Genomic DNA, 144,179 nt, shown 5'->3' on the forward strand with positions numbered 1-144,179 from the left:
GTATCAATCCGATACCAAGTCGTTACAGGATCATACATTGGTCATATTCAAAGTCCTCAAGTGCCCAGGGACATATTTCCTGCGTTTATAAACATAATATGAATTTTTTTTAAACGAAAGAAGATGTGATTAGAGATGTCCGATAATGGCTTTTTTGCCGATATCCGATATTCCGATATTGTCCAACTCGTAATTACTGATTCCGATATCAACCGATACTGATATATACAGTCGTGGAATTAACACATTATTATGCCTAATTTTGTTGTGATGCCCTGCTGGATGCATTAAACAATGTAACAAGGTTTTCCAAAATAAATCAACTCAAGTTATGGAAAAAAATGCCAACATGGCACTGCCATATTTTTATTATTGAAGTCACAAAGTGCATTATTTTTTTTAAACATGCCTCAAAACAGCAGTTTGGAATTTGGGACCTGCTCTCCCTGAGAGAGCATGAGGAGGTTGAGGTGGGCGGGGTTGGGGAGGGGAAGAGTTAGTGCTGCAAGGGGTTCTGGGTATTTGTTCTGTTGTGTTTATGTTGTGTTACGGTGCGGATGTTCTCCCGAAAGGTGTTTGTCATTCTTGTTCGGTGTGGGTTCACAGTGTGGCGCATATTTGTAACAGTGTTAAAGTTGTTTACACGGCCACCCTCAGTGTGACCTGTATGGCTGTTGACCAAGTATGTTTGCATTCACTTGTGTGTGTGAAAAGCCGTAGATATTATGTGGCTGGGCCGGCACGCAAAGGCAGTGCCTTTAAGTGTTATTGGCGCTCTGTATTTCTCCCTACGTCCGTGTACACAGCGGCGTTTTAAAAAGTCATACATTTTACTTTTTGAAACTGATACCGATAATTTCCGATATTACATTTTAAAGCAATTATCGGCCGATAATATCGGTAGTCCGATATTATCGGACATCTCCAGTTGTGATGCCAAAAACTATCGACGTAATCATAGTATCAACTAGATACGCTATGGTACTTGGTATCATTACAGTGGATGTCAGGTGTAGATCCACCAATGGCGTTTGTTTACATTTTGACGCCGGTGAGCTACGGTGTGTAGTGAAGCATGTTTAGCTATTCCTCGTTCTGCAGGGATGATACTTGTAAGAAACGTACTTTATTTGTCGCCATTGAGGCGAGGATTATTGATTTAGAAGTAGCTAAAACACTGCAGACGGCGGATGGACGTTAGCCGCTAGCTAGCTAGCCATGTCTTAAAGCACCTCTTCCTGAGGGCGTTTCAGTGTTATAACTTCACCTTTATCGTTTATTTTTAAGCCAAAATGCGTCCGTTCTCCCTTTTCTGTCTACACACTGTGTCTGCTTGTAAGTACTCCGTGATTGTACGCTGCCGAACATGCTCGTCTGCTCGTAAAACCAGCAATGTCATGACGTGACGACGACGGGGGTGCAGGACCAGTACTTTTCAGAGGTGGTATAGTACCGAATATGATTCATTAGTATCGCGGTACTATACTAATACCGGTATACCGTACAACCCTAGTATGATCAAGAGTAGACAAAATGGCAGATGTTTCTGCACACTAAAAAAATTCTGGGTTATTTTGCTAACCCAATTTATGAGTTGCGAGTGTTGGGTTACATTTTGGAGTTATTTTTATGAAAAGCAATCCAATTTTTTGAGTTTTAAGGGTATTATTTTAACTCAATTTCTGGGTTTTCAAAACTATGAACCATTTTCGGGTTGTTTTTCAATGAGTAACCCATTTTCGGGTAAAAAGGCTTTTTTTAAATAAAAAGGTACTTTTTAATTGAAGGGAATTTTATTAAGGATTACTCTCATTGACATTATTTACAATCACACATCTTATGTACATGAATATATTTGAGCATGCTGTATAGAGCTACTATGACCATACACGGCAAATCTTGTAAAAAAAAATAAAAAATCACTCATATCTTGCTTTTGACTATATTTTAATAGAATAAAAATAATTTTGATCAGTGGTTGGTTGGGAAGGAGTAGGACAAACCATCAGTAAAATGTATCATTTTTAAAGGGGAACGTTATCACAATTTCAGAAGGGTTAAAACCATTAAAAATCAGTTCCCAGTGGCTAATTTTATTTTTCGAAGTTGTTTTCAAAATTTTACCCATCACGCAATATCCCTAAAAAAAGCTTCAAAGTGCCTGATTTGAACCATCGTTATGCCAATACAAACAAACATGGCGCATAGAACAGCAAGGTATTAGCTCATTAGCTCGGATTCAGACTCGTATTTCAGCGGCTTAAGCGATTCAACAGATTACGCATGTATTGAAACGGATGGTTGTAGTGTGGAGGCAGGTAGCGAAAACGAAATTGAAGAAGAAACTGAAGCTATTGAGCCATATCGGTTTGAACCGTATGCAAGCTAAACCGACGAAAACGACACGACAGCCAGCGACACGGAAGAAAGCGAGGACGAATTCGGCGATCGCCTTCTAACCAACGATTGGTATGTGTTTGTTTGGCATTAAAGGAAACTAACAACTATGAACTAGGTTTACAGCATATGAAATACATTTGGCAACAACATGCACTTTGAGAGTGCAGACAGCCCAGTTTTTATCAATTAATATATTCTGTAGACATACCCTCATCCGCTCGCAGATTTCTTTGACTTTATCGTTGGAAATGCATCTGCTTTGAGTGTCGCAGGATATCCACACATTCTTGCCATCTCTGTCGTAGCATAGCTTTTGTCGGTAAAGTGTGCGGAACAAACGTCCAATTTCTTGCCACTTTCGCATCTTTGGGCCACTGGTGCAACTTGAATCCGTCCCTGTTCGTGTTGTTACACCCTCCGACAACACACCGACGAGGCATGATGTCTCCAAGGTACGGAAAACAGTCGAAAAGACGGAAAATAACAGAGCTGATTTGACTCGGTGTTTGAGAAAATGGCGGATTGCTTCCCGATGTGACGTCACAACGCTCCGAGAGCGAATAATAGAAAGGCGTTTAATTCGCCAAAATTCACCCATTTAGAGTTCGGAAATCGGTTAAAAAAATATATGGTCTTTTTTCTGCAACATCAAGGTATATATTGACGCTTACATAGGTCTGGTGATAATGATACCCTTTAACCAACTTTTGGGTCAAGGAGCGCTAAATTGCGCAACCCAATAGTTGGGTTTGGAATAACCCAACATTGGAGTGAGCATAACTCAGCTTTTGTGTTAAATAAATTCAACCCAATAGTTGGGTTATGAATCAACCAACATTGAGTTAGCATAACTCAACTTTTGGGTTAAATAATTAAATCCAATAGTTTGGTTGGGAATAACCCAACAAAGTAATCATAACTCAACCTTTTGGTTAACTAATTCAAGGCAAAAGTTGGGTTGAAAAATAACTAAAATAACGTCCTTTTCTGAACCAGCAGTTGGGTTAAAATTGGGTTATTTTTTAACCCAACATTTTTTAGTGTGTGGGAGTGGCTCAGGAGTAGAACCCTTCAAAGTAAACCTAATCATCAGCTCCAGATGGAGGGTGTAAACTCATTTAGGACCAGCTAAGTAAAAGGTTGTGTCTTTGTGGTTTGACAAGTGCCTTTCAGGACCATCCATCCATCCATTTTATTACCGCCGGTCCCTGTCGGGGTTGTTGGAGCCTATCCCATGTTTGAAGTTTTAAAAGTATATTTTAATACATCCACAAAATGTATTTATGACAAGTTGACACGCACACACACACACACACACACACCCCTTCTCTCAGCCCTTGGTAAACCGGTGGCGACGAATTAAAAACGAGACTATAAGTTGTCAGAAACAAAATCCAATCATATTTAAATATGTCGTGTAAATGGGTGGGAGAAGGTCAGAATGTCACACCGCGGTGAGGGAAGTCTTGTCTTGATTTTTTCTGTCTTGTGATCTACATGTTTTATTTTGAAAAGCAACTCCTCTTGTTTCAGATCACGGGTCCTTCCTCTTGTGTCACCACTCTGACGTCATTCCTGACCCTTGATTGTTTCCACCTGTTTCCCATTACCCTCATGTTCTTTATAAGCCCAAGCCTCCCCTTGTTCTGTGCCAGATTGTCTCGAGCTTTCGTGCCTGTCTTGCGTTCCATGTCCCTGTTCATGTCCATACCTTGCCTTGTCTCACGTCTACGTCCTTGCTCCCAGAATATCCCACGCTGTAATTTTGAATTGACTTTTTTCCTCCCTCAGAGTGACTTTTGTTATCCTACCTTTTTCTACCGCAGTGGTGAGTTATTATTTTTCCTTAAAGATTTTTTCCTCAAAGTTTGTTGAGTGATTTTTTGTTTACATTGATTATAATAAATAATGATAAATGGGTTGTACTTGTATAGCGCTTTTCTACCTTCAAGGTACTCAAAGCGCTTTGACACTACTTCCACATTTACCCATTCACACACACATTCACACACTGATGGAGGGAGCTGCCATGCAAGGCGCTAACCAGCACCCATCAGGAGCAAGGGTGAAGTGTCTTGCTCAGGACACAACAGACATGACAAGGTTGGTACTAGGTGGGGATTGAACCAGGGACCCTCGGGTCGCGCACGGCCATTCGATTAGAGTAGTTAAGTTTTATAGTCTTTATTTTCTTCCTCCTGTTTGGAGCGTTTTTTGTTAAAGTTTTTGATAACAGATACGGTGCTAATTATATCATCCTTATTTTTGTATTCCTCCTTTTTTTTGGAGTGATTTTCGGGTTTTTGCCTTTTGAAACATTTTGTCAATAGTATTTTTGTAATTCATAGTAATTGAATTTACTCGGCTCTGGAGGCTTAAAGAGTATTTCAAAATAAAAGCTTTATTTGGAATCACCTCTCTGCATCTGAGTCCCTTCCTCCGTCCAAGCCTGACACAGAATCTATCCAATCACAGCTCTTAAATAGCGTACCATACGACTTAGCGACGAAGGTGGGCCAATCAGATCATTTTCCTTCTGAGATGACGAACTTCAGGTTGAAAGTGTCACCGGTGTCGTGCGAAATTCTGTATCCCTGAAATATTTTGTATCCCCTACCGAGGGCGCTCGCGTGGGGGCGGAGCTCTGTGCCTTGTTCATACGTGTTATTCCCGATGTCAACACTGCATTGCGTGCAACCTGTCATGTCCGCGTGCAAGTCAGATTGCATTCACATTAGAAATTGCATTTTTTTGGTAATGTGAACGACCACTAAAAAGACCGGATTTGACACAAAAAAAAATCTGTGTCACATTTCTGTGGTTTTGTCCCTTGTGAATATACTGTAATAAATTGTAAAGTTTATTAGTGTCCATACCAGACTTAGGTAAATTAAGGCCCGTGGCCAAACCTCTAAAGACCTTAGTGGCCACATGCGTGGACAGCACCTTTTAGCTCTTACTTCCAAAATTGTGTACACTACTGAATTGGGGTCTTATGCCAACATATGGACACTTATACTGCTATCTGGTGGTGTCAAAAGAGCATAACATACAATGGAATTTGGGGGAAAAAAGTGTAAAAATAAAAATGTGCATGTCACTACATATGATGTACACGTTTGTGTACTTATGGACTAAGTACATCATATCAAAAGATAATTTTTAGTTTTTATTCTAATTAAGGTCCAATAAGCCCAAATAGCAAAGAGAAATAAAAAAAGCATGTAAACAAACATCTTGGGCCTTAAGAGGTTAAGCTTTTCAATCTGGCCCGCCAGACATTCCCAAATAATGTATATTTTAGATCTTGAAGCTCGAAACTGTAGCTGCCATTATGATGCGCAGTGATGTTTTCAAATGACCGTAAGTCTTGAACTATACAAAGTATTTCAATGGTTGGGATCTGCGCTTTTGCATGATACACTAGTTACTATGGTAATCTAATTAGTTACTATGGTAATCTAATTAGTTACTATGGTAATCTAATTAGTTACTATGGTCATCTAATTAGTTACTATGGTAATCTACGTCACAGCAGCTCAAATGAGGGAGCGTTTCCACAGAGGCCAGCCTGAAATGCGGGTGTCAGGGACAGACGCGGAAGGGGATTTTTACAACAAAGTTCTAAAGCTTAGTGATATATCAGATAGTAGTTTTTTTTTTTTTTTACCCTTCGCGTTCATGTTTCACTGTGTTTGTTGCATTTTTGTTCCGTTTCGCTTGATTGTAAAATATGTCGATGGAGAGGGGGTGTGACGTTCATATATTGTCAATATTCAGTGTCTTATCGTTCATAGTTAATATTGTAAATTCCCCATTCTTTATTTTCATGTACAGTACAGGCCAAAAGTTTGGACACACCTTCCCCTCATTCAATGCGTTTTCTTTATTTTCATGACTATTTACATTGTAGATTGTCACTGAAGGCATAAAAGCTATGAATGAACACATGTGGAGTTATGTACTTAAACAAAAAAAGGTGAAATAACTGAAAACACGTTTTATATTCTAGTTGCTTCAAAATAGCCACCCTTTGCTCTGATTACTGCTTTGCACACTCTTGGCATTCTCTCAATGAGCTTTAAGCACACATGTGAAGTGAAAACCATTTCAGGTGACTACCTCTTGAAGCTCATTGAGAGAAAGCCAAGAGTGTGCGAAAAAGTAATCAGAGCAAAGGGTGGCTATTTTGAAGAAACTAGAATATAAAACATGTTGGTTAAGTACATAACTCCACATGTGTTCATTCATAGTTTTGATGCCTTCAGTGACAATCTACAATGTAAATCATACTTGCCAACCCTCCCGGATTTTCCGGGAGACTCCTGAAATTCAGCGCCTCTCCCGAAAACCTTCCGGGACAAATTTTCTCCCGAAAATCTCCCGAAATTCAGGCGGACGGACCTGAGTCCGCTTTCCCACAATATAAACAGCGTACCTGCCCAATCACGTTATAACTGTAGAATGATGGAAGGCGAGTTCTTGGTTTCTTATGTGGGTTTATTGTTAGGCAGTTTCATTAATGTCCTCCCAGCGCGGTAACAACACACTACAACAGCAGTCACGTTTGTGTCTACCGTAAAGCAGTTCATCTGCCGTAAACAGCAATGCTGTGACACTCTTAAACAGGACAATACTGCCATCTAGTGCATTTGATGAAAGCACTTTTGTGCGTGCCACACAGCAATGCATCATCAGAGAGGGTGTTCAGCATGGTTAGAAAAATAGTGACAGAGAATAGAACAAGGATGGACAATTCAATCCTTTACTCAACAATGAGTAGATGAGTGTTATGTGTGTGTATAAATGAACACTGAAATTCATATATATCCATCCATCCATTTTCTACCGCTTATTCCCTTTGGGGTCGCGGGGGGCGCTGGAGCCTATCTCAGCTACAATCGGGCGGAAGGCGGGGTACACCCTGGACAAGTCGCCACCTCATCACAGGGCATTTCATATATATATATATATATATATATATATATATATATATATATATATATATATATATATATATATATATATATAAAATAAAATAAATATATATTTATAGCTAGAATTCACTGAAAGTCAAGTATTTCTTATATATATATATATATATATATATATATATATATATATATATATATATATATATATATATATATATATATATATATAAGAAATATATGAAATACTTGACTTAGTATTTCTTATATATATATATATATATATATATATATATATATATATATATATATATATATACCGTATATGAAATACTTGACTTGGTGAATTTTAGCTGTAAATATACTTTAGCAGTCAATCAGACATTATTGTGAGGTTTTGTAATAGTGTTCCTAAAAATAGACAAACAAGGATGGGGCGTGAGAAAATTGTCGAACAGTTTAAAAACAACATTTCTCAAAGAGCTATTGCAAGGAATGTAGGGATTTTACAATCTACGGTCCGTAATGTCACCAAAAGTTCAGAGAATCTGGAGAAATCACTGCACGTAAGCAGCAAGGCTGAAAACCAACATCGAATGCCCGTGACCTTTGATCCCTCAGGCGGTACTGCATCAAAAACCGACATCAGTGTGTAAAGGATATCACCACATGGTATTAGGAAGACTTCAGAAAACCACTGTCAGTAACTACAGTTTGTCGCTACATCTGTAAGTGTAAGTTAAAACTCTACTATGCAAAGCCAAAGCCATTTATCAACAACACCCAGAAACGCCGCCGGCTTCACTGGGCCCGAGCTCATCTAAGATGGACTGACGCAAAGTGGAAAAGTGTTATGTGGTCTGACGAGTCCACATTTGGAAACTGTGGACGTCGTGTCCTCCGGAACTAAGAGGAAAAGAACCATCCGGATTGTTCTAGGCGCAAAGTTCACATTTTTTTCTCTAAATTTGGCCTCCCCGAGTCAAAATAATTGCCCAGGCCTGGTATATACGATGGCAGCAAACCTCAAAATGAGCTAATTAGGATAAACTACCCATAAATGACAAACCGCCACAATCTTTCCTCGACTATCAAAGATCGTTAACATTTACAGCCAATTTACGACGACGGCTGCGATAACGATTTATCGCTTACAAGCGGCCACTTCCAGTTGATGATTTAAGCTATTGAATTGCGCCGACCATTAATCCTCCTCCACCTCATCATCGTCCCTTGTTGTCGCTCTCTCCCGGGCTGCACCTGTCAGATTAGCCTCACACGGTCAGCTGCCACTCCACTTGATACGACCCCCACCGGGCCGCCTGTCTCCTCACTTTGCCTAGATTTATGTGCAGACTGGGGGAAATAAAAAGGCGTAGTCCCCCTCAAGCAAAATGAAGTTAAAAGCTGGCTGGTTCCCACCGTGGTTCGCCCGGATAGCAGGATTTAAAGCATTAAAGCAGACAAGCCGGTGAGGAGATTAACACCTCCATTGACCCTTTTTTGGAATCCCATAAAATGAACTATTTACTAGGAAAATTATTATTATTGAGGTGATTCTTAAACAGTATAGACAACATGGCCAGAAATGACGCTGCATGAAAGATGGGGGTTCTGGTATATGTGGTCTGTGTCACCCGGGTCCTCAACCCCTCTAAAGCCCCCTCCCCCAAGCTGGATGGACCGGAGCAGCTGAGGCCACACCACACAAATAATACACACCAGAGCGGCTTTAAACACTGTTAAGTACGCTGCAATTACAAGTCAGCCGACCACGGCAAACAATGACATTTCAAAATAAGAGATAGCTTCTTCAGGTATACTTGCCAACCTTGAGACCTCCGATTTCGGGAGGTGGGGGGTGAGGGCGTGGTCGGGGGTGGGTCAGGGTGTGGTTGAGGGCGTGGTTAAGAGGGGAGGAGTATATTGACAGCTAGAATTCACCAAGTCAAGTATTTCATACATATACATATACATATACTGTATATATATATCTACATCCTGAAAATATGCAAACAAAACTGTGTTTAGATAATTGATACTTCAAACTTGCATAAATAAATATTAAGGAATATAATATAACTTGGCTTCTGAGAGCTTCAAAATGTAATGAATAAAATGCTAAAGTTGTTGATAAACAAGCAATTATTTTAATAATTGAATATGGTCATTTTAAATGAATTATTATGATCATTTAAAATTAATTATTTCAAATATGTTTATTTTCATGTATAATTCTATGGCTGGATGTAATAAGGAGTCAGAAAAAATACAAATAAAAATACAATTAATTTTGATGTTTTTAGCAAAATATAGTAAAAATGTATTTAGTTTTTTTTTGTAATTAATAAATAGATTTATTTTTAGGTAAGATAAACATAATAATACAATTTATCTCTAATCTGGATGATTTAGTTCTTGTCACCCTGTTGTCCTCCCGTTGTGAAAAAAGGCTGTCCTCAATCAGGTCCGCATGGAGCTGGAGGGGGCGTGGCCTCCAGCTCCAGCTGAAAATCGGGAAATTTTCGGGAGAGGCGCTGAATTTCGGGAGTCTCCCGGAAAATTCGGGAGGGTTGGCAAGTATGTCTTCAGGTAGCATAGAATTTAGCATTCATAGCCGTACATTGTATTGATTTGACGCTTAACGAGTTATTCAACACTAACTAGTCTGTTTTGATGTTCTTAGCATATTTCAAAATAAGAGTACATAAGCTATGGCTGGGTTGCATGTGACGTCATATCCGTTTTTTTACATCGCGCCTTAATTCACACGACGGTCAAGCAGCTTGAGCGTAGCATTAAAACCGAGTGAGAGTGAGTGTAGAGTTCTGTTCTTGTGTGTTACAATCGTTCCTGTCCTGGGCATGACGTTAAAGTGCATCCGGCAGTGGGACTAGGAGGTTAACCCCTTTACTACTGTTACCCCAGGTGGCCCTTGGCAAAGGCCTAGTACCTGACTGCCCCCTAGCCAGGGATACGGCAAAGACCTCAACGGCGGAGCAGGCGGAAGATGGTAGATTTAAGAACTACCACAACGGCTACGATGGCGGAAGAAGGCTGCAGCAGAAAAGGGTCCCCAGTTGTCTTGGACTCCATGCCACTGGACCCTGACCCGATTCTGTCAAGGATCGTGTGGTGACTGTCTGTGCACCAGTCTAAAACAAAGTCACGCATAGGCATCCTCCATAAAGGGATGCACCCCTACCAGGAGGATCGTCATTCTCGTTCGAGTGACCGCCGATGATGACAATCGTTCAAATAGAGAGATAGGAAAGAGCTTTCGTAGAACCCGAAAGAAGTGGTTCATAAAGGTAATAAAGTCAGGGGAAAAAAACTAAAGTGTGTCAAAGTACATGGCTCTTAAAGATATCACTTTCATCATTTTGTGGAATAAAATCAGGCCATGCTTGTGTCTGCAGTGATCACTTTGGAAAAATTTTGTTTGACCATTTGCAGTGACGTGCAGTCAGGGGAGGCAGGTGAGGCGGGGCCTCACGTGCCATCATGGAAAGAAAAAAAAAGTAAAAAGGAAAAAAAAATTGTTATATGTATCCAGTGATTATACTATAAAATTATTTTCCATTTAACTTCACCAGTTTTAGATTATTTTTATTCAAAATCGCTGAATTTGCACATTTGCCGTTCAAATACTGAGTTGAGCCTCGCCATGGATTGCGCAATGACTCGGCCAACTGCTGGCCTGCTGTGCAGTGAGACTGTATTGCTATATGAATTATATTATACATTTCCATAGTTTAGTTAGCTGAGGTATATAATGTACAGTGTATTTTGTCAACAACTGTATGTGTGTAACGTATTTCTTGTGCTGAGCAATCATAAAACGGCTGCGAAGACGCACTGGGTGAGGCTCGCAGTAATCCCGCCTCATAGTGGTAGAGGGCGCTAGTGATCCCAGAGATCATTCTTGCAACTACTCGGCTGCAGAATAAGTGACAACAAGCAGCAACAGTTAGCGATCGTTTATTTTTTCCTCTCGCTTGGACTTTTAACATGGAGGATTACATATCTAAACTGGACTTTCAATCGAAGCAGGAGGTAATAATTAAAGGAAGATCTCCATCGAGACAGAGAGACTTTTAAAACTGAAGAAAGATAAGGAAGACTTCTATAAACAAGTTATCGATGCTTTTGTTCAGAAGGAGCGGCGCATGGACTTCATTTATAAGTAAAGGTAAGACCATAATAACGTTTTTTTAATTAAATGTGCTTTTTTGTGTGCTACAGTTTGTATGTGTAAAGTTAAAGTTAAGTTAAAGTACCAATGATTGTCACACACACACTAGGTGTGGTGAAATTTGTCCTCTGCATTTGACCCATCCCCTTGATCACCCCCTGGGAGGTGAGGGGAGCAGTGGGCAGCAACGGCGCCGCGCCCGGGAATAATTTTTGGTGATTTAACCCCCAATTCCAACCCTTGATGCGGAGTGCCAAGCAGGGAAGAATGCTGGTATGAGCTTTTAAACATAACCCGTTAACTGCTGCCAATCAAATGGTGAATAAGATACTCTTTAGGGTTCATATGTTTGTAAATCTGACTGTGATGAAGTCAGTGCCTCACCAGCCATCAACCTCACCGCACGTCACTGATTGTTTATGTTAAATGTGGAATGAGTGAGGGGTTGGGATATTACAAGCATCTGCTTCATCCAACCCCTTCTCAAGCCTTGCATAAATGTCTCTGCCAAAAATGTGTGTTGTTGTACTGTGCAGGTTTGAAATAAATACTTCAATTCAATTCAATTCATTCAAATAAGATGTGAGCGCATTGGGCATTAATACATTAACTGTTGTTTATTGCTTGTTTGTATCCATAATTCATTCCTTACAAGAGATAACAGGAATATAGGAAACTTCACCTGCAGTGTCCAGTATCTCGTATTTATTTCACAGTCAGACTTTTTTGCTAAAAAGTTACTAAATTAATTTCAACTCACTGAATTGTTTCGGATCGTATCATTATAAAAAAAAAAAAACTTGGAAAATGAGAGTGTAAAATCACAGCTGTCAAAGAATAGAATCTTGTGGTACGCCATATGATCTGGCTTGATGGCTTTTGCACTGCAAAAACTGAAATCTAAGTAAGATGAAATATCTCAAATAAGGGTGATATTTGCTTATTTTCTGTCTTATAAGATCATTCTTCTCACTAAGCAGATTTTATGTTAGAGTGTTTCACTTGTTATACGGGTTTTGGTCCTAAATGATCTCAGTAAGATATTACAGCTTGTTGCTGAGATTTTATGACCTACATTGAGTAGAACATGCTTGAAACTAGAATATCAACTGTTGCAAAGCTGTGTCATCAACACTCACAAGTATAAAACTGCTTTTTCAAAATAATAATTTATTATTTCAAGCATGAACAAAAAAATCATGACTTTGACACAATTGTGTCTCATAATTAAAACAGATGACAGCCAAATGGACTTTGCTGTTTTATTTTTAATGAAACAATAGAAAATACGTACTCATATAGTAGTACAGTTGGCACAGTACAGTAAACTGACAGTTAATATTTAAACATTTCACATGTGACACTTCAAACTATTTTGAACAGAAATACTTCATGCACATTCAGGTAAATTCTTCAAAATGACAATTAAAAAACATTTGGCTGGGGGCCGGGCTGTATATATATATGTGTATTTATACATGTTATATATATATATATATATATATATATATATATATATATATATATATATATGTTATATATATATATATATATATATATATATATATATATATATAAAATATATATATATAACATGTATATATATATGTGTATTTATACATGTTATATATATAATATATAATATATATATATATATATATATATATAAAATATATATATATATATAACATGTATATATATATTTTGTATTTATACATGTTCTATATATAATATATAATATATATATATATATATATATAACATGTATATATATATGTGTATTTATACATGTTATATATATATATATATATATATATAACATGTATATATATATATGTGTATTTATACATGTTATATATATATATACTGCATATATATATATATATATATATATATATATATATATATATATATATATATATATATATATATATATATATATATTCCTTGTGCACTAATTGACTGAAAAAGCACGCACTTGGCGCGATGATGTCATGTTATCCATGGAAAAATGCATTTTTAGACAATATGATTTGCCTGAGCGGCTAGGAGACCCCGAGAGTAACAAGCGGTTGCCTTGTTGCCTTTCCGTTAAGAACAATAAATTAGTTTTTAGTGTAAGTTTGCCGGTTTCAAGAAATGTAATGCCGAGCGCATATCATTATGTCAAGATAATGGCACTAGCATTTACTTAATTTAAGAATATTTGTCAACATATTGAGAAAAAATTTCTCTTTTTTTTTTTGTCTACCAAGAAAAGTGCACTTGTTATTAGTGAGAATATACTTATTTTAAGGTATTTTTGTGTTCATTGAGATTAGCTAATTTTACTTGTTTTGGAAAGTCTTGACAAGCCAAATTTTCTTGTTCTATTGGCAGATCATTTTCCTTAGTTCAATTAAAAGACCCCTCATTTTTGTATGTATTTTTCTTGTTTTTGAACACTGACTTTTTGCAGTGTGGTGTTTTTCAAGAGTTCTTGAGATTTAAATTGTTGTTTGTAAAATGAGAGAGCGAACGCCTCAGATTTAGTTGATGACATGTTTGCTTTTCTCTGTAGTTCATTTGCGTTTGTAGTGGCACAAAAGAAAAGATGGCGTGAGTCTGGTACGTAACACAACACCACAGAAATGGTCAAATATAGCAGCAGCAGGTCTTACAGGACACAGCTGTGTGGAACCTCACTTGGCAATTTGAGTGCTCTTTAATGATACGTTTGACGCCTTGCAACCAGCAGTGTGAGTGTAAAGTCAGTTTGCAATGCATTTATGTTGCAATAAAAAGTGCACCACAGACTAATCAAATGTTTAGACTTTAAACGAATGTTGTTTTTAAAGACTGTTGCAAAAAAAATTGTTTGACAGGCGCTCACTGCCATTTCAAAGGACACACTGCAATAAACACCTGTCGAAGATTACCTGTGACACGAGCACCCTGCAGTTTTTAAGGACCTGCTGAAATAAACAACAGTCAAAGATCTTCTATATAACAGGAGTGCCCTGCTGTTTAAGGAGCTACTGAAAAAAACACCAGTCAAAGATCATCTAAAGTATATGACAGGAGCGCCCTGCTGTTTTAAGGACCTACTGAAATATACATTAGTCAAAGATCATCTATATGACAGGAGTGCCCTGCTGTAATAAACAGAAGACGAAGATAATCTATATGACACGAGCGCCCTGAAGTTTTAAAAAGCTACTAAAATATACACTAGTCAAAGATAATCTAAATGACTGGAGTGCCCTGCTGTAATAAAAACTAGTCAAAGATCTTCTAAATGACAAGAGTGCCTTGGTTTTTTTAAGGACCTACTGAAATATACACTACGCACAGATCATCTAAATGACAGGAGTGTCCTGCTGTATTAAAAACTATAGTCAAAGATCTTCCTGGTGTTTTTAAGGACAAGCTGAAATTAACACCAGTCAAAGATCATCCATATGTCAGGAGTTTCCAATTGTGACAAACACTAATCAAAGATCATATATATGACAGGAGTGCTTTGCTGTTTTTAAGGACACGCTGAAATTAACACCAGTCAAAGATCATCCATATGTCAGGAGTTTCCAATTGTGACAAACACTAGTCAAAGATCCTATATATGACAGGAGTGCTTTGCTGTTTTTAAGATCTCCTGAAAAAAAATACTAGTCAAACATCACAATATGACGGGAGTGCCCTGCTGTAATAAACACTAGTCAAAGATCGTCTATAAAACAGGAGTGCCCTGCTGTTTCAAAGACCTGCTAAAATAAACACGAGTCAAAGATAGTAGTTATATACTGTTTTTAAGGACTTACTGAAAGAAACACGAGTCAAAGATCCTCTAAATGACAAGAGTGCCTTGGGTTTTTAAGGACCTACTGAAAGATGTTCTAAATGACAGGAGCGCCCTGCTGTTTTTAAGGACACGTTCAAATTAACACCAGTCAAAGATCATCCATATGTCAGGAGTTTCCAGCTGTGACAAACACTAATCAAAGATCATATATATGACAGGAGTGCTTTGCGGTTTTCAAGATCTACTGAAAAAAATGGTAGTCAAAGATCACGATATGACAGGAGTGCCAATGCTATAATAAACACTAGTCAAAGATTCTCTATTTGACAGGAGTGCCCTGATGTTTAAGGACCTACTGAAATAAACACCAGTCAAAGATCATCTAAACTATATGACAGGAGCGCCCTGCTGTTTTAAGGACCTACTGAAATATACATTAGTCAAAGATCATCTAAATGACAGGAGTGCCGTGCTGTATTAAAAACTATGGTCAAAGATCTTTTATGTTACAGGAGTGGCCTGCTGTTTTTAAGGACGCGCTGAAATTAACACCAGTCAAAGATCATCCATATGTCAGGGGTTTCCAGCTGTGACAAACACCAATCAAAGATCATATATATGACAGGACTGCGTTGCTGTTTTTAAGATCTACCGAAAAATATACTAGTCAAAGATCACGATATTACAGGAGTGCCCCGCTGTAATAAACACTCGTCAAAGATCCTCTATATGAGAGGAGTGCCCTGCTGTTTAAGGACCTACTAAAATAAACAACAGTCAAAGATCATTTATATGACAGGAGTGCTCTGCTGTTTAAGGACCTACTGAAATAAAGACCCGTCAAAGGTAATCTAAAGTACATGACAGGAGAGCACTGCTGTTATAAGGACCTACTGAAATATACATTAGTCAAAGATCATCTATACGACAGGAGTGCCCTGCTGTAATAAACACAAGACAAAGATAATCTATATGACACGAGCGCCCTACTGTTTGAAGGCGCTACTAAAATATACACCAGTCAAAGATCCTCTAAATGAGAAGAGTGCCTTGTTTTTTTAAGGACCTACTGAAATATACACTACTAAAAGATCAGGAGTGCCCATGCTGTAATAAACACTAGTCAAAGATCCTCTATGTAACAGGAGTGCCCTTCTGTTTTAAGGACATGCTAAAATAAACACGAGTCAAAGGTAGTCAATAACAGGAGCGTGCTGCTGTTTTTAAGGACGCACTGAAATTAACACCAGTCAAAGATCATCCATATGTCAGGAGTTTCCAGTTGTGACAAACACCAATCAAAGATCATATATATGACAGGACTGCGTTGCTGTTTTTAAGATCTACCGAAAAATATACTAGTCAAAGATCACGATATTACAGGAGTGCCCCGCTGTAATAAACACTCGTCAAAGATCCTCTATATGAGAGGAGTGCCCTGCTGTTTAAGGACCTACTAAAATAAACACTTGTCAAAGATCATTTATATGACAGGAGTGCTCTGCTGTTTAAGGACCTACTGAAATAAAGACCAGTCAAAGGTAATCTAAAGTACATGACAGGAGAGCACTGCTGTTATAAGGACCTACTGAAATATACATTAGTCAAAGATCATCTATACGACAGGAGTGCCCTGCTGTAATAACACAAAACAAAGATAATCTATATGACACGAGCGCCCTACTGTTTGAAGGCGCTACTAAAATATACACCAGTCAAAGATCCTCTAAATGAGAAGAGTGCCTTGTTTTTTTTAAGGACATACTGAAATATACACTACTAAAAGATCAGGAGTGCCCATGCTGTAATAAACACTAGTCAAAGATCCTCTATGTAACAGGAGTGCCCTTCTGTTTCAAGGACCTGCTAAAATAAACACGAGTCAAAGGTAGTCTATAACAGGAGCGTGCTGCTGTTTTTAAGGAGGCGCTGAAATTAACACCAGTCAAAGATCATCCATATGTCAGGGGTTTCCAGCTGTGACAAACACCAATCAAAGATAATATATATGACAGGACTGCGTTGCTGTTTTTAAGATCTACCGAAAAATATACTAGTCAAAGATCACGTTATTACAGGAGTGCCCCGCTGTAATAAACACTCGTCAAAGATCCTCTATATGACAGGAGTGCCCTGCTGTTTAAGGACCTAATGTAATAAACACTAATCAAAGATCCTCTATGTAACAGGAGTGCCCTTATGTTTCAAGGACCTGCTAAAATAAACAAGAGTCAAAGGTAGTCTATAACAGGAGCGTGCTGCTGTTTTTAAGGACTTCCTGAAAGAAACACGAGTCAAAGATCATCTAAATGACAGAAGCTCCCTGCTGTTTTTGACTTACATAAATAAAAGAGCAACGTAAGGAGATGAATAAGACAGTATGAAGTGCAGGGCACATTTTAAAAATGTGATAAATAAATGAAATACTAACAATGTATATAATAATTGCATTTACACATATTCAAATTAAAACTCGTAAGAATGAATGAATACATTGTTTTTACTGTTTTAATGTTGCATGTTTAGTTTGCATACTGTGGGCTGGTTAATAGCAGCTTTACTCTGAAAAGACCTAACCGGAAGTCTACCTTTAATTAGGTAACTTTCTACTCTCTAGTGTTGTTTCTATTATTTAAAACAAAACACAACATTTCTATGCAGGGAAAATAATCACGTGACGGCACATGGCAAGGTGCGGTGTGCGCATGCTTGTGGTAAAAAAAACAACAACAACAAAAACAGCACACCAATGCTGTAATAAACACTAGTCAAAGATCCTCTATATGACAGGTGTGCTCTGATGTTTAAGGACCTACTGAAATAAACACCAGTCAAAGATCTTCTAAAGTATATGACAGGAGCGACCTGCTGTTATAAGGACCTACTGAATTATACATTAGTCAAAGATCATCTAAATGACAGGAGTGCCCTGCTGTATTAAAAACTATGGTCAAAGATCTTTTATGTTACAGGAGTGGCCTGCTGTTTTTAAGGACGCGCTGAAATTAACACCAGTCAAAGATCATCCATATGTCAGGGGTTTCCAGCTGTGACAAACACCAATCAAAGATCATATATATGACAGGACTGCGTTGCTGTTTTTAAGATCTACCGAAAAATATACTAGTCAAAGATCACGTTATTACAGGAGTGCCCCGCTGTAATAAACACTCGTCAAAGATCCTCTATATGACAGGAGTGCCCTGCTGTTTAAGGACCTACTGAAATAAACACTCGTCAAAGATCCTTTATGTGATAGGAGCAGGGGCGCCGCTAGGGATTTTGGGCCCCATGAAAATAATCTTTACAGGGCCCCCAACACAGTGTCATTATTTTTTCTGTATTATAACTTCATCATCATTAGGGGCCTCTCAGGGCCCCCCTCCATCATGGGCCCCTAGAATCCGTCTCCTTTACCCCCCCTTTTCGGCGCCCCTGGATAGGAGTGCCCTGCTGTTTAAGGACCTACTGAAATAAACACTCGTCAAAGATCCTTTATGTGATAGGAGTGCCCTGCTGTTTAAGGACCTACTGAAATAAAGACCAGTCAAAGATCATCTAAAGTATATGACAGGAGAGCCCTGCTGTTATAAGGACCTACTGAAATATACATTAGTCAAAGATCATCTATACGACAGGAGTGCCCTGCTGTAATAAACACAAGACAAATATAATCTATATGACACAAGCGCCCTACTGTTTTAAGGAGCTACTAAAATATACACTAGTCAAAGTCTTTGACTCAAAGATCGTATAAATGAGAAGAGTGCCTTGGTTTTTTAAGGACCTACTGCCCCCCGCGACTCCAAAGGGAATAAGCGGTAGAAAATGGATAGATGGATGAAATATACACTACTAAAAGATCAGGAGTGCTTTTACTCTGAAAAGACCTAACCGGAAGTCTACCTTTAATTAGGTAACTTTCTACTCTCTAGTGTTGTTTCTATTATTTAAAACAAAACACAACATTTTTATGCAGGAAAAATAATCACGTGACGGCACATGGCAAGGTGCGGTGTGCGCATGCGTAAATGCTTGTGGTTTAAAAAAAACAAAAAACAAACCCAGAGCGCGCTCGGAGGAGGGATTTAATAAGGTTATTGTGCCGTCACGCGCCAATTTATTAATAAGAATTACACGGCGCGTTCGTCTTGTGTACGTGCACGCGCGACACGGGAAGGGGGGCGGTCCCGGGGGAGGAAGGGGAGGTGGGGGCTAATCTCCACGCACTTGATGCGGGGCGCAGTTTTTGCGTGGCGCTCGCTCGGTGCGCAGCAGCAGTGCGACTGAAAGTGGACTTTTTTTTTTCTTTCTTTTTTTTTCACGCACACATCCGTGGGATATTTTTTTTTTTTAAACGTGTTTTTAAAAGAAAAGATGAGTCAAGAAAGGATTTAGCTGTCACCCGGCCGGGACCCATCAGGAGGACATCCGTTACGCCGGCCGGGTTCGGTCCATGCCATTCGGGCTGCCGCTGCGACCACCGCCGGTCCGGAAGGCAGAGTCGGAACCGTTCGGCGCCGGTTGCGCACGTGCGGATGCGGAGAGCCGAGTCGAGCAACACGGCTCTTTTCGAAATGTGACATTTGCGGTGCGACCACGACGTTGACAGCCGCGCTTGCCCCCTCTTCACGTTCCCCATCGCATCTACCGGCATCGAGCAAAAAAAAAAAAAAAGGTTGGTCGGTGTCCGTCATGCAAGACGCAAATGGAGCATGTCCAATGCATCATATGAGAGGGGGGAGGGGCGGGGTGTTGTTGATGTGACATGGATGCTCTAATGCAAAATGCATTAACACAAAGCCCGGAGGATTTCTGCATGTATACACACACACAGATCATCACTACACACACCAACAAAATGTGTCACCAATGGAGGACTGTGCATGGGAATCGAACGGTTGGCACTTGTGTCCTCCATTTGCATGCCACAAAAACACACACTGGGGGATATTCTGGGGAGTGTCAAGCAGTCCATCATTGTTAAGAGGTTAGGTGTCATTCTCTATTCCTAACACACACCCACACACACACTCGCACACTCTTGTATTTGTATTTTGTATTGTATTTGTTACCTTCTTGAGACCTGTCTTACGTCAGCACCGGAAGTCGTAAAATCAGCTGTTCACCTGGCGGCTTTTTTTGGGGGGGGATGATTAGGGAAGTCCTTCTTTGGCTTGTTTTATCATATATTGCTGCCTTTGCACCTGTCAATGTTTACTTTTGTATGCACATTAAATCAACAAAAAAATCCTGACTTTGGAGCAATGTTCACGGACTCTAGTATTTGGCTCTCTATTAGATGCAATGGTTTTCCGTATTAGGACCATGATTTATGTGCTCATATGGAAGGTTGTTGATGTCTCAAGAAGGGTAGTAATACAAGCACACACACACACACACACACACACACACACACACACACACACACACACACACACACACACACACACACACACACACAAACAAACAAACATACACACACACACTTGTATTTCTGCCCTTCTTGAGACATCAACAAGGAAAGGTACCTTCCATATGAGGACATAAATCATGGTCCCAATACGGAAAACCATTGCATCTAAAAGAGAGCCAAATACTAGAGTCCGTGAACATTGCTCAAAAGTCAGGATTTTTTGTTGATTTAATATGCATACAAAAGTAAACAATGACAGGTGCAAAGGCAGCAATATATGATAAAACAAGCTAAAGAAGGACTTCCCTAATCATCCCCCAAAAAAGCCACCAGGTGAACAGCTGATTTTACGACTTCCGGTACTGACGTAAGACAACCCGCGTCCCGTATGTGACCGTAGGATGAACAAATACACTACGGTACTAAGACTATAGTGGGTTCTTGAGACCTGTCTTACGTCAGCACCGGAAGTCGTAAAATCAGCTGTTCACCAGGCGGGTTTTTTCGGGGATGAATAGGGAAGTCCTTCATTAGCTTGTTTTATCATATATTGCTGCCTTTGCACCTGTCAATGTTTACTTTTGTATGCACATTAAATCAACAAAAAATCCTGACTTTGGAGCAATGTTCACGGACTCTAGTATTTGGCTGCTGTTAGATACAATGGTTTTCCGTATTGGGACCATGATTTATGTCCTCATGTGGAAGGTACCTTTCCTTGTTGATGTCTCAAGAAGGGTAGAAATACAAGAACACACACACACACACACACACACTTGTATTTGTTACCTTCTTGAGACCGCTGAAAAATGCCTAATTTTGAGAGATTTTACCACCAGGAACGCAAATGAGATCTCTATTTTTTGTTTTTTTGTATCGTGCTTTAGGTCGATCGGATCACAGATGGCCCCTGTACCGCACTTTGGGCAAACCAGCTGTAAAAGCTAACTGTTAATGGCCACTATAGTCTTAGTCCCATAGTGTATTTGTTCATCCTATGGTCACATATGTGACGCGGGTTGTCTTAAGTCAGCACCGGAAGTCGTAAAATCAGCTGTTCACCTGGCGGCTTTTTTGGGGGGGATGATTAGGGAAGTCCTTCTTTAGCTTGTTTTATCACATATTGCTGCCTTTGCACCTGCCAATGTTTACTTTTGTATGCACATTAAATCAACAAAAAAAATCCTGACTTTGGAGCAATGTTCACGGACTCTAGTATTTGGCTCTCTATTAGATGCAATGGTTTTCCGAATTGGGACCATGATTTATGTGCTCATATGGAAGGTACCTTTCCTTATTGATGTCTCAAGAAGGGTAGAAATACAAGAACACACACACACACACAAACACACACACACACACACACACACACACACACACACACACACACACACACACACACACACACACACACACACACACACACGTGGAACAATGCTCTTGCTGCTGGTCCTTCAAACAAACACTTTTCTGGAATGCCCTGGGGACTCCATGTGGCCAACATTGTCAAGAGAAAAGGGGGGTGTTGGGGGGTAAAAAGAGCATTCTCTAAATGTATGTGTGTGTGTGTGTTTGCATTCAGCTGCTTCTTAGGTCAGCTAAAACCAAGAGTGTACCCCCCTAGCAACACCCTTTTCTGGAGGGTACCCCAGTCTCAGTGGTCAATACGTCAGCAAGAAATGAAGCATACATCACCACTCGGGTGCAGTAAAGCAGAAGAAGTATAGTCAATGTGTTTATGCATGGATGCATTGACATAAGTGATGATCAATAGCATAATATATGATCTTTGTTATTGGCAATGTGATATTTCCAAGTGGCTACATTTCATTGAAGTACATCTATACTGGAAAGAGGAATAGTCTGTTCCGGGGTCAACATGTCGCTGTTATAACACCTTTATACTGGTAAAGGACGTGGCGTACATAAAATATTTTCCACTTTGATACATTTTGTACATAAATGAATGAATAATGTAAAATATTAAAATATTTGTGTGATAGGTGGTAAAAATACAAATTAGTGTAATGTCTAATCCAACCCCCTTAAGATATATGTTCTTATTAGTGTTGTCCCGATACCAAAATGTATTTCGATACTTTTCTAAATAAAGGGGACCACAAAAATGGCATTATTGGCTTTATTTTAACACAAACTCTTACAGTACATTAAACATATGTTTCTTATTGCAAGTGTGTCCTTAAATAAAATGGTGAACACACTAGACAATTTGTCTTTTAGTAGTACGTAAACAAACAAAGGCTCCTAATTTAGTCTGCTGACATATGCAGTATCATATTGTGTCATTTTCCATTCTATTATTTTGTCAAAATTATTAAGGACAAGTGGTAGAAAATGAATTATTAATCTACTTGTTCATTTAATGTTAATATCTGTTTCTCTTTTAACATGTTCTATCTACACTTCTGTTAAAATGTAATAATCACTTATTCTTCTGTTTGGATGCTTTACATTAGTTTTTAGAGGCGGTATAGTACCGAATATCGCGGTACTATACCAATACTGGTATACCGTACAACCCTAGTTCTTATTATTCTTTACTATTATTATAATCCAAACAATTAAAACATTTCTAACGGCTTTAGCACACTTAAAAAACGTATATCTTGCAAGACGTGTACACATTTTCAAAGACTATACAGTAAGACACGCATGTTGTCTGCCATTTTTTCCCCTGTTAATTAATTCAGGATGTGTTCATTTAGTCTGTATAGTGTGCCAAATGTTCCCTGGGGCCGCACTTTTGACATCCCTGATGTAAAAGCAATGTTTTAAGTCCACTAGCATTGCCACATTTTTTTTGAATAGCCATGTAAGTGTAAAAAGAAGTTAGCCCCAATATAATTCAACTAATTCAGACTTTAATTAAGTAAATTAGTCACTTTTAACGGAGAGAGCTCTCAAAGTGTGTCATGTGGTTAAATACAAATAGCACAATCAAAACATGATGCAACTACAGAAACATTGCAAAAATAAAATAATAAATATAATAAAATTAATATTTTGAATAATAAAAACAAATACATTTAAAAAATAAAATTAACTATTACAGGAATGCACACTTAAACACATTTGAACTGCCATTTAAAAATGTCAATATGGGGCAGCTCTCAGCCCATAAGGGAGAGCATTCCACCTTGAAGGGGCGACTAACTATCACCTTTGCTTTTTAATTTTGTACGAGGGGGGGCGGTCAGCCTTAAATGTTCCATTGTGTACAGGTGCCATTATTAGGACATTTTTTCCTCTATATTTCAACGACTAACACACGACTCTTAATGCCAAAGATCAGGTTTGAGCATTCCAAGAGCCATCATTTTAACCAGTGTAAATACAAAAATAATAATAAAAAACATAATGTAAAAATAACTAACGACATTGAGTAGTGTTGTCCCGATACCAATATTTCATACATTTCGATACTTTTCTGTACTTTGATACTTTTCTAAATAAAGGGCACCACAAAAAATGGCATTATTGGCTTTATTTTAACAAAAAAATCTTAGGGTACATTAAACATATGCTTCTTATTGCAAGTTTATCCTTAAATAAAATAGTGAACATACAAGACAACTTGTCTTTTAGTAGTAAGTAAGCAAACAAAGGCTCCTAATTTAGTGTGCTGACATATGCAGTAACATATTGTGTCATTTTCCATTCTATCATTTTGTCAAAATTATTAAGGACAAGTGGTAGAAAATGAATTATTAATCTACTTGTTCATTTACTGTTAATATCTGCCTACTTTCTCTTTTAAAATGTTTTTTCTACACTTCTGTTAAAATGTAATAATCACTTATTCTTCTGTTGTTCGGATGCTTTACATTAGTTTTGGATGATACCGCAAATTTGGGTATCAATCCGATACCAAGTAGTTACAGGATCATACATTGGTCATATTCAAAGTCCTCATGTGTCCAGGGACGTATTTCCTGAGTTTATAAATATAATATAAATTATATCGATGTAATAATAGTAGTATCGACTAGATACGCTCCTGTACTTGGTATCATTACAGTGGATGTTGGGTGTAGATCCACCAATGGTGTTTGTTTACATTGCGACGCCGGTGAGCTATGGTGTGTAGTGAACCATGTTTAGCTATTCCACGTCCTGCAGGGATGATACTTGTAAGAAACTTACTTTATTTGTCGCCATAGAGACAAGGATTAGTAATTTAGAAGTAGCTAAAACTGGACTTTAGCCGCTAGCTAGCTAGCCACGTCTTAAAGCACCTCTTCTTGAGAGCGTTTCAGTGTTATAACTTCACCTTTATTGTTAGTTTTTAAGCTAAAATGCGTCCGTTCTCCCTTTTCTGTCTACACACTGTGTCTGCTTGTAAGTACTCTGTGATTGTGCGCTGCCGAACATGCTCGTCTGCTCGTAAAACCAGCAATGTCACGTGACGACGACGGGAGATCGGTACTTAGTAGAGGCGGTATAGTACCAAATATGATTCATTAGTATCGTGGTACTATACCAGGGGTCGGCAACCCAAAATGTTGAAAGAGCCATATTGGACCAAAAATACAAAAAAAAATCTGTCTGGAGCCGCAAAAAATTAAAAGCCATATTACATGCAGATAGTGTGTCATGAGATATAAATTGAATTAAGAGGACTTAAAAGAAACTAAATGAGCTCAAATATAGCTACAAATGAGGCATTATGATGCAATATGTACATATAGCCAGCCTAAATAGCATGTTAGCATCAATTAGCTTGCAGTCATGCAGTGACCAAATATGTCTGATTAGCACTCCACACAAGTCAATAACATCAACAAAACTCACCTTTCATTCATGCACAACGTAAAAAGTCTGGTGGACAAAATGAGACAGAAAAAGAAGTGGCATAAAACACGTAATAGAAAGTCGGAGAAAGTTGTACATGTAAACAAACTAAGGTGAGTTCAAGGACCGCCAAAATTAGTAGGACAAAACGGCGCTCGCCAAATACTCGAATCAGTGAAGCATGTTTAATATAAACAGTGTGCTTTATAACAACTAAGGAGATTTGTGTCATGTTTGTCCTCCTACAGAAACCATATTAATACAAAAAATAGATTGTTTTCCCCTCATCTTTTTCCATTTTTCATACATTTCTGAAAAAGCTCCAGAGAGCCACTAGGGCGGCGCTCATGCGGCTCTAGACCCGCGGGTTGCCGACCCCTGTACTATACCAATACCGGTATAGCATACAACCCTACTATTGAACTAAATACATCTCCCTTAATGAGGAGTTTTATGAAAAAAAATGTATAGTTTCAACATTTTAGGTGATGTTTGGTAGGCCCACAGGGCGCCTATTTACAACTGTAGTTTATCATTTGAACTGTCTGATCCCGTGTGATTGATTGCCATCACGTGTGGGCGTAGTATTCCTATTTATATTTAAGTCCCATGAAAGATGATCACGGGACTATTTTTAAGACTGTCTGGCAAGTCATCATTTGTTGACGTTTGGGAGTTGGGGGGGTGGGGCAGTCCATGCTTGAGATGAAACACCAGCCAAGTCAATTAGCATGTGGTCCTGCTGCGAGCCCCCTGTTCCATGCTAATGAGGCCTAATTAGGATGGCGAGGGATACCCTGAAGGAAAAACACCTACTCAGGAGTTGATTAAAATGTCATCATTGTCTTCGCGGTTTTTGGCGTTTCACTACCAGCTGATAAGGATTGGCGACGTCATGGAGGCGAGCGGGGAAACAGATGGACGGATCAACGCGGTTATTATCATGCTTTTGTTCAACCAGCGCGTGGATTATTCCTCCGGCGTCTTCCTGCTTTTTAGTCCACAACAAAAGCCTCAGAAGTGGCTGCATATTTGACTTTAAAAAAAACTCTGAAGAAAGTCCCGTCCTTGTTTGGAAAGTCCCCACAACTTGGTAACAAACATGTGTCCTGTCAGCAGATCCTTGACTAACTTTAAATACCAAATACAAACAAAAGAGTATAAAACATTGCTCATAATAGCATAGAAAGTTGAGAGAATGGAATATTTCCCACTATAAAAATGCAATTCAACGGTTCCGTGGTCAAACTGTCACCATCAGACATCAACTGTACCATTAACTTTACAGGCCATGTCCTCAGGAATATTTTAATAGTTGGCATTCAAGTATAATATTTAGAGATGTCCGATAATATCGGTCTGTCAATATTATCGGCCGATAAATGCTTTAAAATGTAATATCGGAAATTATCGGTATTGGTTTCAAAAAGTTAAATGTATGACTTTTTAAAACGCCGCTGTGTACACGGACGTAGGGAGAAGTACAGAGCGCCAATAAACCGTAAAGGCACTGCCTTTGCGTGCCGGCCCAGTCACATAATATGGAATAGAATAGAATAGAATAGAAAGTACTTATATTGATCCCTGGGGGAAATTCAGCACCTCAGTTCGCTCACAATAGACAATGATAATAATAAATTATATAATATATATAATATACATATACTCTACATTTAAGTGCAGTCAAGAAGGAACATATGCATCATACAGTCTGATGGCTGTCGGTATGAAGGACCTCCTGTGTCGTTCCGTGTTGCATTTTGGGAGTCTGAGCCTTCCACTGAACGTGCTTATTCTCCACGCAAGGTCCGATTGTAGTGGGTGGGAGGTGTTGTCCATAATGGCTAGGAGCTTTGCTAGACTTCTCCTCTCTGACACCACCACCAGTGAGTCGAGCTCCACTCCCACCACGTTACTGGCCTCTACCAACTTGTCCAGTCTGTTTGCGTCCCTCGCTCTCAGCCCGCTGCCCCAGCAGGTCACGGCGTCCAAGAAGGCGCCCGCCACCACCGATTCGTAGAACATCTTCATCATCTTTGTACAGACGTTGAAGGATCCTAGTCTCCTGAGAAAGGAGAGGCGGCTCTGTCCCTTCTTGTTTTGACCCATTCAGCTTGTTGTCCATGTGTACTCCCAGGTATTTATAATCCTCAACCATGTCCACATAGACCCCCCTGATGGAAACAGGCGTCGCCGGAGTACTCCTCCTCCTTCCCAGGTCCACAACCAGTTCCTTGGTCTTCGTCACATTAAGCTGGAGGTGGTTCTTTCCACACCATGTGACAAAGTCCTCCACCAGTGCCCTGTATTCCTCATCGTCATCATCCTCAATACACCCTACTATCGCAGAGTCATCAGAAAACTTCTGAAGGTGGCAGGACTCTGAGTGATAATGAAAATCGGTGGTATAAATGGTGAAGAGGAAGGGGGAGAGGACTGTGCCCTGCGGGGCCCCGGTGTTGCTGACCAGCCTGTCAGACACACAGTCCTGCAGTTGCACGTACTGTGGTCTGTCAGTCAGATAATCAACAACCCAGAACACCAAGGGGGCCTCCACCTGCATCGTCTCCAACTTCACACCCAGTAGTCCAGGCCGTATGGTATTAAAAACACTGGAGAAGTAAAAAAACATGACCCTCACACTGCTCGCAGGCTTGTCTAGGTGGGTGTGGGCTCGGTTCAGCAGGTAGATGACTGCGTCCTCCACTCCCAGTTGGGGCTGGTAGGCGAATTGGAGTAGGTCCAGGTGGGGCTTGACTGTAGGGCGGAGTTGTTCCAGGACTAACCTCTCCATGGTCTTCATGATATGGGAGGTTAGAGCCACCGGCCTGTAGTCCTTCGACGTGCTGGGTCGCGTGCACTTGCGGATGGGGGTCGCGTGCACTTGGGGATGGGGACCACGCATTAGGTTTTCCACCGTGTGGGGACTTTCTGCAGCCTAAGGCTCATGTTGAAGATGTGCTGGAGCACACCACACAGCTTTGAGCACCCTGGGGCTCACACCGTCAGGACCCACGGCCTTGCCTGTTTGTAACTTATTAAGCTGTGCATTCACCTGTTCTGCAGACAGACACACTGGAGGGGGGGTCTCAGGTGATTGGGGGAGGGGGGGGGGGGGGGGTTCATCAAACTGAGGGTGAGGTGTTAAGTGGGGGGAGGTAGTCATTGGATTTGGGGGGCTGTAAGGAGGGGAGGGGGGGATGGAATGGTTCGCTGAAGTTGTCAGGGGGCCGGCTGGCATGTGTCAAACCTGTTAAAGAACTGGTTTAGTTCATTGGCCCTCTCTTTGTCTTCGTCCACCCCCCTACCCCCCGACGGTTTGAGGCCGGTGATGGTCTGCATACCTCTCCAAACCGCCTTCATGTTGTTGTCCTTCAGCTTCCCTTATAATATCTACAGCTTTTCACACACACAAGTGAATACTTGGTCAACAGCCATACAGGTCACACTGAGGGTGGCCGTATAAACAACTTTAACACTGTTACAAATATGCGCCACACTGTGAACCCACACCAAACAAGAATGACAAACACATTTCGGGAGAACATCCGCACCGTAACACAACATAAACACAACAGAACAAATACCCAGAACCCCTTGCAGCACTAACTCTTCCGGGACGCTACAATATACACCTCCCTCTACCCTCTACCCTCAACCTCCTCATGCTCTCTCAGAGAGAGTATGTCCCAAATTCCAAGCTGCTGTTTTGAGGCATGCTAAAAAAAATAATGCACTTTCTGACTTCAATAATAAATATGGCAGTGCCATGTTGGCATTTTTTTTCCATAACTTGAGTTGATTTATTTTGGAAAACCATGTTACATTGTTTAATGCATCCAGCGGGGCTTCACAACAAAATTAGGCATAATAATGTGTTAATTCCACGACTGTACATATCGGTATCGGTTGATATCGGAATCGGTAATTAAGCGTTGGACAATATCGGATATCGGCAAAAAAAACATTATCGGACATCTCTAATAATATTGATATATAGATATAAATTAAACCGTCGAAAATAAATTCAAAATATTGATGAAAAAATTATAAAACTTTATCAACTGTCAAAAAGTGTAAAAAAAAAAAAAAAAAAGCTACAGTGATATTAGTATGTTTCAAAATAAAACTCTAATGATGAATAAAGCCAGTGTAGTAAAGTCAACTATATAGTAGGGTTGCACGGTATACCGGTATTAGTATAGTACCGCGATACTAATATTCGGTACTATACCACCTCTAAAAAGTACCGGCCCCCCACTAGTTAGCGGCTAATATCTGTCCTCAAGCAGCAGTGTTGTAACTACTTCAGTATCACTAATCCGTGTCTCCGTGGAGATAAAGCCAGTACTTTATCTAGTAATTTCAAGTTTAGTTTATTATTTTTTCGGTCAGTGGTCAACAAAATAAACAAGCCGTTTAACATAAACAAACAGTTGTACATTCATAAATTGAAAATGTTGCAGACCGAAAGGGTTTAGGCTGAAGTTGAACACTTATTGCGCACAACCCTAAAAACGAAGTCAAATACAAGATGAACTTCCAAAAATGATGACATTTCCTTTGCACAACATATTATAAATACACATTGTACACAACATAAATACTGTTCAATTATATACACAGTAAAGGCATGTGAAACATCCTTGTACACGTGTTAAACCTTTGCACCAATTATATACTATATACAAACAATTATACTTCCATTATTATTTATATCCCACATTTAGTTTGTAATTAACATTGATCGTAGTATTAACTACTGTGTTGATTCAAGAGTACAAGTCGTACAAGTTTCAATCTTGTACGACAATACATGCTTCAATACATTACATTATTTCCTTTAAAGAATAAAACGAGACAAACTGTAGTTAAACTTGAAAGGAAAACACAATAAATGTTTTTGGATGTTTTTGTAATGTTAAAATGTTTATACACGTTTGATAACGGTACTTAGAATAAATTAATATGATTTTTATGATGCGCCTCAGCGTCACGTGTTTGAAGTCAACATAAAAAAGCGCTATATAAATCTATTCTATTATTATTATTAATATATTCTACAGGACAAAATACATTTTAAACTCCATTAAATGTTGATATTAGTTGGGAAACTTTACTTACTGTAAATATTAATATTTCTGTAATAAATAATGGCTGTGCAGTTACTGATGGGGAGTGTTTGACCCCGGAACAGATTAATATGATTTTTATGATGCGTCACGTGCTTAAAGTCACTAGAAAAAAACGCTATACAAATCTATTCCATTACTATTATTAAGATTTTGGGAACATAGATTATAAAGTCCATTAAATGTTGATGATGTTGTTAAAAAATGTTACTTAAAACATTGCCTGCACGAAATAATTAAATAAGAAGGGGCGTCCATGATAACGTTGCTTGGATGGCAACATATGTTGCTCCAAAACCTGTATGTACCTTTCAGCATTAATGGTGCCTTCACAGATGTGTAAGTTACCCATGTCTTGGGCACTAATACACCCCCATACCATCACAGATGCTGGCTTTTACACTTTGCACCTATAACAATCAGGATGGTTCTTTTCCTCTTTGTTCCGGAGGACACAACGTCCACAGTTTCCAAAAACAATTTGAAGTGTGGACTTGTCAGACCACAGAACACTTTTCCACTTTGCATTAGTCCATCTTAGATGAGCTCGGGCCCAGGAAAGCCGGCGGCGTTTCTGGGTGTTGTTGATAAATGGATTTTGCTTTGCTTAGTAGAGTTTTAACTTGCATTTACAGATGTAGCAACAAACTGTAGTCCTGACAGGGGTTTTCTGAAGTGTTCCTGAGCCCATGTGGTGATATCCTTTACATGTCAGTTTTCGATGCAGTACCGCCTGACTGGTCTAAGGTCACGGGCATTCAAAGTTGGTTTTCGGCCTTGCCGCTTATGTGCAGTGATTTCTCCAGATTCTCTGAACCTTTTGATGATATTACGGACCGTAGATAGTGAAATCCCTAAATTCCTTGCAATAGCTCGTTGAGAAATGTTGTTCTTAAACTGTTTGACAATTTGCTCACGCATTTGTTCACAAAGTGGTGACCCTCGCCCCATCCTTGTTTGACTGAGCATTTCATGGAAGCTGCTTTTATACCCAATCATGGCACCCACCTGTTCCCAATTAGCTTGTTCACCTGTGGGATTTTCCAAATAAGTGTTTGATGAGCATTCCTCAACTTTCTCGGTCTTTTATGCCACTTGTGCCAGCTTTTTTGAAACATGTTGCAGGCATCAAATTCCAAATGAGCTAATATTTGCCAAAAATAACAAAGTTTCTTAGTTTGAACATTAAATATCTTGTCTTTGCAGTCTATTCAATTGAATATAAGTTGAAAAGGATTTGCAAATCATTGTATTCTGTTTTTATTTACCATTTACACAGTGTGACAACTGCACTGGTTTTGGGTTTTGTACATAGTTTTCTTAGGGGAAAAAAATATTTGAAAGTTTACACATGGTCAAAAACTCGACCTGTACAACCTTTGAGGCTTCTAAATGTGAGGTTGCATATAAATCTTAAAAATACATAAAACCTCCAAACAGACACTTTGTGTCATTTCAAATTGCTTTAATGTCAGGAAAAAGTAAAGTAAGCATTCAAATGGTGTCACCCACATGTACACAAGTCGTGCAAAATGACCCCGGGCATACTTGCCAACCCTCCCGATTCTCCCGGAGACTCCGGAATTTCAGTGCCCCTCCCGAAAATCTCCCGGGGCAACCATTCTCCCGAATTTCTCCGGATTTCCACCCTTACAACAATATTGGGGGCGTGCCTTAAAAGCACTGCCTATAGCGTCCGCTTTTCCTCCATACAAACAGCGTGCCGGCCCAGTCACATAATATATGCGGCTTTTACACACACTCAAGTGATTGCAAGGCATACTTGGTCAACAGCCATACAGGTCACACTGAGGGTGGCCGTATAAACAACTTTAACACTGTTACAAATATGCGCCACACTGTGAACCCACACCAAACAAGAATGACAAACACATTTCGGGAGAACATCCGCACTGTAACATAACATAAACACAACAGAACAAATACCCAGAATCCCTTGCAGCACTAACTCTTCCGGGACGCTACAATATACACCCCCGCTACCACCAAACCCCCCCCCACCATCTCCCGAATTCGGAGGTCTCAAGGTTGGCAAGTCACCTCACCAGGTGGATGCAGTACGCGGTCGAAACCTGCCAATCATCGCCACGGTCATGACCACCTCTCATGGCTGCACGGGCATCGAACGCGACATGACAGCTTGTGTACTTGCGACACGTGGGCGCAATGCGAGCTAAGATGGAGGCCAGGTGGCAGCATGCATGGCACTCTGAAACAGCAGCCATGCAGCAGCAGAACTGGAAGAAGCTGGATCCTCCCCACCCTCCCCCCCCCCCACCTCCATCTCTGCCCCCCAACCCCTCTTCTGGTTACATAAGACCCACAGAACAGAGGCAAGGAGGTGCAGCAGGGAGGAGAAATAAAAGAAGCCAAAATGGAAGAGGAGGAAAGAGGGAGATTGTAATTGGCCGATGAGACTGTGCCACCCGCTTTGGAGGAGACGTGGTGTTGAAAGCCAAACTAGAGAGAGGCTTTAAAATGGAGGAGAGATAGAGAGAGACCATCTTTATGTATTTGGAACTTCTAAAGTCGACACTGCCTGACTTCCAAATGAACACATTTTTCCCTCATGAATCAATTAGAATAAAAATGGTCTGTTCCAGGGTCAAAAACTAGAGATGTCCGATAATGGCTTTTTTGCCGATATCCGATATCCCGATATTGTCCAACTCTTGAGTACCAATTCCGATATCAACCGATACCGATATATACAGTCGTGGAATGAACACATTATTATGGCTTATTTTGTTGTGATGCCCCGCTGGATGCATTAAACAATGTAACAAGGTTTTCCAAAATAAATCAACTCAAGTTATGGAAAAAAAAAATGCCAACATGGCACTGCCATATTTATTATTGAAGTCACAAAGTGCATTCTTTTTTTTAACATGCCTCAAAACAGGAGCTTGGAATTTGGGACATGCCCTCCCTGAGAGAGCATGAGGAGGTTGAGGTGGGCGGGGTTGGGCTGGGGGAGGGGGGGTTTAGGGGGTAGCGGGGGGTGTTTATTGTAGCGTCCCGGAAGAGTTAGTGCTGCAAGGGGTTCTGGGTATTTGTTCTGTTGTGTTTATGTTGTGTTACGGTGCGGATGTTTGTCATTTTTGTTTGGTGTGGGTTCACAGTGTGGCGCATATTTGTAAGTGTTAAAGTTGTTTATACGGCCACCCTCAGTGTGACCTGTATGGCTGTTGACCAGTATGCCTTGCATTCACTTGTGTGTGTGAAAAGTCGTAGATATTATGTGACTGGGCCGGCACGCAAAGGCAGTGCCTTTAAGGTTTATTGGCGCTCTGTACTTCTCCCTATGTCCGTGTACACAGCAGCGTTTTAAAAAGTCATAAATTTGACTTTTTGAAACCGATACCGATCATTTTGAAACCGATACCGATAATTTCCGATATTACATTTTAAAGCATAATATCGAACTGCCGATATTATCGGACATCCCTATCAAAAACGGTCATCACCACATATCAACTGTACAGGCACTGGTTGTTTTTTAGTCACTGTTGACCTATAGGTTGTATTCACCTGACGTCACGTCCGGATCTTAAATATGCGAGGCTTAAAGTGGTGGTCAAGTGGGCCTTTTTCCTGAAGAAAAATGCCCTATGTTTGCGTTGTTTTCGGCCAGGGGTCGGCAACCCAAAACATTGAAAGAGCCATATTGGACCAAAAATACCATAAACAAATCTGTCTGGAGCCGCAAAAAAACAACGGAGACCCCCGGACTGTTGAACAACTTAAGCTGTACATCAAGCAAGAATGGGAAAGAATTCCACCTGAAAAGCTTCAAAATTGTGTCTTCTCAGTTCCCAAACGTTTACTGAGTGTTGTTAAAAGGAAAGGCCATGTAACATAGTGGTAAAAATGCCTCTGTGCCAACTTTTTTGCAACGTGTTGCTGCCATTAAATTTTAAGCTAATGATTATTTGCAAAAAAAAAATACGTTTCTTAGTTCGAACATTAAAGGGAAACATTATCACCAGACCTATGTAAACGTCAATATATACCGGTACCTTGATGTTGCAGAAAAAAGACCATATATTTTTTCAACCGATTTCCGAACTCTAAATGGGTGAATTTTGGCGAATTAAATGCCTTTCTATTATTCGCTCTCAGAGCGATGACGTCACGTTGTGACGTCACATCGGGAAGCAATTCGCCATTTTCTCACTTTCGTCGGTGTGTTGTCGGAGGGTGTGACAACACGAACAGGGACGGATTCAAGTTGCACCAGTGGCCCAAAGATGCGAAAGTGGCAAGAAATTGGACGGAATTTGTTCAAAATACGAGGCTGTGGGGAAAGCCGACGAAATGGTCAGTCGTTTGTTTCGCACACTTTACCGACGAAAGCTATGCTACGACAGAGATGGCAAGAATGTGTGGATATCCAGCGACACTCAAAGCAGATGCTGACATCAACTCCAAAACTGGACAGATCAGCTTTCAGGAAAAGAGAGCGGATGAGGGTATGTCTACAGAATATATTAATTGATGAAAACTTTATTCATTACTCGCGGTTTTACGTAAATTATTATACATAAACTGTGTTTACCAATAATTTAGCTTAAAAACATTTATTTTTTTCAATCATTCGAGTACATTTGGGTAGTCTTGTGTAATGCAGTATTTTGTGTCTATTTAGGTATGGTTAACCTGAGTGCTGAAATCGTGGAAAAATATATGTTCTTAGCGCGCCTGAAATGGGCTGTCTGCACTCTCAAAGTGCATGTTGTTGCCAAATGTATTTCATATGCTGTAAACCTAGTTCATAGTTGTTAGTTTCCTTTAATGCCAAACAAACATACCAATCGTTGGTTAGAAGGCGATCGCCGAATTCGTCCTCGCTTTCTCCCGTGTCGCTGGCTGTCGTGTTGTTTTCGGCGGTTTCGCTTGCATACGGTTCAAACCGATATGCCTCAATAGCTTCAGTTTCTTCTTCAATTTTGTTTTCGCTACCTGCCTCCACACTACAACCATCCGTTTCAATACATGCGTAATCTGTTGAATCGCTTAAGCCGCTCAAATCCGAGTCTGAATCCGAGCTAATGTCGCTATACCTTGCTGTTCTATCCACCATGTTTGTTTGTATTGGCATCACTATGTGACGTCACAGGAAAATGGACGGGTGTATATAACGATGGTTAAAATCAGGCACTTTGAAGCTTTTTTTAGGGATATTGCGTGATGGGTAAAATTTTGAAAAAAACTTCGAAAAATAAAATAAGCCACTGGGAACTGATTTTTAATGGTTTTAACCCTTCTGAAATTGTGATAATGTTCCCCTTTAAATATCTTGTCTTTGCAGTCTATTCAATTGAATATAAGTTGAAAAGGATTTGCAAATCATTGTATTCTGTTTTTATTTACGATTTACACAACGTGCCAACTTCACTGGTTTTGGGGTTTGCATTATTGAATATATTTTGGGTGTTCATTACCATTACTACAATAAAATATGTATCTTCATTTTTTACTTTTGCTACAGACATCAAATAGGGTGACTTTTTCCTGAACATTTTGCGGTTCTGGCACCTTTAGGGAGGTTCCAGTGTTAGTTTTTTTTTTTTTTTTTACATAACAAAACCAGGGATTGTGTTATGTGCGTGTTTGTGAAAGGTCTATTTTGTGACTTAGCATGTGACTGCATGCATGTGATTGTGTGTGTGTGTGTGTGTGTGCTACAGAGTCCAACCATCTGTGCGAGTGAAAGTGTGAGAGTGAACAAAATGGGGGTCTTGCTGCCTCATGTTGTGAGGGTCTCTACTGTGTTCTTAATGCACGCTCATTAGGAGCTGACAAAGAAGAAGAAGAAGGAAAAAATGGTACCAAAGACAGAGGAGGAGCTGTCTACACAGCTTAATATGGACGAGTGAGCGCTCTCTCTCTCTCTTGTCTCCTCAAGACAGAGGCGTAACCATGGTTACCAGGGGGACGGGCAAGGGTGTCTGGGGGGCTCACCAGGAAATCAATGCTTTGGAGAAGCTGGCGTGCGGATCAGCCATCACCACTGTTTCTGTCTCGGTGTGTGTTTAGGTGACTCATCCCTGGCTCTGCAGGAAGTGGATGTTAAAGCAGTCATAACCAGCAGGTTGAAGGCTGCTGCTTTAAGGAGGCAGGAAACGACGGGAGCTTAAGGTGAAATTACAGCAGGAAACCAAGGGAAGGAGGCGGGCTGGAGAAGTATTTTGGAGGGGTGTAAATCTCTCTGGGATACATGAAAGAGGTGCTGTACACAAATGAATATGCACGACGAGTGCATGCATAAATATTACACAACTCCCGGTCCTCCCGGAGGGTGTCAGAAGAAGTGAATAATAATCTTTTATTTTAGGTTGTAAACAAGTCTTAGTTAAAATAAATATGATGGCTGCAACATTTATGAGGCCTTAAATGTTAGATCTAATACAAGAGCTAAAAAGATATTAACAATAAATATTCACGTAAATGAAGTGGGGCTCCATTTTTCGTATGATTTGGGGTTTGATTCTTTTTCTTAACCAAAAGTGTGCCCTAGTTTATGTATGTTGCTTTGGTTATGGTATGGTCAAAGGTTGCACATAACACATTAGTCAGTTCCCCTATCTTCAAAATCGAGTGTCCAAACCAATTTTTTTATTTTTATTTTTATTTTATTTTTTTACTTTTTTTTTTTTTTTTAATTGCGTATGACTGCAAAAATGGCCACAAGGTGAGAAAAACTATTGAATACAGGAAAGAACTTGTAGAAAAGTGTGTGTGTGTGTGTGTGTATGTATGTATATATATATATATATATATATATATATACACATACAGTATATATATATATATATATACATACAGTATATATATACACACACACAGTATATATATATATATATATATATATATATATATATATATATATATATATATATATATATATACATACATATATATATATACATATACATATATATATACATGTACATATACATATATATATATACATGTACATATACATATATATATATATATATATATATATATATATATATATATATATATATATATATATATATATATATATATATATATATATATATATATATATATGAGTCGAGGTTACTGTGGTTTATGTGGGCTTTGTACCGAGGATGTCGCTGTGGCTTGTGCAGCCCTTTGAGACACTTGTGATTTAGGGCTATATAAATAAACATTGATTGATTGATTGATTGATCTGTAATACAGTGGTCAATACCGGGGTAGAGCGGGATATACCTTGGGTCAGGAAAAAACACAGAGTCCATTTCATCCCTACAAGCCTGTTTCGCAGGTTTCCCTGCTCTTCAGGGGATTTTCCCCTGAATCTATTTGAATTTATATGTATATACATTAGGGCTGGGTATCGTTTAAAAATTTTCGATACCAGTACCAATACCATTACCCTTAAAACGCTACCGATACCAACTGAGTACTTAATTTGATTAATGTATATATATATATATATATATATATATATATATATATATATATATATATATATATACAGATTTTTGTATAGCATTTTCTTCTCTCTATAAAATGTGTTCTATGTTAATATTTTTGAGCATTTGGAATGGATTAATTGGATTTACCTAATTTCTCTCTGCTCTGCACAAAATAGCCTATGTAAAAATGTCAAATAATGAAAGACAGGGCACATGTGAAAGTAAGTTGACCAGAAACGTATACGTAGCCCCTTCCTGCCCTGTCATTGGCAAGAAAATAATGGCAAATATTCCCTGAAATTCCCATTGTTCTTTGTTAGTGCTAAACTAGTAAACAAACACACATATCGAATCTTGTCCGGAGATGAACTTTGTTTTAACTGTGTTCCTTTTTTTTAAATTTTTTTTTATTTTTTTTGTTGAAAATTGTATTTCCCATTAATTCATTCGCTCCAGAGCATGCACCAAAATAAATTGAAGTTTGATTTAAAAGTGTAACAGTCATTTCACATAAGTGTGGGGGAAAATGTGGGTGTCAAAACAAAATTGATACCACTTTATATCAGTCACCATATTTAGTTATATTAGGAGGATCAAATATGAAAAACTATCTCTTAAAGTCAGAGCTATTCTTTTGTTGTTGAATTTTATTGAGATGGCGTAATTATAAATACAATTTAAAAAAACAGCATTTCTGCAATTTTTTTTATGTATTATGTATTTTAGTGGGATTTGTTTCAAAATAGTAGTTTAAAAAATGGCATTTTTCAGGGGTTCCTAAACGTAAGTTTTAAACACCAATTTAAATATATTAATTTAAAAAAAACAGCCCACATTTGTATTGAGGCGACAAAGCAAATACTTACATATTAGTAAGACTTAAACTTTTTTCTTAGGTAATTTGTATTGCATAATTTCTAAGAATATGTCACATGTCAATAAATGAGCTTCAGAGGTCACCTCCATTAGGACACATTAGATTTACCTAAAAAGCAGGAAATAGTCCTCTCTAAAGCTAAAATGGAGTTAAATGTCCGAAAACCCCCACTTTATTCTTTCCTAATGTGATGTTTTGCAGCTTGTAAAGCTCCATAATGCTGAGTGCTTGGTGCTGAAAAGGCTTCAGTCATTCATGAACTGCTGTGCTTTTGTTACTGATGGCGGCCATTGTCTCTGTGGGTGGATCAGTGAATGTCTGACAACTTTTGTTACTTTGCTTCCAACCCGCCTTAACATACCTCTTGTCTTCTTGTTCATTCCTGAAGAGATGGCGTTCCACTTGGTCCTGTTCCTGCTGCTGCTGACCCACCGGACCACGGGCCAAGACTCCGAGGATCCCGATGCTCTCCCGACGGGCTGCGGTTGGGGCCTGGGACGACCCTACACCCTCCTCTGCGACCTAGACTCCATATGGGGTGTCGCCGTGGAGTCGGCGGCGGCGGGCGGCGTGCTGGCGGCAATCTTGCTGGCCTTGGTCCTGCTCTGCCGCGTGCGTCACATCAGCGAGGCGGAGAAGCGTAGCGGCGTCGGCCCCATCCTGTTGCTGCTCCTGGGCGTGGTGGGCTTGTTCGGGCTGAGTTTCGCTTACCTGATCGAGCAGGACGAGACGCTGTGTCTTCTCCAGAGGGCCCTGTGGGGCCTCCTCTTCGCTCTTTGCTTCTCCTGCTTGCTGGTGCAGGGCGTGCGCCTGCGCAGGGTGGGCCGGGAACGCCGCGGCCCAGGGGGATGCGCTCTCTCGGGCCTGGCGTTGGGCCTGAGCGCCGTGCAGGGCATCATCGCCGCCGAGTGGCTCCTCTTGACCGTGCTGAGGGAGGGTCGCGCCGCCTGCCAGTACCTCCCCATGGACTTCTCGCTGGCTTGCAGCTACGTGCTGGCCCTCCTGTTAGCCGCCTTGACTGCCGCCGCTCTGGCTCTATGCGGGAAGAGCCGTCGGTGGCGCTGCAGTGCCGTTTGGCTGCTGGTCACCTGCCTGCTGTCGCTGCTGCTGTGGGCGGCCTGGGTCGGCTTCTATCTGTACGGAAACTCCTGGCTCGAAAAGTCCCCAGAATGGAACGACCCGGCGCTGGCCATCGCCTTAGTCGCCCAGGGCTGGCTCCTGCTCATCTTCCACGCCATTCCCGAGTCGCACATATGCCTGAAGCCTCCGCCGCAGCCCACCGCCCCGGACTACTTCGACACGTCACAGAACTCCACGCGGCTGAGGGAGACCAGCTTCGATGAAGACATCCCGCTCTCTCACAGGCAGTTTGTGGAGAACCAGGGATACGGATACAACGATGAAAACACCGCAGGTATGTGAACAAAAAGAGACATCATTCATGGGTAGAAACTAGGGTTGTACGGTATACCGGTATTGGTATAGTACCGCGATACTAATGAATCATATTCGGTACTATACCCATACTAGCCAACCCTCCCGAATTTCAGTGCCCCTCCCGAAAATCTCCCGGGGCAACCATTCTCCCGAATTTCCACCCAGACAACAATTTTGGGGGTGTGTCCTTAAAGGCACTGCCTTTAGCGTCCTCTACAACCTGTCGTCACGTCCGCTTTTCCTCCATACAAACAGCGTGCCGGCCCAGTCACATAATATATGCGGCTTTTACACACATAAGTGAATGCAAGGCATAATTGATCAACAGCCATACAGGTCACACTGAGGGTGGCCGTATAAACAACTTTAACACTGTTACAAATATGCGCCACACTGTGAACCCACACCAAACAAGAATGACAAACACATTTCGGGAGAACATCCGCACCGTAACACAACATAAACACAACAGAACAAATACCCAGAACCCCTTGCAGCATTAACTCTTCCGGGACGCTACAATATAAACCCCCCATCTCCCGAATTCGGAGGTCTCAAGGTTGGCAAGCATGGCGTAGTTGGGGGCGGCATGGCGTAGTGGGTAGAGCAACCGTGCCAGAAACCTGAGGGTTGCAGGTTCGCTCCCCGCCTCTTACAATCCAAAAATTGCTGCCGTTGTGTCCTTGGGCGGGACACTTCACCCTTTGCCCCCGGTGCCACTCACACCGGTGAATTGAATGATGAATGATAGGTGGTGGTCGGAGGGGCCGTTGGCGCAAATTGCAGCCACGCTTCCGTCAGTCTACCCCAGGGCAGCTGTGGCTATGAAAGTAGCTTACCACCACCAGGTGTGAATGAATGATGGGTTCTACATGTAAAGCGACTTTGGGTACTTAGAAAAGCGCTATATAAATCCCAGTTATTATTATTATGACTATACCGCCTCTGAAATGTACCGGTCCGCCACCCCGCTCCCCCGTCGTCGTCACGTCTTGTCATTGCTGGTTTACGAGCAGACGAGCATGTTCGGCAGCGCACAATCACAGAGTACTTACAAGCAGACACAGTGTGTAGACAGAAAAGGGAGAACGAACGCATTTTGGCTTATAACTAACGATAAAGGTGAAGTTATAACACTGAAACGCCCTCAGGAAGAGGTGCTTTAAGACATGGCTAGCTAGCTAGCGGCTAAAGTCCGGCCCCAGTCTGCAGTGCTTTAGCTACTTCTAAATCACTAATCCTCGTCTCCATGGCGACAAATAAAGTATGTTTCTTACAAGTATCATCCCTGCAGGACGAGGAATAGCTAAACATGCTTCACTACACACCGTAACTCACCGGCGTCAAAATGTAAAAAAATGCCATTGGTGGATCTACAGCTGACATCCACTGTAATGATACCAAGTACAGGAGCGTCTCTAGTCGATACTACTATGATTACGTCGATATTTTTTGGCATCACAAAACATCTTCTTTCGTTTTTTTTTATTTTCTCAGGAAATACGTCCCTGGACACATGAGGACTTTGAATATGACCAATGTATGATCCTGTAACGACTTGGTATCGGATTGATACCCAAATTTGTGGTATCATCCAAAACTAATGTAAAGTATCAAACAACAGAAGAATAAGTGATTATTACATTTTGACATAAGTGTAGATAGAACATGTTAAAAGAGAAAGTAAGCAGATATTAACAGTAAATGAACAAGTAGATTAATAATTCATTTTCTACCACTTGTCCGTAATAATGTTGACAAAATAATAGAATGGAAAATGACACAATATGTTACTGCATATGTCAGCAGACTAATTAGGAGCCTTTGTTTGTTTACTTACTACTAAAAGACAAGTTGTCTTGTATGTTCACTATTATATTTAAGGACACACTTGCAATAAGAAACATATGTTTAATGTACCCTAAATTTTTTTTGTTAAAATAAAGCCAATAATGCAATTTTTTGTGGTTCCCCTTTATTTAGAAAAGTACCAAAAAGTATCAAAAGTACCAAAATATTGGTATCGGGACATCTCTAGAAGAAACACAAATTAACAGTTGACTCACTGCGGTTGTACTATTCCTCTTCAGTTTCCACTTTGATGCAACACTCCATTTTCTTGCTGCCCTCAGTCTCCTCTTGGATAAAACATTCACACCATCAGCTAACTCGAGACGCTCCAAATGCATATTTCCCATAATGAAAAGTAATTTAAAAAGTAAAGGAAACAAAGTACAAATGAACTTCCATCATGCATGTTGACACATTCTAGCTGTGTACTGCAAATTTGACAGCGACAAGCAAACAAACGCGTCCTCAACCTACTGAATCATTCTTGCTAGGGGCTAACGTCCCTCCACAGTGCAAAGCCACTTCTAAGTTAGCAATCCTCGCCTACATGGCGGCAAATAAACTAAGTTTCGTAGAGGTATTATTATCACTGGAGGCCTGAGGAGAGGCTAAACATGCTACACTACACACCGTAGGAGAATGTGCTAAAGGTGGGCGGATCGATACAAACATCGACAGTAACACCGTCAAGTATAGTATCAGTATATGGTCGATACTACAGTGGTTAGTTCGATATTTTTTTACTACCAAACAATATTTTTACTTTTGTTGTTGTTTACAAACTCAACAAAAAGAACCCCTGGACACAGGAGGGCTTTAAGGAAAAAAGAAAAAAAAAGAGTTTAAATCAGCAGGAAATAATTTAAATATTGAATTGATATTTTTACATCGCTGTGACGATGTGGCGACTTGTCCAGGGTGTACCCCGCCTTCCGCCCGATTGTAGCTGAGATAGGCTCCAGCGCCCCCCGTGACCCCGAAGGGATTAAGCGGTAGGAAATGGATGGATGGATGGATTTTTACATCGCCATCCTTTGTTTTTGTCTGATTTTAATTGTAATATAAATTTAAATAATTTGATGATCTGGAAATTTTTTAGTATCAGTATCTGTATGGCCAATATCGCCCCTGCAACTACTTGGTATTAGATTGATACCCAAATTTGTAGTATCGCCCAAAACAAATAGTTTTATAACAATATTTGAGAAAATAATACAACTCAAAGTGATGCAATAAGTTATTGCATACGTCAGCAGCTAAATTAAGAGCCTTTGAAACCTTCTTTTGAAATGGTGCTATTATCATTTGTATACCAAATACACTATATTGCCAAAAGTATTTGGCCACCTGCCTTGACTCACATATGAACTTAAAGTGCCATCCCATTCCTAACCCATATTGTTCAATATGATGTCGGTCCACCTTTTGCAGCTATTATAGCTTCAACTTTTCTGGGAAGGCTGTCCACAAGGTTGCGGAGTGTGTTTATAGGAATTTTTAGACCATTCTTCCAAAAGCGCATTGGTGAGGTCACACACTGATGTTGGTCGAGAAGGCCTGGCTCTCAGTCTCCGTTCTAATTCATCCCAAAGGTGTTCTATCGGGTTCAGGTCAGGACTCTGTGCAGGCCAGTCAAGTTCATCTACACCAGACTCTGTCATCCATGTCTTTATGCACAGTCATGTTGGAAGAGGAAGGGGCCCGCTCCAAACTGTTCCCACAAGGTTGGGAGCATCGAATTGTCCAAAATGTTTTGGTGTCCTGGAGCATTCAAAGTTGCTTTCACTGGAACTAAGGGGCCAAGCTCAACTCCTGAAAAACAACCCCACACCATAGTTCCTCCTCCACCGAATTTCACACTCGGCACAATGCAGTCCGAAATGTACTGTTCTCCTGGCAACCTCCAAACCCAGACTCGTCCATCAGATTGCCAGATGGAAAAGTGTGATTCATCACTCCAGAGAACGCTTTGCATTGGACTTGGTGATGTATGGCTTAGATGCAGCTGCTCGGCCATGGAAACCCATTCCATGAGGCTCTCTGCGTACTGTACGTGGGCTAATTGGAAGGTCACATAAAGTTTGGAGCTTTGTAGCAACTGACTTCAAAAAGTCGGCGACTACTTTGCACTATGCGCTTCAGCATCCGCTGACCCCTCTCTGTCAGTTTACGTGGCCTACCACGTCGTGGCTGAGTTGCTGTTGTTCCCAAACTCTTCCATTTTCTTATAATAAAGCCGACAGTTGACTTTGGAATATTTAGGAGCGGGGAAATTTCATGACTGGATTTGTTGCACAGGTCAACGCTGGAAATCACTGAGAGCGGCCCATTCTTTCACAAATGTTTGTAGAAACAGTCTCCATGCCTAAGTGCTTGATTTTATACACCTGTGGGCGGGCCAAGTGATTAGGACACCTGATTCTGATCACTTGGATGGGTGGCTAAAAACTTTTGGCAATATAGTGTATATCCCAATATAGATTTGAGGCATACTTGCCAACCTTGAGACCTCCGATTTCAGGAGGTGGGGGGTGGGGGTTGGCGGCGTGGTCGGGGGTGGGGCGGGGCGGGGCGTGGTTGGGGGCGTGGTTAAGAGGAGAGGAGTATATTGACAGCTAGAATTCACCAAGTCAAGTATTTCATACATATATACATATATCTACATCCTGAAAAAATGCAAACAAAACTGTGTTTAGATCATTGATACTTCAAACTTGCATAAATATAACATGAATATAACATAACTTGGCTTCTGAGAGCTTCAAAATGTAATAAATAAAATGCTAAAGTTTTTGATAAACAAACAATTATTTTAATAATTAAATATGGTTATTTTAAATGAAATATTATGATAATTTAAAATTAATTATTTCAAATATGTTTATTTTAATGTACCGGTATAATTCTATGGCTTGATGTAATAAGGAAAAAAAATAAAAAATAAAAATACAATTAATGTTGATGTTTTTAGCAAAATATAATAAACATTTATTTAGTTGTTTTTTTTTAAATTAATAAATATATTTATTTTTAGGTAAGATAAACATAATAATACAATGTATCTTTAGTCTGGATGATTTAGTTCTTGTCACCCAGTTGTCCTCCCGTCGTGAAAAAAGGCTGTCCTCACTCAGGTCCGCATGGAGCTGGAGGGGGCGTGGCCTCCAGCTCCGGCTGAAAATCGGGAGATTTTCGGGAGAATATTTGTCCCGGGAGGTTTTCGGGTGAGGCGCTGAATTTCGGGAGTCTCCCGGAAAATTCGGGAGGGTTGGCAAGTATGATTTGAGGTCATCCCTCAAAAGAGACCTCCGTTGTTATCGTTCATTAGCGTGCAGATCTTTAAGTATATTATTACACAGTATCCTCTCATGCATGACTTTGTTGTTTTCTTATACCCTCAGTCTCTTTGGATAAAATGCTTCTTGTCATATGGTCAAATGTTCCGACGAGTGCGTGTGTTTAAGAGCTACCGCCAACTGCTGGCCTGCCATGCATATTTTGTCTTGCATGTAATTAAGCAGGGGTTGTTCTGAACGAAAAATGCTTTTTTTTTCGGAAAGTATGAGCGCCAAAAGCAAACTTTCGTGCAGAGCAAGATTTGTGATGAGTCACAATGATGAGTCATCCTTCTATCTATCTCTCCTACATCAGGATTGAGGAGCGGCAGCAGCGCCGGGCAGCACAACAGCAACACGGGCGCCAGGCCCAGCGCTCCCTTCCGCAGTAACGTCTACCAGCCCACCGAAATGACCATGATCCTGAACGGGGGAGCGGTGAGTACATCCTCCCAGTCGCAGGTACACGCCGCTAACACGCCGCGCCCCTCCCGAAACAGACTGCATGCACATTTGTGCCGGATCGTACATCATTCCAAACCAAAAAAAAACCAAAACCAAGAGCCGTGTGAGTGTGCACAGTGCATGTTCCAGTGTTGTTTTTGTAAACACATGCATGTAAAGGCCTTGCCACACATGGTCACTCATTTGAGCGGGCAAATGAGTGTAAATAAGCAGCTGTTACTAACCAACCGGCCACTATGGCTTTCCATATAGCTGTTACACGATCACCAAAGCATGGCTCAAAAGCACACAAGCCACTGACAAAAATAGTCATAGGTGCTCTCTATTTTTAGTCTTTCATCCCAAAAGCCTCACACTTCCAAGCTCCATTTCACTAGAATGAAATCACTTCGATTTGTACTCAGGGATAAGCAAAACTCTTATATAAAAGTAAAAAAAAGTTATTTTTATTTTTATTTTTTTCATATAGTATAGCTTTTAAGAATGGTTTAACGATTGAATGTAAAACAGTTAGCAGGGCCAATATTAAATACAAATAAAATAAGAATGTCAATTTTAATACATAGTAAGTTTTTATTTATAAATAAGTCAAATGTTAATAATGTTAGTCTGTGAATTTAAATTATTTTATCATTAGAACATTTCTTTGTATTCATTTGTTTGTTGTAAATATGCTTTTAACATTGAATAAAACAACATACTGTATGTACCGGTATTGTTTTTTTTAGTGTGTTTAAAATGTATTTAAAAGTGCAGCGAATTACTTTACAATAATACAAATTTAAAATTACAAATATTGGCGAAAAACTATTTTTTTTATTGTTTTTGTAATCATTTAATTATGATAATATAAACTTATACTCATTTAGATTCAGATTAATATTTGTATTTCCAATGATTTTCAATTAATGATGTGCCTCAAACACACACGCACGTACGCAGACACACACACAGGCACTCACACACACACACATTTTTGTATTTGTTACCTTCTTGAGTTCTCCGAAAAAATGCCTACCTCTTTAGGACCACCCTTTCTAGATATATAAAGATTTGTATTTACAACATTAATAATATATACATACTTTGCAAATATAAAAAAAGCTTGTTGTGAAAAATGAGTTGGAATTTCACAAGAAAAAGGTCACAATTTCACAAGAAAAACTTAGAATTTTGGCAGTATCATAATAAAAGTCGTAATTTTACACAACGCAAGTCAAAATTTTACAAGAAAAACTGAACATTTGTGCAATATTATGATAAAAGGAATTTTACTCAATAACAGTCGCAAAGCTTTACATTTTGGCAATTTTATGAAAAGAGTCAACATTTTACTCGACAAAAGTCACAATTTTATAAGCAAACTTTAAAATGTTGGCAATATAATAATAATAATCAGAATTTTACTCTGCAAAAGTATGACAAAAGTCATAATTTTACTCAAAATATGTCACTACTTTACAAGAACCAAAAAATTGCAATATTTTGATAAGTCAGAATTTTATATGACAAATGTCATAATTTTGCTTCAAAAAGTAATAATTTTACGAGAAAATATTGCAATATTACAGAAACAAAAAGAATATGAGAAATTGTTCCCAATTTTATAAGAAAAAAGTCGACACATTGTGAGAAAAAGACTGCTTTTAGTTCATTTGTATTTTTATTTTTTGTTTGTAATTGATTTTAACCTTCATTATTTACTTAAAGTTATTACAGTATGTCTCTATATACATATATTTTAATTTTTTGTATTAATTTTGGCCAAAGGGGGCGCATTTCAATTTCTTACATACTTGTTATTACATATGTTGACCAGAGGGGGAGCCCTTTTAAAACTGACAAACAGTCAATTTGAAAAATCCCTCCCTTTTAGGACCACCCTAATTTTTGATAGATTTCACCACCAGGGGTGCAAATGAGACATTCTCTATTAGATGCAATGGTTTTCCATATTGGGACCATGATTTATGTCCTAACTTGTTCATCTATCCTCATATGGAAGGTACTTTTCCTTGTTGATGTCTCAAGAAGGGTAGAAATACAAGAACACACACTCGCGCAGACTTGAGGCACACACAAACACACACAAATGGGAAATGAGTTATATGCTGCGTCCATTTAGGGTTACATTATGTTCATGCACTTGCTGTACTGTATGCATGAGAAGATGCATCTTGCGATGAAGTGACACAAATGCTAAATTCTGCTAATAGCATAATTTATGGTGGTTATAGTAAAAAAAAAAAAAGGTTTTGAACTATAAAAAAAATAAACAATGCTGTACTCATATTATATGTACTATACATACTGTACATCTATAAATCATGCATTTTCTATAGGAATTACGAATTATATGAATTAGTCTTATTGTTTCCAATTGGCTGTTGAAAGCTACACTATATTGCCAAAAGTATTTGGCCATCTGCCTTGACTCACATATGAACTTGAAGTGCCATTCCATTCCTAACCCATAGGGTTCAATATGATGTCGGTCCACCTTTTGCAGCTATTACAGCTTCAACTCCTCTGGGAAGGCTGTCCACAAGGTTGCGGAGTGTGTTTATAGGAATTTTCCACCATTCTTCCAAAAGCACATTGGTGAGGTCACACACTGATGTTGGTCGAGAAGGCCTGGCTCTCAGGCTCCGTTCTAATTCATCCCAAGGGTGTTCTATCGGGTTCAGGTCAGGACTCTGTGCAGGCCAGTCAAGTTCATCCACACCAAACTCTGTCATCCATGTCTTTATGGACCTTGCTTTGTGCACTTGTGCACAGTCATGTTGGAAGAGGAAGGGGCCCGCTCCAGGAGTTGGGCTTGGCCCTGTCACGTCAAATTTCTTCCCCCTACAAAAACCTTCCCCCCCGCCATTTACTTCCGGGGTCATTTCCTCTTACGTCGTTTCCTCTTACTTACGTCATTTCCTCTTACATCATTGACAGCGATCGATAGAATCCAAATCTCCTGAAAATGGTGGTGTCACTGAATGACATTTGTCTTTATCTTTCCCAGGGGACTTATGTCAAACACCAGCAGGCTTCGAAAAATTCCAGGCGGAGTGTTAGGGAAAATTTCAGGCGGAGTGTTAGGGCCGCTGCTGGGAACTTCTGTCTTCGTGGTAACGTGCAAAAAATATTAATTAATATCTAATACTGTTAAATGTCTGTACTTTAACTCAAGTTAATTTGTCCGATTAATACAGACGTTTTGTTAAGGCTATATTATAAAAAATAAAAAATAGAAATAAAAAACAAGTATCCTTCCAGCGACGGGCAGTCAAAGCCGAAGTGTTATCGATCGCTATCAATGACGTAAGAGGTAATGAAGTAAGTAAGAGGAAATGACCCCGGAAGTAAATAGGGGGAAGGTTTTTGTAGGAGGAAGAAATTTGGTTAGTTCCAGTGAAAGGAACTTTGAATGCTCCAGGATACCAAAACATTTTAGACAATTCCATGCTCCCAACCTTGTGGGAAGAGTTCGGAGCGGGCCCCTTCCTCTTCCAACATGACTGTGCACCAGTTCACAAAGCAAGGTCCATAAAGACATGGATGACAGAATCTGGTGTGGATGAACTTGACTGGCCTGCACAGAGTCCTGACCTGAACCCGATAGAACACCTTTGGGATGAATTAGAACGGAGACTGAGAGCCAGGCCTTCTCGACCAACATCAGTGTGTGACCTCACCAATGCGCCTTTGGAAGAATGGTGGAAAATTCCTATAAACACACTCCGCAAACTTGTGGACAGCCTTCCCAGAAGAGTTGAAGCTGTAATAGCTGCAAAAGGTGGACCGACATCATATTGAACCCTATGGGTTAGGAATGGGATGGCACTTCAAATTCATATGTGAGTCAAGGCAGATGGCCGAATACTTTTGGCAATATAGTGTACATTGGACATTTGACCTTTGTTGTCATTGAAATTGGGTGGGGTTTTTTTTTTTTCAAATAACAGCGTTCAATTGACGGATTCATAATACCACAACAATAATTTGCTTTGCTTTCACCCTACAGGTGCCCTCTGCCCCGCCTACCTACACGGGAAGGCAGCTGTGGTGAAGCGGGGCAGTCCAAATCGGGCAGGCGACAAAGCGGGTGGAGGTGGAGGAGGAGGAGGATGCAAAATATGGATGCCACTTTCACTCTGTACAGACTTTAACACTGACTTGTGTGCCAATCTAATATTGTATAGCGTGTCGATGTGTGAGAAAAAGGAGGTAATGAACGACACAGCTAAAAAAAAAAAAAAAAAAAAAGTTTTAGCTGTGTCCTTCATCCTTTCAAAGTCAATGTGGGATATGTGTGTCAAAAAAAAGAGTGTTAAGTGTGTATTCCCTACAACAACCCCTCCCTCTTCAGACTCTTCTCCCATTGGCTTCATCCCTCTACCACTACAGTATATGACCACACATTTGCATGGACGCACAGAGTGACAGCACCTGCACAGAAGGATGGGAAGCTCCTGCAGCGATGAAGATGATGGTTCATGAATATAGGTCCAACTCCAATGGCAGGAGAAACTATCACAGGAATGGAATGGAGCGAAGATCACGTCCTAGGAACAAGAGAGATATGTTTAAAAAAAAGCAAGACGGACTATTTTTAGAAGTGTGAGATATCTGAGGGTCTGAGACACGGATCAAATTCACAGGGCAAGGCTGTAAAATAAGCTGAAAGAAGAGGAGGAGGAGGAGGGGGGAGAATCTTCATGTTGTGGTTGTCTTTAGTTAGTGGACACTACTTCCACCTCCTCCTTCTGAACTCTTGTTTCACCCGAGTGTCCATTTCATCCTGTCAGCTTTCACTGGAGAAGCTGTGTACATACTGTAGTAGTGATGTAAAAATAATAATAATAATAATAATAATAATCCCTGCTTGCTTGTTTATGTTTTTATTATTAATGAATTAACCATAGGCTGTTTGGACACATCATAAAACGTGGCAATTGCTATTTGTATTTCTTTACAAAAAAAACAACCTGATTTGCATTTGTTTTTTTTAAACTTTTTTTTCTGCCTGCTACATAAGCAGTGTTTTTTTTTTTTTTTTTTTTATAAGACAAAATGGCTGTGAATAATTTCTGGCACTTGATGCAGTAAAAAAAAAAAAAGACTGTTATATAATGTTGTAGTTTTAAAGGAGTTAATAGGAAAAAAACAGACCAGTACAGAAACAAACTTTAAAAAAATGCAGTCAGAGAGGAGCCCTCACAGCAACACATGACTAAGAAAAGGCTGCTGCGTTCTACACTGTTTATGCCTCTTCCAAAATAGGAGCTCAGCACAACAGGCCCGTGCCATGCCCAAAGACAGCCTTGCTACGGTTGGGGCCTCACTTGAACACTGAATACAGGAACAAGGTTTTATAACATGGGTGGCAGGAACAAAAGGGTTAAGTCACAGAAGCGAGGGTTAATAACGTGTTCTACAGGAACAAAGCGTGGAATGGCAGAACCGGGTTAACGTGACCTACTGGAAGAATATTTGACAAATGGTAACAGAAACAAAGGTCAACATGGGCTACAGGAGCAAGCGCTGCGCATGAGTTACAGCACAAAGGGTTAAAAATGGCTCGGATGGGGTTTACAGAAAGAAGGGTACGTGTAGGCCACAGGAACACGCGTTAATAACATGCCCTACAGGAACTATGTTTAGCACCAGCTACAGGAACACACATTCAAATGATTTACAGGGCAAGGCTTGGTAAGTTGGACACAGGGACAGGTGTTCATAACATGCGCTGTAGGAACAAGGGGTTAAGTTACTGGAACGATATTTAACCAAGGCAACAAGGAAGGAACTAGATCAGTGGTTCTTAACCTGGGTTCGATCGAACCCTAGGGGTTCGGTGAGTCGGCCTCAGGGGTTCGGCGTAGCCTCCGCCACGGAGGTAAAGACACATCCGACTTATCTTGTAAATAAAAACTTCTCCCTATCGGCGTATTATGGACACCCCCAAACAATGTTCCCTCTTATTTGCAGGTTTTTTGATTGATCGATTGAAACTTTTACAAGTACATTGCAAAGGAAGAGAATACATTATATGAAACAGTACAGTTTACACAGTACAGTACATATTCCGTAAAATTGACCACTAAATGTAACACCCGAATAAGTTTTTCAACTTGGTTAAGTCGGGGTCCACGTTAATCAATTTATGGTAATGTGTGTAAGGTGTGTCATTTGTTTTGAGTTCATGCACTGTGTTGGTTTTGTTCTTTGAACAAGGTGATGTTCATGCATGGTTCATTTTGTAAAAACTTTTTCTTGAATTTGAATAAAACAAAAACATTTTATTTTTCACTAAAGGGTTCAGTGAATGCGCATATGAAACTGGTGGGGTTCGGTACCTCCAACAAGGTTAAGAACCACTGAACTAGATGTTTACTTTAGCGAGAGGAACAAAGAAAATGGTTATGGTCAGCAATAGAGGCCGGAACAGGGTTCTCCGTAGGCCACAGGAACAGGGGTTTATGTCATTAACTACAGGAACAATGGTTAATATCATGAACATTGGCCACAGGAACAAGATGTTTACTTTAGCTACAGGAACAAGGGTACGCTAAAGGAAAATGGTTAAGGTCAGCAACGGGAACCAGAACAGGGTTTTCCGTAGGCCACAGGAGCAAGGATTAATATCATTAACTACAGGAACAATGGTTAATGTCATGCGCTACATATAGCAACAGGGTTTTACGTCGGCCACAGGAGCGATAGTTATTATCATCGGCTACAGGAACAGGGTTTTACAAAGGCGACATGAACAAGGGTTTATATTATCAACATGAACAGGGTTTTACATAGGCCACAGGAACACGGGCAATATTATCTACAGGATTAAAGTTTTAATATTATAGACTACAGGAACAGGGTTTTTATATATGCGACAGGAACAAAAGTTAATATAATGGGCTACAGGAACAGGTTGTTATTTAGGCAACAGGAGCAAAAGTTAACAACATGGGCGAATGGAACATGGTTTTACATCAGGAACAGGGTTTGATATCATGGGCTACTGGAACAGGGTTTTGTACTTGGGGCCACAGGAACAAAGGCTATTATCATGGGCTACAGGAACAGGGACTTACATAGTTCACAGGAACAATGGTTAGTATAATGGAATACAGGATCAGGTTTGTATATAGGCCACAGGAACAAGGGTTAACATCATAGGCCAGAGGAACAGGTTTTTACATAGGCTTCAGGGGCAAAGGTTAGTGGCTATAGGAAAAATTGTTAAAATTAGCCACGAGAACAATGGTTATTACCATGAACTATACAGAAACAAGGGTTAATATCATGGGCTATAGGATTAGGAGCAGGGTTGTACACAGTCCTCATGAACAAGGGTTAGTTTCTCAAATAGTGTTAGTGTTATATTGGCTATAGGAAAATGGTTAAGCTCAGCCACAGGGAGAATGATTAATATCGTGGGCTACATATAGGATAGGCCGCCTGAACAAGGTTTAATATTTAGGACTCCAGGAAATAGGGTTAATACCACAATTTAACAGTCTACATGAGTTAACAGGTTAACAGACTACAAGAACACTGTTTGGACATGGGTTACAAGAACAAGGGTTAAGATTAGCTCCAAGGATACCAGATACAGGAACAAGTAGCTATCTCATGGGTTAAAACTTGCACCACCACTTAGGTGCCAAATGCTCCACAGTGTCAGAGTTCAAAAGTTGTGGAGTTCTCACTCTGTGTGAAGTATTACAAATAACAAGATGTGATATTGTATATTTTGCACTGTCGACTACCTACAGTATGTGTGCATGCTCAGCACCATTTCTTAGTAGAAGACCTTTTCAATACTATTTACGTTGAGGTCATGTGACAGCAATCGTTTCAGTGTACATCATCGTCTGTGCTTTGTTTTCACACGAAAGGACGCTGGTTCTTGGCAAGATCATGAGAATTATTTCAGAAGGGACATACTTCTGTAAAGACATTGAAATACTTTAAAGGGTAGGTCGGGGTTTACTGTTCCACCTGGTAAATCATCTCTGTGTTATATATGTGGTGAAATTTGCACATTTCTATATGTCAAGTGGGTTGGTTGCGGCGTCAAACTCACAAATCCTCCCCCAGGTTTGTGACTCTTCGTCCTGGCCTGTTCTTTCCTGATGTGTGTTGCCTTCAGACTGTTCCATAAGGAGAGCTGACGGTTTTCACAGCTGTGACTGTGCAGTGACGCAGCATGCCTACTACGTACCACTTCATTGACACCTCCACTCCAACCCCAGCTCACTAGTAAAGGATGATCATTCAAAAAATAATCAGTTAATAACTTTCTGTAACTAATTCAGGAAAAAATGCTCAATAAAAGCGTACTGTTTAGTTACAATTGATTGGATGTGACTTTTTTCTTTATAATGTGTATGTGAATTAGGTCAGGTGAGCACATCAAGGCAAGTAACTTATATAGAGAACATTATATTATGCTTTAAAAAAAAAAATCCATTAAACGTAATATTTTTTTTGTCATGTGGTTTGCCGCATTACATTTTGTCCAGCACAGATATATTTAATAAAGAATCATATGTTAAAATAAATGCATCTAATTATATCAATATTATTAAAAAATAAAATGTTCATGATAATGTAATATTGATATTATAATATAATATTTAAAATACAATATTAAATATTTAAAAATACATTAAATATTTTAAATATATAATATTTAATTAATACAAATATTAAGATATTGCTCGATAAATGCAAGACACATTTAATGCAACAAAAATGATTAATCAAATACAAAAAATATGAAAATATTGTCACACAACCAAAAAATATTTCACCAAAATTTGGAGTTATTGCCAGTCAACAGAAAAAATTTAGATAATGTAATAAATAGAGTGAAAATTAATAAGTAAATAATTTGACACGTACTAGAAAAGACCAGTATTTATTTATTTATTTAATCTATTTTGCAGAAACTAGACAAAAGAAACAATTAAATGTTGGCTTTAACTCAAAATAAAATGTACAATAACAGCATATATTTTCTAATTATCCGAAATAATAAAGAAAAATCCATACAATTATGTAATTTTTCACGTCACAGACATATGTGTTTAACTTTTTCTTTTAAAGAATAATAGTCAAGCTCCTTTTAGTGGTTTTGGAGGCTACTTTATGATATTAAAAAGCATGTCCCTGTCCAAATTTTGAAAAAAAAACACAGGTTTGTAAAAGTTATAACACAAAACACATAACATATTTTCAGAACGCTTTATCGAAGGATGTCCCAAGCCCATTAAATGTTGGTGAGGGTCTGGTTAAAGGTGCAGATAGAGAGGAAACAATAGTTACCTGGTCCTAATGCAGTGGTTTTTCTCTCTGGTTTCCATTCCCGCCTCGTGCTGCGATCCTGTTTCAATCAGGCCTTCCCTGCTAGACCGTAGAAGTGGCCGCACTATCAGATATCCTCAAAATGAAATGGATCTTTTTATCATCTCCACCAACAAGTGCAGCAGCTGCTGTCTCCCTGGCACCGCTCAGATCCTGCACTGCGATGCGTATCACATTAATGTCGTGGATGGTTTAGGACAGCAGTTTATAATAACAAAATGGCTAAGGAAGGATGAAGAAGTGCCAGCACTGCTCATGCCAGAGAATAAAGTATTAGCAGTAGAAAGTATATAAGAATAGGCTAAGACAAATTATACTAGAAACTCAATGTACGCAATAATATCTACTGTATAAGATAACAATAATAATAATTTTTTAAAAACATTTTTAACTTCATGCAAAAGGTGGGGATCAATGAATGTGTAACACTCCAAAGTGTGGCTTTGTGTCACCTGCTTCCCCCACATAAGATAATTTCCTGATAAACAGGACAGACGGTGCACAATGTAGTCTCCATTTCCTCCGCTCTCACTTCCTGGCCTCAATGGAAACACTGCATGTGTTGTTTTTTTTTGACAGAGGCTTGTTGCTCATGAGAGAGAAAATAGCAAGTTCTTGTGAGCTTCCAGCTTAAGCTGACAAAATGACGGTGAGCTCTTGACAATATATAGCAGGGATTTTCAACTAAAATTATTCCTGGGGACACATTTTCAGAAAGCTAAAAGGACCATTCCTCCTATTTTGTATGTTAATGCGAGGTCTTTGTCATATCTTCACACTTTAGCTCACCAAGTTGTTAACATATAGCGAAGTCAACAATAAAGTCACACATCAAAACACAAGCAATATGATGATGTCCGTGAAAAATGGTCGCATATGACAGGAGCACTTTGCGATATTTGAAGTCAAAGATCCACTGAATGACAAGAGCGCTCGACTGTTTTTCAGCTCTTACTGCAAAAAAAAAATGTCAAAGGATTTCTACATGACAGAAGCACTCGCAAAACATGTGAGTCAAAGATCCTCAATAAGACAGAAAGGAGCGCTTTGCTGTTTTTAAGCATTTACTGCAAAAAACCCTCAAAACTCTGATATCAAACACCCTCTTTATGACAAGAAAGGTCGGTTTTATTTAAGGAACTAGTAGTGTTGTCCAGATACCAATACCGGTACCAAAATGTATTTCGATACTTTAAAAAAGAAAAAAAAGGGGACCACAAAAAATTGCACTATTGGCTTTATTTTACAGAAAAATCTTATGGTACATTAACCACATGTTTCTTTTTGCAAGTTTGTCCTTAAATAAAATAGTGAACACACAAGACAACTTGTCTTTTATATTCTATTATTTTGTCAAAATTATTAAGGACAAGTGGTAGAAAATGAATTATTAATCAACTTGTTCATTTACTGTTAATATCTGCTTACTTTCTCTTTTAACATGTTCTATCTACACTTCTGTTAAAATGTAAAAATCACTCATTCTTCTGTTGTTTGATACTTTACATTAGTTTTGGATGATACCACAAATTTGGGTATCAATCCGATACCAAGTAGTTACAGGATCATACATTGGTCATATTCAAAGTCCTCATGTGTCCAGGGACATATTTCCTGACTTTATAAACATAATATGCATTTTTCTTTTAAACGAAAGAAGATTTTTTTTTTTTAATCAAACACATTTCCCCCAAAAATGCGACTTATACTCAAGTGCGACGTATATGTTTTTTTCCTTTCCTAATTATGCATTTTCGGCCGGTGCGACGTATACTCCGGAGCGACGTATAATCTGAAAAATACGGTAGGTCTCCTTTAAAGTCCTATTGCACAAAAATGCAGGTTTAATATCTCTTTTATATGACTACAGGGTTCTGCTGTTTTTAAGCAAAAAATAAAAAAATAAAAGATCACTCATTAAATATCCTCTTTATGACAGGAGCGCTCTGCTTTATTTGAGAACGTATTGCAAAAAATGCAAGTCTAAGATTCTACATACTGTATGACAAGAGGGGTCTGCTGTTTTTAAGCACTTACTGCAAAAAATAAAAACCCCTCATCAAAGACCGTCTAATGTTACAGGAGCACGCTGCTGTTTTTAAGCAATTACGCAGAGAAAAACAAAAATAAACAAAGATCATCTAAATCATGGGTGTCAAACTCTGGCCCGCGGGCCAAATTTGGCCCGCCGTGTAATTTCACTTGGCCCTTGAGGCGATATTAAATTAACACTAGAGCTGGCCCGCCGATTATATACAGCGGCGGTGCCGCGGTAACACCGCATTCACCGCTAATTCTAATACTTGCCAAACCTCCCGGGAGACTCCCAAATTTCAGTGCCTCTCCCGGAAATCGTCACGTCCGCTTTTCATCCAGTCCAACGAGTGCTGGCCCAGTCACATAATATGTGCGGCTTCCGGGACGCTACAAGATGTGTGTGGGGGAGGGCAGGGGGTTTGGTGGTAGCGGGGGGTGTATTTTGTAGCGTCCCGGAAGAGTTAGTGCTCCAAGGGGTTCTGGGTATTTGTTCTGTTGTGTCGGATGTTCTCCCGAAATGTGTTTGTCATTCTTGTTTGGTGTGGATTCACAGTGTGGCGTATATTTCTAACAGTGTTAAAGTTGTTTATACGGCCACCCCCAGTGTAACCTGTATCGCTGTTGATCAAGTATGCGTTGCATTCACGCGCGTGTGCGTACAGAAGCCGCACACATCTTGTGACTGGGCAGGCACGTTGTTAGAATGGATGAAAAGCGGACGTGACAACAGCTCGTAGAGGACGTTAAAGGCAGTGCCTTTAAGGCACGCCCACAAGACTGTGGTCCGGGTGGACTACGAGATATAATGACTGATGAACACCTTAGTTGGATAATGAAGGTTGCCTCAGCTCAAAGCCTGAGCCCCGACATTAATGAACGAGCATCCAAGAAAAGATGCCAGGTATCTATCTGGCTTGGGCACATCAGATTAGATCAGTGTGTTGCAAACTGAGCAGTTTAAAGTCCTGAATGGTTGGTTTATTCATTGTTATTTTATTTTCAAATTTATTAGCCTGTGGAAAAAGTAAATGTTGATATTTACCTCAGAAGGTTGCAAATAGAAAAGAGGCATTCAATTTTTATTTAAATTGTGTTTAAAATGCCATTGATATTTTTTAATTATTATTATTATTATTTGAAACTCGATTTTGCATGTCACTATAAAGTTATATAAGCCTTGCTTGTTCAATATTCAATGCAATACTTGTTTGGGTCCCTATTAAAAGGTAAATTTGTTCAACCTTGGCCCGCGGCTTTGTTCAGTTTTAAATTTTGGCCCACTCTGTATTTGAGTTTGACACCCCTGATCTAAATGCTAGTAGTGCTCTGGATTTTTTTAGGTCCACTCGACAAAGATCTTCTTTATGCAGGAAAGTCTCATTGAGATTAAGAATCTCTTTTTAAGGGAGTCCTGCTAAAAAACATCCATATAGCGTGGGTTGGACTTAGGGCCAGGTGGGTGAAGTTTTCTGCCCAAGCACACATGCAACAGCAGTGGATGGCGGAATCTTCTATATGACAAGAGAACTCTAATGTTTTGAAAGACCAATTGCAAAACGATACAGTCAAAGATTCTCTAGATCAGTGGTCCCCAACCACCAATCCGGGGACCGGTACCGGTCCGTGACGCATTTGCTACCGGGCCGCAGAGCAATATTAAATAATTTATAAACAACTGCATTTTCTCCGACTAAACTTTCGCCTGTCCCACTAGACACACTTATAAGCTTGTTTATAGATGTACAATAAAACTCCTCATAGGAAGTTGCCATTTGTTATATTTGTTAAAGATTTGTGACATGATACAATGCACATTAATGAACATATAAAATATAAATGTGACAGATTGTAGCCAAAAACTGATTTCCATCTGCATCTCATTGCAAAGAAACAAGCTCTGGGCTCCCACTAATGCAGCGTTATAGTGGGTTGCATTTTTCATGCACTTATTTTTGCTGCATTTTTATCTGGCACGAGTGGAAAGCCGGTCCCTCAAAATAATGCCTACATTAAACCGGTCCGTGGTGCAAAAAAGGTTGGGGACCACTGCTCTAGATGACAGGAGCACTCTGCTGTTGTGTACTGCAAAAAATAAAAAATACTAGTCAGTCAGGGGTACTGTTTTTTTTTTTTGCAGTCGGTCCTTAAAAACAACAGTCAAAAATCCTCTGTATATGACAAGCATGCCGGTTTGAAGTAATTTACAGGCCAAAATTGGCCCACCGATCACCACTTGACTATTACTGGTATACAGTATATATACTGTATGTTGACCCATTATAAATGAAAGCATTAAGCTGATTAGACGTGCATATTAAAGCATAAAGCCTTGCTTGGGTGTGCTAGATTGGTTACAAGTAGAGATGTCCGATAATATCGGACTGCCGAAATTATTGGCCAATAAATGCTTTAAAATGTAATATCGGAAATTATCGGTATCGGTTTCAAAAAGTAAAATGTATGACTTTTTAAAATGCCGCTGTACGGAGTGGTACACGGACGTAGGGAGAAGTACAGAGCGCCAATAAACCTTAAAGGCACTGCCTTTGCGTGCCGGCCCAATCAAATAATATCTACGGCTTTTCACACACACAAGTGAATGCAAGGCATACTTGGCCACCAGCCATACAGTTCACACTGAGGGTGGCCGTATAAACAACTTTAACACTGTTACAAATATGCGCCACACTGTGAACCCACACCAAACAAGAATGACGAACACATTTCGGGAGAACATCCGCACCGTAACATAACATAAACACAATAGAACAAATACCCAGAACCCCTTGCAGCACTAACTCTTCCGGGACGCTACAATATACACCCGCTACCCCCCCCACCCCCACCTCAACCTCCTCATGCTCTCTCAGGGAGAGCATGTCCCAAATTCCAAGCTGTTGTTTAGAGGCATGTTAAAAAAGATAATGCACTTTGTGACTTCAATAATAAATATGGCAGTGCCATGTTGGCATTTTTTTTATCCATAACTTGAGTTGATTTATTTTGGAAAACCTTGTTACATTGTTTAATGCATCCAGTGGGGCATCACAACAAAATTAGGCATAATAATGTGTTAATTCCACGACTGTATATATCGGTATCGGTTGATATCGGAATCGGTAATTAAGAGTTGGACAATATCGGAATATCGGCAAAAAAGCCATTATCGGACATCTCTAGTTACAAGATTTTTAAAGGCGCATGTGATGAATCGCTAGGGCCAGCATGACATCGATGTATACGAGAAATTAACAACCTTGAAAAAACGCTAAAAGAATTGACTAGACGCAGTTGATGTCATCTAGTATAGTTAAGTTGGTGCATGTGACCTGGACAGTGACGCCATGTTGATCATCTCATCCACGCTATAAAGACCGGGCTTCAGACGCTCAATGCCGTCCGGGGTCATTCGGTCGGTGGGCGTGTGCACGGCCGTGCTCTGCGGGGTGGGAGAAACCACTTGGACGCTCAAGTCGGAATTTTCGGAGTTTTCCGAAGTTTGAGCGCTTTCAGCAGCGTCCGACATGACCGAACCCACTGTAGACAAACACAACAAGGAAAATGTGTTGGTATTTCCAATGGCACGTTCATGCAAACAATACTAGAAAATAAACAGCATGTGTTTATGTATTCGGTTGTGGCCCCTAACAGTTCTACTGTACTCCTGAACATTTGTCAAAACATGCATCCATATTGGTTTGCATGTGCTTTTAGTTTTCTGACAAATACACTACATTGTGGTGCATTTGTTTTGTCCTGAAATTTCTCACACAGCTCAATGTGCTCCACCAAATAAACAAGCACGTGTATGTCAAATTTCAGCAAGATGGATTGAAAAACGGGCCGTATTCCTGGGTTTGGCGTCTTTCTGTGTGGAGTTTGCATGTTCTTTACGTAATTCTGTGGGTTCTCACCAGGTACTTCGGCTGCCTTCCACCTCCAAGCACATGCACCTGGGGATAGGCTGTTTGAGAACACTAAATTGTGAATGTGTGTGTGAATGTTGTCTGTCTGTGTTGGCCCTGCGTCCCTTCCACCCGAGTGCAGCTGGGATAGGCTCCAGCGCCCCCTGCGACCACGAAAGGGACAAGCGGTAGAAAATGGATTGCTGGATGGATTGAAAAACATTGCCGCCATGAAGATCTTTGCAGGGACATAGGCGGGATTTAGCAACAAATTGTCCATAAGTCATATATGGAGCATCACAAATAAATATGTTCAATCTTATATTTAAATTTGCAAAAAATATATTTTTTACAATGTATTTCTATGAGATATAAAGCATTATATTTTGTTACAAATACACTGTTTCCCAAGCGCATATATAGGAGGTGTCCCTGTGCCTGCTGGAGCACTTTAACAACATACTCTAAAAAATGTTGAGTCCTGCTGCAAAAAATTCCACAAAAATGGCTGACAACAAACGTGCTGAATTGCCTCTACATCTGAGGCACATTACACATTAAAAATTGAAAAAAATAAAACTTTTTTTTTTTTTTGAATTATAATATTACAATAAATAACATTAGGAAAACATTATCAATGAAAATAACATGTTAACATATGTGATTAATCACCAAAAAATATTACCTTAATAATAATAATCAGTCATATTAATCAGTCATAATAATTAGTCATAATAATAATAAAAAACTATCTTTTTTTAATTTTATATTAGAATAAATAAAATTAGGAAAACATGATTCATGAAAATGACATGTTAACACATGTGACTAATCACAAAAAAAATATTGTATTAATAATCACATATATACGCAGATTAATAAGGCAATCTCTTTTAACTGTACATGCTCTTTTGCCTCAACTGCAGATGTTACCTAAAATGCTTTGTGAGTTGTTATATAGTCAGTGATCAGGGCAATACACATGTCAAATTTTACTCCAAAAAACTAAATAAAAACTGCTGCCAAGTCTTGATCAAATAAATGATGTGCATCCAAGTAGAATATTTAAACCATGTTTCTGTATGGTAGTCTGACAATAACATTGCATTTGTGTTGAGGTAAGTGGAAAGGTTCATTGTCAACAGTGAGTGTCACATGTCCTATAGTGTCTTTAATTTAGCTATGTAACTAATCATACTGCCCCAGGTCAAGTCAAATTGTATTTTTTTTGTTTTTATTCAGTGACACTTCTTTGTATGTTTGTGATTTTTTTTCTTTTTTCTTTTTTTTCTCTTTTAGTCAGTTCATGTGATTCTCTATCTGCTTGTGGTGAAGAGGAAGGAAGCACATTGTGACTGAAATGTAGGACGGTAGGGAGGGGGGAGTATTCTTATTTCATTTTATTTTACTATTATAAAAATTTTTTTTTTTGAGGGGTGAGTGTATGTTCTCTCAGTACCTGTATTACGACTTCCCTATCAAATGAATAAATAAATATTATTTTTTTTAAAACAAAAAAACAATTGCATTTGTGTCTAAGTACTGGGATCTTTTTAAAAAATGTGTTTAAACTTAATGAACTGTAATTAATTGAAATATAAAAGTGTAATTATTTTTTTTTTTTTTTTTTTAAATCAATCCTTATACAGATAATTAGAATATTTAATATTTCTAATTTATGCAAACTTAAAATAATTGACTCCATATGTAAGTTTTCACACAAACAATGATGCTGTCTATTGATTTGATTAATCACAGTAAATTACTTGCTTATATAATCATATAATATATTAGAAATACCCAATATTTTGAACCAAATGCAATTTTATTATCAAAATGTCAAACGTATTTTAAATGTTTTACTGAAATGCATGTAATTTACACTATATTGCCAAAAGTATTTGGCCACCTGCCTTGACTCACATATGAACTTCAAGTGACATCCCAATCCTAACTTATGGGGTTCAATATGATGTCGGTCCACCTTTTGCAGCTAATACAGCTTCAACTCTTCTGGAAAGGCTGTCCACAAGGTTGCGGAGTGTGTTTATAGGAATTTTCGACCATTCTTCCAAAAGCGCATTGGTGAGGTCACACACTGATGTTGGTCGAGAAGGCCTGGCTCTCAGTCTCCGTTCTAATTCATCCCAAAGGTGTTCTATCAATGTCATGTCAGGACTCTGTGCAGGCCAGTCAAGTTCATCCACACCAAACTCTGTCATCCATATCTTTATGGACCTTGCTTTGTGCACTGGTGCACAGTCATGTTGGAAGAGGAATGGGCCCAAACTCCGCTCCGAGTGTGAAACTCCACAACCCTGTGGACAGCCTTCCCAGAAGAGTTGAAGCTGTAATAGCTGCAAAAGGTGGACCGACATCCTATTGTACCCTATGGGTTAGGAATGGGATGGCACTTCAAGTTCATATGTGAGTTAAGGCAGGTGGCCAAATACTTTTGGCAATATAGTGTATATGCTCCAAACGTGCTGACAGTTTTATCTAAAGTCCTGTCAGGGCGTATTTTGAAGTGAATTTGCCAGCGAGCACACCAGTCAGAGTTTCTTCACTCATCTTTGCACTGACGCATGCAATGACCTGGTCACTGACCGTATAACAACCCGCGCCGCCTTTCGGGTAACCATCCACTGTTAGGATAAAGGAGCATGTGCAACTATACATGAATAATGCAATAATATTTTGTGATTAATTGGTTAACTTGTTATTTTTGCCAGCTATAAAAATGTTCCACAATGTGGTTGTATCCTACGGAGCCCCTAAAGGGACATGGAGGGAAAAAAATGTTTTGCGAGATCTCGCAAAAGGTTTTTTTCCTATGTCAGTGAACCGGAAGTAAAACAGACACAGCGATGGTGAACCGGAAGTGAAACAGACAAAGCGATGGAGGAGCCTACCCATCATCCGTGGGAGAAGTTTATTGATTTCCATTTTAGTATTGGCTTAACATATAAATACATCAAATCCGTTCTTGCACGTAGACATGGCTTTGACATAAAGTGAGAGACATCTGAAAAGAATACTCAGGGCGAGGGGGCTTTCTCGTCGTAATGGGTACTGGGATCTTGCGGTCCAGGTTGAATTCATCAGCAACGAACTACACTATTCTGGCCAGCTTCACGGGTACCGGTGGATGTACGCTAAATGTAGAGAACATGGACTACGGAACCTCCATGGTTGCAACTGACGTATTATGGTCCCACAACAGAGCACAGATGATGGGTAGGCTCCCGCATGCTACCGCTCCTCCATCGCTGTGTCTCTTTTACTTACGGTTCACCATCGCTGTGTCTGTTTTACTTCCGGTTCACTGACATAGGAAAAAAAAAACTTTTTGCGAGATATCGCAAAACATTTTTTTTCCCCTCCATGTCCCTTTAGGGCAGGGGTGGCCAACCAGTCAGAGACTAAGAGCCACTTGTTTTTACTGTGTTACTGCAAGGAGCCACATCTTACACATGGGCACACATGAACATCACCCCATGCCTTCCTCACTCTCACTCTCACACACACACACACACACACACACACACACACACACACACACACACACACACACACACACACACACACACACACACACACACACACACACACACACACACACACACACACACACACACACACACACACACACACACACACACACACACACACACACACACACACAGACCTCTGCTCAGCCAGATTTATTGTAAATGTCACACACTCCTACAGTACTAAGACCAAGGGCCAGTTATTTTCAACAATTAACATTGTGTGCACTGTCTCACACACACAAACTCTCAGTTCAACAAAGTCTGCAAACAAAAATATAATATTTTTTCTGTTACTATGCATGTTGCTTAGTGGGACTTCTGGCATTCCTTGTGACGGTGAAGATTTGAAGCTTTGAAATGCGCTAATGACGCCTGACATATAAGGCAGAATGGCTTGCCATGACGTTCAACAAAAAAATATAAACTCTCCCACTCTGTTAAAAATGTCCGGTGTTCTTCATATTTTCGTTTTGCTGTGATTTGTTTCCCTGCCATTTTGAGAGCGAACTTGTCACAAATTGTTTACTACTGTGATCTGACGCACATGCACGTTTGACGTCACTCAAACCGGCTTTGGCTTCTTCTTACGTTAGACTGACCATACGCATACCTGCCAACTTTTGAAATCAGAAAAACCTAGTAGCCAGGGTCCAGGGTCCAGACGCAAAATGATTATTAGCATTCAGACAGGTTAAAATGTTGCTAAAACCATCACTTTTCTATCAGTCACAGTGACTTTTCAAAACAAAAATATTACAGCAAAAATCATATGGGTTGATTGACATGTTTATTCTGTAAGCTAACTTCAATAGTTTGAAATTATTTTGACAGTTAATGCCAGTTATCCTGTCAACCTTGTGATCAGCCAGTGCGATTGGAAGTCCATGCTCAATTATTGCCTCCGTAAATAAAACTTCGGCATTTATCACATCCAAAGAATCTGTTTGGGCGACGAAAAACGTTGAAAGTTTTCCACTTGTATCGCTAGCAACGGCATTAGACTTGTGTTTTTTTGTCCCAACGTGGTCTTTTACATCGCTAATTCCTCCGTGTCCGATCGAAAAATCTTGTCTGCACAAGGTGCAATTCGCGTAGTTTTCACCCTTTTTGGAACGGATAATTATTCCCGGATAGGCTTTTGAATATTCTTCACGGAATGACTGCAGTTTTCTTTTCGGTTTAAGACTCGTTTGCGATTTTTCTCCGGCTGATTCCATGATCGTTCGCTCGTTTGGAAACAATGGCAACTGGTGGCTCGTGCTTGGCAGCGGTGCTATAAATAGCCTCGCGCATGGCATTCGGAATGGCTCGATAGGAAGTTACGGGAAGCAATGTCGATTGTCATTGTTGTTACGCGATTTCGTGAATAAAACTTTAAAAAAATTTTTTTTTTTTAATTAATGAAAAAACATATTTTTTATCACTGCAACCGTAACCCGGAATAGGTTGATGAAAACCGTACTAATTACGGGAAAACCGGAGTAGTTGGCAGGTATGCATACGTCCTCTTTTTCCCGGACATGTCCTCTTTTGCGGGGCTGTCCGGGCGGGGTTTCTTAAATGCCTCTAATGTCCAGCATTTTGAGTTAGTGTTGCGTGTATTTTCAATGTACGTCCAGGGTTAAGAACGGGTTAAAAACAAAACAAATTGTGGAGGCATGTGCACGCAACAGCATTCGTGAGGGAAGGGCAGAGCACTACAAAGCACAAAACAGCTGTGCAGGGCGAGAGCTCGTCTGCTGTGTTTTGTTGAAATATAATTAACTTGTTTTGAGGCATTATTTATATTTACATTGTATATAAGAGGTTATTTGGAATATTTCTACCTCTGCACTTTTTCTAAAACTGTGAATGTTACAGAATATAAGTGTGACTTATTTTGTTCGTTACCGCACTTTGTGTGTCTTTTTACGCATTGAAATCAGAAAGGACGCGCAATTCCTGAAGCCCGCGTGTCTCCCGGACGCGGATTATTTTTTTTTACCTTCCGCCCGGTTTGCTTGTTTTTGTATTGTCTCGATTATCGCTTTCCGTCAGTGTTTTCTTTTGTTTATATTTGCCGGGTCAAATTTCCGTTCCCGTTTATTGCGTTTTTATTGGTCATAAATTTTGATTCGCCGAAAGTTTTATCAATGACAAATACTGCCTCAGTTTGCACTCAGACAAGTTTACCGCAAAGGGGCTGTCAAAATAAAGACTTCATGGTAAACACTGAGGCACTAATAGAGTTGTTACACCTTTCCTGCTTCCGGCTCCCAGACCGTAGTCGAGGAGCGCAGGGGAGACTTTCCTCCAGGGCCGATGTACTTCGGGGGTAACACCCTTCACTTTACCCGGCCAGTGGATTTTTACAGCTCCGGACACGAGGGTGAATGACGAGGCCGGCGGTTTGTTGCAACTTTGTGACTTTATTGGTGTCTTGCACGCAGCCATCCACCAAGCTACTAGCCCCCACAGGCACTCACTGTTACCGCTCTCTCGCCCACCCGCTCAGACGTCACTCACCTCACATGCTGTCATATCTTAAAGGGACACACACACACATACGCTACTCTCATAACAGAGTTAAGAGCCGCATGAAACCTGCCAAAGAGCCGCATGAGGCTAGCGAGCCACGTGTTGGCCAGGTCTGCTTTAGGGGCTCCGTAGCATCCCCCCATATTTGGGGTACATTATCATAAATGGAATTTTGCAATTTTTGAAAATTTAATATTAAAACAGAGAATAATTTCGCCACACCTAGTGTGTGTGTGACAATCATTGGGACTTTAACTTTAACTTAACTTACTGATTAATTTTGTATTTACATTCCAAATAACTAACTAAAATATGTGGGAATTCTACTAATTATGTGTAGCACTTTTGTTTGAAATCATACTAAAATCTCCAAAAAAAGATGCCTCTAGTGTTCAACATGTCCAAGTAGAGTTTGGTCATGTGATTCATGAGCTGCTACCGACAGCAGCACCTGTCCTCTGATCCTTGACCTTGCGACCCAAAAGTATCGGTGCGTGGCCTCTCCGGGTCACTTATTGTTTTTCAACCTGACTAATATGTGGCATGGAGGCTCGCTGGGGTAGAATGCGCATGCAGCTGTTGCCAGATCAGCTTCAAGAGCGAGCGTACAGTCAAGAAGGGAGTGTTCCAGAAAGAAGTCCATCTTTTTATGCATCAAAAAACAACAATGGAATCAAACACCCTGATTTGCTTACATGCTGATTCATCAGTGATTGTGTTGTTGTGGTAGTTTGGAGGAGGGCGGGGGGGTACAGCAGACAACCAGTCACCGAAGCCCCCTGTTAGAATGTCAGGTCAGCAACCGGTGTGTAGTGCGGAATGTGTGGGAGCTGAAACAAGCTGCGTTTACTGTCAGGCACCCAGTGTGGCTGTTTGACATTACCATAACATGCCCGTTCACATATATACCAGCATAGATTTACTGAGATGCATTTAGCAATAGACAATCTAGTTTGTATAGCAGTAGTAGATTTACTATTTAATGAAAATAGCCAGCAACACATGTGAGTATAGAAAGATAATTGCCTACAGTCAAGGATGGTGGTGCTTCCATCAAAGTCTATGAGCGCATGAGTGCTGTCGGCGCTTGGGAGAAGTGGTTCATTGAGAGAAGCAGTTAATTCCAACATGCGTGACATTGTGACCTTGGGATTCCTTGAACTGGAGTTGGACTGAAATAAAGAAGTTGTGCATGAAACAAGCTCAGATATGACTGCATGCTTACAGTCACCAAAAAATGGCAAATGGCCTTTTGCAGTGTTGAGGCAGCACTTTTCACGCTTTCACACGTTACAAGTCCTCTTGTATCGAGTCTGAAAGCCGGAGACGAAGAAACGAAACAAACAGACATACATAGCAATTTATCGATGATCGCAACCTTATTAAGTTAATTTTAATTTATTGTTTGATGGATTGACGTATTGACTATTGGCCAAGTCCTACAATTGTATTACATTATTTAATGCCTCTGGATATTGCATTTAAAGTTAAAGTTAAAGTACCACTGATAGTCACACACACACTAGGTGTGGTGAAATCACCCTCTGCATTTGACCCATCCCCTTGTTCCTCCCCCCGGGAGGTGAGGGGAGCAGTGAGCAGCAGCGGTGGCCACGCTCGGGAATCATTTTTGTCATTTAACCCCCAATTCCAACCCTTGATGCTGAGTGCCAAGCAGGGAGGTAATGGCATACTTGCCAACCTTGAGACCTCCGATTTCGGGAGGTGGGGGCCGGGGAGCGTGGTCAGGGGTGGGGAGGGGTGTGGTTGGGGGCGTGGTTAAGAGGGGAGGAGTATATTGACAGCTAGAATTCACCAAGTCAAGTATTTCATACATACATACATACATACATACATACATACATACATACATATATATATATATATATATATACTGTATATATATCCTGAAAATATGCAAAACAACTGTGTTTAGATAATTGATACTTCAAACTTGCATAAATAAATATTAAGGAATATAACATAACTTGGCTTCTGAGAGCTTCAAAATGTAATGAATAAAATGCTAAAGTTGTTGATAAACAAGCAATTATTTTAATAATTAAATATGGTCATTTTAAATTAATTATTATGATAATTTAAAATAAATTATTTCAAATATGTTTATTTTAATGTATAATTCTATGGCTGGATGTAATGAGGAGTCATAAAAAATACAAATAAAAATACAATTAATTTTGATGTTTTTAGCAAAATATAGTAAAAATGTATTTCGTTTTTTTTTTAAATTAATAAATATATTTATTTTTAGGTAAGACAAACATAATAATACAATTTATCTCTAGTCTGGATGATTTAGTTCTTGTCACCCTGTTGTCCTCCCGTCATGAAAAAAGGCTGTCCTCACTCAGGTCTGCATGGAGCTGGAGGGGGCGTGGCCTCCAGCTCCGGCTGAAAATCAGGAGATTTTCGGGAGAATATTTGTCCCGGGAGGTTTTCGGGAGAGGCGCTGAATTTCGGGAGTCTCCCGGAAAATTTGGGAGGGTTGGCAAGTATGGGTAATGGGTCCCATTTTTATAGTCTTTGGTATGACTGATCTCAGGGCGAGCACTCTAACCACAAGGCCACTGAGCCATTTAACGCTTTTTATTGCCATTTAAAGGGGAACTGCACTTTTTTTTTTCCCCCAATTTTGCCTATCGTTTACAATCATTATGAGTGACAAGAACGCACGTTTTTTGTTTTTTTCTGGTGGTGGGGGGGTTAAAGATGATAAAAAAAAACACTTGGAAGATGCGGCTAATGGGAGTCACTGTTGTAACCTTCAAAGCCCTCTAAAACCACTTCAAAACCCTCCATTAACATTTTATGTACACCCTGCAAGTCTATATATAATGTAGTCACAGACACGTTCATAACATTATGCAATATGTACAATATTTACCATATTTTGGTCATTTTAATCATTGCCAGGACTGATTATTTCAGCGCAGTGATTCACGTTTCCAGGCTTCCATAGTTTCTATGTGTCCTACTTCGGAAGAGAAACATTAGTTTTTTCTAATCATGGCAGATTCGATAACCAACAACAAAGACGACTATTTTTGGACAAATGAGGATTCACAATTGTATCTTTTTGATGCTAAATATACGGAGGAAGAACGACTGCTTCTAGAAGCCAGCACGAAGGAAGAGTGACACGTTGGATCAGACGGAAGCTGAGACAGTGAGGTGAAAGTCGCTCGAAGTTGCAAAATAAGGAATTTGGAGCCAAGGTGTTTCAACATAAATGGAGTGCTTACACAAATAAACCAGAAAAAGTGTCCCCGACCAGCTGGGCCACGCAGAGAACTGTCCATCGAGTGAGTCACACTTTATATTAACCATGATACACGCAGCATGTCATGTGTGTATCATGACAGACAGCATACGTTGTCTGGCTATCTATGTACAAACAAAACATGAAATATAATGAAAGATATTGTAATATTATTGTTCATGTTTTTCAGTCATTACAGTTTGGTGTCTTATCACATTGTGTTGTGCATTACAAGCTCAAAGGCGTTTCATGCTGATGTAGAAACAAGCTTATATTTTGCCATAGTTAGCTTTTACGGCTAATAACGAAGCCCGCCGATGTGTTACTACGCTAGAGAAATAGTTCCTCAGTGTTCGCTCTTACAATAACAATGTCGCTACAGCTTGGTTATTATACAAGTTACAGAATGTAAAATAATTATTGTTGTATTTTTACTTGATTTAGAGGTAGAATTTATTGCTCTCATTAGCTGCATTGCTAGCAATCAAGAACAAACTTTTGTCTTCATGTCTCTCATAATGATTGTGAACGATTCCCCCCAAAAAGTGCAGTTCCCCTTTAAGGCCTAATTTTTGTAAAATCCACTTAATGACTAATTCTTTCTAATGCCCCGCAGAAACCATGATATTGCTGCACAAGCTGTACAGTGACTACTCTAAAGTATATACAAGTTTCACTTTTATACTCTGGATATTTCTCATTGCAGAGAGCTCAAACCACTCGTAAACGTTTTTGTGTGTCTGTCTGCGGAGTAAAACTATGGAACAAACTGGACTTTGGCAACACAAGCAATGCCAAACTATTAATGGATTTAAATTATTATACAAACATGGGGTCTGGTTCAAATATAGAGACGAGGGTCTTTAATTTGACCTGCTGTTGTACTCTGTCTCAAAGTGTTAACATGTGCTCAATGTTTCCTTACCATTATTGCTATGTTGTCTATTACCATTGTTGGTATTTTGTCTATTACCATTGTTGGTATATTCATTATTCCTACATTGTTGATACAAATTATTGTTACAGTTGAATAATTATTGTTACCTGTGGTAATGCCACCATGATACAACATTTGTATTATAATCCTTGAACAAAGTAAGAGTGAAACTCATGTGAATAACCACTGAATGGAAAACTGGGGGTGGGATTAAATAAATTATCTTCTTCCCACTCCCTTTCAGGCAAAACTGGACAATCATGCATTACATACTATACATTACCTTTTGCACTATATTTATTTATATTATTATGTGATGTCAGCTTTGTACTTTTTTTGTTATTATTTTTTATGTCATTGCCTGAAATAAATAAATAAATGGAAAAAAAATAACGAAAAATACTATTGTCCCTTGAAAAGGTGTACCGTCATTAAAAATGGTTGCTTTTATGAGATACTGTAAGTCAAATTATCCTCCTTGGATCGTGTGTGTACATGCAAGTGTGTGTGTGAATGTGTGTGCGCGTTTGTGTGTGTACAAGGACAAGGTTAATTTCTCTACCAAGTTCAGATTCACACCCACACGCACACATTGATCCTAGCAATTTGTCTCGGACAAAATGCCACCATAAGGAAAAATCTTCCCCACAATAAAGCTGGGCTGTGTTGCACCACAAAGACAGAAAGACAAGAGCACACACAAATGCATAGACCCAGCCCCCATCCTCCCACAAAACCCTGGTAGCCCTACAGACATATCCTCTCTTCTTCACTTGTCTTTCTCTCTGTCCTCATTCCTCCATGCCACTACTCCAAGCATCCTTCTGAATTTCGTGTCGAGATGAATATTGCATTCCAGAGTGTACAGTACAGTACAGTGTTTTTATAGTCATAGACTTCCATAGACTGTATGTTAAAATTAAGTAAAAACACTTAAGTGACACTGCATTTGTATTCATTGTTCTCACCTCGCTTCTCAACCCGGGCCCAGAATTCCTTGACAGAGTTGGGAATGTCGCGAGTTTCCCTCAGGTTCGTTTGCCACTGCCGCAGCTCCTGCACATAAGGCTGTGCTCTGACCTGTATAATATAGAATCACATATTATAGAATAGATGGCAAGTACAGTACATTATCACCATACATTAAAAACGATCAGAACTTTCATGTTTAGTTATTTTATCTTTTGATGTATTTGTGCTGAAAGATTTGTCAGATTTCCTACAAAAAGTAATGAATTGTAATTTCATTATATGACATTGTGGGGTTTTCACTACATTAAACAAAGCTATGCAGACAATATTATAAAACGTTTTTTTTATTTATTTTTTTTATTTTAAGTTTTTGTTTTAATATATTGATAATTGTCAAACAAATCTGGCAACTAGTGAATATATTTTTATGCTGACATTAAAAAAAACTAAAGGGGTTTTCATTTATTTTTATCTTCATATTGTGGCTGTACTCAAAGTTGGTGTTTGTTTTGTATGTGAAATTTCATATTATACTTTTGTAGAAATAAAGTTCTGAAAGAAAAAAACAGCTTAAAAATAAATGAAGTACATTACATTTTGAAAAAAGCCCTTGTGTAATCAAATGCAATTTCAGTTAAATTAAAATGAGTCACTGTGATGTGAGGAGTGAGAGAGAACCTAATACACATTATCAATATCGTATTTATTTGTATCACTTTTTGTCCGATTTGTCCTGCAAATTTAGTCTGCTTTCCTACGACATGTATTGCACTGTAATTAGTAGAATATATAAATTGTGGGCTTTGGATTTATTTTTGAAAATGAATGTTGACAAAATTGTAATAAAAAAATCCAAAATATTACAAAGACAACAATTAAACAAACTGTTACATTAAAAAATACATACAAATATAATATCCATCCATCGATCCATTTTCTACCGCTTGTCCATAAGCAACAAATTCAAAAACATTTAAATTACATTCAATCTTAAAAATAAAAACAACATAATGCAAATCTATCATTGGGAACGTCTCTGCGCTGCTGACCCGTCTCCGCTCGGGATGGTTTCCTGCTGGCCCCACTATGGACTGGACTCTTACTATTATGTTGGATCCACTATGGACTGGACTCTCACAATATTATGTCAGACCCACTCGACATCCATTGCATTCGGTCTCCCCTAGAGGGGCGGGGGGTTACCCACATATGCGGTCCTCTCCAAGGTTTCTCATAGTCATTCACATCGACGTCCCACTGGGGTGAGTTTTTCCTTGCCCTTATGTGGGCTCTGTACCGAGGATGTCGTTGTGGCTTGTGCAGCCCTTTGAGACACTTGTGATTTAGGGCTATATAAATAAACATTGATTGATTGATATATTTTCAATGGAACATATAAAATGTTGCTGTTGTTTACTTGAGTCATATTGCAGTCTACATGTATCTCTTATGTGTGACTGCCATCTACTGGTCACACTTATCATTACACCAAGTACCAAATAAAATAGCTTCGAGGTCGGTAAGCACAACCAGAATTATTCCGTACATTAGGCGCACTGTTGAGTTTTGAGAAAAATAAAGGACTTTAAGTGCGCCTTATAGCCCGCAAAATAGGGTAGTTATCTTAAGTTAATAAACCAAAAAATAAAATGAACTCATTTATGTAAACAAAATGTAACTTCATTAAATATTGAACATCTTGAAGGGCATTTTTTCATAGTTGGAAAACTAGATCAGGGTGTCTTTTTAGTTGCCATCACATGATCACCACATTCTCGCTTGTTCGTCCGTGACAGTTTGTGCTCATGTACATTTAGTAAGACTTCCCATAAAATGTAATGCACTGTATAGTAAATCGTAGACTATGACAAGGCCTCATATTTGAAAATGAATGTTGAAAATATTTTTCAAACCACCACCAATTAAAAACAAATCAGGCCCTTGTTTTTTATACAGACATACTTATGGCCGACTCTGTGCAATGGTGGGTCCGGAAGCCACACTGTATTGGATGTAATGCTGTTATTGTGTAGAAATATGGGGAAATAACTACAAAAGTACACTTCATTCATTAACGGTGTTCCAAAAAAGATCAGTTAGAATAATACATAATGTTGGATATAGAGAACATACTAACCCCTTATTCATAGAATCAAAAATACTGAAATTCCACGATATAGTGAATTTGCAAACAGCTAAAATTATACACAAAGCAAACTATAATCTGCTACCCAAGAATGTACAAAAAGTATTCTCAACAAAAGAGGAGAAATATAATCTTAGAGAAACATTTAATTTAAAACATGTGTATGCACGTACAACACTTAAGACCTTCAGTATATCAGTATGTGGAATTAAATTATGGAATGAATTAAGCAAAGAAATCAAACAATGTACTAATATGATCCACTTCAAGAAACCCTTCAAACTTAAAGTGTTTACAAAGTACAAAGAAGAAGAACCATGACAAACATTCTGAATTGATCTCATCCATCCATTAATTTTCAAACTAATCTTACTTATCTCACCATATGAAATATAACTTACTCTACCAATTATTATTTATTTATTTTTATTGCTATTTCTTGTGGAGTATATTGTGAATAAATTGAGAACAGGAAGTGAACAAAAGTGTTAGCAACTGCTATGTACAGGAAAAGGGGTAGGATTAAATAAGCTCTGCTTCTTCCTACTCCTTTTCGAACATGTTGAATAGAGAAACTGGAAATTGTGATGTATGTTATATGCTTGTATGTTCCAAATAAACTCAAACTCAAACCGTTATTGAGATGTTCTACTAACTGCTTAACCACCTATTTTTCTACCATTACTCTCTGTTACTTCAACAATAACTGCGGTTACTTGAATACAGTGCAGAAGGCACAGGATGGTTGTTTACTGACAACAATAATCCACTTAGACGTTCCCCCTAAAAAGGCCCTCTTTGCTTTCATCATGCAGCCTTTTGTTTGCTGCAAAGCTGCCTGGGAATGAACTAAACTCTGAGTCTGGCCTTCATGCACATTCATTCACCCTGCCATTCTGCCTGCATGTCAACTTTTCGCTGACTCATGCTTTTGCCATTCAAGTGGCTGAGCGCGACCTTTCGGCAGGAAATAAGACGCCGAAATGGTTCATTTTTAATAGCTTGTAGAGGAAACTATGGGCTACAGGAGGTCCTGCGTGCATTTGACATATTTTCTGGATGCGCGTGGCTGCACGTGGGTCTTCTATTCAAACCATTCATGTATGGCGGCAAGCTACTCATTCAGCCGGAAACGCAGACCTACTTCTGCTGTTGACTCCACAGCAAACTGGGTGACAGCCAGTGTGTGTGTGTGTCTGTGTGCGTGTGTGTGTGACTTTCAGCTCTTTTAGCTTACGTCAAGTGAAATCAGTACTCAAGCTGCCCTACTTTTTTGGATAACAAAATAGTGCAAGAGAAGCTGCCGCAGTAAACTTAGCTCACTTTCTACTGATTTAAGGAAGAACATGGTATCATTTTAACTTGAGACATATCTGAATGCAACCAAAATTTCGAAAAAATATGCCTCCAATAACTTCTCATCAAAGTTGGTGTTTTATTCCAATTGTATAACAAACAATGCGACACATTGAGATGTGTAAAGTGCAATGTGTGTGAGTGTTTTGTTGTGATTATGCTTCAATATAAAAAGTGTTTTTATACATGTATGAAAAATAGGAATCTTACATTTGCACGTTTAAAAATATGTCCAACTGTCCATGTAACGGATGCCAAGTATAGTGGCTGTGTAAACCTGCACTCATTGACACCATAAAGGGGAACTGCACTTTTTTTTTTTTAATTCTGCCTATCGTTCACAATCATTATGAAAGACATGATGACGGATGAATTTTTTTTTTTTAATGGATTCAAAATAAATAAATGTGATCAAAAGTTCGCTTAAAATTGAGTTTTTTGATTGAGTGAAACTTTTATTAGTAGATTGCACAGTACAGTACATATTCCGTACAATTGACCACTAAATGGTAACACCCGAATAAGTTTAAGTCGGGGTCCACGTTAATCAATTCATGGTAAAAGCCTATGGGAGCCGTTCAATTCCGCCGATAGAGCCCCTTAAAAAACATCCAAATATCTCCATTAGGGTTTTATTAACGTATATTAACATTGTTGCTCTAGGGGAAACTGGGTAACATACGGCACACTGACAAAGGTTAACCTATTGTTACTATAACAATCTACCAGGTTAATATAGGTTGCTTCTCTTTCTTTCCCTCCATTTTTCTGCATTCTTTTGTATCTCTAGTTATCATTACGTATATGTATTGTTGCATTTGAACAACTGTATCGTTGATAATAGAGGTAAATTATTGATTATTGGTATTGTTCATTATCAATAGCGCTATTTTTATTGGTACCGTATTTGTATTGCTCCATTTGTAGTGTAATAATGCTCATTGTTATTTCTGTATTATTATTTATTTCGCTAATTGCTTCTTTGCTATCACTTTTACCATGATATTTGTACTTATCGTATTTGCTGATGTTGCTCTATTGTTGTTGTTATTGTTGTGTTTGCTGTTGTTGTTTTTGTCTCTCTGTCTAATCCCCCTCTTGTCCCCACAATTTCCCCCTCTGTCTTCCTTTTTTTCTCTTTCTATCCCCTCCTGCTCCGGCTCGGCTGCATCAAATAATAATATAAATACATGTAATAAAGTCAAATACAAATAAGGCAACAAGAGAAGTATCCTACACTTCTCTTTTGTAAAGTAAATCTGAACAGCCGATATGGGCATCTACATCAACTATATGATTTGCCTGAGAAGCTGGACAGGACAAAACAAAAATTCCTCCACTAGGGTTTTATATACATGATGTAAGTACATACTGTATGTAATGTACCGTATTTTCCGCACTATAAGGCGCACCTAAAAACCACAAATTTTCTCAAAAGCTGACAGTGCGCCTTATAAGCCGGTGCGCTTTATATATGGATTATTATTAAGATTCATTTTCATAAAGTTTCGGTCTCGCAACTACGGTAAACAGCCGCCATCTTTTTTCCCCGTAGAAGAGGAAGTGCTTCTTCTTCTACGCAAGCAACCGCCAAGGTAAGCACCCGCCCCCATAGAACAGGAAGCGCTTCTTCTTCTACTGTAAGCAACCACCCGCCCGCGTAGAAGAAGAAGAAGCGCGCGGATATTACCGTACGTTTCATTTCCTTTGTGTGTTTACATCTGTAAAGACCACAAAATGGCTCCTACTAAGCGACAGGGATCCGGTTCATGAAAAGACGCAATCTCTCCATCCGCACACGGATTACTATTTCACAGCAACTGCCTAAAGACTTTCAAGAAAAGCTGGCTACTTTCCGTGCATATTGTAAAAACAAGATAGCTGAAAAAAAGATCCGGCCAGAGAACATTATCAACATGGACGAGGTTCCACTGACTTTTGATATTCCTGTGAACCGCACTGTGGATACAACGGGAACACGTACGGTGAATATTCGCACCACAGGGAATGAGAAGTCATCCTTCACTGTGGTTCTAGCTTGCCATGCTAATGGCCAGAAACTTCCACCCATGGTGATATTCAAAAGGAAGACCTTGCCAAAAGAGACCTTTCCAGCCGGCGTCATCATAAAAGCTAACTCGAAGGGATGGATGAAGAAAAGATGAGCGAGTGGTTAAGGCAGCGTTTCTCAAAGTGTGGGGCGCGCCCCACTGGTGGGGAATAGAGACATGACAGGTGGGGCGCGAGGAACGGGAGGAAATTTCACTTTAAATTTTTTTTTAAATTATTATATTTTTAGATTATTTTTTTTACTATGCTTTCATTTTCTATACACACTGTAAATCACTTTGTGATTCTGTCTGTGAAATCCGCTATATAAATAAATGGAAAGTACCGGTACTTATTTTTACTGTAGGCTTTATATTTCTCGGTAGGAGCGAAAGTTTGACAGACATAGCAACAGTAACTAATGGGGGCGGGGCTAAGCGGAACAAACTTTCGCGCGGATGGGTAGCAGGCTAATGTGTGGATCACAATTACACAAATATATACATTTGTGACTCACACCTCAAATGTCGTCGAGCCAGAGCAAGCACCTGCAGAGAAACAAAAATCTGACGGGCACACTGTGTCATTCACCGGGAAGCACTCGCGTCAAGGCAGCTCAGCCCCGAACTCAATGAGGTTTTAACAGATGTTGTGAGCACGGTAAATTTGATCAAAACACGACCACTGAAAGCGCGACTGTTCTCTGCACTGTGTGAGGAAATGGGAGCTGATCATACAGCCGTGCTGTTTCACAGTGAAGCAAGGTGGCTCTCCTGGGGGAAAGTGCTGTCACTTGCCCTGTCTTGCCAAATGCATAGCTCCTCCTTTTTTTTTGTTGCAAAGATTGCAAAGTGGCACTTTTATTGTATTTATTATTGAACTTGATGCAAGTTATTTGATTTATTATTGAACTTGATGCAAGTTATAACACTTTTTTTGATTTATTATTGAACTTGATGCAAGTTATAACACTTTTGTTTTATTTATTATTGAACTTGATGCAAGTTATAACACTTTTTTTGATTTATTATTGAACTTGATGCAAGTTATAACACTTTTTTTGATTTATTATTGAACTTGATGCAAGTTATTGGATTTATTATTGAACTTGATGCAAGTTATAACACTTTTTTTGATTTATTATTGAACGTGATGCAAGTTATAACACTTTTTTTTATTATTGAACTTGATGCAAGTTATAACACTTTTTTGATTTATTATTGAACTTGATGCAAGTTATAACACTTTTATTTGATTTATTATTGAACTTGATGCAAGTTATAACACTTTTTTGATTTATTACTGAACGTGATGCAAGTTATAACACTTTTTTGGATTTATTATTGAACTTGATGCAAGTTATAATAGTTTATTTATTTATTATTGAACGTGATGCAAGTTATAACACTTTTTTTGATTTATTATTGAACTTGATGCAAGTTATAACACTTTTGTTTTATTTATTATTGAACTTGATGGAAGTTATTTTATTTATTATTGAACTTGATGCAAGTTATACCACAGCTGCAGTTATTTTATTTATTATTGAACTTAATGTTATTTTATGTTATTGAGCTCGAATGTATACAACTTGATGTTCAATAAATTTGAAAATGTTAAAGCTTGGCATTAGCGCTCTGTTGGGGCGATGGGGGCAGGTGGGGCTTGAAAACTCCCCCTTGTCCAAAGTGGGGGATGACAAAAAAAGTTTGAGAACCACTGGGTTAAGGTAAGTTTACGCGAAGAGGCCGGGTGGCTTTTTTCACGCAGCTCCGTCCATGTTGATATACGACTCCATGCGCGCCCACATCACGCTGGTTTTTAATATATTATTAAAGTTTGACTGACCTATCTGACTGTTTTTTTGACATTCCTTTAGCGCAGTTAGATGCGGCTTATAACACGGGGCGTCTTATAGGTGGACAAAGTTTTGAAATATGCCGTTCATTGAAGGCGCGGCTTATAACCCAGGGCGCCTTATGGTGCGGAAAATACGGTAGTAACAAGCACATTTATAATAACATTTAATATTCATAGATTTTGATTATTTTAAGCATAGGCGTAGGGTTGTACGGTATACCGGTATTAGTATAGTACCGCGATACTAATGAATCATATTCGGTACTATACCGCCTCTGAAAAGTACCGGTCCTCCACCCCCCCGCGCCCCCGTCGTCATCACGTCGTGATATTGCTGGTTTACGAGCATGTTCGGCAGCGCACAATCACTGAGTACTTACAAGCAGACACAGTGTGTAGACAGAAAAGGGAGAATGGACGCATTTTGGCTTAAAAACTGACGATAAAGGTGAAGCTATAACACTGAACCGCCCTCAGGAAGAGGTGCTTTAAGACATGGCTAGCTAGCTGGCGGCTAAAGTCCAGCCCCAGTCGGCAGTGTTTTAGCTACTTCTAAATCACTAATCCTCGCCTCCATGGCGACAAATAAAGTACGTTTCTTACAAGTATCATCCCTGCAGGACGAAGAATAGCTAAATATGCTTCACTACACACCATAGCTCACCGGCGTCAAAATGTAAACAAACGCAATTGGTGGATCGACACCTAACATCCACTGTAATGATACCAAGTACAGGAGCGTCTCTAGTCAATACTACTATGATTAAGTAGATATTTTTTGGCATCACATCTTATTTCTTTTTTTTTAATTTAGATTGTGTTTATAATCTCAGAGATACATCCCTGCACACATATGACCAATGTATAATCCTGTAACTACTTGGTATCGGATTGATACCCAAATTTGTGGTATCATCCAAAACTAATGTAAAGCATCCAGACAACAGAAGAATAAGTGATTATTACATTTTAACAGAAGTGTAGATAGAACATGTTAAAAGAGAAAGTAAGCAGATACTAACAGTAAATGAACACCTAGATTAATAATCAATTCTTATACAGCTTGTCCCTCATAATGTTGACAAAATAATAGAATGGAAAATGACACAATATGCTACTGCATATGTCAGCAGACTAAATTAGGAGCCTTTGTTTGTTTACTTACTAATAAAAGACAAGTTGTCTTGTATGTTCACTATTTTATTAAAGGATAATAAACATATGTTTAATGTACCCTAAGATTTTTTGTTAAAATAAAACCAATAATGCAATTTTTTGTGGTACCCTGTTTTTAGAAAAGTATCTAAATGATTTTGGTACCGGTACCAAACTATTGGTATCGCGACAACACAAACATGGCACATTAATTTCAAAAACGCATCACAACTTTGTTTTCTTCATCACTGATTATTGCTCACTGCAGACTTTATGAGAGTCAACAAACACAATAAAACATCACTTACTGTAAAAGGGCTGCTGTCATTATATTCACATTTAGATGAAAAATGTCTCATAATCCTCCATGCATGTGTTGCCTTCACTATAAGACTTATATACGTCTTATTATACGGCTTTTAATTTTTTGCGGCTCCAGACAGATTTGTTTTTTGTATTTTTAGTCCAATGTGGCTCTTTCAATGTTTTGGGTTGCCGACCCCTGCTCTAATTCTGTCTGTTCTTGGACGGGTTTGTAATGAAAATGTAATTTCATTGTACTTTTTAAGTGCAGTCACAATAAAGTTCCATCTAATTCACACACACCTGGGATTCACACTCAATATGGGACTACATAATGCCTTGCTCATGGGCAGGGACACTTCGGCTTACCCACAAACCGTTCCGATTGTTTTGCTTTTCTTTTTTTATTTGTTACATGCAGGCACAGTCCATATCCATCTGCCAGAGTCTGCCAAAAAGCTATTTTTCACCCATAGTTCCGCCTAGAATGACAAAAGTCATCTTAAAAGAAAAAAAAAAGACATATTTACATAAACATATTGCAATTATAACACATTACTAAGATAAAAAAAGTACATTACAGACAAAACAAACCAACAATCAAACAGTAAACAAAGACATGAGCACATACACAATGCAAGAGGTGTAAGTTAATGTTGTCAATAAGCCATTTCCGTAATTGGATCTTAAATGTAGCAAATTTCCAGATTTCTTTAACAGACTGATTTATTGCCACACACCAAATGTATTTCTGTGAAATTGTAGCTGTCATAATCCAATGCTTACCACTGCTTGTATATTATCTTTATACTTTAGTCACTGAAAAGGCAAAGGTAGCCATGCGATTCTTTTGACCCACATAAAAATGCATCGCTGAGCCTTGAGCTAAAACCCTGACTGCTTTCTATAGATATTTTGCATTATTAAATGCTTTACAAATATATATTTTTTCCTCTATGACCATTGGGTGTCTGGCAGTGTTCTAATTCAAAATGAATGCTAAAAGTGATTATATGGAACAGTAGAGATGATGACACAGACTCAAAGCACTGCCTATTAATTACACAGTGGCCACTCAGCTGACTGGCCCCAAGAGAACTTGGGCGAAGCGTGTGTGTGTGTGTTCTTGTATTTCTACCCTTCTTGAGACATCAAGGAAAAGTATCTTCCATATGAGGACCGGTCAACAAGTTAGGACCGAAATCTTGGTCCCAATACGGAAAACCATTGCATCTAATAGAGAATATCTCATTTGCCCCCCTGGTGGTGAAATCTATCAAAATTAGGGTGGTCCCAAAAAGGAGGGATTTTTCAAATTGACTGTGTGTCGGTTTTAAAAGTGCTCCCCCTCTGGTCAACATATGTAATAAGAAGTGTGTGTAAGAGATTCAAATGCACCCCTTTTAGTCAAAATGAATTAAAACAAATAAATAAATATGTGTATAGAGAAATACTGTAATAACTTAAAGTAAATAATGAAGATTAAAAACGAATTACAAACAAAAAATAAAAAAGCAGTCTTTTTCTCACGTGTCGACCTTTTTCTTATAAAATTGGGAACAATTTCTCATATTCTTTCTGTTTCTGTAATATTGCAATATTTCACATTTTTGTGTAAAACTATTACTTTTTAATGCAAAATGGCGATATTTGTCATATAAAATTCTGACTTTTATCACAATATTGCCAATTTTTTTGTTGTTCTTGTAAAATAGTGACATTTTTTGAGTAAAATGTTGACTTTTGTCATAATTTTGCCAAGTAAAATTGCAATTATTATTATAATATTTCCAAAATTGTTAGTTTTCTTATAAAATTGTGACTTTTGTAGAATAAAATTACAACTCTTTTCGTACAATTGCCAAAATGTTAAGCTTTTCTTGTAAAATTGCAACTGTTCTTAAGTAAAATTCCAACTTTTATCATAATATTGCACAAATGTTCAATTTTTCTTGTAACATTTTGACTTGCGTTGAGTAAAATTACGACTTTTGTTATAATACTGCCAAAATTCTAAGTTTTTCTTGTGTAATTGTGACCTTTTTCTTGTGACATTCCAACTCATTTTTCACAACAAGCTTTTCTATATTTGCATAGTATGTATATATTATTAATGTTGTAAATACAGATCTTAATATATCTAGAAAGGGTGGTCCTAAAGAGGTAGGCATTTTTCAGAGGTTTCAAGAAGGTAACAAATACAAGAATGTGAATGTGTGTGTGTGTGTACATTTGTGTGTGCATAGCAGTCAGAAGCATGGATGAATGGATTAGAGAGAGGGTCTAAGGCGCACAGTGTAAAGACGATTATGTAATGTGTTTAGAACCTGCAGCCCTTCATATAGTATGACAGGAGCGGAACAAGAGACAATCGCATTATAGTGTCAGCTTCTTTCCACTCTTCTTCTATGACTACACTGTGCAATGTTTTGATCGGTGCAAAGCTGTGAACTTGCAATATATGCACAAAAACAGGCTTGTGTCATACACACAGACACACACACACACACACACTGCAGTCAAAGCTGCGTCACACACAGGTTATATAACAGGCGAGAGAGTATAAGAGTGAAGGAGGGGTTGTAAAGCTTTGGGGCTGACAAGAGCAAGAAAATTTGGGATGAATATAAATGTTAATCCTGTGATGCTATTATTCCGTTTAAATATGTGCAGTTAAAAATAGACAAGGGAGTCAGGCGTTTGAGGGAGTCTTACATTTAGACATTTATTTTGTCAATAAAGCCCTCAATAGCCACAATATTATGTACACTTGCATAATGTCATGGGATCTAACAAGACAGCTGTCCCACAGATACACAAAAATAAAGTTCAATTATGATTTGTCAATGATTGATAATCCTGAAAGGGGGTTGAATTAATGTTTTAATTTAAACAACATGTGAATACTACATTACACTTGCCGCACTCAATGATAAAAAACCTTTGTATATGTGAAAAGGAGTGGGAAGAAGCATTAGCTTATTAATTCCTACCCCTTCTCCATCTAGTACTTAGGAATATAGGTTATCTCACTTCCTGTTTTTTTATCCATATATAAATTGTAATTAGTTTTGCATTTAAAAGAAATACAAAAGGTGTGTTGCCCATTTGTTGTGTTTTGTATGAATGCAGGTTATGCATTTTGTGCTATAGTTGTGTTGCCAGAATCAGAGACTGGTATACTGCCAATAGCTAAATGTTTTTGTTTTTGTGATCTTTTTTTTTTTTAGCTCTGCAATTGTTTCCCTGTAAGTATTGTACTTATTACACATAAGCTGTTTGACTTTAAAGTGTATCTTAGCTGTGTATTTAATTGTCCGGTTTGGAGGTGTTGAAATCATCCTATAAAATTGCCTTTTTTTTAAAATGCATTTCTCTTATGTTGGAATGTGACAGAGAAGTTATTTTGGATGTCATGTAAGTCATATTAACATACTTAATTTTTGTATGAACAGGTTTTAAGTCATGGAGGAGAATCTATTCCCAAGTGGGCCGGACGGGTAAAATCATGGCAGCATAACTTAAAAATACAGCCACAACAACTTCAGATTGTTTTCTTTGTTTTACTTCAGCCCAAAATAGAACAAGCCCATTTTGAAAATGTACATATCACAAATAATTCTCTTGACAAAACAGTTCAAGTTAGTTGAAAATTCTGAGGAAAAACTTGGTGGAGTTTCAATAACACCATGAGAAACACGATAAACTTAGACTTAATCTTAGTGTATCTACAAAGCAATTAAACTAAGTCACAGCCCATCTAAGATTGAACAAAAAACAAAATAAAGCGTAAATAAAAACTATTCTATGTATCGACTACCTCATTTGTCACTTACGCATATCAATCCTGTGCTAACTCAAGAAACCACACAAACTGAGGTAGAAACTATTCAAGAGGGTTGAGTTACTCCTTGCTTTCTCGGCATCCCTGTGTATTGGTAGAAAAATAAAAGCTGTGCAACGTGTGAACAATTTTAACAAACCAAAAATAAAAACTTAAAAGACTGACAGTATTGCCGTAAATCACACACTGTTCACTTTCTTTAAATTTGCACAGAAAACAATTTTCACAGAACTATATCAATGTGGAGTGTCTCATGCAGCATTTTAAGTGGGGATACCAATTGTTTATTTTAGTCCTGTTTGTTCAATATTGGGTCGAGGAGAAGTCGCAGCCCCGCTTTACTATGTACCTCTTGCTTGGTATACTTGCTCTCCCAGGTATAAACTATTTGCTTGCCTGGCAGAATTGCTATTGCGACATCAGTGGACACATTTAGAACAGCATCCATCCATACATGCATCCATCCATCCATCTTCTTCCGCTCGTCCGAGGTCGGGTCGTGGGGGCAGCAGCCTCAAAAGAAAAGCCCACACTTCCCTCTCCCCAGCCACTTCGTCTAGCTCCTCTCAGGGGATCCCGAGGCGTTCCCAGGCCAGCCAGGAGACATAGTCTTACCAATGTGTCCTGGGTCTTCCCTGTGGCCTCCTACTGGTCGGACGTGCCCTTTACACCTCCCCAGGGAGGCGTCCGGGTGGCATCGTGACCAGATGCCCGAACCACCTCATCTGGCTCCTCTCGATGTGGAGGAGCAACGGCTTTACTTTGAGCTCCTCCCGGATGACAGAGCTTCTCCTCCTATCTCTAAGGGAGAGCGCCGCCACCCGACAAAGGAAACAAATTCTGGCCGCTTGTACCCGTGATCTTGTCCTTTCGGTCATAACCCAAAGCTCATGACCATGGATGAGGATGGGAACGTAGATCGACCGGTAAATTGAGAGCTTTGCCTTCTGACTTAGCTCCTTCATTACCACAACGGATAGATAGTGTCTGAATTATTGAAGACGCCGCACCGATTCGCTGTCGATCTAACGATCCACTCTTCCCTCACTCAAGACACCGAGGTACTTGAAATCCTCCATTTGGGGCAAGATCTCTTCCCCAACCCGGAGATGGCACTCCACCCTTTTCTAGGCAAGAACCATGGACTCGAATTTGGAGGTGCTGATTCTCATTTCAGTCGCTTCACATTCGGCTGCGAACCGGTCCAGTGAGAGCTGAAAATCCTGGCCAGATGAAGCTGTCAGGACCACATCATCTGCAAAAAGCAGACACCTAATCTTACAGACATCTAATCTTGCAGCCACCAAACCGGATCTCCTGACTGACTGCGCCTAGAAATTCTGTCCATAAAAGTTATTTACAGAATCAGTGAAAAAGGGCAGCCCTGGCAGAGTCCAACCTTCACTGAAAACGGGTCCGACTTACTACTGCCAATGCGGACCAAGCTCTGACACCAATCATACAGGGAGCGGACCGCCACAATCAGACAGTTCAATACCTCATACTCTCTGAGCACTCCCCACAGGACTTCCCGAGGGACACGGTCAAAAAGTCCACAAAGTACATGTAGACTGGTTGGGCAAACTCCCATGCATCTTCAAGGACCCTGCCGAGAGTTTAGAGTTCGTCCACAGTTCCAAGACCAGGACGAAAACCACACTGCTACTCCTGAATCTGAGGTTGGACAATCCGGCGTAGCCTCCTCTCCAGTACACCTGGATACACATTACCAGGAAGGCTGAGGAGTGTGATCCCACAATAGTTGGAACACACCCTCCGGTTCCCCTTCTTAAAGAGAGGAACCATCATCCCGGTCTGCCAATCCAGAGGTACTTCCCCCGATGTCCACGCAGTGTTGCAGAAACTTGTCAAACAAGACAGCCCCACAGCATTCACAGCCTTAAGGAACTCAGGGCGGGTCTCATCCACCCCCGGGGCCTTGTTACCGAGGAGCTTTTTAACTACGTCAAAAACATCAGCCCCAGAAATAGGAGAGCCCACCACAGATCCCCCAGGCACTGCTTCCTAGGTGGGATTGAGGGCTTGAGAAGGTCTTCGAAGTATTCCCTCCACCGATCCACAACATCTGCAGTTGAGGTCAGCAGCACACCATCCTCACCATACACGGTATTGACAGTGCACTGCTTCCCCCTCCTGAGGCGGCGGATGGTGGTCCAGAATCGCTTCGAAGCCGCCCGGAAGTAATTTTCCTTGGCTTCTCAAAACTCCTCCCATGTCCGAGATTTTGCCTCAAACATATGGACCCTTATGTTTGAACATTGTGTTCGTCATTGACAATCTGTGACAAGCACATAAGTTCAATAACAAAACACCACTCGGGTTCAGATCCGGGCGGGCGTTTTTCCTAATCAAACCTCTCCAGGTTTTACTGTCGCTGCCAATATGAGCATTGAAGTCACCCAGCAGAACAAGGGAATCACCTAAGGGAGCAATCTCCAGTACTACCTCGAGGGAATCCAAAAAGGGCGGGTGCTCTGAGCTGCTGTTTGGTGCGTAAGCACAAACAACAGTCAAGACCCGTCCCCCCCACCCAATGGCAGAGGGAAGCTACCCGGGTTAAACTCCAACGTGCAGGTTTTGAGCCAGGGGGTAACAACAATTGCCACCCCAGCCCGTCGCCTCACTGTGTGCAACGTCAGAGTGGAAGAGAATCCAGCCCCACTCGAGAGAACTGGTTCCAGAGCCCAAACTGTGCGTTGAAGTGAGTCCCCCCCAAGGGAGGTGACGTTCGACGTCCCAAGAGATAGCTTACGTAGCCGAGGATCGGATAGCCAAGTGCCCTGCCTTCGACTGCCGCTCAGCTCACACTGCACCTGACCTCTATGCCCCCTCCTATGAGTGTTGAGCCCATTGGAAGGAGGACCCACGTTGCCTCATCGAGCCCCAGCTCTGGGCCAGGCTCCAGAGAGGGGCCCCGGTGACCCGTGTCCGGGCGGGGGAAATTTGAGTCCTCGTTCTTCTCCTTCATAAAGGTCTTCAAGCTGCTCTTTGTCTGATCCCTCACCTAGGACCTGTTTGTCTTGGGAGACCCTACCGCCCCCGGACAACGTAGCTCCTCGGATCATTGGTCCACGCAAATGCGTCTACCTTATCAGAAAGTACATTTAGAACAGCAGTTTCTTAAATTTAAAACTGCTCAATTTTACACTTATCAAAGATGTACGAGCCGCACATGCACATGTACGTAATAGCAGTCTCAGAGAAGCAAGTTTTTACAATAAATATAAAGATTTTTATTTTTGGACAATTCTTCTACATGAATTACTAACGTATTTACAATTTTTTTTTTTACAAATATACCAACCACTTTTAATGCAAGCCTCTTTTTATGTAAGCATCATATTTTGTATGGTATCTTATTAGCACGTTGTTGTGTGTGTGTGTGTGTGTTGTTATTTTATAATAGGAAGTTATTAAAAATCCAAAGGTCACATGTTTGTTTCAAAGGCATAATGTGACACACACGCACACACCCCCACTGAGTCACTGCCTGCCAAAAATATCTTGTGTAGCTTAAATAAGTTATGATTTTGTCCACCAGACCCTCAGTCAACCTTGCTTTCTGTCAATGCTGCATTCAAGATCACCTCGGGGAGAAAACAGTTGTTAACCATTTGCTTGACCCTATTTATAATCCTAATTATTATCTATCCATCCATCCATTTTCTAGCGCTTGTCCCTCTCGGGGTCACATTGGGGTGCTGGAGCCTATGATAATTGATATTCTCTCCAACGGGGTGGAGGCAAACTTGGCTTCTACCAACCATCTAAAGTTACACGGGCTTATTTCAAGCTCATGCATCATAGCATCGCAGGATCAACAAACAAAACATGACGACGACAGACATGTTCACACAAAAAGTAGAGTGTGAAAATATATGCATTTGTTTCTGCTGCTCTGTGCACGCTTATGTATTAATAATCATACACAGGAAGGAGGGGGGGGAAGCGACCCCAGCAGGGATGACATAAGCAAGAAGACGCTGAATTAAACGCTCTAGGCCTGTGGCGCAGTGGCAGCCAGCAGCGCCCTCTGCCGGACGTAATGCAAATAAAGAAAGACAGCAGCGGTATACTGTCAGTGTAAGGTACCATCATTAAAAATTAAAAATTACTTGTGGAGAAATGTATAGCAAACATATAAAAATGTAGTATCTTAATATTCTGGTGTTAAAAACCATGTGGTTTCTGATTGGGAAATATCGTTCTATTTTTGGCCATAACTTTGGCTGTGTGACTCTTGACGGAATGTTTTTCCTTTCCTCGGAGGACTTTTTTCATGTTCAAGTTTAATATTTTTATTTATAATTTTTTTTTCCATTTATCAATGATACAATTTTAGCCCGTTACGTAATGCCAGGTCAAAAAATTCCTCGGGCAGTTGAGAGAATTTGGATTCATATTTTGTTTCTATTTTTTTTTCCATCCATCCATCCATCTTCTTCCGCTTATCCGAGGTCGGGTCGCGGGGGCAGCAGCCTAAGCAGGGAAGCCCAGACTTCCCTCTCCCCAGCCACTTCGTCCAGCTCCTCCCGGTGGATCCCGAGGCGTTCCCAGGCCAGCCGGGAGACATAGTCTTCCCAACGTGTCCTGGGTCTTCCCCGTGGCCTCCTACCGGTCGGACGTGCCCGAAACACCTCCCGAGGGAGGCGTTCGGGTGGCATCCTGACCAGATGCCCGAACCACCTCATCTGGCTCCTCTCGATATGGAGGAGCAGCGGCTTTACTTTGAGCTCCCCCCGGATGGCAGAGCTTCTCACCCTATCTCTAAGGGAGAGCCCCGCCACCCGGCGGAGGAAACTCATTTCGGCCGCTTGTACCCGTGATCTTGTCCTTTCGGTCATGACCCAAAGCTCATGACCATAGGTGAGGATGGGAACGTAGATCGACCGGTAAATCGAGAGCTTTGCCTTCTGGCTCAGCTCCTTTTTTCCTCAAATCTCTAAATCAACTTCAGTTTCAAATAAAAATAGCACACGTCATGTTATTATTATTATTATTTTTAAACACTTTACATGCCTATTCAGGGAGTTAATTTCGTGTATTTTCCCCAAAAATATTTTAATACACTTTAGTGCTCAATAAGAATAGCAACAAGGCTATGTTTTTTTAACCTAAATAAAAATAGCAAATATGTCATGTTTTTTACCCTTTAAATGCCCATTTGACCTAATTATGTAAGTCTTTTTTTTTATTTTTTTTAAATGTATTAAATTAATTATCTTTTTAGTACATTTTTAAGGATTGTGGGTACTGGAATAAAGCTCTGTCGTGAATATACACAATCTTAGTAATTATACTAATTTGGATGCATTTTTTTTTTTTTTTAAAGACGATATTCTAAACCTAATAGTAGTTTAGTATTATGACTACCATTATAACTTCATTGTTTTAACTGTAGAGTCATTACACAATAATAAATGCATTTTCCAATTTCAGGGTTTTAATTTTGTACGGATTAAATGGGCATTCAAAAGGTTAACGTAGAATAAAAACAACATGACAATTTAGCTATTTTTATTTAGAAATTAAGTTGGAAAGATGTGAGAAAATAGTTTAAAAAATACCTGGCGACTTTTTTGTCCTGTCGCTAATCTACTACTATCGATGATATATGCCCCAGAGGATTAATAACTATTCAAATTTTAAACACAATTGTTGTTGTTGCAAAATACAACTTGTCTGTTTATATTGTTTCGGTGCAATTTGCCTCTGTTTTGACTTTATTGAATGTACCATATATCCTCTCCAGAAAGCCTGGATGATCACAGCAGCTTCGTCGTCACTCAGCTGCAGGTAGAGGGGTACAGGAGGCCTCGGACTGAGCAAAGAAGAAACAATACAACAGTTTATTGCAGGAGAAGGTGAACTGGTTTCTCTTGAGACAATGTAATATTGCTCTGTCAAATGTCAAAGTGGCACTTACTGTAAGATGAGCCAGGATTTGACGAATGGGATGTCATGGAATTTTACAAAGGGATACCCTCGTCTGCGGGGGTTATGACTGGCAGAGAACAAAAAGAAAACAATGGAAGGAAATGAAGCATTTTTCTTTCCATACAGTAATAATGACATGTTTGTGTAAATTTACTTGTAGAGCCACTCCACCAGGTAATCAAAGGGATAAAATGTTATTACCTTCTTCTGAAATAGAAAGAAAATTAATTGAAATAGTGACAAAGCATAATTGTATTATTAGTATTGTCTTACAAATATTGCTACAATGATACTTTAAATAAGAAAAAAAGTAATCAGGGTTATATTTATTATTAAATGCCTTAAAATTCTTTAAAATTCAAATGATTTTGTACATTGTGTATAATAGCATTCATTATATGTTATGTAATGAATATCATTTTTTCTAAATAATTGTTTTTATTAGGTCTCTAATTCAACTAGTTCACCCACATTATCAATCACAAACAAATATCGCATTAATCATATTTAATTGCAGATTAATTACGCAATTTACTTTGAGCGCACATGCTCCTTAATTTTACCTGCAGATGTTTACCTGAAAACCAAAGTAGTTTGCGCATATTGCAACGATTAATTCTCTAATCGCAGCACAACATGTTTAAAACAACATCTAAATGCATAACTTGTTTTTGAGACAGCCAAGGCTATTGGTATATCAACAAGCAGCGGATGTCAACAAGCAGCAGATGACAAACAATGTTAAGTTATCAACAAAAGTACCACAGGTAAATTAGCGACACTTTTGTAACAACTGTGATTAATCCACATTCCAAAAGTGTGAAAAATCTGATAAAATTGAATTTTTGACGGCACTTATAAAACCTATAAAATCAAAGGCAAAGGCAATAGAAAAATGTGACATCATGTAGAAATTCTTATATATTAAATATATAATATATGTATACATTACAGTAATGATAATCAATGATTGTGCTAATGGCAAAAAAAAAATCAACCTATCCTCATCAAGCTTAAAATAACGTACGGTAATGACAGTACAGTGAAGTCTTACCAGCCACAACATTAGGTAAACCTAAAAAAGCTCTATTCAAAATGGTGAATGGTCAAGAGCAATTTACCAATATGTTTAGAATTGGGGTTGTACAGTATTTTGGACTTCTGGGTGCTGTATTTAGCTAAATCCGAGGGTCAAAATATTAGATGCACTATGATTTAGTGCATTTGTATACTACCGCACAAATAATCTTTGTCAAATAAATAACTCAAGTAATTATTTTATGTTTTATATATTCTGGTACCTCCAAACAACCTTGTTTCTCAGCTTCTTTCAGCAAAGCCTCAATTGCAGGCGCCAGCACAGGGAACACTTTGTCTTCCATGAACTTTGTGACAGGATCTGACACACAAACAATGCATGGTATAGATAGACATTTGTATGATAAAAACCAACAAATGCATGGCATAGACCAAGTGTGTCCAAACTTTTATCCATCGAGGGCCGCACACTGAAAAATAAAAGCATGCCGGGTCCATTTTGATATATTTTACTTTAAAAACCATTAAAATATATGTTTGTTTTTTTTTGCCTTTAGGGCGACCCTCCAGTTCGGTCCTGAGGACCTAGAAGGGTCTCAGTTGAATCTTTTTTTTTTAAGTCGTATATTAATTTTTTAATATGTTTAATATATATATATATATATATATATATATATATATATATATATATATATATATATATATATACACACACGTATGTATGTATGTATGTATGTGTATATATACATATATATATATATATATATATATATACACACGTATGTATGTATGTATGTATGTGTATATATACATATATATATATATATATATATACTGTATATGTATATATATATATACATACACACATATGTATGTATGTATGTGTGTATATATATATATGTATGTATGTATGTATGTATACACATATATATATATATATATATATATATATATATATATATATATATATATATATATATATGTGTGTATACATATATATATATATATATATATATATATATATATATATATATATATAGATATATATATATGTGTGTATACATATATGTGTATATATATATATATATATATATATATATATATATATATATATATATATATATATATAAACAAGAGAAATACTTGAATTTCAGTGTTCATTTATTTACACATATACACACACATAACACTCATCTACTCATTGTTGAGTTAAGGGTTGAATTGTCCATCCTTGTTCTATTCTGTGTCACTATTTTTCTAACCATGCTGAACACCCTCTCTGATGATGCATTCTGCTTCGTCTCCTTGTTGTGTGCGCAGTTGTGCACTGCACTCTCTAAAAGCCCTAGATGTTTTTGTCACATATGCATGTACAGTAGATGGCAGTATTGTCCTGTTTAAGAGTGTCACAACATTGCTGTTTACGGCAAACGAACTGCTTTACGGTAGACGAAAACGTGACTGCTGTTGTTGTGTGTTGATACCGCGCTGGGAGGACGTTAATGAAACTGCCTAACAATAAACCCACATAAGAAACCAAGAACTCGCCCTCGATCATTCTACAGGTATAACGTCATTGGGCAGGCACGCGGTTTATATTGTGGGAAAGCGGACGTGAAAACAGGCTGTCTACACGTCACTCAGGTCCGCCTGAATTTCGGGAGTTTTTCAGAAGAAAATTTGTCCCGGGAGGTTTTCGGGAGAGGCGCCGAATTTCGGGAGTCTCCCGGAAAATCCGGGAGGGTTAGCAAGTATGGGCATCCTCCATAAAGGGATACACCCCTACCAGGAGGATCGTCGTACTCGTTCGGGTGACCGTCGATGACTATTAAAAGAATGAGGCTGTAATTAGTACTAAAGGTGCATCAAATAAGTTGAGCAAAGGCTGTAAATACATGTTTTTTTTGTTTGTTTTTTTAGTTATAATAAATTTGCAGAATTAAAAATATGACTTTTCACATTGTCATTATGGGGTATTGTCTGTAGAATTTTGAGGACACAAATGAATTTTTGTTTTTTGGGGGAATAAGGCTGTAACATAAAATGTGAAAAAGGTGAAGTGCTGTGATGGCTTTCCAGTTGTACTGCGAGTCTGTAAATCAACTTCAGATCTATTGAATATAAAAAATAGAAAAAAATTATTTTGTGCCCTTTTTGTCATAGAAAACGTTTTTTTACATGGCAAACACAAAATATGCAATATTTCCCCCCAAAAATATGTCAAACTGGATTTTTTTTAATGTGAAGTAATTGGAGCTAGGTCAATAATTCATACCATTGATTTTCATCAACTTATTTTTGAGCATGGAAATTTTGTTTTTATTAGAGTCAACATTGGAATCGTTTTTGTTATATTTAACCTGTTTTCTATTTATTTCAACTTTTTTTTTATTATCTATAATTTTTTTTATAGTATTTTTAGAATGTGCCGCATGCCGTCAAAAATTAGCTGCGGTCTGCAAATGGTGAGTTGCCAGATTCACACTTTGGACACCTCTGGTAGACATTTGCATGATAAAAAACAACAACGAAAACAAAACACAATCTTACGTGGGAACTGCTGTGGACAGAAAGTTGTTGTTGTCTGCCTTCTGTGCTTTGAAGAAGAATGTGCTCCAAACACAGAGAATCCAGGGTGTGCAGGGTAGTGCAGGAGGGGGTCAAGGTCCGTCAGAAGCTCATCCTCCTCTTCATCCACCTGCAGTGATCATGACACTAATGTGTTAACAGTAAATATCAATGTGTTTCATCATTAGAAGCAGGTAAATAATAATGTGTTCCATCATTAGAAGCAGGTATACAGTCGCGATCAAAAGTTTACATACACTTGTAAAGAACATAATGTCATGGCTGTCTTGAGTTTCCAATCATTTCTACAACTCTTATATTGTTATGATAGAGTGATTGGAGCACATACTTGTTGGTCACAAAAAACATTCATGAAGTTTGGTTCTTTTATGAATTTATTATGGGTCTACTGACAATGTGACCAAATCTGCTGGGTCAAAAGTATACATACAGCAATGTTAATATTTGCTTACATGTCCCTTGGCAAGTTTCACTGCAATAAGGCACTTTTGGTGGACATCACATGGACAAAGATAAGACCTTCTGGAGGAAAGTTCTGTGGTCAGATGAAACACAAATTGAACTGTTTGGCCACAATACCCAGCAATATGTTTGGAGGAGAAAAGGTGAGGCCTTTAATCCCAGGAACACCAAACCTACCGTCAAGCATGGTGGTGATAGTATTATGCTCTGGGCCTGTTTTGCTGCCAATGGAACTGGTGCTTTACATAGAGTAAATTGGACAATGAAAAAAGGAAGATTACCTCCAAATTCTTCAGGACAACCTAAATCCATCAGCCCGGAGGTTGGGTCTTGGGCGCAGTTGGGTGTTCCAACAGGACAATGACCCCAAACTAGGGGTGTAACGGTACGTGTATTTGTATTGAACCGTTTCGGTACGGGGGTTCCGGTTCGGTTCGGAGGTGTACCGAACGAGTTTCCACACGGACATATTAAGTAGCATAACACACGTTGTGTAAACAATGCACACCAAGGCACAACACACGGCATGCTAGCAGCTAACGGGCTACGATAGACTGACCATACGTCCTCTTTTCACCGGACATGTCCTCCTTTGCGGAGCTGTCAGAACGGAGTTTCTTAAATGCCTCAAATGTCCGGCATTTTGAGTTAGGATTGCGTGTATTTTCAATGTACGTTCAGGGTTAAGAAGGGGTTAAAAACAAAACAAATTGTGCGCGCAGCAGCATTTGTGAGGGAGGGGCAGAGACAGAGAGAGAGAGAGAGAGAGAGTTATGATAAACGCGCATGTGTCGCCAGGCTCTGCTTTTTATCCATAGATTTATCAGATTTAGTTTTTTATTATCTACAGCAGGGGTGTCAAAAGTGTGCCCCGGAGGCCATTTGCGGCCCACAGCTAATGTTTTAAAGGCCCACGGCACATTCTAAAAATACTATTAAAATAAACAAAAACATAACAAAAGCGAAATAAAAAAGCTTAAAGGTGAAATGTAATTTAGAAAAAGTTGCAATGTTGACTAATAAAACAAAACTGTTTTTTTTTCTTTCAAACTGTCATTGCTCAAAACATAATATTGAATCCAAATCAATGTTATTATGAATTATTGACCTATCCAAGGTTCCCATTACTTCACATCAAATATTCCACTAAGAAAAATATTTTTGGTGAAAGATTTTTCAAATTTGGTAAATAAATAACCCCAAAATTTATATTTTGTTGTTTTGTTACTGTACTGAAAATGAACCGAACCGTGACCTCTAAACCGAGGTACGTACCGAACCGAAATTTGTGTGTACCGTTACACCCCTACCCCAAACACACATCAAAAGTGGTAAAGGAATGGCTAAATCAGGCTACAATTAAGGTTTTAGAATGGCCTTCCCAAACTCCTGACTTAAACGTGTGGACAATGCTGAAGAAACAAGTCCATGTCCGAAAACCAACACATTTTGTCAAGAGGAGTGGTCAAAAATTCAACCAGAAGCTTGCCAGAAGCTTGTGGATGGCTACCAAAAGCGCCTTTTTGCAGTGAAACTTGCCAAGGGACATGTAAGCAAATATTAACATTGCTGTATGTATACTTTTGACCCAGCAGATTTGGTCACATTGTCAGTAGACCCATAATAAATTCGTAAAAGAACCAAACTTCATGAATGTTTTTTGGGACCAACAAGTATGTGCTCCAATCACTCTAGCACAAAATAAGAGTTGTAGAAATGATTGGAAACTCAAGACAGCCATGACATTATGTTCTTCACAAGTGTATGTAAACTTTTGACCACGACTGTAAATGTGACAAAGTGTGTAAACCTTGGCAGCTTGGACAGAGGACTCTGAACTGGTCAAGTTAACACTGGGAGGAGTGGGAAGACTTGCTTCATATTCTACAAAAAAAAGACATTGTTAAAATATGAAATTAGTCAAAAATGTATAAACTATAACTTAAATGACCATCTTACCGGTACAAACCTCATCCCAAAGGGACCTTCTCATACCGCTGGAGGTATAACGTGGAGAATATTGGGGGCTTGACAAGTGGCTGAACATTTTCCTATTATTTAACAATATATCTTCAATATAGAGTAAAAAAAAACACCAATATCACTTAAAATAAGTCAATAAAAGTTACGCATTTTGATACATTAAAAGTGCCTATTGTTAGTTCCTGACGTCGTTGTCGTCATAAAGCTATTGTTGTGAAAAGGGTCGCTAAGGAAAAGGCTGTTGTTAGGATGTCCGCCGTCTAATATGTTCCGGGTAAACCATTTCTGCACATTCGTTCCTTTTGTCGCCGTAATGTTGGCATATGTACATATTTTGGAACTTATGGGAATATAAAATGAAATAGACTGAAAATAGTATTTAAAAAAAATAAAAAAAATGTGGCTCGGTATTGCTTTTTATGCAATAGTGATGGGAATTGCAGTTTTCGTTATAGCCACTAAACGTCAGCATTTGACCTGAAAATACTAAAGTCGCACATTAAAACTCACAAGGTCAACTCCAAAATTCGAGTAAGGGATTTCTTGCATTCATTATTAATCGCTTGTCCCTCGATGGGTCGCGGAGGTGGCTGGAGCCTATCCCAGCTTGCACACGGGCAGAAGGCACCTCATCGCAGGGTCAACACAGATTTAGACAATCATTCACAATCACACAATAGGGCAGGCCTGGGCAATTATTTTGACTCGGCGAGTCAAATTTAGAGAAAAAAATGTGTCTGGGGGCCGGTATATAACACCCAAAAGGGACAAGCGGTAGGAAATGGATGGATGGGTGGATATATATTGTAGTGGCTGGCTACGGGGTGTTGGCCAATGGCTTTGGCTGGGGGGCGGGACTTCCGGGGAGAGATAAGGAAGTGACGTTGATAGGAAGGAAAGCGTTCGAGTATTGCCGGGAAAAGAGGGCAGACGCACATTAGGGTTGTTGTGTGCTTTAAAAAGACAAGACAAACACATAAGTTGTATGAGCCTACATTTATATATATATATATATATACTAAATTGCCAAAAGTATTTGGCCACCTGCCTTGACTCACAAAGTGAAGTGCCATCCCATTCCTAACCCATAGGGTTCAATATGATGTCGGTCCACCTTTTGCAGCTATCACAGCTTCAACTCTTCTGGGAAGGCTGTCCACAAGGTTGCGTAGTGTGTTTATAGGAATTTTCCACCACTCTTCCTAAAGTGCATTGGTGAGGTCACGCGCTGATGTTGGTCGAGAAGGCCTGGCTCTCAGTCTCCGTTCCAATTCATCCCAAAGGTGTTCTATCGGGTTCAGGTCAGGACTCTGTGCAGGCCAGTCAAGTTCATCCACACCAGACTCTGTCATCCATGTCTTTATGGACCTTGCTTTGTGCACTGGTGCACAGTCATGTCGGAAGAGGAAGGGGCCCGCTCCAAACTGTTCCCACAAGGTTGGGATCATGGAATTGTCCACAATGTTTTGGTATCCTGGAGCATTTAAAGTTTCTTTCACTAAAACAACCCCACACCACAATTCCGCCCCCACCCAATTTCACACACTGCACTATGCAGCCCGAAATGTTCTCCTGGCAACCGCCAAAGCCAGACTCGTGCATCAGATTGCCAGATGGAAAAGCGTGATTCATCACTCCAGAGAACACATATCCACTGCTCTCGAGTCCAGTGGCGACGTGCTTTACACCACTGCATCCCACGCTTTGCACTGGACTTGGTGATGTACGGCTTAGATGCAGCTGCTCGGCCGTGGAAACCCATTCCATGAAGCTCTCTGCGTACTGTACGTGGGCTAATTGGAAGGTCACATGAAGTTTGGAGCTCTGTAGCAACTGACTGTGCAGAAAGTCTTTGCACTATGCGCTTCAGCATCCGCTGATCCCTCTCTGTCTGTTTACATGGCTTACCACTTGGTGGCTGAGTTGCTGTTGTTCCCAAACTCTTCCATTTTCTTATAATAAAGCAGACAGTTGACTTTGGAATATTTAGGAGCGAGGAAATTTAACGACTGGATTTGTTGTGGCAACCTATGACAGTTCCACGCTGGAAATCCCTGAGCTCCTGAGAGCGGCCCATTCTTTTACAAAGGTTTGTAGAAACAGTCTCCATGCCTAAGTGCTTGATTGTATACACCTGTGGCCGGGCCGAGTGATTAGGACACCTGATTCTGATCATCTGATCATTTGGATGAGTGGCCAAATACTTTTGGCAATAAAGTGTATGTACAAATATTTGTTAACGTTGACCTTGGGTTGTGAACAAAGAAATACTATTCAAAATTAAATGTTTTATTGGAATATCTTCCAGAACAGTTGTCTTAAATGAGAACAAAAATAGCAATTTATCTTTAAAAAAAAAAGAAAAATCCCCAAGACGCTTCCAAAATGCACTGAAGAGCTTTTTAGACAAAATATACATTGCATCAACTTATATTCTGCAGTCACCAATTGACTTAATAAATAAGACTGTGAAAAAACAAATTGTACATATTTTAGGTATTCTTGTATATTTGAAATAAAAATCTAAGTTCTTTAAACAAACTCTCGATGGCATCTTCTGCAGTGCATCCATACAAAACATTATCAACCCCTAAAAACAAATGACCAAAAAACAAACAAAAAAAAACATGAGTAACAGTGGAAATAATGGTTAAACAATAATAACGGGTTGTTTTTTTAATATAAATCAACATTGATAAAAGCAGATAACTATATAGACAATACAAATGTACAGATTACATTCGGTCTGGGCTTCGGATAAAGGGAAGCAGTAACCGAGAAAGGAGACAACTCGAGGTTAACCTTTCTGTACTGATTGCCAATTGGAGATCTAGGCACATGTCTTTCATAGAGAACACTCATGAAAATGTACATTTAAAAAAAAAAGTAGTAGGTCAGGAAGAGCCACATGCTGGTTGCAATCCTCAAAATCCTTTCATAAGCACACACACGCTATATCAATGCTGGCTAATGTACAGAGCTCCTTAGGTCAGTGGTTTATATACTGAACAAAAATATAGACGCAACTTTTGTTTTTTCTCCCATTTTTCGTGTTGAACTCAAATATCTAAAACTTTTACTATATACCCAAAAGACCTATTCCTCTCAAATGTTCACAAATATGTGTTAGTGAGCACTTCTACTTTACCAAGATAATCCATCCCACCTCACAAATGTGGCATATCAAGATGCTGATTAAACGGCATAATTATTGCACAGGTGTGCCTTAGGCTGACCAAATCAAAAGGCCACTCTGAAATGTGCAGTTTTGCTTTATTGAGGTCTGGGGGGGTCAAAGAGCAGTCAGTATCTGGTGTGACCACCATTTGCCTCATGCAGTGCAACACATTTTTGTATTGCACTGCACAGTTGTGGATTGTGGCCTGTGGAATGTTGGTCCACTCCTCTTCAATTGCTGTGCGAAGTTGCTGAATATTGGCAGGAACTGGAACACATATACGCCGATTCACAGCATCCCAAACATGCTCAATGGGAGTATGCTGGCCAGAAATTGTACACAGACCCTTGCAACATGGGGCTGTGCATTGTCATGCCGCAACATGAGATGATGGTCTCGGGTGACTGGCACAACAATGCGCCTCAGGATCTCGTCACGGTATCTCTGTGCATTCAAAATGCTTTCAATAAAATGCAATTGTGTTCGTTGTTCGTAACATATGCCTGCCCATACCATAACCCCACCTCGACCATGGGCCACTCAATTCACAACGTTGACATCAACGTTGACGCCACACACGCTGTTTGCCAACTGCCCAGAAGTAAAAACTGGGATTCATCCGTGAATAGAACCCCTCCAACATCCCAGACGCCATTGAATATCAGCATTTGCCCACTCAAGTCGGTTACGACGACGAACTGCAGTCAGGTCGAGACCCCGATGAGCATGCAGATGAGCATCCGAGACAGTTTGTCGGTTTCTGCAGAAATTCTTTGGTTTTGGAAACCAATTGTTACAGCAGCTGTCCGGGTGGCTGGTCTCAAGACAATCATGGAGGTGCACCTGCACAACGTTGACGCCAGTTTGCCAACTGCCCAGAAGTAAAAACTGGGATTCATCCGTGAATAGAACCTCTCCAACATCCCAGACGCCATTGAATATCTGCATTTGCCCACTCAAGTCAGTTACGACGACGAACTGCAGTCAGGTCGAGACCCCGATGAGGACGACGAGCATGCAGATGAGCATCCCTGAGACAGTTTGTCGGTCTCTGCAGAAATTCTTTGATTCTGCAAACTAATTATTGCAGCAGCTGTCTGGGTGGCTGGTCTCAATCATGGAGGTGCACCTCCTGGATGTGGAGGTCCTGGGCTGGTGTGGTAACATGTGGTCTGCGTTTGTGAGGCCGGTTGGATGTACTTCCAAATTCTCTGAAACGACTTTGGAGACGACTTATGGTGGAGAAATGCACAATCTGGATGTGGAGGTCCTGGGCTGGCGTGGTAACATGTGGTCTGCGTTTTGTGAGGCCGGTTGGATGTACTTCCAAATTCTCTGAAACGCCTTTGGAGACGGCTCATGGTGGAGAAATGAACAATCAATTAATGGGCAACAGCTCTGGTGGACATTCCTGCAGTCAAAACCTGCATCATCTGTGGCATTGTGCTGTTATAAAACTGCACATTTCAGCGTGGCCTTTTATTGTGGGCAGCCTAAGGCACACCTGTACGATAATCATGCAGTTTAATCAGCATCCTGATATGCTACAACTGTGAGGTGGGATGGATTATCTTGGCAAAAAAAGAAATGCTCACTAACACAGATTTATGAAAAACTATTTGAGAGTAGTAGGTATTTTGTGTATATAGTAAAAGTTGTAGATCTTTATGAGTTCAACTCTTGAAAAATAGGAGTAAAAACAGAAGATTTGCATTTATATTTTTGTTCAGTGTAGTGCTGCAGTGCGCTTAAAGGGGGACTTGCATCAAGCCTCCAAAGTAGAAAAACATTCAGATTTTCTGACCAACCCAAAAAAAGTGGCATGATGCCCAGCCACCCAAAGTAAAATACAAGAGGAAACATTTATTGTGGATGACTTAGAACACACCCCAAATGAGATCGGGATGCGGTATGTCCTAATTCCTTTCCAATTGTTTTGTCTTGTGCCCTCATGTGTTGATTCAGTGCAAGAGGAAAACACGATTTGGACTTCAAATCTTCTTTTGTTCACTCATGCAGACATCCTCGTGAGTATTTCAGCAACACAAACCCACCTCCGTGATCCAGTTTGGCTTACTTTCTTTCGACAATCTTTTGGATATTCTCTCGCATATAAACATCAACAGGAGCGTCTTCACCTCAGGAGTTGGAAGAGCTATTTACAGATAGGTTGAGTTTTTTAAAAATATATTGAGAGTGTGCGTGTATATATAGTGGTAGTTGGTTCACTGAGGCCTTGGCTCTCCGTGGACTCGGAAGCGATACAAGCAGGTGTAATCTGGATGTCCCCAATTAGACAACACGCGCACCTCTATTATCTGAAAGGCCTTGGCAGTCGGCTCCTGAAAGGCAAGGGAATCTTTGTTCTGTACACAGAATACCGTTTTTATTTCATGTTCTGAACATTATAGTTGAAATTACCTGAACGGGGAAAATCTGCATTGATTCTCCGTCTTCCTGGTAAGTGTATTGACCAAGCAAATCGCCCTCTTCTTGATACTCATCATCTAGACCCTGTACATGAGCCAACATCCATATTGTATCATTGATATTGTAAGGTTAAAAACACCTGTTTTGTTTAAAAAAAGAAAAAAGTAGTGTTCCTTACAAAGACTGTGAAGTTCTGAGGGGCACTGGTGATGTTTCCAGTCGGTGACAGGGCTTTGGCGATGTGCTCCAAGCAGAAGGATGTGGGCTTGATCCTTAGTGAAAGCCTGATCACCAGATAACCCTGCGAGCCTTTGAATGCCCAGCAGTTACCCGGGTACATGTCAGGCTGATGGAGGAGGGGCGAGGAAAAGTATTTCAAAACATTTTATAATTTACTAAAGTGGTCTTAATATTATCACAACGACACGTGGCTTTACCTGGATGACAACACGCGGAGACTGGGAGAAGTACCAGAGTGGGAGACCAAACAGGCTCATGAGGGCCGTCTTGGTCTCATATGTTTCAGAGCAGCGAGTACTGAGGATACTGCCACCTAAACACAATTACAGTAGTTATCGCACACTGCTTCTGGGTGGCATAAACTAGTACATAATTGACAAAGAAATAAATGAATTGAGGACTATAGTGGTAGTTACATCTCGGGCTGCGAATCTTTGGGTGTACCACGATTCGATTCAATATCGATTCTTGGGGTCATGGTTCGATTATAAATCGATTTTTTTTCCCGATTCAACGCGATTCTCGATTCAAAAACGATATTTTTCCGATTCAAAACGATTCTCTATTCATTCAATACATAGGATTTGAGCAGGATCTACCCCAGTCTGCTGACATGCAAGCAGAGTAGTAGATTTTTGTAAAAAGCTTTTATAATTGTAAAGGACAATGTTTTATCAACTGATTGCAATAATGTTAATTTGTTTTAACTATTAAATGAACCAAAAATATGACTTATTTTATCTTTGTGAAAATATTGGACACAGTGTGTTGTCAAGCTTATGAGATGCAATGCAAATGTAAACCACTGTGACACTATTGTTCATTTAAATTTTTTTTAATTTTTTTTTATAAATGTCTAATGATAATGTCAATGAGGGATCTTTAATCACTGCTATGTTGAAATTGTAACTAATATTGATACTGTTGTTGATAATATTCATCTTTCTTTCACTACTTTTGGATTGTTCTGTGTCGTGTTTGTGTCTCCTCTCAATTGCTCTGTTTATTGCAGTTCTGAGTGTTGCTAGGCCGGTTTTGGAATTGGATTTTATTGTTATGGTATTGCTGTGTATTGTTTTGTTGGATTGATTAATTACAAAAAAATAAATAAATAAATAAATAAAAATAAAAATAATTTAAAAAAAATATATGAAAAAAATAATAATCGATTTTTGAAAAATGAGAATCGATACTGAATCGCACAAAGTGAGAATCGCGATTTGAATTCGAATCGATATTTCCCACACCCCTAGTTACATCACAGTTTATCGTATCAATCCTACATACTATACATTGGAGATAGGGTTGGGCGATAGTCAATATATGTAAATTATATCAATTTTCAGATATTGTGTTTTTAAAAACGATGGAAATTGTGTTTTGAGTAAAGAACAACAGCCTTCCAGCTTGTATTCTTAGGTTATTTAAATTAAGAGGAGACGACTATAATTTACGGGGATATTGATTTTTGAAATATGTAAAGTAAGAACGAACATAAAATACAAATGTATTTCAGTTTCAGGAGTTCAATGGTGGAACAAGCTCATTGATGAGTTTAAGACATGTAGTTCTTTGTTAAGGTTTAAGAAAGCCTTGAAAGGTGAAATAAGGGAAAATTATAAAATATAGCAACGATTACTTTCATCCCATTGATTTTTTTGAACGTTGCTGTTCCAGGTAATCAAATTTTCCGTGAATGTATAGGATAGGCAAATATAAGCCTTGGCTTCAGCCTATTCCTTTTTCTTTTTGTATGTGCATGTGTATGATTGTTAAAATGTATAATCTGTGGTTAATTTGATCAAACAAAATGGTTGATTATATGACCGAAATAAACTAATTTCATTTCATGTTGATGACACATTGCAGCTGTGTCCTGCAAAATTGACCTCCTCAACACAGTGTAGCGTCCTCGCTAGCGGCTAACATCCCTCCACAGTGCAAAGCCACTTCTACGTCAGCAATCCTCACCTACATAGTGGCAAATAAACTATGTTTCTTACCAAGGAATGGCTAAACATTCTACACGATACACCATAGGACAATATGCTTAGAGCAAATTGACATTAACAAATATCGACAGTAACAATACCAAGTATAGTATCAATACACGGTCGCTACTACAGTACCGTAGTTTTTATCACAAAATCTTTTGTCATTTTTGGTTATTGTGGCTTCCTTCCACCTCCAAAGACATGCACTTGGGGATACGCAGATTGGCAACAGTAAATTGGCCCTCTTGTGTGAATGTGAGTGTAGCAACTTGTCCAGGGTGTACACTGCCTTCCGCCCAAGTGCAGCTGGGATAAGCTCCAGCCCCCCCCGAGACGGATAAGCCGTAGAAAATGGATGGATGCATGGACAAATGGGCCTATCGTTGGTTCCTGACGGCGCTTTCGTCATAAAGCGATTGTTGTGAAAAGGGAGGGTAAGGAAAAGGCTGTTGTTAGGATGTGCGCTGTATTATATTCCGGGTAAAACATTTCTACACATTTGTTCTGTTTGTCACCGTAATGTTGGCAAATGTACATACTTTGTAACTTATGGAAAAATAAAATGAAATAGACTGTTAATAGTATTTGAATTTTTTTTCCCATTTAATTCTTATTGACATTCAGCATCAGACACTCCTTTCCATTACATCATATTTACATACATCATATATATATATATATATATATATATATATATATATATATATATATATATATATACATACATACATACATACATCATATATATATATATATATATATATATATATATATATATATATATATATATATATATATATATATATATAAATAGTATTTTAAAAATAATCAAATGTGGCTCGTTACTGCTTATTATGCATTAGTGATGGGAATTCGTAAAGTAAGTCCCTGGACGGAGGTGGGCTTTAAGGGCTATAACAAAAAGATTTAAACCAAATCCAATAGTAGGAAATAAATCATATATTTAATTTATACTTTTACATCACCATCTTGTGGTTTCGCCTGATTATAATTTCAAATCAAAAACGTAAACATTCAATGATATTGAACATTATGTGGTGAAGTATCAAGTAGTGGAACAACATAATAAAACAAGCTTAGTACATTTTAAGACAAGTGAAGATATTAACATGTTCCAGCAAAAAGTAACCATCCATTAACATTAATAAATTAACAAGTAGTTTTATAATAGTTTTGAAATGATTGAATATGTGACTGCATACATCAGCTGCAAAAGTAGGAGCCTTTGTAACTCCTTTTGAAATGGTTCTACTATCATTTACCAAATATAATGTTACATATACCGTATTTTTCGGACTATAATTCGCAGTTTTTTTCATAGTTTGGCCGGGCTCCAGTGCGACTTATATATGTTTTTTTCCTTCTTTATTATGCATTTTCGGCAGGGGCGACTTATACTCCGGTGCGACTTATACTCCGAGAAATACGGTATATTGTTTTTGCAGGAGGCTGGAATATATATCGCAATAGATACATATGTAGGGAGAGTAATAAATGATTGTAGATTTAACACTGGTGCTCACTGCAGCCTATCATCTAGGTCAGCAGACATCTTTATAGAGCTTTCAGTCTGGCTACATAAAACATAGTACATTGATACTGACAGTATGGAAAGCAAGCAAGCTAATCCCTTTGCCTCCATTATAGGGTCAGCTATGGACTGGTCATAAGGATCACGGCTTTCCTTACCTCCAGACTCCAGGGCATAGTCCACCAGACCAGTCCTGTCCTGAGAGTAGAGCTTCAACGCATTCTGGACAATCAGCTTTACATGCTGGGATAGAGAACATTGCAAATGTTAACATCAAATAAAAGCCCAAAACTAATGTTAAGCAGTTTAAACACATCACCTCTTCTGTCAGCCCTTCGGCTGCAGTAGCAATATGCACAGAGTCGGTCACTGTGTGCGCCAAAGACGCCTTGGACTCTGTCTCAACGAGAGTCTGAGCTCGGTTAAGCTCCAGCTGCATGGACACGTTCCTCATGATTCTCTGTTCCAGAGAGGCGAGCCATGCCTGCAGATCGGGCGTGCTCACGTAGCGCTGAGAAAGCCAGAGGACCAGAGACTCTGGCACCTCCCCTTGACCCTCTCCCGACGAGCCGCTGCCATAGAACAGAGCATGCAACTCCTTACGCACCTGGGAGGACACCTGCGCAGTTATCTGGAAAGAGGACACGTCAAAATAAAACTGCTATGAAACGAAAGTGAAAAAGGAAGCTGTATATCGAAGGCAGGGGTCGGCACCCAAAATGTTTAAAGAGCCATATTGGACCATCCATCAATCCATTTGCTACCGCTTGTCCCGTTCGGGGTCACGGGGGGTGCTGGAGCCAATCTCAGCTGCTTCGGGTGGAAGGCGGGGTACACCTTGGACAAGTCGCCACCTCATCACAGGGCCAACACAGATAGACAACAGTCACACCTACATTCACACACTAGGGCCAATTTAGTGTTGCCAATCAACCTATCCCCAGGTGCATGTCTTTGGAGGTGGGAGGAAGCCGGAGTACCCGGAGGGAACCCGCGCAGTCACGGGGAGAACATGCAAACTCCACACATAAAGATCCCAAGCCCAGGATCGAACCCAGGACCTTCATATTGTGAGGTACATGCACTAACCCCTGTACCACCGTGCTGCCTTATTGCCATATTGGACCAAAAAATAATAAATAAAAATCTGTCTGGAGCCGTAAAAAATGTAAAGCCTTATATAAGTGTTCTAATGAAGGCTACACATGATGTGTCTATATTAGCTATAATAGCCTACTATCACAATGTGTCACAGGCTGACGCAAATCTTCGTTGCCAGAAATGTAATATTTATTTTTATTATTTTTACATTATTTCATTTTTACATTAGAAAACATTAGTAAAACGGAGGCTTCTCAGAGGGTGAGATAACTCTTGGAAATTACTGGCTTAGACTGGCCAAAAGTATAGATGTGTGTGTCCAAGCTAAAGTGTACAGCTCTGGTAATGGGTATATTCGCACCCACCTGCACAAATGTACTTCAAAATGTAACAATCAAAGTAAATATGACTTTTTTTTGTTTACTAGGACATGCATATATAATATGCATTAGTTTGACCATTTAAAATCAACGATAATAAGAAGGAGATGCTTGGAAATAGCATAAAAATGCCCCAAAAACTTGGAAAAACACGATTCATAATGTTACTTTTTGGTGTAACCATCATGATCGTTCTGTTCAGGTATATTTCTTTTATATTTTGATAAATCATCATATTTATGTATTACTAAATACTACTAATAGATATTGATCAATCTTTAAGCTGTGTGTATTTGATTTTAGTTTGCTTTTGACATCTTATTTAGAATTGTAGTTGAAACTTTTACAACCTTTGTGTTGCGCTCATGATGGCGTAACCAAACTAGATTTCATTTAATGATCTTATTTTGAATATGTATTCCCTTTTTTACATTTAGTATATTTAAATATACTGTGTTTTATGCTTTTTTCTTTTTGGAACATGTACTATACATATAATAAAATAAAGTCCCATATAAAATTATGTTTTAGCAATACTTTAATTTTGCCTTTGAAAGTAACACACCAATGTCCATTAGTGGAGCTGTACACTAAAGGAAACGACCGGCCGTCTTCTTTTACAGAATTTTTAAAAAATTTTGCAAGCTAGGTAACGTTTGCTGTGGTCTGGAACAACATGGCACACAAACAACTATCAGAAATGCAGCCAATATTACATACAGATAATGTCTCATGAGACATGCAAATATAAATTAAATACGCACAAGATATACGCAAAGGAAATTAAATGAGCTCAAATATACCTACAAACAAGGCATAATGATGCAATATGTACATACAGCTGGCCGAGACAGCATGTTTGCATCGATTAGCTTGCAGTCATGCAGCGACCAAATATGCCGGATTAGCACTCCAATAAGTCAATAACATCAACAAAGCTCACTTTTGTGCATTCACGCACATCATAAAAAGTTTTGGTGGACAAAATGAGACAAAGGAGTGGCATAAAACAAGTCTTCTTCTGGCAGCGTCGGAGAAAGTTATACATGTAAACAAACTACATTGAGTTCAATGACCTCCACAATTAGTAGGACAAAACGGTGTTCACCAAATACTCTCATCAGTGAAGCATGTTTAGAATAAACAGTGGGATTTCTAACAATTAGGAAGGTTTGTGTCATGTTTGTCCTCCTACAAAAACTATATTAAAACAAAAATACATATTTTTTCCCTCATCTTTTTCCATTTTCATACATTTTTGAAAAAGCTCCAGGGAGCCACTAAGGTGGCGCTAAAGAGCCGCATGCTTTTCTCGAGCCGTGGGTTGCCGACCCCCGATCTAAGGGGATGAGTTGCAAACTTACCGTCTCCTGCAGCGAGTCCAGCTGCTCACACTTGCCCTTACATCCCATAACACCTTGCAGGTCCTGCCTGATTCTGCCCAGGTCCAACTCAAGTCTTCGTACCTCTGCCAGCAAAGCATCATGGTCCTCCTGCTGCACACCCACACTGCGGCAAAGACAACACACAGTTTAGTTTTTTGAAGGTACATTTTGTCATGATAGCGCTAAAATGTGTTGTTGGTACCTAAGGGGAGGTGTGTCTTCTACCGCAACGACAAATTCCTTTTTCACGTCCTCTTTCTCAAGCTCATATTGCCGCTGTTTCTGCTGCACCCCCTAACACACAGTGGAATAGAATGGGTCACTTTTATGAAACACAAAAAATACACAGTGAATCTCATTACAAACTGGTGCATTTACAGATACAGTCACTGGTCTTGTGAATTCCAAAACAAAAAAATGAAGTTATGAATGACACTCTAAGAGGTAGTCATTTACAATGTGTTTTACAGCTTGCAGTAGTATAAAATTACATTGCATCTCGGGATGTAACGAGAGGTGTGGTACCCAAGGAACAAGGGTCCCACGCAGGCAGGTTGATCCAAGTGTTGTTATAAATCAGGGTTTTTCGATTATTTTACGTCTGGAGTTTTACCGTTGTTATCATTATTACAGTTTATCGTTATGTCCCTAATTGCATCATATCGAAAACTGGGATTATTATTGTGTGTGAAGGTGAATCTTTGATAAAGCTTTTATTAGATTGTGTAGACCCAGTGTTGGAGTTAACGGCGTTTTTTGTGTTTTTTTACGCATTGAAATCAGAAAGGACGCGATATTCCGTCAATCTGCGCGTCTTTTGGACGCTGATTTTTTTTTTTTAATACCGATTAGCGCTTTCTGCCGGTGTTTTGTTTAGTTTATATTTGCCGGGTCAAGTCATTAATTATTAATTATTGGTTGACTTCAAAGTAATTTCCGGTACAATTTCTTACATTTTGTTTCGCCGAAAGTGTTATCGATCACAAATAGTGCATTTCCGGGATTAGGACTCCTGGGTGTTACTGTTTTCGTCATGGCGAGTAATAAACCCAAGAAGCGAAGCTTCAATGAAAAGTGGCTTCAGGACCCACTTTTAAGCAAATGGCTCATTTATGAAAATGGAAAGATGTTTTGCACGCCATGTACCGTATTTTACGGAGTATAAGTCGCACCGGAGTATAAGTCGCACCTGCCGAAAATGCATAATAAAAAAGGAAAAAAAACATATATAAGTCGAAAACTATGAAAAAAACTGCGACTTATAGTCCGAAAAATACGGTAAACGGGCAAAGAAAAAGAACACCTTTACGACCGGGTGCACTGATTTTCAAACATCCAGCCTCACCAGGCACCGAGAAACACCCTCCAATTTGGGTCCCTACAATTCCGCTCTTCGGTCGGAATGAAGAGGCCGTCGATTTGTTACAACTCTTTATGTTTTCCACAAAGCCAACCAGACATCCAACATGCTATTAACACTCATGAACATGCTAGCGCGCCCTGTTCTAACTTGCCCACTCACTTACACACATCACTCACCCCATGTACCGCCATTCTTAAAGAGGAACACACAGCTTATGGCCATCACCAAGCCAGAGATGAAATGCTAGAGGCATTGAGTGCCACTGTATTAAATGACATTGAAACTAACTTGCAAAATTCTAAATTTGTTGGCATATTTGCCATAAAAGTGTAGATGTGGCGGTTTTTAAACGACTGATGTTGAGAACAGTCAATTCAATTTGTCATATGCATAATGGTGTACCCATATGGTGGGTACACCATTATGATAATTTCATGACCGAAGCAAAAACCTTTTTTACACTTTTATACTGAAATAAATAACCCCACAACTTATTAAATAGAAATATAGAAAAAAATATCGGCAGCGGTAAAGTTTCGATCCATGAAGGAAAGAAGAAAGTGAATTAATGTTTATAACTGAATACATTTACATATGTATAAAAATTTGTTTTCTTTTGTATTCTTTTTTTAATGAATTAAGTAACGTTTATGACAGCCTTTTTCCAAAACACAATATAGAATGTGAGATATAACAGGATAGTTGTTTTCAAAACGGTTACAATAAAGTGGGACCCCAAAAATGTACTGTGGGTAGGGCTGGGCGATGTATCGAATATACTCGATATATCGCGGGTTTGTCTCTGTGCGATATAGAAAATGACTATATCGTGATATTCGAGTATACATTCTCACGCAGTTGCTTTTAGCTGCGGGCATTACACGACAGACAGAGAGATAAAACAAGCGCACCTTCTTACATACGTCACATACTATCACGCCTCGCGGAGCAGAGAGGTAGCGGCATGGTAACATTAGCTGTTGTGCTAGCGGTGCGGTGCGAGTGGTATTACGAGAGAAAGAAGGTGTGAATCTGGTAACAACTGAAGGAAGAAGAATTAATTCCCAAGAAAAACAGCACGGGGTCCATCGACTGGCAGTGGTTTGGCTTCAAGCGGGAATATGTTGAACAATTATGCGGCAAAAGCGTTGCTACAAAAGTAGCATTACTGCTAATTTGTAGCATCATTTGAAAAGTCACCTGCTAGAGAATGAAGAGTGCTTGAAACGCCGCATGTCAACATCTCCGTTCGGTGCCACACCAACAAAATGCCCAAGCAACCATTTCCAGATCAACACCGTATGAAAAAAATAGTCAACAACAGAAGGAGATAACGTCCGCAGGAACCTACCACATAGTGAAGGACATACACTATTAGATTTCCTATTATGCAGCTCATTTTTATTTGACAGTTATTGAAATATCTTGTGTGACATCATGCACAAAAGTGCACTTTATCTGTTTTTAACTATTGTAGTTGCGTTCTGTACAAAAAGTGCACTTTAATTTTGTGTTGTTTTGATATGTCATCTTAGTGACATCATGCACAAAAGCGCACTAATAGCTTGTTTTAAAATGACTCTGACAATCTTGCACTTTCTGTTTTGAAATGACATGAATATTTGTGCCACTGCTTAATAACTGTTTAATTAATAAATAGAGTTTTGGTAAATCGACTTAGTTGTGATTTCCCTCTCTGCATGAAAGTTTAAAATGAGCACATATTAATGCAGTATGAACAAGAATGTTTTAATGGAGACACATAGAATCATCATACTGTTGTGATTATATGCATCAAGTGTTAATTCAAGGCTAAGGCAAAATATCGAGATATATATCGTGTATCGTAACATGGCATAAAAATATTGAGATACTAATAAAAGGCCATATCGCCCAGCCCTAACTGTGGGACCCCATTCCTAGCGCCAACACTGAGGCCCTAATGTTGTAGCTAACAAGTTCATTATTGCATTGACATTGACATCCTTCTTCCTCTTTAGAAAGCTCTGAAGTGTTGTTGTGTGTACCTCAGTCTTGGCAGCCAAAGCGCTGAGCAGCAATTCCAAATCAGCTAAGCGTGTTGTTTGACTCTCTTGAAGCACTTTCAGCTGCTCCTCGCTCTGCACGGAAAAAATGCAAAGAAACATTTCAGGCCAAAACAAAACTCATGAAACTTGACGCTCAGTAATCAAGGTCAACATTAACCGTTTACCTGCACTCTGAGTATGCTGTCCTGCTTGAGATCTCCTCGCAGCACGCCCAACCTCTGCTCGAGCAGGGATGACACCCACAAGCCCAGTCTCTCCCTGTCTGTCTCGGTGTGGAGCTTCTCCTTCAGGCTGTTGTACAGACTCAATATGTCCGTGTGATGCTGCTCCTGCTTCTCGTCACTCTGTTGGACTCGTTCCCACAACATGGCGAGCTGGCGCTCCAAACGTTCAAGGCGTTCCAAGTCCAGACTCGGGACAACAATTGGCTGAGGGGAAAATGTTTTGACTCTGTATGCTCGTTTCTTTTTAAATTATAATTGACTATTGCAATCGAGCTTACTGGTGCCTGAGAAACCGTTGTGGCTGGTGTCTGAGCAAGTGGTGACTCTGGTCTTGGTGAAAGAATTGGAGCAGCGGCAGGCACCAAGTTGGACAAGAAAGTAATGGGAGAGGATGGACGCCACTCAGTGATGTTTACGGCTGGGAGGAAGGCTAAGAGGGCAGCGATGGACGGACCCCATAGCCACAAAGCTGTATGAGAATAAAAGGAGTTCATAACAAAAATAAGCAGTGAAGTTGTGAAGCGAAGTGAAGTATATTTATATAGTGCTTTTCTCTAGTGACTCAAAGCGCTTTTACATAGTGAAACCAAATATCTAAGTTACATTTAAACCAGTGTGGGTGGCACTGGGAGCAGGTGTTCATGATCATTGTCAACAAATATAATTGTCGGCGATACATTTTCTTGTTGACATAGGGTTGCAGCCCTATTTGAATGAATATTTGTGATTAACGCAAGCTTTAATAAATATTGACAAGGTTTATCCTGTTATGTTAAATAGGTTAGATATAACTATTGGTTGGGATTAAAATCAAGAGTAAGATTACTAATTCACTATTAATATTTGAGTGGGCCCCTGGCCCCTCTGTTGTGGAAAAATCGGGCCACAAAGTCAAAAAGGTTAAAGGGGAACATTATCACAATTTCAGAAGGGTTAAAACCATTAAAAATCAGTTCCCAGTGGCTTATTTTATTTTTCGAAGTTTTTTTCAAAATTTTACCCATCATGCAATATCCCTAAAAAAAGCTTCAAAGTGCCTGATTTTAACCATCGTTATATACACCCGTCCATTTTCCTGTGACGTTACATAGTGATGCCGATACAAACAAACATGGCGGATAGAACAGCAAGGAATAGCGACATTAGCTCGGATTCAGACTCGGATTTGAGCGGCTTAAGCGATTCAACAGATTACGCATGTATTGAAACGGATGGTTGTAGTGTGGAGGCAGGTAGCGAAAACGAAATTGAAGAAGAAACTGAAGCTATTGAGCCATATCGGTTTGAACCGTATGCAAGCGAAACCGACGAAAACGACACGACTGCCAGCGCAGTGACACGGGAGAAAGCGAGGAGGAATTCGGCGATCGCCTTCTAACCAACGATTGGTATGTGTTTGTTTGGCATTAAAGGAAACTAACAACTATGAACTAGGTTTACAGAATATGAAATACATTTGGCAACAACATGCACTTTGAGAGTGTAGACAGCCCAGTTTTCATCAATTAATATATTCTGTAGACATACCCTCATCCGCTCGCAGATTTCTTTGACTTTATCGTTGGAAATGCATCTGCTTTGAGTGTCGCAGGATATCCACACATTCTTGCCATCTCTATCGTAGCATAGCTTTCGTCGGTAAAGTGTGCGGAACAAACGTCCAATTTCTTGCCACTTTCGCATCTTTGGGCCACTGGTGCAACTTGAATCCGTCCCTGTTCGTGTTGTTACACCCTCCGACAACACACCGACGAGGCATGATGTCTCCAAGGTACGGAAAACAGTCGAAAAAACGGAAAATAACAGAGCTGATTTGACTCGGTGTTTGAGAAAATGGCGCATTGCTTCCCGATGTGACGTCACGTTGTGACGTCATCGCTCCGAGAGCGAATATTAGAAAGGCGTTTAATTCGCCAAAATTCACCCATTTAGAGTTCGGAAATCGGTTGAAAAAATATATGGTCTTTTTTCTGCAACATCAAGGTATATATTGACGCTTACATAGGTCTGGTGATAATGTTCCCCTTTAAGGTTTATCCTGTTATGTTAAATAGGTTAGATATTAAAATCAAGAGTTAGATTACTAATTCACTATTAATATTTGAGTGGGCCCCTAGCCCCTCTGTTGTGGAAAAATCGGGCCACAAAGTCAAAAAGGTTAAGAAGCCCTGGTCTATATCATGCTCTTAAACTGAAGAAATAAGAGGGGAGGAGTATATTTACAGCTAGAATTCACCAAGTCAAGTATTTCATATATATATACATATATATATATAAGAAATACTTGACTTTCAGTGAATTCTAGCTATATATATATATATATATATATATATATATATATATATATATATATATATATATATATATATATATAAAAGAAATACTTGAATTTATTTATTTACACATATACACATAACACTCATCTACTCATTGTTGAGTTAAGGGTTGAATTGTCCATCCTTGTTTATTCTGTGTCACTATTTTTCTAACCATGCTGAACACCCTCTCTGATGATGCATTCTGCTTCGTCTCCTTGTTGTGTGCGCAGTTGTGCACTGCACTCTCTAAAAGCCGAAGATGTTATTGTCACATATGCATGTACAGTAGATGGCAGTATTGTCCTGTTTAAGAGTGTCACAACATTACTGTTTACGGCAGACGAACTGCTTTACGGTAGACGAAAACGTGACTGCTGTTGTTGCCGCGCTGGGAGGACGTTAATGAAACTGCCTGGGAGGACGTTAATGAAACTGCCTAACAATAAACCCACATAAGAAACCAAGAACTCGCCCTCCATCATTCTACAGTTATATCGTGATTGGGCAGGCACGCTGTTTATATTGTGAGAAAGCGGACGTGAAAACAGGCTGTCGAAACGTCACTCAGGTCCGCCTGAATTTCGGGAGAAAATTTGTCCCGGGAGGTTTTCGGGAGATGCGCTGAATTTCGGGAGTGTCCCGGAAAATCCGGGAAGGTTGGCAAGTATGGCCTATCTCAGCTACAATCGGGTGGAAGTACCCTGGTTACGTTATCACACTAATTTAATAATGTCAATTTGATGTCGATTAATCGTGCAGCCCTAACTGGATATAATTCTTATGACACTATGGAAAGTTAGCGCCCTCTAGGCACCCCCGTAAAGGTTATAAACAGACCCTTTTATTGGGGACCCGCTGAATATTCCCTATGGGTTCCAGAGATTCACTAAATTGAAAACCTATCAACATCACTGAATTAGTATGTGTTTCACTGTTAATATGAGGCTGCAGGACTAGAAGTATAGACAAGAAGCCCAGGCCGGCTGACCTGAATGTGTCTCCTGATTAGTTGCCTACACTTGGGATGTGTGCTGGTTAAAAAAATCTACTGCGGCACTACCAACTGTATAAAAAAAAGCAACTTACCTAAGAGGAGCAGAAGGGGCAGAAGAAGCAGGAGAAGCTTCCAGAGCTTGGGAAGGCATCTGAAAGTTACACATTGGTAAATTAAAACCCAAACTGACAAAAAGACAAGAAAAAATGAATAAGGAACATTAGTTTGGTTGTCGCATTTACCGTGTCAGAAAGAAGACATTGAGAATACACATGAGGGACACGAGCTGGTACCAGCCAGTGGCAAGAATCCACAGCAGACTCCGGCCCGCCTTCACTGATGAGATCGAAGTAAAAGAGGATGAGCACATTTTCAGAATGTTGCCTCGACCCAAGTGAGAGAACTCTTGACCAACCTGGTGCTGTTACAGCCGTCCACAATAGTGTGAGGATCCTCCGTGTCATTGTCCCAACACTTGAACCCAAAGCTTTAGCACCTCTCGCCACAAAATAACCCGGCTGGAGGAGGTAGTGACCTAGAAACGGGTGACAGTCGCTGCATATTAGTCGATATTTCAAAAAGCTTGTATACTCTCATAATGATCATCTCAGGTCAACCTGTGTAAGCCAGTAGGCTCCACAGCGCCCCCACCAAGCGCTGAGACCTGGAGGACTGTGTGAGGAGGACGGTCTGTGTCTCAGAGAACTGCTTCCCTTTACAGTCATCACCTGTGTGCACCAAAAATGATGGCAAGCAAAAACAAAACAAACAGCATGACTCAACCCACGTATAAAAATGTGCAAAACAAATTGAGATAGCGCAAATAAAAAAATGTGTCACAAACAAACTGGATTACAAGCATGGACATTGCACAGAAATTAAATCAGAGCTGTTATGTTTGGGTGTGCTGCCAAGCACCAGAGTGAGGGTTCACTAAAAATAATCATCTATCATTATTGACAGGCTGCTGAACAGGACAAGCAGTTCACACAACTTCTGCAGAATAATCTTAACACAGGTCATGCATGTTTAACGCTTTGTCAATCAGCAGACAACAGGCAGTTGACCTGTGGTGTGTGTGTGTGTGTGTGTGTGTGTGTGTGTGTGTGTGAGAGAGTGTGTGTTCTGGCAATGCTTACTTAATGGGGACATCGCTCTGTTTACACAGTCACCTTTAGGGGACCTCTGACGGTATGGGGACAAAAAAATAGGTCCCCTAAAGGGCAACCTTTTTAAATGAGTCAGGTCCATTCTGAAGATGCCTAAGTGATTTTTAAGCTTTAGCCCATAAAACATGTTTACTGGTTAGTTTGAGTGTGAAACATTTGCACTTTTTTATTTTTATTTTTTTATTTTATTTATTTATTTATTTATTTAAATGGTCCTCAGTTGATGTGATGAAGTTGCCAGATGATGCATTTTAGCCTCTTAAGGCTTTGTGCCTGTCCAGCCTTTGCCTCAAAGGTGCTCTTGGAATGACGTGATGATGGATCCCCTCACATGTAGATGCCTCAAAAACCACAAGCATTCATTTTCATTCAAATTTGTGTGAATTATGCAAAATTATTTAAATTTGGTCCCCATGAACCATATTAACTCTTTTTCCCCAGGGTCCCCAGTAAGAATGATCAGCACATTACTTCATCAATCCAGAGATTTAAAGACATGTATGAGCTAACTGGGCAGTGGCCATTTTACCAATTTTTTTTTATGCCTCCACAACCTGTAGAAAGGGTGATGATCAAAAACTTGGTCCCCATTCCAAATTATAACCAGTGCGTGTGTGTGTGTGTGTGTGTGTGTGTGTGTGTGTGTGTGTGTGTGTGTGTGTGTGTGCTTACACAGGGAACCATTGAGATTGAGATGTGATGCATCTTCATTTGCCAGATCATTTACTACATTCATGCTCCCGCAGAAACTTGAGTGAGCTGAAAGTTGAAAAGAAGAAATGTCAACAACAAACTGAATGAAAGTGCCTAATGGAAGGCCTTGTTCAATTCAGATTTTTTTTTGCTAATATGTAACCTGAATCGGATTTTTTAACAATGCAATTCCGAATTTTTCAAATCCGACCCAGCCGTTTTTTGTATGTTTTTTGTATACATTGGATATGTATCGAATGCAACTGCAGTCCCAACGCTCATGTCGCGTTCATCCGACCAATACGTCATCAAATAGTGGTAAGCGTCAAAATTCGGTTGCAAAATAAATAGTTCACAAATGAGCAGAAAACGGGCGAAAATCATTTTAGGAACGCACGTCAATGTTTCCCAACTCCTTCCTCCAACTGCTCGCCAATCCGCTCTTCTGAGCAAATATCGAAGCAAATGTACCTTAAATTAGGAGATCCAATATGCTTGGTTTCTTCCTTCTTTATCTTCTGCATCGCAATAATCCGGTTCAGAAAAATGTTGACTCTGATTGCACAAAACTCTTTTGCTACGACTTTGATCTAATACTTTTGAAGCTATGTACGTGTGACGTTATGATGTCATGTCTGCATGTGGGTCCAATTGCATTCACATTAGAAATCCCATTTTATTAAAAAAAAAAATCTGAATTAGACATCCTACCCTGCAGTGTGAATGTAGGCAAAATGTCACAAAAGGAAAAAATGAATATACTCCTGAGAACCAGCATCCTCAGCAGACATTTGTTTTTGTTATGTTTTTTGTCAGAATTATAAATCTTGGAAGAAAATAGCCCTGTTGTGCAAAATAAATGACGCGTGTTTTTGCAAGGCAGGCAAGCAAAAATAATTTGATAGTCATCCTTTATTACTTAACTAACTGATTAACTCTAACAATTAACCTTAAAAGTTTCCCAAAGTAAAAGAGGAGATTTTTGAATTGTATTAAGAAGGGTTTTTTACCTTGTACTTGAGAGTCTTCTGACTTGTTGCCAATCAATCTGCCCAGAGTGTTTTGCTTTAAAAGCCAAACTTGAGACAAACTGGAGGACATTGTCCGTCTCATGGAGTCTGTACATGATGCAAACACACCTGGTGACAAGCACAAATACCACTTATTCAAAACAGTCGTAGTACTATCAAGAGACAAAAAGTTTAGGAGATAGAAGAGAATAATTCCAATGCAAAACACTGAACTATCAGATTAGTTTTGAATAAAAAGGGTCTGTTTACAATTTGCTTAAGATTCCATTTTTAAATCCCCAAAAAAGCAAGAACACCACCAGCTATTTTACTACAGTTAGTAGTGATTTTTAAATGTCTAAATTTCTCACAATTATTAATTATATTGAATAAAGTTGCTCTTTAGGCCGAGAAAGTTAATACCGGTATTTTTTAAGAAAGCGGTATATATTTCAGACAATGCCACAATACAGGTATCTTTTAATGTGGCTTTGTTAGGGCCGTGTGCTCTTCTCTGTGCCTGACGGGTAAAGCACAGGGCATTTCCTTTGGCTTAACCCCGCCCTCTGCGTGTATGCTTCTCTGACGCACAACAACGCAACACAACAAACTTTAGTTCTAAAGAGTATGTATGGCGCCCGCGAGCCAACTTCTTGACTCCCGAGTGATGCGATGCTTTGGTCAGCAACTGCATTTGGCTATTGTTGAGTGACTACAGCTTTATTTACTCATGCATCAATTTGCTTGAGAACATATATCTTCTTTTAGCGACTTTATAACTAATATCATCTGTTTATGTTGTTCACTTCTGTTAGCGCATTAGCACAGCAGCTAGCGATCGCTCCTCTCTGTTGTTCGCTCGGTGTGCCAAACTACTACTCGGGTTGAAAAGCGCCGATCCCCATAGCTCGTGCAAACAAAGCTACTGTTCTATAGCGGCTCGGTGGCTGAAAAGTAGTTTTAAACTTAAGAGCCAGCAGCTTTCACCGCACTGAGCGAGTAGAATCTCCATCTACCCCCTCGCAGAAGCGTGAAGCTATAAACCTAACGTTAATGAACAAAATGAACGAAAACTGCTTTGATATAATAACTAATTACTCTATAAGAATAAACAACATGTTACGTTAATATTTACAACAAAAATTATCTGAGTACCGTATTTTTCGAACTATAAGTCGCAGTTTTTTTCATAGTTTGGGTTTAGGGTACGACTTATACTCAGGAGCGACTTATGTGTGAAATTATTAACACATTAGCGTAAAATATCAAATAATATTATTTAGCTCATTCACGTAAGAGACTAGACGTATAAGGTTTCATGGGATTTAGCGATTAGGAGTGACAGATTGTTTGGTAAACGTATAGCATGTTCTATATGTTATAGTTATTTGAATGACTCTTACCATAATATGTTACGTTAACATACCAGGCACGTTCTCAGTTGGTTATTTATGCCTCATATAACGTACACTTATTCAGCCTGTTGTTCACTATTCTTTATTTATTTTAAATTGCCTTTCAAATGTCTATTCTTGGTGTTGGGTTTTATCAAATACAGTTCCCCAAAAAATGAGACTTATACTCCAGTGCGACTTATATATGTTTTTTCCCTTCTTTATTATGCATTTTCGGCCGGTGCGACTTATACTCCGAAAAATACGATACTAACTCTCAATACTGGTTATCTAGCCATAAACACTTAGACAACTTTCGGCACTTTGCACATTTATTTTTAAGATACGGAGTTGAGTTGACTTGACTTGAGTTTGAGTTTATTTCGAACATGCAAGCATACAACATGATACATCACAATTTCCAGTTTCTATTTTCAACATGTTCGAAAAGGAGTAGGAAGAAGCAGAGCTTATTTAATCCTACCCCTTTTCTTGCGTATGCCGCAATTCAGACTAAAAATACCTTGATATCAGTTTTGGCCCATATCACCTAGCCCTAACTAGGGGTGTAACGATTGATAGATACATTGATAAATATTCTTAAATTTCAAGTATATCAACTTTGCCTTCCAAGAAATAGGTATCGATCCAATATCGTTTTAAAAGGGAAACAATCAATTTTATCGATACTAGAAAAAGGACAACATTGGCTTTAAGAACGGTAGACTTTATATGAAGTTTACAATTTTAACAGTAACAATGTTAAACGTTACTCTATTTTCTCGTTTGTGGCATGAACAAAACAAAATGGCGTATATCTACGGTGGTCGAATGCAAATGCCACAAAACAATATTGTAATATCTGTGACATGTGTGTTTGTGTGCCTATAAGAAAGGGTGCTATTGTGTGTGATGTGTGTGAGTGACGCAGAGTGAGTTGTAGCGACCAGCAACTCTTGAATACGCATATTTAGACCTCCGTCAGTTTGTTACCGCTTGTTAAGAAAGCGTCTGAGAGTGTATTCTCCGACTGTGTCTGTCCCCCACTGCCTAACACAACATCATAACTTTCCGCTACAGCACCATTGCAAAAGCCACGACAAATACACAGGTCAGAACACAACGATAAAGCCGCACCATAACTTTAAACAACAAAAGACGCCGCTGAAACAATGGAAGTGAAACGCAAAGAGAAGTCATTTGAGGAGAAATAAATAAAATGAAGAGATGGATGAAGGAGACGATGGAAATTAGGAAGCAAGGGGCCAACATTATCAACCAGGATAAGGGAGCATATGTGCTTCTGCACACCTGGGATGCTGTCCTTCATTGGCAATGCCAGTGCGGAGAACAGATACTTTATGGCTGGGTTGGGGAAGATTATTTAGCAGGTAAATCTAGTTTTAAAATGTTGGTTACTGTACTTTTATTGAAAATTGCTTTAATGTTTGAACTGTGAGCAGAAAATGTTTTCTCTTGTTAATCAAACCTGAAGTGTTGGTTGCACTGTATTAAAATACGATGTGACATTGGCCACTAATTGGTGTTTACTTGCTTGTTTGTTAGGGCTGCGAATCTTTTGGTGTCCCATGATTCGATTCAATATCGATTTTTGGGGTCATGATTCGATTCAAAATCGATTTTTATCGATTCAACGCGATTCTCGATTCAAAAACGATATTTTACCGATTCAAAACGATTCTTTATTCATTCAATACATAGGATTTCAGCAGGATCTACCCCAGTCTGCTGACATGCAAGCAGAGTAGTAGATTTTTGTAAAAAGCTTTTATAATTGTAAAGGACAATGTTTTATCAACTGATTGCCCATCCCCATCCATCCATTTTCTACCGCTTATTCCCTTCGGGGTCGCGGGGGGCGCTGGAGCCTATCTCAGCTACAATCGGGCGGAAGGCAGGGTACACCCTGGACAAGTCGCCACCTCATCGCAGGGCCAACACAGATAGACAGACAACATTCACACTCACATTTACACACTAAGGCCAATTTAGTGTTACCAATCAACCTATCCCCTGATTGCAATAATGTAAATTTGTTTTAACTATTAAATGAACCAGAAATATGACTTATTTTATCTTTGTGAAAATATTGGACACAGTGTGTTGTCAAGCTTATGAGATGTGATGCAAGTGTAAGCCACTGTGACACTATTGTTCATTTTTTTAATTTTTTATAAATGTCTAATGATAATGTCAAGGGATTTAATCACTGCTATGTTGAAATTGTTACTAATATTGATACTGTTGTTGATAATATTCATTTTTTGTTTCACTACTTTTGGATTGTTCTGTGTCGTGTTTGTGTCTCCTCTCAATTGCTCTGTTTATTGCAGTTCTGAGTGTTGCTGGGTCGGGTTTGGTTTTGGAATTGGATTGCATTGTTATGGTATTGCTATGTGTTGTTTTGTTGGATTGATTAATTTAAAATAAATAAATAAATAATAATAATAATAACAAATACATTTAAACAAAAAATAATAATAATTTTTTTTAAATGAGAATCGATTCTGAATCGCCCAACGTAAGAATCGCGATTCGAATTCGAATCGATTTTTTCCCACACCCCTATTGTTTGTATCCATAAGTCATTAATACATAATTCTCTTACAAGAAATACCAGGGATGTATGAAACTTCACCTGCATTGTCCAGTATCCAGTATTTATTACACAGTCACGATGGTTGACTTTCTTTGTCAAAAGTTAATTAATCGATTTCAGCCCACTGAATCGTATCGTTATAAAAAAAAAATTGTCTCCAAATCGTATTGGCAACCAAAAATATCGAATGGAGCCGTTGTTAAAACAAATCACTAAACCCCTAACATACACAAAAGCAGTCCAGGAGAAGCAACTAACAACTTGCCGTCTTACTGTTTTTACGAAACTTTTGACATTCAAATTCCAATGTTAGCCATCCAGATCGCTATCATTAGCTAACAACACACTAAGCTAATGCGTGAGTGCATGCCATGCATAGGTAGGGCTGGGCGATATGGACCCAAACTTATATTATGGTGTTTTTAGTCCAAATACGGTAAATAAACCCAGAAAAACAAACATGCAAACTGCTTAAGGTTGCCTCAGTGTTTCACAGCTAGATAACCAATGTTGAGAGCACTCAAGAGTATTTTTGTTGTAAGTAGTAATGTAATGTGTTGTTTATTCTTTAAAAAATAATAAATTAGCTGTTACTATGTCAAAGCAATTTTCGTTCATTTTGTTTATGTTAGGTTTATATCCTCATGCTTGTGCGCTGGGTAGATGGAGCTTCTACTTGCTCACTGCAGTGAAACCAGCTGGCTGTTAAATTTAAAACTACTTTTTTGCCATCCAGCGGCTACACTACGGTAGGTTAGTTCGCACAGGCTATGGGGAGAGCATACTTGCCAACCTTGAGACCTCCGATTGCGGGAGGTGGGGAGGGGAGGAGTATATTTACAGCTAGAATTCACCAAGTCAAGTATTTCATATATATATATATATATATATATATATATATATATATATATATATATATATATATATATATATATATATATATATACACATACATATATACATATATATATATAAATAAAATAAATACTCAAGTATTTCATATATATATATATATATATATATATATATATATATATATATATATTTATATGTATATATATATATATATATATATATATATATATATATATATATATATATGTATATATATATATATATATATATATATATATATATATATATATATATATATATAGCTAGAATTCACTGAAAGATAAATAAATAATAGAAATACTCAAGTATTTCATATATATATATATATATATATATATATATATATATACTCAAGTATTTCATATATATATATATATATATATATATATATATATGAAATACTTGACTTTCAGTGAATTCTAGCTATATATATATATATATATATATATATATATATATATATATATATATATATATATATATATATATATATATTTATAGTATAGCAGTTATGCACTGCACTCTCTAAAAGCCCTAGATGTTATTGTCACATATGCATGTACAGTAGATGGCAGTATTGTCCTGTTTAAGAGTGTCACAACATTGCTGTTTACGGCAGACGAACTGCTTTACGGTAGACGAAAACGTGACTGCTGTTGTTGTGTTGTTACCGCGCTGGGAGGACGTTAATGAAACTGCCTCACAATAAACCCACATAAGAAACCAAGAACTTTATTCTCGATCATTCTACAGTTATAACGTCATTGGGCAGGCACGCTGTTTATATTGTGGGAAAGCGGACGTGAAAACAGGCTGGCCGCTGTTGACACGTCACTCAGGTCCGCATGGAGCTGGAGGGGGCGTGGCCTCCAGCTCCGCCTGAATTTCCGGAGTTTTTCGGGAGATAATTTGTCCCGGGAGATTTTCGGGAGAGGCGCTGAATTTCGGGAGTCTCCCGGAAAATCCGGGAGGGTTGGCAAGTATGGGGGAGAGGCACTTTTAAACCGAGTTGTAGTTAAATATTTGACACACATGGAGCAAGCAGCAGTGAGGAGCTATCGTTAGCTTCTGTGCTAAGTCACTAACAGAAGTGAACAACATAAACAAACAAGATTAGTGATAAAGTCGCTACAAGGAGAGATATAGGTTCTAAAGCAAATTGGTGTATGTGTAACTAAAGCTGTCGTCACTAAGTCGCTGTCCAAAGCGTTGCATAACTTGGGAGTCGAGAAGTATCACGTGCCATATTTATTAAAAAAAAGTTTGATGCGCGTCCGTGTGTCATCAGAGAAGCCTCCGTAAACACGCAAGGGGCAGGAGTGAGCCAAAGAGGATGGCATGTGCTTCGCCTGTCAGGCGCAGAGAGGCTCAAACGGCCGTAACAAAGGCACATCAAAAAATATTGGTATGGCGGTATGGTCTGAAATATATACCGCTTTCTAAAATATACCGATATTAAATATAATACTGGTATATCACACAACCCTACACATGGGCATAAAGGGCAGGATATATAATGATTAAAACATTGGAAGGATAGCTCCCTATAGGAATCTGTGTAAACAGCCCCTTTCTAAACTGTTTGATTGCAAATAGATCACACATCATAACAGACATCAGGTTCATAACAAATGCAGTATTAGTTATTGTAGGCATGGTTCACAAAACAGATCTCCATCGCACACATTTATGAAAACAGAACTGCTAGCTGAAAAACATAGTGGCCAGCCAAATGATGCAACATCCAACTTGGAGGCATGATTAAAAATGTGTCTTGTGTCGTACCTCTTTCTCGCGCCATGTTTGTCCGCGCAGACAGCCAGCACACACTGCTGTAGAGCAAAGTGAAGAAGGACACGAAAGGAGCCAGAACTTTCTTGCTCAAGCGCACACACGTATTGGACACGGACGTTAAGACACCTGGGAAGAAACATCATTCTCAATGTTATGACATCATTCATTAACTTTCCAACAGTTACAGTTGTGGTCAAAAGTTGACATAACGTGGACAAAGATAAGACCTTCTGGAGGAAAGTTATGTGGTCAGATGAAACAAAAGTTAAGCTGTTTGGCCACAATACCCAGTAATATGTTTGGAGGAGAAAAGGTGAGGCTTGTAATCCCAGGAACACCATTCCTACCGTCAAGCATGGTGGTGGTAGTATTATGCTCTGGGCCTGTTTTGCTGCCAATGAAACCGGTGCTTTACAGAGAGTAAATGGGACAATGAAAAAGGAGGATTACCTCCAAATTCTTCAGGACAACCTAAAATCATCAGCCCAGAGATTGGGTCTTGGGCGCAGTTGGGTGTTCCAACAGGACAATGACCCCCAACACACGTCAAAAGTGGTAAAGGAATGGCTAAATCAGGCTAGAAATAAGGTTTTAGAATGGCCTTCCCAATGTCCTGACATGTGGACAATGCTGAAGAAACAAGTCCATGTCAGAAAACCAACAAATTTAGCTGAACTGCACCAATTTTGTCAAGAGGAGTGGTCAAAAATTCAACCAGAAGCTTGTGGATGGCTACCAAAAGCGCCTTATTGCAGTGAAACTTGCCAAGGGACATGTAACCAAATATTAACATTGCTGTATGTATACTTTTGACCCATCAGATTTGGTCACATTTTCAGTAGACCCATAATAAATTCATAAAAGAACCAAACTTCATGAATGTTTTTTGTGACCAACAAGTATGTGTTCCAATCACTCTATTACAAAAAAAAATAACAGTTGATTATTGGAAACTCAAGACAGCCATGACATTATGTTCTTTACGAAGTGTATGTAAATTTTTGACCACGACTGTATATGAACATTTCTTACCTGTCTTGCTCTTGCGACTCCTGTCCCTGGAGTATATATTTGTGAAGGGTGATGACGACGAGTAGGAGAACGCATCCGCCGTGGAGACGTCTGCAGCATGTGATGTCGATAAAGACGAGTGTGTGGTGTGGGAATCCATTTGTTGAGAGTGAAAGGAGCAGTCTTTACAGACGTAACCGTTGGCGAGCGTTGTGTGAGAGTTTGACGGGCTGATGTCGCCGTTGACGCTTGACGCGCTCTGCTCAGAGTGAGAAGTCATGCCTGAAGAAGAAGGGCATGCATCATAGATTAAAATTGTGTATTCATTAAGGGTGTAACGGTACGTGTATTTGTATTGAACTGATTCGGTACGGGGGGTTCGGTTCGGTTGTGTACCGAACGAGTTTCCACACGGACATATTAAGTAGCGCACCGCACGTTGTGTAAACAATGCACACTGAGGCACAACACATGGCATGCTAGCAGCGACCGGGCTACTACAACATGCAAAAGCCAGAGCTGGAAGACCCTCTTGCCTCATTAAGATCTCCTGTTTGGGACGGCTTCGCGGTGCAATACAACAATGGATAACATCGCTTCAACGAAGAGAAAGACGAACGAACAAACAGCTCCCACCGCATTCAAGCAGCTTCTCCTCGGCGAGTCAGACAGGGCTAAAGCAATAACAAATGCCGTTGGTGTTTTTATAGCAGCAGATTTAAAACCATATTGCATTAAAAACTAGATTTTGACCCACTTCTATGGTGGAAGAACAATGAGCCCATATATGCTCTTACTGCCAAGTTAGCCAGGCACTACCTCGCCATACCTGCTACCTCTGTGCCCAGCGAAAGGGTATTTTCCACAGCTGGAGACAATTTAACTGCAAGCAGGTCTGCTCTTTCTGCAGATAATGTGGATAAACTGATTTTTCTGGCAAAAAACATGAAAATTGAAAGCAAGTCACCAGGGTTAAAGGCTGGGGGGAAAAAGAAAAGTTAATCTGAGGCTGAGTTGACCTGAAACTGTTTAATGTTGCACTTTTTGTATGTAGAAGAAAAGTTTTGTCATTTTATTTAATCTGAGCAACAACTTGAAGCAGTTTAATGTTGCACTTTTTATGTAGACATGTTGCACTTTATATGTAGAAAGGTTTTGTTAAGAAACCAATTCTGAGCCTTATCTTATTTAGTTTTTATTTTATATATGTTGACTGCATTAACCCTGGCAATGGACCCTGTGTGTATATGTATGTTATTGTTATGCTTAGCATTCATGACTGATGTTGCACTGATCAGCCTAGTGGTGGCTCACATCCATCACACACAGAGCTATTTTAAAGCAATGTTAAAAGGATAAAGCCATTGTTTACACATTTTGGTAAATAAATAACCAGAAAATGTATATTTTGTTGTTTTCTTACTGTACCAAAAATGAACCGAACCGTAACCTCTAAATCAAGGTACGTACCGAACCGAAATTTTTGTGTACCGTTACACCCTTAGTATTCATCAAGTGAACGTTATAGGAGTTTTGCAATGCAACGGACAATGATTCCATCAATTTCTTGCTCCTAGAAAAACAAATGTATCATATAATATCAACAAAATTGCCAACAACTGACCCCAGTTGCCGTCCACAGTTGTAGTGGTTTTAGTAATGGTGCGCTGCCTCAGGTGCATCTGGTCCATCGCAGTCGTGTGCAATGAGGCATCAGACACAGTGTTGCTTTCCTCGATGCTTCTACTGCTGCTGTTAATGGGGGTACTAACAGCTAGGAAACTGAGGGTTGTCCTCGGAGTTGCAGCTTGGCTTAGGGACAGCGACATGGAGTTGGAACTGGCCTGCAGCTTCCTACTCCGCAGGGTCCTAGCAGAGAGAAGATAAATATTCGAATATGGGTTGTGTCTGCGCAAAAACAGGATATGAACATGCACTTATTTAGCACTGACCGTGACTCTCTCTTGGTAGTGTAGCTACTGTTGCTCTGGTTCTGCGTGAAGTCACCCTGGCTGTCGTTACCATGGTGACTGGCACTGGTTTGCAAACGCAAGCTCCGCCGGGACATCCTGGGGGACTCGTACACTGGAGCGATCTGGTGCTCCTTCTCAAACTCTAATGCTGCGGTTGAATAGCTGGAGCTGGGGAGGCAGGAGAAAAGTGCAACAGAATAATAGGGAAAGTTAGAGAAAAGCAAAGAGAAGTCCTTGTTGTTGACTAAATCAAATAAAACTAACCCGGGACAGAAAGCCCCGAGAACATGTAGTTGCCAGGCTGTTGTTCACTGCAGCTGGCAGTGGACAGAACAGGAAGTGGCTCACCCACAAGCAAAAGGGAAAACACGACAACAGAGTATGCACAGCCAAATTGGAAAGACTAACCTCGTAAAAATCTGAAAAAATATGCAATCGGACTAAAAGCAAGACTCCAAACTGTCGAATTCCAAAAGGCAGCATGGACGTGGAAACACTGAAAGTTGTAAATATAAGGTTGTCATGCATCACACTGCGCTGACTCATAGGGCCACACCCACCTAGTGCAGTGCTGTAGGCACACACGGCACATGAGGACAACACTCACTGACACCATTGTTCACCATAGATGTACTACGAGTAACTGACGATTTCTCCTGTTTCTCAAAGGCATTTAACTGACGATTTCTCCTGTTTCTCAAAGGCATCAATATATGATGCAGTAAAAGACAACATGCTTGTCAGTACTTTAACAATATCTGTGTTCATTATGCTAACATACCAACACAATATGATGAATGAAGTTTCAACATGTTGGTAAAGGCATTCCCCAGTGTCCCTTACAGTAAGTTTGCAGCCTTGCGAGGGATAGGGCTACAATGGTTAATCGATTAAATCAATTGATTAGATTAGAATTAATCAAATCCGGATCCGCATAGAGTGCCAGAACTTCAAACACACAGACGACATAGTTTTCACACGGTTGATGCAATAGTGTAGGCGCCATGATATGTGTAATGCAAACAGTGGAGTTTTTATTATTATTATTATTATTAACACACATGTTAAAAATGCAGTTTTAATGTTGATGAAGTGTATTTATTAGAGGAAAAAGAACAAAGGTTATGGCAAGCAGAAAAGTTATTGTTTATTTCAACAATGTTCCCGAAAATACACATTTAGGCTATAAAGTGAGTTGTATCCAATTATTCAATCTATGGAACAAACTAATCGATAGATTACTCGATTACTACAGTAATCAATAGCTGCAGCACTAGAGGGGGGACAATTTAGTCCATGCCTCAATCAATCACGCATCGATCAATCAATCAATTTCTTTTATTGTCATTGTCATAATGACAATAAAAGGAATTGATTGACTGATTCATTGATTGATTGCTGCGCCAGGTCATAGAATAAATTAATGTAATGTGCTCACTCCTCGCCAGTTGTATATATCGGTCACCTTTGACAAGGAAATCAATAGAAAGACTCAAAATAATACACAAAGTCAAAACTAATGGCATCCACTTAAAAAAATAAAATAAAAAGTATTTACAGTGGAACCTTTAATTACAAACTATTTGCAAACTTTTTGATTTACAAACTTTCAGATCGAGTCAAGTATGCGTGTGCGTACCATGTCTCGCTTCATTCAGTCATTCATTTTACATGCCTGGTAGGCAACACTCAGAAGGCTGAGCGTTCTACTAACATTCTGCCTTCCTAGTCATGTCTTAGCAGTGCATCGTGTGTGCCTTTTGTGTGTGTTTCCCCTATTTAACAAGTTTTTACCATTTTGCTAACTCAATTTGAGTCCCACAAATACAACAGACCAGTTTGGCAAAAGGAGGGAATCCCAGTGGATTAAAAAAGACTACTTGCGAGGAGTACAGTACATCAATGGCGCTCACAGTCACAAGTATGGAAAATGACAAGTCAGGCTTAATGCTACAGCAAATTTTAACTGTGAAAAGACTGCACATTTTTGTAAAGTGTTGCGTCCGACCAGTCTTCCTCTCAGGGAATAAAACACACTGGTCAATCCTAAATTCTTTCGGATGACATATATGTTGAGTAAGAAGGACCACCAAGACAGAACAGCAATATTACCAAGTTTTACTAAATCTTTAGGAGACCAGCCCTTACAATGCGATAATAGCAGCATCAAGAAACGGTCTAAAAATCAAACAGAAAGAGTCAGGTTATTTAGTACGAAAACAGAAAGAAATACAGCCTTTTTGTTCTAAACCAATAATGCCTCCTCCACAAAAAGAGAGTACATCATACTCCCGGTAGACATTCCAGCCTTCAAGGTGAAACACAGAGTTTACTAACGATCATAAGGTAAAAAAAAAAACAAAGTGTACACATGGGGAAATATTAGCTGCTTTAAATATGATTATGGATACAGAAAGAACACTTTAAAATACATGCATTCTCCACAAAAGCCAGGGCAGACTTATTGCACAGGTAGGGAACATTTCCTCTCCTTCACTCTCCAGGGGCACACACGGCTCCTCACCTTCTCTCTTTCTCGGTCAGCTGCTTTTTTCTCCCTCAGCTCCTAGTTGATTTGACTTTTTTAATTGTTTATTATTGTAGCATAATAGTTGTTCAAATTAAATGGTTTTGTGATTTCTGATTGGCCTTTGTGTGTGTGCATGTTGGCAAGGCAGCACATACAGCACATTTATGTTGTTATTAAATATAAAGTTGACCCATCACCTCGTTATGTTTGTTTGAATAAAGTACGGTACATAACTTTATATTGCGTGTTTAAAGTGCACAAAGCTTCACTAAAATAGGGACTTTTGTCAAGGCTGGAATATTCATATTTATATTGTTTCTTATGGGAAACTCTGCTTCACTATACAAACTTTTCGATTTACGAACCCTGTTCAGTAACAAGTTAAGTTCCTAAATTAAGGTTCCACTTAGGGCTGGGCGATATATCGATATACTCGATGTATCGCGGGTTTGTCTCTGCGCGATATAGAAAATGACTATATCGTGATATTTGAGTATACGTTCTCACGCAGTTGCTTTTAGTTGCGGGCATTACACTACAGGCTCTTCTCACTCTTTGTTGTCTCCTTCTCAGAGACATAAAACAAGCACACCTTCTTACATACGTCACATACGTAAACGCCCTCGCGGAGCAGAGAGGTAGCGGCATGGGTAACGTTAGCTGTGGTGCGAGTGGTAATACAAGAGAAAGAAGGTGCGAATCTGGTAATAAATGAAGGAAGAATTCATTCCCAAGAAAAACAGCAGGGCGTCAATCGTCTGGCGGTGGTTTGGCTTCAAGTGGGAATATGTCGAACAGACAACTGTAATTTGTCAAGTGTGGGGCAAAAGCGTTGCTACAAAAAGTAGCATTACTGCTAATATGTAGCATCATTTGAAAAGTCACCCGCTAGAGAATGAAGAGTGCTTACTCCGCATGTCAACATCTCCGTTCGGTGCCACACCAACAAAATGCAGAGGCAACCATTTCCACATCAACAACGTATGAAAAAAATAGTCACCAACAGAAGGAGATAACGTCCGCAGAAACCTACCACATAGCGAAGGACATACACTATTTGATTTCCTATTATGCAGCTCATTTTTATTTGACAGTTATTGAAATATCTTGTGTGACATCATGCACAAAAGTGCACTCATAGCTTGTTTTAAAATGTCTCTGACAATCTTGCACTTTGTTTTGAAATGACATGAATGTTTGTGCCACTGCTTAATAACTGTTTAATAAATACAGTTTTGGTCAATTGACTTAGTTGTGATTTCCCTCTCTGCATGAACGTTTAAAATGAGCATAATTAATGCAGTATGAACAAGGATGTTTTAATGTAGACACATAGAATCATCATACTGCTGTGATTATATGTATCAAGTGTTCATTCAAGGCTAAGGCAAAATATCGAGATATATACCGTGTATCGTCGTCACATGGCCTAAAAATATTGAGATATTAAAAAAAGGCCACATCGCCCAGCCCTCGTTCAACTGTAATATGATGCAAACTACCAACACGATAATAAACACTGTTGAGTTAACCTCTCTGGCATTCTCTTTGTTAAGCACATAGCTCTCTCGACCTCCCCTCTATTTGAAATGCTGAAGATTACACACTCTTAGCCATACCTATATCCAATTATGTGCTTTTGTGTTTACTCAGCATGCTGCTTCAACTGGCTCTCCAAAGAACACTTCCCTCAGAACAGCTAAAGCAGAAATAAAACGGAGTTCTAATACCACTCAAGTAGTCCAAAAATGATTCAGTTGAAATGGGACTAATTCAAGGCTTCAAGCCTTAAACTAAGCCTGCATGAAAATATTTTAAAAGCTGTGTCTCCAGCCAGACACAAACATTAATGTGATATTAAGTGCAAACACACCTGTGCACCCACTACAACCTGCAGAATAGTTCATCTTCCTCTGGTGTTGACAATTGCACTCCCAGCTTGTAACTGCTCACATCCCAGCATGCTTCAGCTGAACAGCCAATAATTCTTTGGTTTGCAAACTTTTTTTTCCCTAAGTATCCATATCGACGTTTGCCAGGCGGCTCTGACAGCCCACATCGGTGATATAAATAGAGGCTGGAGGTTGTGCTGTTAGAAGTAAGAGATGAAGGGACGTGGACGAAGAGACAAACAGGGCATAGATAACAAAGACGTTTGCTTGCGGACAATCAGCTTCCAGGAATCTCTCCTTGCATAATAAGCTTTGATACCCTTCCCACACTCAAGTGGGTTCCGCCAACTTTCTTACATCACGTGTCTCCAAAAGTGTCATATGACATTGAATTATTTGTTTTTATTCAGGCATCAAGTGGAGAGGAGGAATAAGCAGGAAGTTAATCAATACATTATGTGAATCAATATAATACCAAATGACTTGGATGCATGCCTCACAATGGATAAACGCCAACTATTAGGCAATTATTTGACTTGGTCTCTTGTTTTTATTGATAATCCTGTTATGCAAAATAAGCAAACAAGCATCTTAAACGACAGCAGAAAAACCAGCTCATCCACTTTTTTTCCCAGACCAACAAAGAAACTAATCCCTCCATGAGGAAGACAAAGTGAAAGCTTCTGGTGATTTTACACCTCCAATACCATGTTTGGTTTGCTGCCACTGAACGTACCACCTACTCACATGCTGCCTGCTTTCAATATCATATGCAAAAACACAGACACAATTTTAGAGAATGCATTATGCACAAAATTAGACATTTACATTGCATGCTCTGCAGTAGCAAGTCAGTTTAGCCTTAAGTATCTTTACTTAAAATCCATATAATTACTGTATTTATTAGTGATGCACCAAATTTTCAGTAACTAAGAAACTTATCACCATAACAAAACTGTTGAAACCGGATGTGGAGATGAGGTAAGCAGAAAGCTTATCTGGAGTGAAAGCAACATGTCTGTGCTAGGGCTGCAACTAATGACTCTTTTGATAGTCCACTAGTCAATGATTATCTCAGTGATTAGATGATACAAGAATGATACTCGAATGTGTCTGCAACAAATGTTATTTGTCAAGAAATCGTTGCAACCCTACTGTATACCTACACTAAAAACATGTTCAGTGTTTTGCTTGCATGTCTCTAAGTCACTTACAATACAATGACAACACAATTACACTGCACCAATTTATCCTCAGGAACTCCTGGTACAACATAATTATAACAACATGCATGCCACTGTGTTTCCAAAAACTGCAGCGGACCAAGGAAAAACCCCTGAGGCCCCAAGGCCCATATTGTACGAGTTTCAGAAGAGAGCGAGAGAGACTTGTGTTGAGGGCTGCTGAATTTCCATCAAAATCCCTGTGGGTGGGTGTAATTTGACACAGATTAGGATTGTTCCATCTCACCATCTCTACCCCTCTTATTGACATTACTTCTACACTGGATGTCCTTCATGGTGGCTCATGGTAGCGCATAGAAGACGTGATGAATACACTTGGTCCACATGTCAGTGAAAACAACTGTGAAAGTGGCAGCACAATCACTGAGCGTTGGTTTGCTGACTTGGCACAAACATGAAACTCTAATTCTTTTGGCTTTTCACCCACAGAAAATAAATCTGTTCTTGTAAAACTCATATGAGTTTTCCTCATAATAGTAAGGTTATGCTCAAAATACTCTCAAAATAGTGACCCTAATAATCCTAGGTAGTGATGTTCCGATCAAGGTTTTATGTTGCCGATTCAGATATCAATCATCCATGAGTGAGATTGGCCGACACCAATACAGACACTAATCGCTTGTATTAACTATACATTCTTCAATATATTTTAGGTTAGTGCTATTGACAGTAGGAATGGGTACAATTCACATTTGAACAGATATATGTTACCAATCCCCGGTACCTGAACCGTACCAATTTTTGGCACTTGTGTGTGTGTTAATAAATATTACTTGTTTTTGATGATAAAATCTATATTTTTTTTGGCAACATTTAAAAATTAGCTGATTTTGGTAACTGCTGTCCAGTTGTTATATGTTGTTTCCGAGTATGATATTCAGTTGCAATTACAGTTGCAAGTACAATATGTTACATAGATAGATAGATAGATAGATAGATAGATAGATAGATAGATAGATAGATAGTACATTATTGATTCCTTCAGGAGAGTTCCCTCAGGAAAATTAAAATTCCAGCAGCAGTGTACAGAGTTGAGATCAAATTTAAAAAGTAAAAAGTAAATAATGGGGGTATAAATGGAAACAAAATAGAAAAATATTACAATAAGAATAAAAATAAAAAGCAACAATGAGAATAAAAATATAACAGTAAAATAAGAATATAACAAGAGAAACTAGACAGTAGTTACCATGTTATGAAAAAGTATTGCGCTGTTATTGTTTCGCATCCCCTGTCATCCGAGTACCCTCCCTCCCCCCCAGAGAGGCGTTGTACAGTCTAATGGCGTGTGGGATGAAGGAGTTTTTGAGTCTATTAGTCCTGCACTTGGGATGAAGCAGTCTAGCACTGAACAGGCTTCTCTGGCTACTGACAACGGTATGCAGAGGGTGACTGGCATCATCCAAGATGCTCACTAATTTTTCCAGAGTCCTCTTCTCTGCCACCGTCCCCAGTGAGTCCAGTTTTATTCCGATCGTAGAACCGGCCCGCCTGATCAGTTTCTCCAATCTGGAGCTGTCCTTCTTAGATGTACTGCCCCCCCAGCACACTACGATGTAGTACAGAACACTGGCAACCACAGACTCGTAGTACATCCACAAGAGTTTTTTTTTACAAATGTCAGTATTGTAAAGTTTATGGTGTTTATTGATTTTTGTTGACCCCTAAAAAGTGTTAATACTGTAAGTATTGTTTCTCATTACGCACCGGCTGACGGCAATCGGGAGTGATGTCAAGGCACTGTTGTGAATCAGTGCCTGGTCGGACCAGCGGGATTCAGTCGGTACTAAAAAAAGTCCTGGATTCTATACCCACCCCTAATTGACAGTTTAACTATATCAACACAATATTTAAATCAGTTTCTTATTTCCTTTTTATTACATACAGTTGTTTGAGCAAAAGTCAATGGTACACAATAACTAAACACAAGCAAAAAACACTATTCATTACTCATTTAAATCCTTTGGTGTATGCACTGAAAGTTTGACTGTGTCCAGGGAATTATTCCCTGAGATTGTAAACATGAACAAAAACAACAAAAAGATGATTGAGAATATAAAAATATTGATAGATCACTCTTGTATTGATCATATACTAATACTACCTTTAATATCGATACTACAAATGTATGGATCAATCCAATTTTCCACTACGTGTGGTGTACGGCCAACATTTGTTATATAATCCTTTAACTTGTAATAATCTACTTCTTTATTTCATGTTATTAGCCACTTATATTTTGCTGTAACGTGGTTCCATCTACACATCTTAAACTTTATTACTTTGGATTAACATTAAACTTAATGTGTTGCCTCACATCTCTTTCACGGTATATCTCTTTCTAAATTACACCACCATGCACTGCTTTCTCCAGGCAGCTTTGGGACTTTACTGTCAAAGCGTCATCTCTTGTGGAAGCAAACCTCACCATCAGAGGCCTCACTGACCTACTTACAGCATCATCAAACATGAAAAGTTTGTGTGCATCAGGGCAGAACCCTCTCCAGATTTCAGTAGGCATGGGTAGAGGGGTTGTTGGCCATTCTATCAATGGGTTGGACCACTTTCCAAACATAGTGGGTAAGGAAGAAAAAGGCGACAGATGAAATACCAATGTCATTCCATATGTATCAGGTCTAACTGAGAAGAATATTTAACCAACACAGCATTCCAGCCCCTTCAAACCAGCCAACACCTTCAGGTAACGGATCACATATATCGGACACCTCACACCCAGAAAAACAATATGGTGTATGCCGTCCAGTGCAGAGACCAATACACTGATTTATATATTGGGGAAACAAAACCACCAGCCAGAGCAAGTCACAACACAGCAGGCAAAGTGTTCCAAGTCAAGACTCGGTGTACCTGCACCTCAAAGAGACACAGCTCTCTTGAGGGCAAAAATGTACATATTCTAGACTGGGAAGACAAATGGTTCAAAAGGGGAGTGAGAGAAGCCATCTACTTCAAAGTTGAAAAAACATTCCTGAACGCGACATTACTAAGGATTAAATACCGGTATGTACATTACACAGGGCTGGGCGATATGGACGAAAAAGTATATCTCGGTATATTTTTACTCAAACTCGATATTCGATATATATCTCGATATATTTTCCGGTGAAAGTATACATTCATTTTTGAGCAGGATTCACTGAAATTGAAGTGAATGGCAACTGTACTGTAAACAGTCAGTGGCACTTTTATTAACCCAATTAGTCAATATGGGTATTAAAAGCACAGAAAATAAACTGTTTGATTAGCACAGAATTACATAACATAAATAAAATAGAAAAATATTATTTCTACATATAATAAATAACATAGCTGTGCAAATAATAAATTTTTGGCAGCATTTCTTGTGCAAAATATGTCCGGCTTGGCAACTGAAGAACAGTTTGGATTTGGGCTTACATGGTAAACAACTCTAATGAATGTTTTATCCAGACACATAAATGTGTCCAAATGTGGCCAAGTAGACGCATTGTGGGTTTCATGGACGTGGTCTACATCGCTAAAAGAAAAATCTAAAGAAGAGAATCCCTCTGCCATCTTCCACTAGTTTTTTAATATATAAATTGCTCTTTTCTCCTGACTCTCACGTCAGCATTTGGGACGTCTGTTGTGATTTCCCTTCCGGGTTCGATGACCCGCCCTATCTTCCCTTTGATTGGCCGAATCTCAACCAATAATACATAGTAAACAACCAACCAATCATGGATCTTCTTACACGTGCAAGCATGTCTTGGAAGGAGGAAGGGGAGGGGTTTAGAAGCACAAATAAGCGTGTTTGGTCATTTTACCGTGAAAATAAATTATATATCAATATTACGATACTTTCTTGATTCATATCTTGTTTAAAAATATATCGATATATCTTACAAACTCGATATATCGCCCAGCCCTAAAATTTCATATCACGGTTATTGTGACCAAAAATGATTATTATCACGGTATTTATTGTCTTATGTGCTCAAAAAGTACTCAACAGACTGAAATCTTTTAACCAATTTAAAAAAATAAATAGTAATGATGAAATAGAAACACACAATATATACATTCTTGGCAGAGGAAACATGTGCCGTAATATTGTTCTGACTTCTTATGAGTCATTTTTATTTGAGTTTGCAAATATGTTCATTTTCTTCCATTTAATTAGTAAAAGTTTTCATATGTTTTTTTTAATTGTCAAAAGCAAATTGAGTGTTCACTTTGCTTCACTTTCGGTTATTGTGGCGTAGAGTTCCATATTTTTTATATCAAATCTGTACATTGTTTAAGTTCCTGACTTAGTTCTTTCTGTCGTTTTAACTCCAGATATAGATAGACTAAGTGCTTTTACTGTCTTAGATTCTGGTAATTCCTAAAATTTTATTTTTACTCTCTGGTTGAGAATTGTTGAACCTTTTCTGTTAACCTATTGTTTGGTTTGTACATAATCGTTGTAGTTTTAAAGAGTACAATATCTGTACATTTCTGTATTTTAGTGTTAATGACCAAGGAATGTGCATGTTATCTATATTCAGGCGTATGGAATGCAATAATGCTATTAGATAAAGTGTAGTTCATAATTGTTTTCCCGATGTGCTGTGTGTCGAAGCACATGCCACTGGACAAAGAACTGCCCGCACAAAAAGCACAAACAAGTAAGATTGACTGAAAATGACAATGTGGATGAAGTTAAAATTGTAATGAGTGAAGCTGCAGGCTCAGCAATCATAGACATTGCCTGCACTCACACAGTGTGTGGAGAAAAGTGTCTTGAAAGTTATGTAGATAATCTCAATGAAAAGCAAGTAAATAAGCTCAGAAGTGCAAAAATAGGATGGACAAAGTGTCATAGTCGATATTCCACTCCTGCTGAGTAAAACATCATTAAAGGGGAACATTATCACAATTTCAGAATGGTTAAAACCATTAAAAATCAGTTCCCAGTGGCTTATTATATTTTTCAAAGTTTTTTTCAAAATTTTACCCATCACGCAATATCCCTAAAAAAAGCTTCAAAGTGCCTGATTTTAACCATCGTTATAAACACCCGTCCATTTTCCTGTGACGTCACATAGTGAAGCCAACACAAACAAACATGGCGGAAAGAACAGCAAGCTATAGCGATATTAGCTCGGATTCAGACTCGGATTTCAGCGGCTTAAGCGATTCAACAGATTACGAATGTATTGAAACGGATGGTTGTAGTGTGGAGGCAGGTAGCGAAAACAAAATTGAAGAAGAAACTGAAGCTATTGAGGCATATCGGTTTGAACCGTATGCAAGCGAAACCGACGAAAACGACAAAACTGAAGCTATTGAGGCATATCGGTTTGAACCGTATGCAAGCGAAACCAACGAAAACGACACGACAGCCAGCGACACGGGAGAAAGCGAGGACGAATTCGGCGATCGCCTTCTAACCAACGATTGGTATGTGTTTGTTTGGCATTAAAGGAAACTAACAACTATGAACTAGGTTTACAGCATATGAAATACATTTGGCAACAACATGCACTTTGAGAGTGCAGACAGCCCAATTTTCATCAATTAATACATTCTGTAGACATACCCTCATCCGCGCTCTTTTCCTGAAAGCTGATCTGTCCAGTTTTGGAGTTGATGTCAGCAGGCCAGGGAAGCTAGGGTCGATATTCTTCTCTTGATCATCTTGGGACGGTGTGAGCAAAGACATCCAGGGGGTTTAGCTCGCTCGTCTGCGGGAACAAACTGCCGCCATTACTTGCCGTGCTACCGAGGTCCTTTGTCCCTGAATTGCTCACACACTCCGGCAGATTCAATGGGGGTCTGGCGGCAGATTTCTTTGACTTTATCATTGGAAATGCATCTGCTTTGAGTGTCGCAGGATATCCACACATTCTTGCCATCTCTGTCGTAGCATAGCTTTCGTCGGTAAAGTGTGCGGAACAAACGTCCAATTTCTTGCCACTTTCGCATCTTTGGGCCACTGGTGCAACTTGAATCCGTCCCTGTTCGTGTTGTTACACCCTCCGACAACACACCGACGAGGCATGATGTCTCCAAGGTACGGAAAATAGTCGAAAAAACAGAAAATAACAGAGCTGATTTGACTCGGTGTTTGAGAAAATGGCGGATTGCTTCCCGATGTGACGTCACGTTGTGACGTCATCGCTCCGAGAGCGAATATTAGAAAGGCGTTTAATTCGCCAAAATTCACCCATTTAGAGTTCGGAAATCGGTTAAAAAATATATGGTCTTTTTTCTGCAACATCAAGGTATATATTGACGCTTACATAGGTCTGGTGATAATGTTCCCCTTTAAAAAAGGCAGGATTTACATTAGACATGGAAAACGACAGGGCAGTGATGTTTAAGCAGCAGATACCTCTTCAGTTTACCAGCTCAGGACACTACTGTGTCGACATGAGACAATGATGACATGGAATGTTGAATTCAAGATTTATTTGCTGAAGATGAAGTCCTGATCATAACAGAAAATATGTCCACAATGGAGAAAAACAAGGTCCTCCTCAAACTTCATGCATCAGCAGATCGCCTGCATAATCTAATTCAAAGTTCAGGGAACAAAGACAGGGACTGTCTTTACCATGAATTGATTAATGTGGACCCCGACTTAAACAAGTTGAAAAACTTATTCGAGTGTTACCGTTTAGTGGTCAATTGTACGGAATATGTACTGTACTCTGCAATCTACTAATAAAAGTTTCAATCAATCAATCAAAAGTCTCATTATTTTGCAACAAATAGTGGATGAACGTGACACGTGCCAAAGATATAGCAAGGCAAAGCCAAAACCAGCTGTTTGGTTTGCCTCTAGCTTCGGAATATAATGAAACGGTGCTGGTGGACCTGCACAAGCTGGAGCCAGGCGTTTGGTATCTACATATAATGCACCATTTAATACGTTTCAGCTCTGGAAATATCGTAAAAACAAAGAAATCTTTTGTAATTGTCAACTCTTTCATCCGCACATGGATAAGTGTCCATAGTCCTCCCAAAAAGCTCTTCAGTGACAATGGCGGAGAATTTAACAAAGAAGAGTTCAGGGACATGGCAGAAAACTTCAATATCAAGATTATGACAACAGCAGGATACAGTCCATGGAGCAACGGACTGTTGGAACGACATAATCAGACACTGACAAACATCGTCCAGAAAGTTAAACGGGAAAAAGATTGTGACTTGTGCACTGCCTTGGACTGGGCTTTAATGGCTAAAAACTGCATGCACAGTGTACATTGTTATAGTCCACATCAACTGGTATTTGGTCAGAATCCTAACCTTCCCACTGTATTGGTAAATGCAGTAGAGGGCACTACAGTGAGTACAAGAGAAGGAGAACAGCTTTGCATGCCTGGAGGAAGGCTTTCACTGAAGTTGAATGTTCAGAGGATAAGAAGGGCATTAAGAAAACAGCTCAGATAGACAGATGAAAAATATGAGACAGGAGAAAAGGTTTAATATAAACGAGGAGATTGGAAGGGACCAGGAGTGGTGATTTGTCAAGATGGAGCTGTTGTGTTTGCAAGACACGGAAGTATTCTAGATATAGTTCATCACTCACGACTTAATAAGGTGCACACAGATTGAAGACAGTAAAATTACACAAAATAGTGTTCACACTGAAACAGGATGTGAAAAACGTAACCGCTGATAGTGACACAGATGTTTTACACAGAGCATCATGTAGCTCAGATAATGAACAAAACACAGACAGTGAAAATGAACATGACAGTGATGGCGAGGGAAACACGAGTGAAGGTGTAATTCAAACCGATGCACCTCAAATGAATGACAGTGCCTGTGATAATCCTGTCCCTGTTGCTACCCAAATCCCCAAATGATTCCAGAGCGCGGCACATGCTGTTGCTAACTGCTCCTCTCACCTCCCAGGGGGTGAACATGGGGATGGGTCAAATGCAGAGGACACATTTCACAACACTCAGTGTGTGTGTGACAATCGTTGGGACTTTAACTTTAGTGTGAAGCTAAAAACAGGACAGATTGTAACATTCATGAAAAGAGATACAAGTGTAACATGTAAAGCTAAAGTACTCAGTAGAGCAGGTTAGTCCACAGGAACCTATAAAAACTGGTACAATATGCAGCATATTCAGCCTGATGGCGGTACTGGACTAAAAGAGGCAGTTGACATGTCATGTGTACAACATCTTAACACTGAGAGAGCTGTCAGGGAGGCTGATGTACTCATAACAAAATACATCGTTTGATGTGATAGAAAGCTGGAAAAACAATGATGTTTTTGAAGGGACTTAAAATACAGGCCAGAAGTGTATCTCCACTAGGTGGGTCTGTAGTCTTAAAGAAAGTGACACTGGTATTGTACCCAAAGCCAGACTTGTAGCAAGGGGTTTTGAAGAACTTAATTTTAAAAAATCTACAAAAGGATTCACCAACACGTGCTTCTGAATCTCTAAGGCTATTTATTGCTCAGTGTAATTTGTCAAAATCACTGGAAAGTCCATTCTATGGACATCAAGTCTGCCTTTTTACAGGGTATGGAGTTGTCAAGAGATATTTATGTCAATCCTCCCCCAGAAGCTGACTGTAAGGGGGTTCTTTGGAAACGGAGACCCCGGACTGTTGAACAACTTAAGCTGTACATCAAGCAAGAATGGGAAATAATTCCACCTGAAAAAGCTTCAAAAATTGGTCTCCTCAGTTCCCAAACGTTTACTGAGTTTTGTTAAAAGGAAAGGCCATGTAACACAGTGGTAAAAATGCCCCTGTGCCAACTCTTTTGCAAAGTGTTGCTGCCATTAAATTTCTAAGTTAATGATTATTTGCAAAAAAATAATTTTGTTTCTCTGTTCGAACATTAAATATCTTGTCTTTGTAGTCTATTCAATTGAATATAAGTTGAAAAGGATTTGCAAATCATTGTATTGTTTTTATTTATCACTGGTTTTGAGTTTTGTAATAACTGTACTGAATATATGTTTTTTCTGTTTTAATGCCTGGAAGCAGAAGTAAAACCGTTTAAAGCGCTTTTGCTCGAAAGTATTCTTCATTAATCATTTAATTTCATTTTTGAAAGTTTTGCATTATAACAATTCATACTAACGAAACGAAACCGTCCCATGTGTGATGTCTGTAGGACTTTGGACGCATATTTCTACGTGTTATCGTAATGTAATCAGGCTAGCATCGTTAGCATTAGCGAATATGCTAACACATTTTTATTTGTCGATGTTAGTATTATTAACTTACAATGGCATTCTTTTTGTATTGTTTTTAGTTTAGAAAATTCCCAAAAGGTCACTGTGGAGTTGAGTCTGTTTAGCAAATTGGAGAGCTAGCTTCCACAGCTAGTGG

The 144,179-nt window shown here is 39.2% G+C and overlaps 3 protein-coding genes across 10 annotated transcripts in view; 1 reads left to right on the top strand and 2 right to left on the bottom strand.

The window, feature by feature from the left end:
• Window positions 1-19,523: 19,523 nt before the first annotated feature.
• Window positions 19,524-54,460, top strand: gprc5ba (G protein-coupled receptor, class C, group 5, member Ba). Of its 3 annotated transcripts, none has more exons than XM_061974206.2 (4): window positions 19,524-19,985; window positions 39,408-40,433; window positions 45,959-46,104; window positions 50,123-54,460. In XM_061974206.2, exons 2-4 carry the CDS (start codon window positions 39,410-39,412, stop codon window positions 50,165-50,167), a joined length of 1,215 nt encoding a protein of 404 aa, XP_061830190.1. In that variant the 5' UTR covers window positions 19,524-19,985; window positions 39,408-39,409; the 3' UTR covers window positions 50,168-54,460. The 3 variants fall into 3 exon arrangements, with proteins under 3 accessions (XP_061830190.1, XP_061830192.1, XP_061830191.1); XM_061974208.2 differs by having other exon boundaries at window positions 45,959-46,080; XM_061974207.1 differs by lacking the exon at window positions 19,524-19,985 and adding an exon at window positions 36,707-36,829.
• A 5,892-nt stretch (window positions 54,461-60,352) lies between these two features.
• iqck (IQ motif containing K) lies at window positions 60,353-97,675 on the bottom strand. Its single transcript, XM_061974205.2, has 9 exons — window positions 97,395-97,675; window positions 97,246-97,319; window positions 94,935-95,082; window positions 92,648-92,745; window positions 91,501-91,553; window positions 91,336-91,413; window positions 91,146-91,230; window positions 72,672-72,783; window positions 60,353-61,047 (listed from the first exon to the last, which is right to left on the bottom strand). The coding sequence occupies exons 1-9, from the start codon at window positions 97,480-97,482 to the stop codon at window positions 60,821-60,823; spliced, it is 963 nt and encodes a 320-aa protein (XP_061830189.1). The 5' UTR covers window positions 97,483-97,675; the 3' UTR covers window positions 60,353-60,820.
• A 2,016-nt stretch (window positions 97,676-99,691) lies between these two features.
• Window positions 99,692-144,179, bottom strand: part of sun1b (Sad1 and UNC84 domain containing 1b) — a 69,698-nt gene continuing 25,210 nt past the window's right edge. For 4 of the 6 annotated variants that reach the window (XM_061974201.1, XM_061974198.1, XM_061974199.2 and 1 more), the window contains 21 exons: window positions 129,163-129,351; window positions 128,835-129,079; window positions 127,232-127,492; window positions 126,191-126,325; window positions 119,498-119,626; window positions 118,467-118,553; window positions 117,243-117,353; window positions 117,041-117,160; window positions 116,868-116,961; window positions 116,718-116,776; window positions 113,592-113,782; window positions 113,254-113,517; window positions 113,069-113,161; window positions 109,881-109,972; window positions 109,658-109,802; window positions 107,132-107,443; window positions 106,971-107,055; window positions 103,464-103,579; window positions 103,205-103,372; window positions 103,018-103,110; window positions 99,692-102,938 (listed from right to left, as the gene is read on the bottom strand). In XM_061974201.1, coding sequence (XP_061830185.1) covers window positions 102,822-102,938; window positions 103,018-103,110; window positions 103,205-103,372; window positions 103,464-103,579; window positions 106,971-107,055; window positions 107,132-107,443; window positions 109,658-109,802; window positions 109,881-109,972; window positions 113,069-113,161; window positions 113,254-113,517; window positions 113,592-113,782; window positions 116,718-116,776; window positions 116,868-116,961; window positions 117,041-117,160; window positions 117,243-117,353; window positions 118,467-118,553; window positions 119,498-119,626; window positions 126,191-126,325; window positions 127,232-127,492; window positions 128,835-129,079; window positions 129,163-129,278 — 3,033 coding nt within the window. In that variant the 5' untranslated portion in view covers window positions 129,279-129,351 and the 3' untranslated portion in view covers window positions 99,692-102,821. Of the gene's footprint in view, window positions 102,939-103,017; window positions 103,111-103,204; window positions 103,373-103,463; window positions 103,580-106,970; window positions 107,056-107,131; window positions 107,444-109,657; window positions 109,803-109,880; window positions 109,973-113,068; window positions 113,162-113,253; window positions 113,518-113,591; window positions 113,783-116,717; window positions 116,777-116,867; window positions 116,962-117,040; window positions 117,161-117,242; window positions 117,354-118,466; window positions 118,554-119,497; window positions 119,627-126,190; window positions 126,326-127,231; window positions 127,493-128,834; window positions 129,080-129,162; window positions 129,352-129,591; window positions 129,788-144,179 lie in introns of those variants that run through there. The other 2 variants (XM_061974203.1, XM_061974200.1) reach the window with 2 other exon arrangements.

The sequence above is a fragment of the Nerophis lumbriciformis genome, linkage group LG22, assembly GCF_033978685.3.
Source record: "Nerophis lumbriciformis linkage group LG22, RoL_Nlum_v2.1, whole genome shotgun sequence".
Classification (NCBI taxonomy): domain Eukaryota; kingdom Metazoa; phylum Chordata; class Actinopteri; order Syngnathiformes; family Syngnathidae; genus Nerophis; species Nerophis lumbriciformis.

Excerpts from the sequence above, each read along its gene's own strand:
- gprc5ba (XM_061974206.2), top strand. The coding sequence starts at position 39,410 with ATGGCGTTCCACTTGGTCCTGTTCCTGCTGCTGCTGACCCACCGGACC. Across the intron at positions 40,434-45,958 it reads CAACGATGAAAACACCGCAG|GATTGAGGAGCGGCAGCAGC; the intron begins GTATGTGAACAA and ends CTCCTACATCAG. Across the intron at positions 46,105-50,122 it reads GTACATCCTCCCAGTCGCAG|GTGCCCTCTGCCCCGCCTAC; the intron begins GTACACGCCGCT and ends TTCACCCTACAG.
- iqck (XM_061974205.2), bottom strand. The coding sequence starts at position 97,482 with ATGTTCAGCCACTTGTCAAGCCCCCAATATTCTCCACGTTATACCTCC. Across the intron at positions 72,784-91,145 it reads CTTTCTGGAGAGGATATATG|GTCAGAGCACAGCCTTATGT; the intron begins GTACATTCAATA and ends TATATTATACAG. Across the intron at positions 61,048-72,671 it reads GGCCCGGGTTGAGAAGCGAG|TGGGTTCGGTCATGTCGGAC; the intron begins GTGAGAACAATG and ends GTTTGTCTACAG.